Genomic DNA, 130,750 nt, shown 5'->3' with positions numbered 1-130,750 from the left:
GAGGCTCTCACTGCATGACTGTGATCCTATCGAGCGAAGACAGCAGGGTAGTACACTCTAGCAGCAGCGCCTGACAGTGAGACTTCGCGACTGTATTATGTATGAGCATTCCTACAGATGCCTAAGGATAGTGGGTGATGATTCTTCTTTCTGGACGCAAATGAAAAAGCAAACAAGAAGGCCAACATGCAGTGTAAGGTGGCTATCACCATGGTACGGCATACTGGACTGGTTTATTGAGCACCCATGCTGAAAAGAAGAGATACAGAAGTGATGCAATTGGTGGGCTCGTAACCGTTTCGACGGATACAAGGGGTATGAGATGGTGAAACAATAATGTTTGCGAGTGTTGTTTGGTAAGGTTCAAAGTAAGTACTACCTAAGGTATTGAGATAATTTTTAGTTCCCGGGCGGCATAAAAATAACAACCCTCCTCTATCATCTATGGCTTAACGATGAGAGAGGTCAACAATCAACATGTTGGAAATTGGCCTTCAATGTTGGTGCGGGCCCCGGCCTTCTCATGCGCCCCTTGGCCTTCTCATGCCCACTTAGGAAGGTATATTAAAGTTTTTTATTTTTTTTTTTTTTTTTTTTTTTTTTTTTTTTTTTTTTTTTTTTTTTTTTTTTTTTTTTTTTTTTTTTTTTTTTTCTTCCATTAAAATAAATTTTTTTTTTTTTTTTTTTTTTTTTTTCTTTTAATTTTTTTCCCCCTATAAAATTTATTTTATCTTTATGATATAAGGCATATATGTGGGGGGCGCTAAGGCCTAATTAGAAGGTAACCGTAATAATTGCCTACAAAAAATAGAGAAAGGCCATGTTCTTATAGCAAGAAGTATCGAAATATCGGAAAGAAATGGAGACAACGTGCTAATTAGTAGTGTGAATCTCACAATATCTTCTGCCGCAGTGAAATTTGTCGAATAATGAAATAGCTGTAGACATCGGATGATTTCAATTCGTTTAAATATGCATTGGAGAGTATATAACGTGGGATCTTAGAGAGCTGAGCCGTGTTCTTGGTGCTGGGGGCCTTGTTGCCGCTTGGTTTCTTCGCAGTGTTCTCCGCATTTGCCTATTATAGTTCCTTCTCTTACTCCTTCTCTTATAGAGTATCAGACTGAGTGGCTAGCTGAGTAGCTGACTGAGTGGATAACTGATATGATGTGGGATCTTGGAGAGCTGAGCCGTGTTCTTGACGATAATGACCTTATTACCGCTTGGTTTCTCCGCAGTGTTCTCCGCATTTGCCTGTTATAGTTCCTCCTCTTACTCCTTAATGTAGTGAGGATAATAGACTAAGTTATAGTGGTGTTCTTCGCTTACTAAGTGATGATTTGATATGGAACCGTGGAGAGCATATGATATGGGATCTTGGAGAGCTAAGCCGTGTTCTTGGTGCTGGGGGCCTTGTTACCGCTTAGTTTCTCCGCAGTATTCTCCGCATTTGCCTGTTATAGTTCCTCCTCTTACTTCTTAATACAGTGGGGATGATAGGCTAAGTTGCAGTGGTGTTCTCCGCTTACTGAGTAATGATTTGATGTGGAACCGTGGAGAGCATATGATGTGGGATCTTGGAGAGCTGAGCCGTGTTCTTGGTGCTGGGGGCCTTGTTGCCGCTTGATTTCTCCGCAGTGTTCTCCATAGTGTTCTCCGCAGTGTTCTCCACATTTGTCTGTTATAGTTTCTTCTCTTACTCCTTAATGCAGTAGGGATAATAGGCTAAGTTGCAGTAATGTTCTCCGCTTACTAAGTAATGATTTAATATAGAACCGTGGAGAGCATATAATGTGGGATCTTGGAGAGCTAAGCCGTATTCTTGGTGCTAAGAACCTTATTACCGCTTGATTTCTCCGCAGTATTCTTCGAATTTACCTATTATAGTTTCTCCTTTTACTTCTTAATATAGTAGAGATAATAGACTAAGTAATTAGCTGAGTGGCTAACTGAGTAAATAACTAAGTAACTAACTAACGATCTAATTAAGTGAATTACTGAGCTAATAGAGTAGATAATATTAATTAAGCGACTAGTCGAGTATATAGAAGAGAACGATGGCTATAAATCCGTTCGGGCTCTTTTTTAAGAGTTTTTTAACGCGTTTATAAGCAATAGTAGATAGCTATTAGACTCGCTTATAGCCTCGATTACTAGTAATAACGAATTCGCGTTAATAGAGACTCTAAGAGGTAGGTAAAAGGGGTATATATACCTGAAATATTTAGTAACGTTTCCGCGAGGGGTATCGAGAACGATTATATTTATATTAATGAAATTAATAGAATTAATAGAGTAATAAAAGAATAATAGTTATATAAATAAATAGATAAAAGAATTATTATTTAATTTCGAACGCGTTTAATATAACTATAATATTTAAATATTAATTTAATTTATTAATAGTAGATTAAACTTTATTATTTTTATATCGTTAGAAAGCGTATATTAAGTTCTATAATTTATAAAATTATAAAGAAATAGCATTTATAGAAAGCTGGTTATTTTAGAGTATAAAACTTTTATATATAAATTTTTAATAAGGGAGCTTAAGAGAGCTAGCGAGTTAACTTAGTTAGTCTAGCTAAAAGACGTAATAACCTCGAATTAATAATTAGCTATATATATAAATTTAAGATTTTTAAGCTTAGCTCTATCTTATTCTTTTATATATATTAATAGATAGATCGTAATTTTAAACTAAATTATATTTAACGCTAATATAAGTATATAAAGTATAAGACTTAATAATACGAGCTCAATTATCTATTAAAAAGATATTCGTTATTATTAATTATAGTTCTCCACCTCATAGATATATCTTATACTTTTTCGCTTATTGAAAATTAACCTTCGATGTTAATACGAGTCTCGATCTTCTTATATTTACTTAGATAAATATTTAACTATTAAAGATTATATGTTAAATAAATAGATTATAATTTTAAATACGATTATATTTAACGTTAATATAAGTATATAAAGTACGAGACTTAGTAATACGAGCTCAACTATCTATTAAAAAGATATTCGTTATTATTATTAGTTATAATTCTTTATCTCATAGATATATCTTATACTTTTTCGCTTATTAAAAATTAGTCTTCGATATTAATACGAGTCTCGATCTTCTTATACTTACTTAGATAATTATCTAACTATTAAAGATTATATATTAAATAGATAATTATATGAAAATACGCTATACTTAATATAAGCTATCTTAACGCTAAGGCTACTCTAATATTAATTTTCTTAATTTCTTAATTTATTTATCTCTTATCTATCTACTATAATTATAACGATATCTAACTTATATATCGTTATTTAAGAATATATTTAATAGATCTTAGTCTCTATTACTCTCGAAATAAAGTTTAAAGTTACTCGATTAATTACTTAATTTAACGTACTCTATAATTAGCTTCTATATCGTTATAATAAAATCTCTCTTAAAGATAGTTACTCTTACGCGCTTATAGATTTTAAAAAATAGATTCTTTATTAATATATATAACGGCTCGATAGATCGAGAATATCTTATTATCGTTCGATGTTTATAAAAGTTATAATTTTTTTTTAGTCTACTCGTTAAGCGAGAATTAAATATTATTTAACGAGCTATAATAGTTCGAATAATTCGAAAAGTAAAACTAATACGATAGTTTAAAAGAGAGATATTATTATTCTTATTAGACTCGATCTTAGATTATTATACGTAAGAAAATAAAAATTAAAAGAACTTTAAGAGCTTTAAAGTGAGTAAATATTAAAGAGTCTCGAATATATAATATATTTAGAAATAAGAATATTAAGTAATTTAAGACTATTATATAAAGAATTAGAAAGTTAATTAAGATTAAAGTAATTAAAAAGATTAAAATAGATTATAGTAGTTTTAAATAAATATATATGTGAGTAAGTAGATAGAATAATTAAGAAAATTAATATTAAAGTAATCTTAGCGTTAGAGTAATCTATATTAAGTATAATATATTTCTATATAATTAGATCGTAATTTTAAACTAAATTATATTTAGCGCTAATATAAGTATATAAAGTATAAGACTTAATAATACGAGCTTAACTATCTATTAAAAAGATATTCGTTATTATTAATTATAGTTCTCTACCTTATAGATATACCTTATACTTTTTCGCTTCTTTCTTTATATAAATTATAAAGTATTATAAGAACGATAAGACTCATATACTAGGATGTCGGATGTCGGGGTACTTCTATACCTTAGTCAATGCTAAATAAAATACCGTTAACATAGTTTTAGAATGGCTACGCCATATTTATATGGGCGCTATACTAAAATAAGACGCGACGTTGTCGAGCGGGGAATAGAGCGAGAAAGGCTTTTAGGCTTGCCATCGTAGTCCGCCTATATTACTATCTATTAGAGCGGAATTTATATAAAGAATATAGCGGAGTTAATAGTCTACTATAGAGGGTTTAGAAATATCTCGCTATCGTTATAGAGGGGTTTTATTAAGAATTCTATTAAAAAGCTATCTACTTCGTATTCTTTATACGATATTACCCCGAAGATACTTTTAATCTAACTATATTATACTTATTATAGACTTATTATATATCTAGATATTACGATTTTAATAATCTTACGATCTTATTTATATTATAGCCTAATTAGACTTAGCGTATTAAGATCTTTTAATCTTTCTATCTTATTATAAAGCTTATATTTATAATAATTCTATATAGATAATATTCTCTTTATACTATAATATAGAATTATTATATATATTATTAAGTCTCTAATATAATATTATTTATCTTTCTTCTAAAACGATAGCGATTTATTTATTAATTATATTAAATATATAATTAAGAAGAGAATATATTATTAAGAAATTAATAGTTATAGCTAAAGAAGCTTACTATTTAAAAGATTATTTAAAAGAAAATCTTTTATTTATATAAAGACTAATCTAATTAAATTAAATAAGAATTTTAAAAAAAAAATCTTTAATATATTAAAAGGAATAGATTTTAAATTAAATTTTCTTTATACGCTTATTAATTTAATATTAGCTATATATTTCTTAACTTTAAATTTAGATAATACTTAAAGTTAAATCGTTATAAATAAGTTATAAATATATTATTATTTAGAAGAACTTAAAAACTTCGATAAAAAGATTTTAAATATTAATAGAGCTAGATTATTTATATAATATAAGAGAAAGCGTTCTATCTTTAAAAGATATACTATTAAACTTAATTTAAGTTATATTAAAATATTATTTATAAATATTATTAAAAAAGAGTTAATTATAATCTTTATCTTTATCGCTAATTTATAGAATTTTAAAAAAGCGTTATTAATACTTCTAATACTTAATATAATAAATTAAAAACTTTAATAAAAAGCTTTTAAACTATTAATTATAATATTAAAATACTTTAATAATAAAATAAAGAACTCGATTAAAATATCGCTTAAGTTAAAATAAAGATATTAATAATTATTATTTAGCTAAATAATAATAATAATTAATTATTTTATAAATAAGAAATTAATAATAAACTTCGAGATTTATATAATAAATATTATATTAATATTATAAAACTTATTAAAGAAAATAAGAAATTTAAATAAAATTTAAAATATAAAGAATAATAGTTAAAGAAGTAATAATCTTATATATTAGCTAATTTAAAAAACTTCGATAAAAAAGATATAAAGATTATATCTTATTAGTCGAGTATTTTTATTAATAATATTTATTAAAACTTATATTATATTTTTATTACGAATCGCGTAGAGAATATAAAATTAAATAAATAATATCTCGATATCTTAGATTTCTATTAGAATTTCAGATATATTATATATAGAACGAACGAATTAATTCTCTAAAACCTCTTCGAGATTAGATTCTAAATATAGTATAAAATTAAATGGCTAAAAAATATAGTAGCTGAAATACGCGGAAGTTACATTTCGATACTTCTCTATAGCTACGCTCTTAGTTTATCTAATAAGAAATAAAGCTATATATAACTCTTATTAACGATAAAGGTTATTCTAGTCTTCGATAATAATAATAGGCTATTCCAGCCTTAATAATAATAAATCATTTCAGCCTTTTAATAATAGGCCATTTTAGCCTTTTAATAAGAGGCTATTTTAGTCTTTTAATAATAGGTTATTTTAGTCTTTTAATAAGAGATCGTTTTAGTCGTAATAATAGACTATTTTAGTCGTAATAATAGATTATTTTAGTCGTAATAATAGACTATTTTAGTTATAATAATAGATTATTTTAGTCTTAATAAATAGATTATTTTAATTTTATATTATATATTATTCTAGTATAATACGTCTTTCTAACGTAATATTTAATACTTATTCTAGATAATACGTCTTTCTAATATAATATTTAATACTTATTCTAGATAATACGTTTTTCTAATATAATATTTAATATCTATTTTAGATAATACGTCTTCTTAACGTAATACCCCTTTCTAAGATAATATAATATATCTCTAGAGTATAATACTCTTTCTAGATAATAAGAGTAAGACGTAATACTTTACCTCGAAGTAATATAGCTATTTTATATAGAACTTATATATTATACTAATACGTATCTCTATTAAATTATCTATAGTCCTTCGCGACGTTTCTCTTTATTCTTTCTATTTTATAGCTCGCCCGTTAGTATAACTAAGTTCTTATTTCGACGAGAGTTCTTTATAATAACGAGGGTTCTTTACGACGACGAGGGTTTTTTATAACGACGAGGGTTCTTTATAATAACGAGGGTTCTTTATAATAACGAGGGTTCTTTACGACAATAAGAGTTCTTTATAACAATAAGAGTTCTTTACGACGACGAGAGTTCTTTACAACGACGAGAGTTCTTTATAACGATACGACGACGTAGTTATAACTCTATTATCTAAATTAGTCTTTATAGAAAGCTAATATTATAGTAACTTAGTCTATATACTCTATAGTAACTTAAATAATAAATCGAGAATAGCGCGTTAGAATATAGTAGTAGCGAGATATAATAGTAAGATAAGATACGATAGTAGAATAAGATAGTAACGAGATATAATAATAGCGTTAGAATCGAGCTTATAATCTATTAGAATTTCAGATATATAATATATAGAACGAACGAATTAATTCTCTAAAATCTCTTCGAGATTAGATTTTAAATATAGTATAAAATTAAATAACTAAAAAATATAATAACTAAGATATATAAAAGTTATATTTCAATAATTTCTATAATATTAATAATCGAGATAAGTAGAATAGTAAATATTAATATCTTAAAGCGAAATTTAAATAAAGTATTATAATCTTTCTTATTAAATTTAAAAAAATCGATTATATATAAAATTATTATAAGTTTATTATATATAACGTTATTAAAATAAAAATAAATAAAGATATCTTAGATCTATATTAAATTATTTAAGAAATAATTAACGAATTAGATAATATATTCGAAATATATAATAAGATTATTAAATTAAATATTAAGATATTTAATTTTAAATTTAATATAGAAGTAATAGATAAAAAGAAATTATTTAAGAATTTCTATATACGATTCTTTATAATTATCGCTCTCTTAAGATTTATTAATATTTATAAAATATTTAATTTAAAACGATTAATCTCTATACGTCTAAAATATCGAATTTTAAAATAATCTTTTAATACTTTTCGAGAATTAGTTATTTTTCTATAAATATTAAATATAAATCTATAGATTATTAATAATATATTAAATTTAAAGAGTAAGAAAGAAACTAATAAAATTAATAATAATTTTATTATCTTAAATAATTAGCGTAATACTTTCTCTACTAAAAATAATAATAATATTACTATTAAAAATTTCTATATATAAAAATATAAATATCTTAAATTATTAATAAATAGAATTCGAAAAGAAGGTAGATATTTAAATATTTAAAGATTAAATATTATTTTAATAATAATAATATTCTTTATAAGAATATAGACTTATTAATAAAAGAATAAATTAATATAATTCTAAAAGCTATCGATATTAAAGAGAACGTTTTTATCGAATTATTATAAAAATTAAAAAATTAAATATTCCTAGTTAAGTCGCTATTAAAGATCTAAAAATCTTATATATAAAAATTAAAAAGTTAGAAAGAGAAAGAATACTCGCTTTTATCTCTCTTTCCGCGTATATTATTACTATTAAAATCTCTTTATAAATTAAATACTAATTAAACTTTTATAAAGAAATTATTATATTAAGAGAATAGATTAAAATTAATTATTTTTTAAATATCGAAATTTTAATATTAAGCTTTATAAATATATCTTTTATTAAATTAAATAAGTTATCTAAAGTAGTATTAATATAATTCTATAAATTATAATTAATTAATTATAAATTTATTTTTATATTTAATATTATATATATAATCTTAATAAAACTTATTTTAAAAAATTATATAGAAAAACTTTAATACTTAATTAAATAATTTAATATTATTTTAAATATATTATAGCTAGAATAATATATTTTATATATATTTATTAGATTTAAAATTATTATATTTAATTTAGATTATTATATATTTAATTATTTATTATATAATAAATCTATTACTATTTAAAGTAATAATAAGTTTTTAAAAAAGAATTTAAATTATATAATAAAGATTATATTTAAAAAAAAGAATATAGTAGAAATCTTTATCTATATTTTTATTAAAATAATTAAAAAATTAGAGAATTAAGTTATTATTATATAATCTTAAAACTTTAAATAACTTTCTAATTTTATTAATAAAGAAGTAAAGTTTATTATTAATATCGTCGCTATTATAATAAAAGATTATAAAAAATTCTTTTATAAGCTAAAAAAGAAATCTTTAATTATAAAATAGCTATAGAAATAAATTTTTATAATATATTATAAATAGCTAGATATTTAAAATTCTATTAAAATTAATAAACTTTTCTCTTATCGCTTTATTAATTATAAAATATATCTTAAAAAAGAAGTTATTTTATTATTAAAAAGAGCTTATAAACTCTTTAGAGATTAGATATTAGTTATAAAAAAATATATTAATAAAATATTAAAAAAAGATTATATTAAATTAAATACTTCTCTCTATATAATACTTATTCTAATTATAAAGAAATTTAATAGAGAATTTAGATTATATATAAATTATAAAACTCTTAACGTACTTATTATCTTTAATTAAAATATCCTCTTATTAATTAAAGAGATTCTCGCTAAATTATATATAATAAGAATATATAATAAATTCGATATTATAATTACTTTTAACGAAATTAAAGTAAAAAAAAGTTATAAGAAAAAATCGTATTTCTTACTCGATATAATCTATTCGAATATATAATAATATCTTTTAAGTTATATAATATCTTTATTACTTTTTAGATATTTATTAATAATATCTTATATAAATATTTAAATATATTCTATATTATCTATTTAGATAATATTCTTATTTATAATAATATTAAAGATAAATATATTTAATATATAGAAAAGATATTAAAAAAACTTTAATAAATTAATCTCTATCTTAATATTAATAAATATAACTTTTATATTATTAAAGTTAAATATCTAGAATTAATTATTATTATAAAAAAGTAAAAAAAATAAAAATAAAAAATTAAGATTATTACTTAATAAAAGAAACTTAGATATATTAAAAATATATAAATATTTCTAAAATTCGCTAATTTCTATTAAAAGTTTATTATAAAATATTTTAAAATCGTCGTATTTTTAATAAATCTTACTTATACTTAATAGAAGAAAGACTTTATTTATTTATAAACTTAAAAGTATTTGAAATAACTTATTTTTAAAAATACTAAAAAAAGCTTTTATTATTATCTTTATATTTACTTATTTTAATTTAAATAAAAAGATTTAACTAAAAATAAACGCGTTTAATTTTATAATTATTATTATTCTATTATAAGAAGATAAAGATAAAATACTTAGATCTATAATATTTCTCTTTAAAAAGATATCTTTTATAAAGTATAATTATAATATTTATAATAAGGAACTTATAGCTATAATATAAGCCTTCGAGAAATAATATTTTAAACTAATTAATATTTTTATTAGAAATTTTATTAAAATTATTTTAGACTATAAAAATTTATAATATTTTATATTTTTTAAATAACTTAACTTTCGTTAAGTAAGATAAGCGAAGTTTCTTTTTAAATTTAATTTTCGTATTATCTATCGTTTAGAGAAATAAAGTATTAAATTTAATAGTCTTATTTAATAAGTAAGAGATCTATTTAAAAATAAAAATTAAAATTATATTTATTATTAATATCGTATAATTCTTAAAAATAATAATCTTAATAAAGATATTAAAAATATTATATATCTTATTATTATACTTTTAAATAATATAAAAATAACTCTTTAATTATAATATTATATAAATTTAATAAATAAGATAATATTAATAATAAGAAGTTTAATAAAGAATTATTATTAAGAGCTCTAATAAAGAGTTTCTAAGAGAAGTTTTTAAAAGAATTAAGAGAAATCTTTATTATTAATACTTTTAAATTATTATATTAAATAAAAAATACTTATAATTATAATAATACTATTTAAAAAATTATTTAATTAAAAATATTTAAATAGAGAAAGTTATTATTTAAAATAATTAAGAATAATCTTAAATTAAAATTAAATAATTATTATCTTTATAATAAATTATTATATATTAATAATAAATTATATATATTAAATATTCTTAAATTATAAATTAAAATTATTAAAAATATTTATAACTCTCTATTCGAAAATTATATTAATAGATTATTAATTTATAATAAAGTAAGTAGACTTTACTATTAGTTAAGAATAACGAATTCTATTACTTACTATATTAAGAGCTATTATATTTATAAAAAATCTAAAACTTATAAAGAGAGTAAATAAGATTTATTTAAATCTCTTTCTATTCTTAAATAATATTAATAAGATATTTCTATTAACTTTATTATATTATTATTTATTTATCTTAAATATAAACGCTTTTATTAATATATTATAATAATTATAAATAAACTTAATAAAAGAAAGAAACTCGTTTTTTTAAACTCTTAATTAATAAAAATAATAGTTTAAATCTTTATTAAATTTATATAGCGAGAGAAAGAATATCTATTTACTATTATCTCTAATCGAGATACTTAATTTATAATATATTTCTAAAAAAGACTATATAAAAGAATTAAAATTAAACTTTAAACTCTTTATTATATTTTATCTTAAAATTAATAAATAAATAAAAAACGCTAACGCTATCTTAAAGTAATATCTTAAAATTTATATTAATTATAATTAAGATAATTAAATAGATTTATTATTAATAGTAAAGTTGAAAACTAATTTTAATAAGAACGCCTTATTAAACGTATTACTATTTCTTCTTATTAAAAAATATATTTCTTACTTAAGAATAGAATTCTCTATTCTATAGAATTAATTCGCTAATTAAAAAGTAAAAAGAGATATTAAATTAATTAATAGATTTATTAAAAAGATAGATATTATAAAAAATTATTTAAAAAGTTAATTTAAATAATTATAAGCTTTATAAAAGAAGTAAATTAATTATTATTAAATTTTAATACTAGAATTTAAAATTAAAAAATAATTATATTTAATAAAAAAATATTAAAATTATATATTCTAATAAATTACTAAATTATAAAAATTATTTAAAATTACTAAAAAAATATTTTTATATAATATAAGAATATTAATCTATTATATTATACTCTAATATAATATAAGTTATTAAGATTAATATTATTTATATCTAATATAATATAAAATTTTAGCGAGATATTTCACGATATAATATATCTATAATATTATATTATGAAATAATATATATATAAAATATCTCGATTAAGATTTCTATATTTAGAAGTAGATATTCTAATTATTATTCTAGTTAATAACTACGCTAAATTAATAAGATATAGAATTAAATACGATTATATTTTATTACTCTATATATATAAAAGAAAGCGAGCTATATCTACTAATAATAAGAAAAGCTTATCTTTCTCTAATATTAGTCTACGCGAAATCCGCCGACACTTTATAATTAAAGTCGTCGACGATAATTTTATACGTCTATTATGTATTTTCGATATCGCTATCTAGTATAAAATTATATATATTATAGTTATAGCCTTTTTATTAAATTGTTAATTTAGAAAAATTAATATATTTCTTAATATTCTCTCGAAAAGTATCGTAGCTTAATATAATAAGCTATATTTCTTTAAGCTATCTTCTCGCGATATATAAAAAAAAGATTAGATATAAAAAGTATATAAAAGTATATTTAATAATTCTAGAATGAATTAACGATACTTATAATAATAATTAGAATTAAGAATTAGATATACTTAAATAAGAGATAGCTTTATATTACTTGTATATATAGCGATAGTAATAATTAAGATTAAAATATCGATTTAGATAGCGTAGCTTTTATAGTAAACTTTTTATTATTATATATTAGATTAATTATATATAAATAAAGATTTATAATTTTATCTTTTAGATGTAATTACGTTTAATATTTTAAGATTTCTATAATAGCTCGATACTTATTAATTAGCGCGTTAATATTATTATATCTAAGCTATGAATAGCGCTTATTATTAAATTCTATATTACGCTCTTAAGTAGCTTAAAAGATAAGATCTACTTAATTATTAGCGTATATAATAAAATTATTCTTAATACTTATATCTTATTTAATTTCGATATTATTTATTTTCTCTCTAATTCGAGCTTTTATCTTTATTTATATATATAATAATTCACGCGATAAGCGAAACTCTAGACTTCTTCGTAATTACGCTCGCGTACTTTTCTTATATAATACTATTAAAATATAAGTCTACTAGAATAATAACTAGAACTAGAAATTACTTATCGCTTATCTATTATATCTTATCTAATTTACTTAAAAGCTTACTTCTATTATAATAACGATATATTAATATATTTAACTTTATACTTTTTAATAATTATAGCGTAGTTAATAGCTAAGATATTGACTTTCTTTACTTTTTTAATTAGTTTCTTCTTAAATATAAATATATTTATTCGCTATCGCGATCTCTTAATATTTTTATTTTAACTAAGCTTATTCTTCGCTTTTTATTTTAATTAAAAGTCTAATTATTATCTAATTAATCTACGTTAAGACTCTTTAATATCGCTATTATTATTAATATTTAATACTCGTTATAATAAATTATTAGACTTAATCTCTTCTACTTTAATTACTATAAAAAAATAAATTAATAGATATATATAAAAGAATTAAAGGGCTTATACGAATATCTACGAATATTAAGCTATTCTTAATTTTAATTAAAGCTTATTTTATTAAAAAGTACGTTAATTCTAGTAAGTATTAATATTAGAAATAAAGAGAATATATATCGCGCGCTATTTTAAGTATATTATTATAGAGTTTAATTTAAAGAATAATTATTTCTATAAAGATAATAAGACTTAAAGATAAGAAAGTAAGAATAAAATATATGAAAATTTTAATAAGTTATAGTAGTTTAGCGCTAGCTAAATTAGATAAAAATAATCGCTTACTAATTTACTCTTTTAAATCTTTTATCTTTTAATCTATATAAGCTATAATAATAATTATAATTATTATAAAAGTAGCTAAGATTATATTAGATAATAGCGCTTAATAAGCGTAATTCGCTTAAGTTTAAATCTTTAAAATTAAAGAGAAAGTATTTTATTAATATCTAATTTAAGCTAGATAATTTAAAGTAATCTAAAAATTTAATATACGCGATAGATATCTAAGCTTTTCTTCCCTTCTTCTTTCTCTCTAAAACTTTCTTTTTTATATTAATTCTTCTTATTATTAGACTATCTTCTTTATATATTAGACTTCTATTTAAATAATTTAATATTATTATAATAATATTAAAAGTATAACGTAGTTATTAAGTTATATATTTATTCTTTATCTTTTAATAACTTTAAGCTAATACGTAAATAAATCGCGCGAAGAGCTTAACTTATATATACTTAATCTATTATTAATAATTCTTTAAAAAAGCTAATACTATTCTAGAGTACTAGATATAGCGTTAAAGTAAAGAGTTTATTAGATATTATCGCCGCTTTAATCGCTATCGCTATTACTTTAATAGATATTACCTCTACTTTAATAATATTAAAGCGTTAATAAAAAATTAGATAATATATTTTTTTAATTATTATTATATTTATTATATATAACTAACGCGAGCTATAGCTTAAGCTTTACGCGAGATTTATTATTATTAAAAATTAATTAATCTTATAATTTCGAAGCTTCTCTTTTAGCGTCTAATTCGTTAGATTATACTTAATTAAAATCTATTAAAGCGCTATTATATTTAAAGATTCGCTTTTAAAGTATTATATAAGATAATAGAAGTCTTTCTAATTCGTTAGTTTAAGAGTAAATCTTTTATTATTACGCTTTATAATTAGCTCTAATAATCTCTATTTAAATAAATATTTATCTTTATATAATATATAAAAAGCGAGTTATATTATAGAAAAAGAATTTAAATCTCGTAATTATCTTAGCTAAGTCGTTTAAAGTAAAGAAGAGAAATATATTTATCTTTAGTTATTAAATTAATTAATTATTATAAATATAATTATAAGATATAATTATATATTATTAATTATTCTAATAATTATAAAAAGTATAAAGAGAAATAAAATTATATAATTAAGTACTTATAAACTTTTCTCTTCTAAGTATTTATTTTAATTTAGAGTTTAATCGCTATCTAATTAAAAAAGGGTAAGATATAGAAAGTATATAAAAGTATATTTAATAATTCTAGAATAAATTAACGATATCTATAATAATAATTAGAATTAAGAATTAGATATACTTAAATAAGAGATAGCTTTATATTACTTGTATAATAGTAAGAGTAATAATTAAGATTAAAATATTAATCTAGATAGCGTAGCTTTCGTAGTAGATTTTTTATTACTATATATTAAATTAATTATATATTAATAAAGATTTATAATTTTATCTTCTAGATGTAATTGTATTTAATATTTTAAGATTTCTATAATAGCTCGATATTAATTAGTTAGTATATTAATATTATTATATCTAAACTATAATAGAGCTTATTATTAAATTTTATATCGCGCTTTTAAGTAGCTTAAAAGATAAAGTCTATTTAATTATTAGCGCGTATAATAGAATTATTTTTAATACTTATATCTTATTTAGCTTTGAATATTATTTATACTCTTATAATCTAAGCTCTTATCTTTATCTATATATATAATAATTCGCGCGAAAAGTAAAACTCTAGACTTTCTCTAAATTACGCTCGCGTACTTTTTTTATATAATACTATTAAAATATAAATCTACTTATTAGAATAATAACTAGACTTAGAAGTTACTTATCGCTTATCTATTATATTTTATCTAATCTACTTAAAAGCTTACTTCTATTTTCTTATTAAGTCTATTAATTAGATTAAAATTTATATCTTATTTTTATATAAATATCTAATCGCGTATTAAATAATATCTTATTATTTAAGACTTTTAAATATAATCTAGCTAAGAAAAGAATCTATTATATAAAAAATTATAAATCGCGATATATATTTTTATAGCGATAGAGAATTCTAATTATCTTTATAATTATCGTTATTTAAAGATAATTATAATAGCGAAAAATACTTATATTCTTATTTTTAATCTAGAATTAGAATTATGTAACTAGCTTATTAAGATTTTAGATTTAAATAATCTATACTCTTATAGAGGCGTTTAGATCGCTTAAATATATTAGCGATATTCTTATATATTAATTTAATATTAATAAGCTTAAAAGTCTCTTATATCTCTTCGCTCGCCTTATTAAATATAAATTTATATCTTATTATATTATAATTCTTAGATTATTATCTAGTCGATTCTAATAGCGATATTTATTCTTTTTTATTCTTAAGCGCCTATACTATATAGTTTCTAAGAACTATATATTTTATTCTAGTAAAAAATATATATAAAGAGAGAAGATAGTAAACTTTCTTAGACTTTATAACTTAAGATTTCTTATAAATAAGTTTAATATAAATAAGATTAGTATATAAATAACGAGTCTATTTAAATATAGATTAGAATATTAAAATTAAAATTAATATAGAGAAAAACTTATATTAATAAATATTATTTTAGCGATTCTTTTCTAAGAAAATTTTTATAAGTTATATAAGACTCTCACGTAATAAAAATAAATATTCTTTTAAGAGTTTATTATATCTTCGAAAATTTCTAGATATTTAATCTTCTTTCTAATAGATTTAATTATAGTTTATTATACTCGTTATTATAGTAAGAAGATATCGATAAATATTTAATTCTTTTATACTTATATCTTATTTATTAACGTTATTTAAAAATTTATATTCTCTAAAAGAAGTTAAGAATTTTTAAATCGCTTAATCTTTTAATTAATAATATTTAACTATATATCGATAATTATATCTTTATCTTCTTTCTTTATATCGAGCTACTTATCGCGCTTTATATTAATATTCTTAATAAAATCTAGAATTAAAACTATATCTAACGAATCTAATCGTTTATAAAGTTTATTATCTTCGATATAATATATAAAATATTACGCGTAAATATTAGCTATAATATTAGAAAGATATTAGAATAATTATAATAATAATTAGAATTTATAATAAGTATATTGATTATATATAATACGTTTAATAATTCTCTCTTTTATTTTCTTCTTTTTCTTAGAAGTAGTTTTTTAATATTTTAAGAAAGCTAGAAATCTTTTCTTAGCTATTTATTTCGCTATTATATTTATATTATTTTATTTTCTTAAGATTACTCTTAATAATTTATATATATTTAAACTTACTAAATACTAACGCGACTTTACTATATTCTTATTTCTAGAATATTTATCTACTATTTTTTATATCTTACTATTACTTAAGCTTTTAAAATATTTTTATTTCTTTAGAGATAATATAATAGGGCGAATTAAAGTTATTATCTTTATTAATAATATTAGCTTTTATAATATTAAGAGATAATAGAAAGTACGTAAATTTACTTATTTAATTAAATTCTTACTTAAGATAATTATAACGATAATTTTCGTATAAGAAGCTTATTATAAGATATTAAAGAATATATTATAAAGAGTATATTAGTATTATAATAGAAATGAATAAGAAAATTTAAGTAGAATTATATTATTATAAAAGATAATATAATTAGAAAGAGTATTAGAAAAGATTAAAATATAAGAAAATATAAGAACGCGCTAATTAAAAAATAGGCTAGTTTACTAGCGCGTTTTCGCGTTTTTTTAAATTCTTATTTATAAAGAAATTCGATACTAATTTTTAATATTATAAAGTCGAATTTTAATCGAATTTTTTCAAATTTAATAATCTAACTAAAGTCTTTAAAAATTATTATTAATAATAGACTTTTCTTAGCTTTTATATAATAATAGACGTTTATTTTAAGCTTTTAAGAATCTAGATCTAAGAATCTTATAAGATAAGTTTATCTTTTTTTAGATTTTATTTTACGCCTTCGATTTATTATACGCGTTTTCTCTTTTAAAGAATAATTAGAAAGATAATTAGAATATTAATTAAGCCGCTTACTTTTAGAATACTATTTATTTTATACTTATATTTAAAAAGATATAATAATAAATATAAATACTTTTAATTAAGAATCTTTATTAATAAACTCTTAACTAGCTATTTAATTTTTTAATTCTAAAAAAATATTAAATTAGTTAGAAGATTCTAAAAGCGATAAATTAGAAAGTTTTTAAAGTAATTAATTAGAAAGTTCTAGAGATAATTAGATAGAAAGTTCTTAAAGTAATTAATTAGAAAGTTCTAGAGATACTTTTAATTAGAAAGTTCTAAAGATAATTAGTTAGAAAGTTCTAGAGATAATTAATTAGAAAGTTCTAGAAGTAATTAATTATAAGATTTTAAAAGTAATTAGCTAGTAGATTTAAAGAGTAATTCGCTAATAAATTTAATTATATTAGAAAAAGAAGAGATAGACTTTACTACAAAAGAAGCTTAAAATTAAAAACTTCTAATATATAATAAGAATAATAATATTATAACTTAGCGATAAGTTTTATAGCGAATCTATATAAATTTATTAATTTTAATATATAAGTAATTAGTACGGCTAGAAGAAGAAGAGATAACTTTTATAATTCTAATTATTATAATAAGAGAGAGTTTAGATATAATCTTCTCTTTTCTAATTATTATTATAATTATCTAACTTTCTAAATTAGATAAACTTATAAATATATTAATAAGAATAAAGAGTTAATATATATATTCGATAACGATATATCTAGCGATAATAATAATACTTTATTTTAAGATTAGACTATCTTTTAACCTCGAGATATTATCTATAAAAATAGAAATTTTAATAATATATATAGTAAAAATATTAAAATTATAGTAGTTAAAGAACGTCTATCTATACGTAAATTATTAAAAAAGAATAAATATAATAAGAAATTTAGAAAGAGGAAATCTAATATACTTTTAGCGGCGGCCGCGATAGATAAAAGAGTATCTCGAGTATTATTAGTAGTAAAAGTAGCTAGAAAGTCGAGTAATAAGACTTCTAGAAAATCTACTATAAGTGAAAAGAGTATAGATAAGAGAAAAAGCGCTATTAATTATATATTTAAAGTAAGAAAAATATAAAGATATTACTTAGATAGTAAGTTTAGCTTTATATATACTTTTAATTATCTTTCTAATTATAGTCTACTAGCTATTACCCTTCGCGAAATTAAATACTTTTAGAAATTCGACTACGCTATTAATTTCGAAAGCTTTATTTTAAAAACTTATTTAAGAAATTTCGTTAGATATAATAGATAAAATTAAGAATAATATTAAGTATCGTTAATAAAGTTCTACTATCGAGGCGATATAGAAGACGATAGAATCTTTTCTATCTAATAATTTTTCAAGTAAGACTTTTTATTATTCTTATATGAAATTCGCTAATAATAGAATATAGATTCTTAACTATTAGTAATTTATAATAAACGCGTAATATTATAGATTAAGAATATATAGCTTTTATATAAACTTCTAAAATTATTTAATATTAAGCTATATATAAGTATAACGATAAATTAAAAGCTTATAATTTAGTTTAGATAGACTTTTAAACTACTATAAGTAATAGAATAAAAAACTTTATAATTAAATTATCGACTTTCTTAACTTATAATATAATCTTTAATTATAATATTACTTATAAGATTATATTCTACTTCGAATTCTAGTTATCTTTAAAATTAATATTATATAATATATTTAATTTATAATTTAAAAGATTTATATTATACTAAAGAATTAATAATTTTTATTATTATATAATTATTTATATTATAATTATAGTTTTAATATAAATATATATTATATTTTCTTATCTAATTATTAATAATTATATATTTTTATAGATTCTTATTATTATATTAAAAAATAAAAGATTTTATTAAAGTCTATATATATTTAATTATTATATTAATCCTCGACTTAGAATTCTAATTATCTTTATAATTAATATTATATAAGATTATTAAATTATAATTCTAAAAAATTATATTATATTAAAAAATTAAAATAAGTTATTATTATAAAACTATCTATATTATAATAATAGTTTTAATATAGAAGTATATTTATTATACTTACTTATTTAATTAATAAATACTATATTTATATAATAGATTCTTATTATTATCTTAGAAAATAAAAGATTTTAATTAAAATCTATTAGATATTTATTTATTATATTAATCTTAGATTCGTATTCGACTTAGAATTCTAATTATCTTTATAATTAATACTATATAAAGTATTTAATTTATACTTTTAGAAAATTATATTATATTAAAAATTATATTCTATTAAATTATAAAAAAAATCTATTATTATAAAATTATAAGTATTATAAGTATAGTTTAAATATCTTATTTTCTTATTTAATTAATAAGTATTATATTTAATAATAGATTTCTATTATTATCTTAAAAAATAAAAGATTCTATTAAAATCTATAAGATATTATATTTTTTACGAGTAAAGGCCTACGAATTAAATTTATAATTATTTTTTTAATTAGGGCTATCGAGTAAATAGATAAGCGATCTTTAATAAGCGAACTTTAATAAGCGGGCTATTCGGCTATCGAGCGAACTTTAATAAGCGATATTTAAATTCCTTACGCTTTAATAATTATAAGACTAAATTTAGAAATTCTTTTTTTATCTAAAAGTTCATATTTCGTTCTATAATTTTAGAAAGAAATCTTAAAATCTTAATAGAAAATAAAAAAGTTATTCTAAGATTATTTAATATATATCTATTTTTTAATTAGGGCTATTCGACTACATTTTTTTTATAATTATAAATACTAATTTATTTATTCGCGATAATTTAGTCGATCTAATTAAAGAGCGTAGTAACTCTAAATTTATAATTAACTATATATATAAATTTAAGATTTTTAAGCTTAGCTCTATCTTATTCTATTATATATATTAATAGAATTAATTACTAATTGCTAACTAACTTATTAGCGTATAATTAAGCTCGCGAACTTTTCTTTAAATTTAAACTTTAATTCTTCTTTAAGTTTTTTATTATATCTATTTTATTCTTCTTTATCTAAAAATCTTATAATTTTATAATATTAATTATTATCTTAAGTTTTACGCGAGCGCTATAAATTAAGATAAGAACGATAAGCTTTTTATATACTACTTCTTCCTTTTTTTTTTTTTTTTTTTTATTTATTATAATATTATAATAATTAGAAAGATAATTAGAAAGATACTTAGAAGTTATATTTCATTTTCTTCTTATAGAGTATCTTTTAAATACTATCGTTTATAGGTCTAGTAAATATATATACTATAAAACTAACGTAATAGTAATTTTATATAGCGAGAAGATAAATAATAATAGAATTATAAATAATCTATTATTAAAAAAAAGATAAGATTCTTTATTATTATAAAGTAAAATTAAATTTATAATTTTAATTATATATATAGAAATAAACGATATAAACGATCTTTAATAAATACTTCGCGATAATAATCTTTTAATAGAATTCTTCTTATTTTTATCGCTATTAAAATCCCGTAATTATTTAATTAATATTAAAAATCGTAAGCGTAAAGCGATAGAAGAGCTCTTATAAAATTCTTATACTATTAAATCTCGTCGATATATAATAACTCTCGAAGTATATAACTTACTTAGAGCTCGCTTATAAAAGATATATAATATCGATCTTAATACGATATTAATCGCGAGAGATAAAGTTAAAAATATAGATAGATTTAAAAGCGTAAGTTTAGAGAAGTAGAAAAAGATATTATAAGAGATTAAAGATATATACTTCTATAAATAATAAGATCGACTATATTATAGTATTATTAAATATTAATATATATAATTTTTTTATTTAATATTCTAAAGGGAAAGTATATATCTATATTAGCTATATAATTAAGTCTAAATAATTAAAAATAAAAAAGCGCTATTAATAACGATAAGAGTATAATTTCGTAATAAGAAGATTTAATAGAGAAGAAAATATTAAATAATTTTATCTATCTCGTAACTCTAAGATAAATAGAAAAAGAGAAAGAATAAGAGATAAGTATATTATTAGATAATAACTCGAAGTTATTAGTTAGATTATCTAATATAATTAAGTAATCTTATAAATAGAGATTACTTCTTATCTTTATAATAATTTAAAAGTTTTAGTAAAGGACTTATTAGTCTCTATAAGCGAAAATAACGTATATCGACTTTTACGACTACGAATTTTATTATATGATTAAGAAATATAAGTATAGAGGTTTTACGATATAGAACTATTCTTCTAAAATCGATTATAAGATATACTATTATTATTTCTCGCGTATATAAAATTATTAACTTATAATTTTTAGATTAAAAAAATATATAATTATATATAAACGGATTCTATAATAAGTACTCTTTTTATTTATTACTCTCTCTTTAATAAAAGTATACTAAAAATCACCTAGACTAATTAATTAAAATTCGATTTACTATCTTTATATATTTATTTTAATAAAGTCGAGCGCGTAGTATAAAGGAATTTAATAGTATAATAATTTAATATAAATAATAATAATTTTCTAGATTTATTAGGCTCGGCTAAATGGTAGTTAAAGAATTATAATTATACGCTAAATAAATAAAAGTTAGATAAAGATGACGATAAAATAGAAGAGGCTTTTAGAATAATAGCTAATAACTATAATAGTAAGATTTTAAATCGCTTTTTATTTTTATTATTAGAATATAAATACTTAGATATAAGAGCTTAAAAGAAGAGATTATAATAGATTTCGCTATCTATTAATTAAAAAGATACTTAGAATTTTATATTATAAATTCTTTTCTCTTATATCGAACGCTAATTCTTAGAGTCTATAAATCTTTTTTAAGATAATTAAGAGGTAGTAGACTTACTAATATATTACTCTAATAGCTCTTCGCCGTCGATCTCTTAATTCTTTATAAAAGCTACTTCTTATACTTAGTAATAGCGAAGCGATAACTTTATACTCTTAAGTTTCTAGTCGTTTACGCTATCTACCTTATAAGCCCCTTTAATATTTCTATTAAGGATTATAATCGATTTTAAGATATAATTCTTTTTAACTACGATATCTTTTTTACGCGGCGAGTACTTTCTATTTATAGATATACTTAGAAATAAATAATACTTCTCGATTAAGGTTTATATCTCAGATATCTATATTCGTTAAATATACGTTTTTCTTCGAACCTTTCTTCTTATTAGCTTTAATATTTCTATTAGATTTACTCTTATCTTTCTTTCTTAACTTTTTAACTTTTTCTTCTTTAATCTTATAAATAATATCTTAAACTCTCGCTATTATATTAAATTCTTACTTCTAATTTAATTTATACTAAGTTCGTTTATAGCTATTATTTAACTTACGATACTTTAAGATTCGAGAATCCGAGATCTTATTTTATACTCTCGATATATATACGCAATTAATATCGTCGCTTAAGACCCTCTCTTAAAGTAATTGCCGTTACGCCCTAAGCTTCCCTTTACTTATTTATCGTCGATATTTCTTCTTTATCTTATACGCGTAATAAATATAATCGATTCTATAATCTAGATCTCGAATCTTAGACTTCGCGTAGAGCTAAAATAATACTTTATAGTAATTAAGTATAAATTTCTAATTTCCGGCGTTTAGTTAGATTTTAAGCGTACTTTTATAAGTTAGAAAGAAATTTTTATCGATTAAGTCTTTAATTAAATCGATATCTTTATTTTATTAAATATCTTTATAGATAAAGCTATCGACGATATAAGAACGTAGAGATAATAGAGATTTTATACTCTCGTAGATTATCTTAATAAGCTTTCATAGAAAAAATCCATATTTATAAGTTATTCGAATTCTTATTCGATCTATAAGCGCGTTTTATAGTTCGACTATATTCTATTTATATAGATTAACGCTAAGTACTATCTCTTTCTTAGTAATCTTCTTATTAATAATAGAGATTATATTTAGATTCTTACTTCTAATCTAGTTTATACTAAGATCGTTTATAACTATTATTTAACTTACGATACTTTAAGATTCGAGAATTCGAGATCTTATTTTCCGTATTAAAATTATCAGCTATATATCTATTTAAATGAAGAAGTTCTCGCTAATAAAGGGGATATAAAGAGATCGTTATTAGAATAATAAATTTATATATTTTTCGATAATTAGAAAGATAATTAGAATTCTATTCTATATCGAGTATCTTAACCCTCTTCTATCTAAGTAAAGTATTTTTAATTATCTTATTCTTATTTTTTACGTACTCCCTTTTATTATATATTAACGTATTATTTATATAAGCTTTATATCTTTAACTATTAATATAACTCTTTTATTATAAATAGCGTAGAGATTACTAACTATATAATTTATTAATAGAATAATAACTTAATAGAAAGCTAATATACGATAAAATTTCGATATTAGAGCCGCTTCGATAGCTTCTTATAACGTATTTAATATAGAAGTCTAAATTCGTATAATACGATAAGGTAATAATATTATATTAATAATCTCTCATATTATACGGGCGAAAGATCTTTTTAAAAGAAGTAAATTAGTTAATTTCTAATATCTTTTAATCTCCCGTAAAGTAATAGCTAAATTATTATTAATTATATATATATATTACTTAATAAAATATTATATTACTATACTTACTTTCTTACTTTTAACGTCGATTTTTAGTCTTTATAAGTAAAGACTCTAAAATATTCTTTCTAATAATCTTTATATCGAGAGCGCGAATAATTAAAGGCTTACCTCGTTTAATTTTTTTCGCGATCATCTTTTTACGACTAGAAGACTTTAAAATTTTCTTTTAACTTAAAGTTTTAATATAAAGATTAAATAGACGATTATTCGACTAATTATTTATATCGTTAAAAAGATTATTAAGATTTATATTATCTTTCAAATAAGTCGATAAAGTATATAAATCGATATCGCTATCTCTATATAACGATAATATAATAAAATCGCTATTAAGATTAATAATTATTAATAATATATTATTATTAAATTAGATTAAGGCGAATAAGATAAAATAATTATAATATAAAATATCGATAAAAGAAAATATTTAATTTATAATAAAATACTAAGAAAGAAAGAAAGAGAGAATTTCTACTTATAGCTTTAATATCTTAAAATCTATCTAGCGTTATACTAGCGAAGTCTATCGAATTTAATCTATTAAAATACGCTATATAATATAATAATTATACTTCTAATTATTATTATAATTATACTAGTTAACTCTAAAGAAACTAATCTTTTAACTAAAAGATTTATATCTAGATATTTAATAACTATATATTAGAATATACTTACTTTAAATTCTAGATATAAATATCTTTACTCTTAGACGAGATAAAGAAGCTATAGATTTAAAACCGAATATTACTAAGGGTCGCCTACTATTTTCTATCATATTTCAGCTATTTACGATTATAAAGATACTCGTTAATAAGAAAGACGTACTATTACTATACGAATTTAGTCGCGATATTAATAATAACTATAAAAACTAAAGCTATCGAATATAGAAATACCCGCTAATAAGAAAGACGTACTATTACTATACGAATTTAATCGCGATATTAATAATAACTATAGAAACTAAAGCTATTAAATATAAAAATACCCGTTAATAAGAAAGGCGTACTATTACTATATAAATTTAGTCGCGATACTAATAATAATTATAAGAACTAAAGCTATTAAACGTAGAAATACGATCTTTAATTTAATATAGATTTTAGAATAAGAAGCCTCTTTTACTAGAGTAGTGGTATTTTTATAAATATATATCTATATTTAAATCGATTTAAGAAGTTTTATTCTATAAATATAAAATATATAAAGTTATTAGATTAAGTATAATAGCTAAATATTATTAATTAAGCGTAATAAGTAGAAAGATAATTAGAATATCTTATTCTCAACTTAGAATAGTTTTCCTTTTATTTATTATATATTTTCTTTTTATAAAAACTACGTCTAGACTTTAATAATACTATATTATTATTTATAAACTTATATCTTATTATAATTATCTAAAAAGCTATATATCTTTCGATTATAAAGTAATTCTTTTTATATAAAATATATATAATTAAGCCGCTAGATATTAGTTAGTAATTTTCTTTATTTATAATTACTAGAGAGTAAGTTATATTATTAAAATCGCTCGCTAATTTTATCTCTATAGCTTCTTAAAGTACGTTTAATATAAAGAATTAAATTCAAAGCGAATTAATCGATTTTGAAGTTATATAAGTTAAGATCTCCTTTATTACCTAAGCGAATACGATTTAAAAAATAATTAAGTTCGTTAATCTCTACTATTCGCGGATTTCCTTTAATATATAGACTTTAAAGTCTAATTAGTAATAATATAATTAGCGCGTATAATTAATTTATTATCTAATTTAGATATATATAATTAATATAACTACGTACTTTTCTTATTTATAGTTATACTTCTTAAACTTCGCGTATAATCTTCTAATCTTCGCCTTCGCGAAGTCTTATCTTTACTTCACTTCGATAATTTAAATAAGCCTAAATTAGCAGTTAATAAATTATTAATAATTTTCTAAGCTTTCGCGACTATCGAGTTAATAGCTTTAATAGATAATAATACTATATATTAACGAATTATATTTAGTATTATAATTAATTATTATATTAAGAGATATAGCGCTATTAGGCGTATACTTACTTTATAAAAATAATATTATTAATTTAATTTAACTATAGAATATAGAGAAAATAATTTTATTTTCTTTAGATATAGATAATATCGTAATAAACGAGCGTATTATAATATAATTACTATAATAATAAAAAGAATTTTTAAAAAAGAAGAGGGTAAATTAGAAAAGAATAATATTAAGTATTTATTATCGAGCTAACTAATATTATATAACTAAAATCTTATTAAAATAAAATACTATTTAAAGATAGATTAAGTTTAAACATTAATTAGAAAGCTAACTAGAAAAAGAGATTAACTTCTTTTTTATTAATACGTATCGTAGAGCTATATATAAGCGCTTCTTTTTATATTTTAAATATACTTTAAATATTTATAGCTATATATATACGCCCTCTTTCATATTTCATATATATTTCGTATATTTCGATATTCTTTATATACGCGATATATCTACTAAAGATAATCTTATTAATTTAATTAATTTCTATTTAATCTCATATTTATTAGTTATAAGAAAAGCTCTTTATTTTAATATTATAACTTTATTAATTCGTTATTCTTAGATACTAGAGCCGCGTATAGCTTATAATTAATTTACTTACTTCCTTCTCTCCTTCTATTATAAAGATAGAAGAAGATATTATTTCTTTTTCGCCTTCGCCTATAACGAACTAATTATTATTTTTATAAGATTAAAGATATCGACTTAAAGACGATATCGTTTAATTAAAAGCGAAGAATGCGATATTTTAATATTTTAACGCTTAAGTAAAAGATATTATAATATTACTTAAATAGAAGAGAGTCGTATTAATAAGAAAGATCTTAAGATTTAAGAATAATTTTAGCGTAATAAAAGGTTTAATTTTTATATATAAAAGATTTAGATAATAACTAATTTAGCTAATTAAATTATTAAAGCGTCTAAACTAGATTTTAATTCTATATTAATACCTAATAAAATAAATTTAATAGTTCTTAAGATATTAATATATACTTTTATTAATATAGCTAGCGATTAGAATATTAATTAAATAAATATAATCTCTAATTCTAATATTTAAAATAATATAGCGGTAAACGAGTAGTATTAAAGCGAATTAAGTATATATTATATCGAGTAGAAAAGCGTTAATAGCTAGACTAATTAGAGTTTTAAATTAATTAAATTAAATATTAATTCTATATTAGCGTTATTATATACTCTTAAATATATAACTACTAATTATAACGCTAATTAGAAAAAATTAATCTTTAATTTAAAATATCGAAAATAATATAGCGATATATTATTAAAGCGATATAAGTTATTAAAGCGATATAAGTTTCTATTATAGCGAGAAGATAGAGATTTATATATTAAATATTAATCTCATTTTATTTCTAATATTTTATTCGTTTATATATCTCTTTTAATTTCTCTTTAAACGTCTTAATCTTAAAATATTAATTAAACCTTTATCTAGCGTAGACTTAGCTTTCTTAATTAATAATATTTAATATAAGATATTAATAAGTATATTTCGATATAAAGATAGTAATAAATCTTACTTTCTTTTTAATATTAATAATAAAAAATAATAAATATAGTAGTAAATAAAGATAGTATAAATTATATAGAATTAGTCTTAAATCTAATAGCGATTATTAGCTTATTTATTAAAGCTTAGAAATTAGAAAATTCTAGAAGTAAATATAATTTAACGAATATACGCTCGTCGATTTCGAAGAGCTATATATTATTTATCGTCACTACGATAAGATTCTAATTTACTTATTTATAGATTACAAAATAAGCGATATAATAATATATATTAAGTCTAAGAAATATATTAAGAAATCTAATTTAAGTAGTTTATAATAAACGAATCTAATTAATAATTATAAAAATTAGATATATTTCTAAGCTAGACGATATAAACTATTAATAAATAAAACGATAAATAAAATATCTAGCTTACTATTTACTCTAGAAAAAATAATATTAAAATTCTCTTATAATATTAGAAGATCGAAAGCTTATACGCGAAGACTTTCTAAAATAATTTTATCGCTAGATCGTAAATATCGATATTTTATTTATAGTCGCTAATAATTCTAAGATATTACGACTCTTACGCTATCTCGACTCTAATATATAATTAAAGTCGATATTTATTATAAAGAATTAATTAATAAGAAAAGCTATAGAGCTAGAGATAAGACTATTAAAGAATTTATTAGTCGATAATATTAAAATCTCTCTAGCTCTAAATTATTAATTATTTTATAACTACTAATTATTTATAATAATTCTAGCCTTTTTTATTAATATTAATTAATAATAATACGAGATTCTTATAAATTTTAAGTATATCGAAGATAAATATACTAGCTAGAAACTTATAAGTATTATTAATTTAATTCTTATAAAATATAAGATTTAGAATTATATACTTAAACTTATAACTAATAACGCCAATAATAATAATATACTCTTCGAAGATTTAATTACTTATCTTTCTATTTCCGTAATAGAGAACCCGCTTAATATTAAAGAATTTAAGTTCTTAAATTATTTATAATATATTCTCTATATAATATATATTATTTAATTAATCTTAAAAGAACTTCTAAGATAATATTAAAATTATTTTAATAAATAAGAAATTTTAGAGAAGCTAAGATAATAAAGAAGATAAGAATTAAGTTTAAGTAAATACGATTAATTTATCGATAACTCTAATAAAGATATAATATTTCTTATTATTATTCTAATTATTATATTATTAATTATATTAAAATTCGAAAAATCGTTATATATATTAATACTAGCGGCTAGCGTAAAGAGATCTTTTTTATACTATAAGCTAAACGACTTTAAGATAAAAACGTTTTAATATTAGATAAATATTAATCTTCTAAAAAGAAGTAATATTATTAAAAACGCTCTCTTAAGCTCTTTTAGAATATTAAGACTCGCTAAAATTTAACTTATTAGATATTAATCCGCGCTCTACTTCTTTATATCGATATTATATACTTTTTAAAAAATAGATTAACTACCTACTTAAGATTAAATAATAAAAAATAATTATAAATAGAAACTATAATCTAGGCGTCTAAATAATTTTTAATTAATTTCTAATAGATTCAATATTTAATTTAGCTTATTAGACTTTTTTATAAGTTTATAAAATTAATAAGTAGAGAAAAAAGACTATAATTTACTATATCTTTAATATCTATAATTATCTATTTAATCATATAGATAAAAAGCTTAGAAAATTAAGAAGAAAGAGAATTTCTTAAAAAAAAGAACTTTTTAAAGCTCTTAAAACGGCTCGCGAGAAATTAACTATCTATTATAATCGAACTTAATTAGATTTAAGCTATCTATATAAATAAGTTACACTTCTATATTTAAGTTATAATAATATAAAATTAAAGAAATTAAATTAAAAGATTAATACTAAGAAGAAGTTATAGACGAAGATCTACTAAAAAGCGCTTAAAAGAATATTTTAAAATTATTAAAATATTAATATAAGTAGTTAATTATAAAGAGCTAAGCGAATAAATTAATTAAATAAAAATATACTTAATTAAGTAATAAAATCCGAGATTAAGAATTTAGATAATAAGAATAAATATAATTAGCTTTAGTAATATAGATGAAATAATAAATCTTCTAATTATTATTCTAATTATAATCTTATCTCTAATCTTTATAAAGCTTCTTTTAATAATCTAGCGAACCTTTCAATTCTAAAATAATAAAAGAAATTAAAGTCTAAATATATTATAGTCGCTCGAATAATTTATAATATTCTTTATTCTTTCGTAAAGGCTATTATATATAAGCGATACTTCTTAATAGCTAAAAGATATTATAATACTTAGAAGTATTATTTACTAGCGATATTTCGTACTCTAATAATAATTCTTTATACGAAATATCGAGAAAATAAGCTTAAATAGGCTAGACTTAATCTTAAAGAAGATCTTAGTATATCGAATTAGATTAAAAGAGCTAATAGTACTTTATATAAAAATTTAATTAATAATTATAATAATTATATTAGCGAAGATAACGAGCTTACAAAAAGTACTTCGATAAATTTAATATTTATAAATTTATTAAGATATATCGCTAATACTCTATAATATATAAAGAGATAATTAATAGACTTATAATTAGAATAAATAATAATAAATTAAAGATAAAAAAGATCTAAGATAACTTAAGAAGCGAATTTATTTATAAATAATTAATAAGTTTAATTAGATAAAGATAGACTTAAAAAAATATAAATAGCGCTAAGGCCTATAACGTATTAGGCCTAAATAATTATCTTCTTCTTCTAAGACTCTAATCTCTTAAAGACGCCTAAATAAAGATAGAATACTTATTAAAAAACCTTTAAATTCTAATAGAGAAATAAGAGAAAAGAGTTAATTCGTTAAGATTATAATATCGTTTTAATAACGCGATAGAATTAACTCTTACACGCTATAAGCGCGTAATTAATATATTATATAATAATATTAATACTATCTTCGAGAATAATATCGCTTTTATAATATTAATTAATAATAATCTATAGTAAGTCGACGCGCTTAGTATTAACGTTTTTATAGCGCTAGTTAATAGCCTCTATAGCGAATAATATTAGATTTAAAAATTTATAACGAAATCTCGAAAATCTAATAGATAAAGAAGAGAGAAGAGTTCTTTTATAGATAACGTTGTTTTTATAGCGTATTACGTTTATAGCGAAGTAACGTAATAATAATCTTTATTATAGAAATTCGAAGAAAGTAATTAATAGAGCGACGCGTTCGCGATAATATTCTTAATTATTAATTAATAATAGTAGAAATAATAATAATAGCTAGACGACGCGATCTTATAGATAATAGCAAAATATTATCGCGTCGCTACTATCTATATTACTAAGTACTATTCGCTAGTAATAGCGCTATAATAAAGAATATAAAAACCTCTTTTAAATTATTTATTTTTATTCTTTATAACTTCTAACGCCTCTCTTATAAGTACTTACTTTAGCGTTATAACGTTAATATTAATACTAATATAAGTATAATATATCTTATTATATTAATAATCTACTTCTCTTTATTATAAGTATCTTATTATTATTAATCGCGTTAATACGTAGACTAATAATTTTATAATATTCTTTTTTAATAATAATAATAACTTTAATAGTAAGTATATAGTCGTCTTATAGACGCGACTACTAACCCTTAACTATTTCTATTATTATCGCTTTATATATATAACTACTAATAAGTTCTAATATCTAATTTATTATATAGAACTTACTTTTATTAAGATAACGATTTATATATTTAAGATAAGTCTCCCCTCTATAATAACTATAAGATCGAAAGACGCGATATTAATCGCTATATTAAAATTCCTCTATATCTTTAAACGTAGATAAGAAAATTAATATAACGCTATCGCCGCGCTAAATAATCTTAAAAGCTATCTTATTAACGAGCTAAGCTTAATAAGAAGATTATTTAATAATATAAATTATAGAAATATATAATAATAATAACTTTAATCGTCTCTTTATTATAATTATAGATCTTTAAGACTAGCTTATAACGATATATAAGCGTATAGAGAAATTAAAGAAAATAAATGAGTTATTAAAGAAGAAGCTTAAGAGCCTTTATCGATATATAACGAATATCGATAAATATTAACTTAAAGACTATACTTTAATTATCTTCTTATTAAAGAACTAAATTAATAAACTTAATTTAATCTTTAACGCTAAGATAATAAAGAATATTTAAATAACGATCTTTTTTTAGTAATAGCGCTAGCGTAAGATTCTTAAATAATTCTTTAATAATTATCTTAGATAAAAATATATTTATATTAATAGTATATATTCTAATATAATAAATCTTCTCTATAGTAGAGTTTAGTAGATAGTTAAATAATATAATTATTTTATTAATTTATATCTTAATAGTAGTAAGTATAGAGGAGTATACGCGTAGTATAAGTATTATCTAGAAATATATCTAATCTAATCGATAATTATATCTTATTTTATCGCCTTTACTTACTCGCCGTTAATTTATATAATTAATTAAGCTCTTTAATAATAAGAGACTTATTATTTATTACTTAATACTTTCGCTTATTATTTATTTATTTATAGACTTAAATTAGCTCGCTAATATTAATAAGTTTATTATCTAATAGTTATTAATTATACTCTTCACTCTAATTAATTTATTTAACTTTATATTAAATATCTTTCTTATACTTAATCTTATTAATAATTTCTTTAATCTTTTAAAGCTTATTATTATTAATAAGATTAAGAGCTTATATAAAGACTTTCGCTATATTATTATAATCGCGAAGATAATAAGACTTAAATAACGATATATAAAAGATATTATAAATTTTATATATCGAGAATAGAAGTAGATAATATATCTACGCCTCTATCTTATCTATAATTTAAAATAATTTTATAAATTTATAAGATAACTTCTTACTTAGACGTTTTTACTTTAGATTCTTAATCGCTAATATTATTAAATTATCTATCTTATAGCTTTAAGATTAATATATTTTATTATAATACTTAAACTAAGTCGTAATAGCGCTATAAAAACGCTCTACTATCTTATTTCTTAATACTTATAACTTCTTTATTCTATTATTTATAGCGAATATCTCCCTCTTAATAAAGTTATTCTTAATCTTCTAACGAATTTTAGAATAATATTTATATATTAGAAAGAACGATATCGTTTTAATAAAGAAATATTATTTATTTATATAAGCGAACTCTATTATTAATAGTTATTTCGTTTAAATATTTTACTTATTATTAGCGAATATATATAAAAAGTATTTTAGTATCTAATTTTATCGCTTAATCTATTTATCGATTTATAAGTAAAAGACGATACTTAGATATCGCTTAATTTTAAAATAAAAGTAAATAACGAATTAGAAGCTATTAATAAATATAGAATTTCTATTATTAATAATATCGTTTAATATATTATAGCGATATACTATTTTAAAATAAAATACTTTTATTAGCTAAGCGATATCGATTATAATAGATATAGAAATATATCTTATTATTTTTATAAATCGATTTACTATAACTAGAATAGTATTATAGATAATATTCTTATACTTACTCGCTAATAAGTCGATAATAAAGTTTATAGAAATTTTCTTTTATAGCTTAATAGCGATAAAAAGCGAGCTTAATTCGCTATATAGACGATATCGCGAAGCTTTAATTCGCTAATAAATATTATATATCTTAATATAATTAATAACTTACTTTAGACTTTTATTTTAATAATATTTATAAATAAGTAGCTTATATATCTTCGTAGCGTTAAAGTATTCTAATAATAAATTATTATAATATTTACTAATAAGCTCTTTTCTTAAGATCTTATCTCTAGAGATATAAAGGCGATTATTATATCTTAATAGTCTCTTAAAGTCTAAGATTTATATTTAATTATATACGCGACGCTTAATTATTAACTTATTAATATTAATTTAAAAAGAGTTTATTTAATTATTATAGACTTATAAATCTTAAATTAATATTTTTATTAGTCTTTAAAATACGTTATAAGTAATCTCTTATATAGTTTTAAATTTTCTTTTAGAAATAACTATCTAAACGTCGATAATATAAAATATAGATACTATAACCGCTATAATCTTCTTATTTCTTTATAACTACTTACCGCTAATTTAAAGTATAAGCTTATTCTATAATATTAATAAAAGTTTAATATTTAATAACGAAATTCTCTTATAATCGAGGCGTCGCGATAGCGAGTTAATAGAGTTTAATTTATCTATTTAATAAAAAATCTTAAAGTTATAAATAGCTAACTTTAGCGTCTAAACGAGCTTTATCTAAAGTTTAATTTCTTTTATTTTATAAAGTCTTTAAGATTATTATAATTTGTTAGAATCTTAATATAAAACGTATTATCTTTTAGATAGTAATGTTATTATTTTATAGACGCTATAATAACGAGTAGCTCTTAATTATAAATCTTATAGTTTTACTTTATAGAAATTATTTTTCTAGATTAGAATATTACTAATTATTAATAGTTATTCTTATTTAATTATAAAAGTATAGTCTTTATATCGAAGTTAAAAGCGTTAATTTTAAGATATAGCTTTAAATTTAAATCGTAGTAATATAGAAATAGCGCGGTTATAAAAGTATTTTAAAGCTATTAAAACGTCTACTTAGCGTTATCTATTTACTCTAACGATTTAGATTTCTTATTATTTTTATTTTCTTTAAGTAAGTTAGTAAATAACGCTATTATACTAAAATAGTTATAGATAAATTATTAATAGAAATTAATAAAGTCTAAAAAGACTTATATATTTTAATAACTTTTTAATTTTAGCTACTTCTTAATAATAGCGATATATTTTTAGTCTATCGCGATATCTTCGATAAATATAATAAACTCTAGAAACTTAACTTATTTAATATAGAATTAATACTTTTTTAGATTAGCGTATAGTTAAAACTAGCGTAAACGCTTAAGTACTTACTTAATATATCGTTAATACTTCGCTAAATTAGTACTATAAATTAGAATATTATTTAAATATATTATATATATTATATTTATTAGACTTATAAGAGCTCTATTAATATATACTTAAAAAGTTATTAATATATTAGCGAGTTTAAAAGATATAATTAAATATTCGAAGTAGTCGTAGCGACTACGAAACGCTATTTTTTACTTATTATCTTCTTTAATTTAAATTTAATAATAGATATTCTTAAGATTTAGCTTTATAAAGACTTTAACGTTATATAAGCGATTTAGAGTCTTAATAATTAGAGATAGCGAGTATCGATTTTTAATAGTTATCGCGTTTAGACTTCGATAATTAACGTAAAAACGAAGCTCTTTATTCTTTTTAGAAATAAAAAGAATTAATACTTCGACTAAGAAAGTCGAATAATAAATTTAATTTTTCTAAAAAGAATTCTTTAGATAATATTATAGCTTCGCTAACTTCGTTTAAGATAGATTATATAAGAGACTATATAGCGACTTTTTATCGCTTTTAATCTTAATAATATAATCTCTCTACTTAAGCGTAGATAAGATTTCTACTTTTTTATTAAAAAAAATATTATTAAACTCTAATAACTTCTAAGAAAGCTTTAGACTACGCTTATTTTTCGATTCGCTATACGCTATTATCGCGATATATATAATTATAAATATATTTAACTTCTATTTAATAATTTAAATAAATTTAATTAATTAATTTATAATTTATTAGCGTTAACTTTAAATCGCTATTACTTTATCGCTAAATTTAATAATACTTATAATTAATTTAGCTTAAATATATTTAATATAATATTAAAGCCTTTTTAATTAATAATATAGAAGAGTATATTATACTTTTTATTTTAATTTTAATTATTTACTAATTAATAATTTAGCTAATACGCGCTATAGTAATATATACTTTAATTACTTAGCGCTTTTAATTATAATAAAATAACGTTATAAGATTTTAAGTTTTATTAAATTACGAACTTTTATAAAATTAAATTAATATACGCTTTAGTATCGAGTAGAGTAACGAGTTACCTCTATTTACTCTAAAGCTTTATTTACCTCTTTATAAAAATAGAAGAAATTATCTCTATTAATTATTATTCTTATCTCGCTTCTAAGACGATTATAAGATTAAATCTTTTTTTATTAATACTACGTCGATATAGACTATAGATAATTTATCGAGATCTAAATACTTAGATATTTAATAACTCTATTTTTTATAATAAAAATAACTATTCTTCTTATAATTAGAGTTAAAGAATTTAACTTTATACTTTATATTATTATCTTAAATACGCGCTATATAAGCGCCGCCGTTTAAAGTTAATTTAGACTTCGAAATTTAATTCTTTAAAGACTTATTCTTAGCGAACCCCTTCGAAGACTTTAAATAAAAATCGTCGTTAAAGCGTATACGTTTTAAAATTTTTTTCTATATAATAGTTTAGATAAGAATTTTTTTTTATTATTTCGATATACTATTAGTATTTAGAATCTTATTCTTAAGCTCTAATCTAAGCTTAGCTAAGAAGAAATTAACTTAATATTTCTTAGAAAATAAGATTATATAGACCTCTAGCTTCTTTAAATAAATCTTAAAAATAGATATCTTCTAATCGAAGCGTTATTTAATCTTCTTTTACTTTTTATATATAAGAAGATAACGATTTATTAGATTCGCTATTAAATTAAATAAAAACTACTTAAAGAATTTAAAAGTTATATTCTTTAGATTATAGGCTTAATAGTATTTATATTATTAAATATTAAAATTATCTTCTAAAAATTATATATAATAAATAATTCTTAATTAATTAATAATAAAATATTTAGAACTTATAAGAAACTTAATTTCGACTTCGCGGAATTAGCGTAGATACTCTTTCTTATTAATATTCTTATAAGAATATATTCTTTTAAAGCGAAGTATTTTTATCTTAATTAATATATTCGCTAAAAATACGATAATAATTAATATAGATAGACTCTTCGCTAATTATAGATGATAAGCTAGTATTATAAAGCTCGCGATTATAAGCCTTTAATGTAGCTAATTCTTATTCTTATTTTAGATAACGATTTTCGGCTTTAATAATTATAAGACGTTATTCTATAGTAAGATCTTTTATTAATAAGAAATTCTTAAACTTATTATCGACGCTATAGCGGCTCTCGATATTATCTTTATTTTTTATTATATAATTTAGAGATAAACTCGATATTATAATAATAATAGATCTTTTTCTTTAAAAGATAGAGAGATTAAAATTATAAGAGCGTAGTTTATTAATGATTAGCTAGCGAGTATAGACTATAAAAGATATAATATCGTTATAAAATTTAATAGTATATTTAATAGTAGAACTAATCTCTAAGAAATATTAAAACTTCGAGATATATAAAGTAGATCTATATTCGTTAAGCCTCTAGATATATAAGAGATATATTATTAAAACTAAACTCTAAAATTATATAATTTTTAAATATAATTTAATCTTAAATAATATATAGTTATTATTTATAAAACATTATTATTTAAGAAATTTTTTAATATAATTTTTTATAAATTAATTATTTTTAATATCTCTTTTCATTTAACTAATAAATTAATTTTAAAAAATAAAAGATTCTATTTCTAAGTAAAAATATATTCTTTTTTATAATAAAAAATAATAATAATATATCTAATAAGGTGTTCCTTATTAAAATTAATTTTAAACTCTTATTATTAATAATAGATTTATTTAATTATCTTAATTATAATTAATATAAATTTTAAAATATTACTTTAAAAATAGCGTTAGCGTTTTCTTATTTATTTATTAATTTTAAAATAAAATATAATAAAGAGTTTAAATTTAAATTTAATTCTTTTATATAGTCTTTTTTAGAAATATATTATAAATTAAATATCTTAATTTAAGATAATAATAAATAAGTATTCTTTTTCTCGCTATATAAATTCGATAAAAATCTAAATTACTATCTTTACCTTTTAAAAGAAATCTAAAAAAAATAATTTTCTTTTTCTTATTAAGTCTATTTATAACTATTATAATATATTAATAGAAATATCTATATCTAAGATAAATAGATAATAATATAATAAAGTTAATAAAAATATCTTATTAATATTATTTAGAGAATAGAAAGAAGTTTAAAAAGATCTTATTTATTCTTTCTATAAATTTTAGATTTTTTATAAATATAATAACTCTTAATATAGCGAGTAATAAAATTCGTTATTCTTAGTTAATAGTAGTATTTACTTAATTTATTATAAATTAATAATTTATTAGTATAGCCTTTAGATAGAGAGTTATAAATATCTCTAATAATTTTAATTTATAATTCGAGAATATTTAATATATATAATCTATTATTAATATATAATAATTTATTATAAAGATAATAATTACTTAATTTTAGTTTAAAATTATTCTTAATTATTTTAAATAATAATTTTCTCTATTTAAATATCTTTAATTAAATAATTATTATTAAGCGATATTATTATAATTATAAGTATTTTTTATTTAATATAATAATTTAGAAGTATTAATAATAGAGATTTCTCTTAATTCTTCTATAAATTCCTCTTAAAAAGTCTCTATTAAAGTCTTTAATAGTAATTCTTTATTAAACTTCTTACTATTAATATTATCTTATTCGCTAAATTTATATAATATTATAATTAGAGAGATAATATTTTCTTTTATATCGTTTAAAAATATAATAATAAGATATATAATATTCTTAATATCTTTATTAAGATTATTATCTTTAAAAATTATATAATATTAATAATAAGTATAATTATTATTCTTATTTTTAAATAAATCTTTTACTCGTCGAGTAAGACTATTAAATTTAATACTTTATTTCTTTAGATAATAAATAATACGAAAGTTAAATTCAAAGAGAAACTTCGCTTATCTTATTTAATAAAAATTAAATTATTTAAAGAATATAAAGTATTATAAATTTTTATAATTTAAAATAATTTTAATAGAATTCTTGATAGAGAGTATTAGCTAGTTTAGAATATTATTTTTTAAAAATTTATATTATAATTATAAATTTCTTATTATAAATATCGTAGTTATACTTTATAAAAGATATCTTTTTAAAGAAAAATATTATAAATCTAAATACTTTATCTTTATCTTCTTATAATAAAATAATTATAATTATAAAATTAAATACGTTTATTTTTAATTAAATCTTTTTATTTAAGTTAAAAGAAGTAAGTATAAAAGTAATAGTAAAAGCTTTTTTAAGTATTTTAAAAGTAAGTTATTTAAAATATTCTTAAGTCTATAAATAGATAAAGTCTTTCTTCTATTAAGTATAAATAAAATTTATTAAAAATATAGCGATTTTAGAGTATCTCGTAATAAACCTTTAATAGAAATTAGCGAATTTTAAAAATACTTATATATTTTTAATATATCTAAATTTCTTTTATTAAGTAATAGTCTTAATTTTCTTTATATTTATTTTTACTTCTTTTATTATAATAATTAATTTTAGATATTTAACTTTAATAATATAAAAGTCGTATTTATTAATATTAAAATAGAGATTAACTTATTAAAGTTTCTTTAATATCTTTTCTATATATTAAATATATTTATTTTTAATATTATTATAAATAAGAATATTATCTAGATAAGTAATATAAAATATATTTAAATATTTATATAAGATATTATTAATAAATATTTAAAAAGTAATAAAGATATTATATAATTTAAAAGATATTACTATATATTTAAATAAGCTATATCGAATAAGAAATATAATTTTTTTTATAATTTTTTTTTACTCTAATTTCGTTAAAAGCGATTATAATATTAAATTTATTATATATTCTCGTTATATATAATTTAGCGAGAGTCTCTTTAATTAATAAAGAAGTATTTTAATTAGAGATAATAAGTATATTAAAAACTCTATAATTTATATATAATTTAAATTCTCTATTAAATTTCTTTATAATTAGAATAAATATTATATAAAATAAAGTACTTAATTTAATATAGTCTTTCTCTAATATCTTATTAATATATTTTTTTATAATTAATATTTAATCTCTAGAGAATTTATAAGCCCTTTTTAATAATAAATTTTTTTTTTAAAATATATTTTATAATTAATAAAGCGATAAGAGAAAAGTTTATTAATTTTAATAAGATTCTAAATATTTAATTATTTATAATATATTATAAAAATTTATTTTTATAACTATTCTATAGTTAAAGATTTCTTTTTTAATTTATAAAAGAATTTTTTATAATCTTTTATTATAATAGCGACGATATTAATAATAAACTTCGCTTTTTTATTAATAAAGTTAAAAAATTATTTAAAATCTTAAGATTATATAATAATAATTTAATTCTTTAATTTTTTAATTATCTTAATAAAGATATAAATAAAAATCTCTATTATATTTTTTTTCTTAAATATAATCTTTATTATATAATTTAAATTTTTTTTTAAAAATTTATTATTACTTTAAATAATAATAGATTTATTATATAATAAATAGTTAAATATATAATAATCTAAATTAAATATAATAATTTTAGATTTAAAGAATATATAAGAATTATATTATTTTAATTATAATATTTCTAAAATAATATTAAATTATTTTAATAAGATAATTAAATATTAAAGTTCTTTTATATAATCTTTTAAAATAAATTTTATTAAGATTATATATATAATATTAAAAATAAAAATAGATTTATTATTAATTAATTATAATTTATAAAATTATATTAATACTATTTTAGATAGCTTATTTATTTTAATAAAAGATATATTTATAAAGCTTAATATTAAAGCTTTAATATTTAAAAGATAATTAATCTTAATTTATTTTATTAATATAATAATTTTTTTATAAAAATTTAATTAATATTTATTTTATAAAGAGATTTTAATAATAATAATATACGCGAATAGAGAGATAAAAGCGAGTATTCTTTCTATTTCTAACTCTTTAATTTTTATATATAAGACTTCTAAATTTCTAATAATAACTTAATTAAAGATATTTAATTTTTTAATTCTTATAATAATTTAATAAAGATATTCTTCTTTATATTAATAGCTTTTAGAATTATATTAACTTATTCTTTTATTAATAAATTTATATTTTTATATAAGATACTATTATTATTAAAATAATATCTAATCTTTAAATATTTAAAATATCTATCTTCTTTTTAAATTCTATTTATTAATAATTTAAAATATTTATATTTTTATATATAAGAATTTTTAATAATAATATTATTATTTCTTTTAGTAAAGAAAATATTATATTAATTATTTAAGAAGATAAAATTTTTATAATTATTATTAATTTTATTAATTTCTTTCTTACTCTTTAGATCTAATATATTATTAATAATCTTAAAAATTTATATTTAATACTTATAAAAAAATAATTAATTCTTAAAAAATATTAAAAGATTATTTTAAAATTCGATATTTTAGATATATAAAGATTAATTATTTTAGATTAAATATTTTATAAATATTAATAAATCTTAAGAGAGTAATAGCTATAAAGAATTATATATAGAAATTCTTAAATAATTTCTTTTTATCTATTACTTCTATATTAAATTTAAAATTAAATATCTTAATATTTAATTTAATAATCTTATTATATATTTTAAATATATTATCTAATATATTAATTATTTCTTAGATAATTTAATATAAATTTAAAATATCTTCGTTTACTCTTATTTTAATAATATTATATATAATAATTTTATAATAATTTTATATATAATCGATTTTTTTAAATTTAATAGAGAAGATTATAGCGCTTTATTTAAATTTCGCTTTAAAATATTAACGCTATCTATTCTACTTATTTCGATTATTAATATTATAAAAATCTAAAATATTAAAGTATTATTTATTTAATTCTATATTCTCTACGTAATCTATAATAGAGATATAGCGTAAATTTTAATAGATACTATTAATAAAAATACTCGACTAATAAAATATAATCTTTATATTCTTTTTATCGAAGTTTTTTAAATTAGCTAATATATAAGATTATTCTTTTTAACTATTATTCTTTATACTTTAAATATTACTTAAGTTTCTTATTTTCTTTAATAAATTCTATAATATTAATACGATATCTATTATATAAACCTCGAAGTTTATTATTAATTTCTCGTTTATAGAATAATTAATTATTATTATTACTTAGCTAAATAATAATTATTAATATCTTTATCTTAATATAAGCGATATTCTCAACTAAGTTTTTTATTTTATTATTAAAATATTTTAATATTATAATTAGTAATTCGAAAGCTCTTTATTAAAGTCTTTAATTTATTATATTAAGTATTAAAAGTATTAATAGCGCTTTTTATAAAATTTTACAAGTTAGTAATAAATATAAAGATTATAATTAATTCTTCTTTAGTAATATTTATAAATTATACTTCGATATAATCTAAATTAGATTTAATAATATATCTTCTAAAGATAAAACGCTTTCTCTTACGTTATACAAATAATATAATAATATTTAAAACCTTCTTATCGAAGTTCTTAAGTTCTTCTAGATAATAATATATTTATAACTTATCTATAACGATTTAACTTTAAATATTATTTAAATTTAAAGTTAATAAATTTATTAATATTAAGTTAATAAGAGTATAAAGAAGATTTAATCTAAGATCTATTTCTTTTAATATATTAAAAATATTTATTTCTTTTAAATTCTTATTTAATCTAGCCAAATTAGGCCTTTATATAAATAAAAAAATTCTTTTAAATAATCTTTTAAATAATAAGCTTTTTTAGCTATAGCTACTAACTTCTTAATAATATACTTTCTTCTTAATTATATATTTAATATAATTAATAAATAAATTACTATCACTCTAGAAGAAAGATAGATAATATTATATTAGAAATTTAATAATATATATAATAATTCTATATTATAGTATAAAGAGAATACTATTTATATAGAATTATTATAAATATAAACTTTATAATAAGATAGAAAGGCCGAAAGGCCTTAATACGCTAAGCCTAATTAAGTTATAATATAAATAAGATTATAAAATTATTAAAATTATAATAATTAACTAATTTAATATCTCTCTTCGCTCTTTAACTAGCGAATTAATCTTAAAAGATTAAGAGTTCTATTCTCGAGTAAGAAATATATTCTTTAATAAGAAGAAATTATAATATATCTAATAAGATATTCTTTATCGAAATTAGTTTCGAACTCTATTATTAATAATAAATCTATTTAATTATTTTAATTATAATTAATATAAACTTTAAAGTATTACTTTAGAATAGCGTTAGCGTTCTTTATTTATTTATTAATTTTAAAATAAAATATAATAAAGAGTTTAGATTTAATTTTAATTCTTTTATATAGTTTTTTTTAAAAATATATTATAAATTAGATATCTCGATTTAAAATAATAATAAATAAATATTCTTTCTCTCGCTATATAAATTCGATAAAGATTTAAATTATTATCTTTACTTTTAAAAGAGTTTAAAAGAATAAATTTTTTCTTCTTATTAAGTTTATTTATAATTATTATAATATATTAATAAAGATATTTATATTTAAAGTAAATAGATAATAATATAATAAAGTTAATAAAAATATCTTATTAATATTATTTAAAAATAAAAATAAATTTAAAAAGATCTTATTTACTTTTTTTATAAGTTTTAAATCTCTTATAAATATAATAGCTCTTAATATAATAAGTAATAAAATTTATTATTCTTAGCTAATAATAAAGCTTATTTACTCTATTATAGATTAATAATCTATTAATATAATCTTTAAATAAAGAATTATAAATATCTCTAATAATTTTAATTTATAATTCGAAAACGTTTAATACGTATAGTCTATTATTAACGTATAATAATTTATTATAAAAATAATAATTACTTAGTTTTAATTTAAGATTATTCTTAATTATTTTAAATAGTAACTTTCTCTATTTAAATATTTTTAATTAAATAATTCTCTAAACGATATCGTTATAATTATAAATATCTTTTATCTAATATAATAACTTAGAAATATTAATAATAAAGACTTCTCTTAATTCTTTTAAGAACTTCTCTTAAGAAATTTTTATTAGAGTCTCTAATAATTATTCTTTATTAGATTTCTTATTATTAATATTATCTTATTTATTAAATTTATATAATATTATAATTAAAGAGTTATTTTTATATTATTTAAAAGTATAATAATAAGATATATAATATTCTTAATATCTTTATTAAGATTATTATTTTTAAAAATTATATAATATTAATAATAAATATAATTATTATTCTTATTTTTAAATAAATCTTTTACTTATTAAATAAAATTATTAAATTTAATATTTTATTTTTTTAAATAATAAATAATATAAAAATTAAATTTAAAGAAAAACTTCGCTTATCTTACTTAGCGAAAATTAAGTTATTAAAAAAATATAAATTCTTATAAATTCTTATAATCTAAAATAATTTTAATAAAAAATTTAATAAAAGTATTAATTAATTTAAAATATTATTTTTTAAAAATTTATATTATAGCTATAAGTTTCTTATTATAAATATTATAATTATACTCTATAGAAGATATATTTTTATCTAAATACTTTATCTTTATCTTCTTATAATAAAATAATAATAATTATAAAATTAAATATATTTATTTTTAATTAATTTTTTTTATTTAAATTAAAATAAGTAAGTATAGAAGTAGTAGTAAAAGCTTTCTTAAGTATTTTAAAAGTAAATTATTTAAGATACTCTTAAGTTTATAAATAAATAAAGTCTTTTTTTCTATTAAATATAAATAAGATTTATTAGAGATATAGCGATTTTAAAATATTTTATAATAAACTTTTAATAGAAATTAGTAAATTTTAGAAATATTTATATATTTTTAATATATCTAGATTTTTTATATTAAGTAATAGTCTTAATTTTTTTTATATTTATTTCTACTTTTTTTATAATAATAATTAATTCTTAATATTTAATTTTAATAATATAAAAATTATATTTATTAATATTAAGATAGAAGTTAACTTATTAAAATTTTTCTAATATCTTTTTTATATATTAAATATATTTATTTTTAATATTATTATAAATAAGAATATTATCTAAATAGATAATATAAAATATATTTAGATATTTATATAAGATATTATTAATAAATATTTAAAAAGTAATAAGAGTATTATATAACTTAAAAGATATTATTATATATTTAAATAAACTATATTAAATAAGAAATATAGTTTTTTTCTTATAAATTTTTTTATTTTAATCTCGTTAAAAGCGACTATAATATCGAATTTATTATATATTCTTATCGCGTATAGTTTAGCGAGAATCTCTTTAATTAATAAAGAAATATTTTAATTAAAAATAATAAATATATTTAAAATTTTAAAAATTTATATATAATTTAAGTCTCTTATTAGATTTCTTTATAATTAGAATAAGTATTATATAAAAAGAAATACTTAATCTAATATAATCTTTTTTAATATTTTATTAATATAATTCTTTATAATTAATATTTAATCTCTAGAGAATTTATAAATTCTTTTTAATAATAAAATAACTTCTTTTTTAAGATATATTTTATAATTAATAAAGCGATAAGAGGGAAATTTATTAGTTTTAATAGGATTTTAAATATCTAGTTATTTATAATATATTATAAAAATTTATTCTTATAGCTATTTTATAATAGAAGATTTCTTTTTTAGTTTATAAAAGAATTTTTTATAATCTTTTATTATAATAGCAGCGATATTAATAATAAACTTCGCTTTTTTATTAATAAAGTTAAAAAATTATTTAAAATTTTAAAACTATATAATAATAACTTAATTTTTTAATTTTTTAATTATCTTAATAAAAATATAAGCGAAGATCTCTACTATATTCTTTTTTTTAAATATAATCTTTATTATATAATTTAAATTCTTTTTTAAAAATTTATTATTACTTTAAATAATAATAGATTTATTATATAATAAATAGTTAAATATATAATAATCTAAATTAAGTATAATAATTCTAAATTTAAAGAATATATAAGAATTATATTATTTTAATTATAATATTTCTAGAATAATATTAAATTATTTTAATAAGATAATTAAGTATTAAAATTCTTCTATATAATCTTTTAAAATAAATTTTATTAAGACTATATATATAATATTAAAGATAAAAATAAATTTATTATTAATTAATTATAATTTATAAAATTATATTAATATTACTTTAAATAGTTTATTTATTTTAATAAAAGATATATTTATAAAGCTTAATATTAAAGTTTTAATATTTAAAAAATAGTTAATCTTAATTTATTTTATTAATATAATAATTTTTCTATAAAAGTCTAATTAATATTTATTTTATAAAGAGATTTTAATAATAATAATATACGCGGATAGAGAGATAAAAGCGAGTATTCTTTCTATTTCTAACTCTTTAATTCTTATATATAAGACTTTTAGATTTCTAATAATAATTTAATTAAAAATATTTAATTTTTTAATTTTTATAATAATTCGATAAAGACGTTCTTCTTTATATTAACGACTTTTAGAATTATATTAATTTATTATTTTATTAATAAATTTATACTTTTATATAGAATACTATTATCGCTAAAATAATTTTTAATTTTTAGATATTTAAAATATTTATCTTTTTTTAAATTTTATCTACTAATAATTTAAAATATTTATATTTTTATATATAAGAATTTTCGATAATAATATTATTATTTCTTTTAATAAAGAAAAGATTATACTAATTATTCGAGAGAATAAAATTCTTATTAATTTTATTAATCTTTTTTTTACTTTTTAAATCTAATACGTTATTAATAGTTTAAAGATCTATATTTAATATTTATAGAAAAATAATTAATTCTTAAAAAATATTAAAAGATTATTCTAAAATTTAATATTTTAGATATATAGAGATTAATTATTTTAGATTTAATATTTTATAAATATTAATAAATCTTAAGAAAGTAATAGCTATAGAGAATCGTATATAGAAATTCTTAAATAATTTCTTTTTATCTATTACTCTTATATTAAATTTAAAATTAAATATCTTAATATTTAATTTAATAATCTTATTATATATTTCGAATATATTATTTAATTTATTAATTATCTTTTAGATAATTTAATATAGATCTAAGATATCTTTATTTACTCTTATTTTAATAATATTATATATAGTAAATTTATAATAATTTTATATATAATTAATTTTTTTAAATTTAATAAGAAAGATTATAATACTTTATTTAAATTTCGCTTTAAAATATTAATATTAGCTATTTTACTTATCTCGATTATTAATATTATAAAAATTCGAGATATCGAAATATTATTTATTTAATTCTATATTCTTTACGCGATTCGTAATAAGAGTATAGCGTAAATTTTAATAAAGATTATTAATAAGAATACTTAACTAACGAGGTATAACCTCTATATTTTTCTTATCGAAGTTTTTTAAAATAATTAATATATAAAACTATTACTTCTTTAACTATTACTCTTTATATTTTAAATCTTATTTAAATTTTTTATTTTCTTTAATAAATTTTATAGTATTAATACGATATCTATTACGTAAACCTCGAAGTTTATTATTAATTTCTTACTTATAGAATAATTAGTTATTACTATTATTTAGCTAAATAATAATTATTAATACCTTTATCTTAATATAAGCGATATTCTAGTTAAATTCTTTATTTTATTATTAAAGTATCTTAATATTACGATTAATAGTTTAAAAGCTTTCTATTAATATCTTTAATCTATTATATTAAATATTAAAAGTATTAATAATACTTTTTATAAAATTTTATAAATTAATAATAGAGATAAAGATTATAATTAATTCTATTTTAATAATATTTATAAATTATACTTCGATATAATTTAAATTAAGTTTAATAGTATATCTTCTAGAGATAAAACGCTTTCTTTTTTATTATATAAATAATCTAATAATATTTAAGATCTTCTTATTAAAGTTCTTAAGTTCTTTTAAATAATAACGTATTTATAACTTATCTATAATAATTTAACTTTAAATATTATCTAAATTTAAGATTAAGAGTTTTATAGCTAATATTAAATTAGTAAGAATATAAAAGAGATTTAATCTAAAGTCTATTTCTTTTAATATATTAAAGATTTTTTTTTTTTAGATTCTTATTTAATTTAGTTAGATTAGTCTTTATATAAATAAAAGATTTTCTTTTAAATAATCTTTTAAGTAATAAGCTTCTTTAGTTATAGTTACTAACTTCTTAATAATATATTCTCTTCTTAATTATATATTTAATATAATTAGTAAGTAAATTATTATCGCTCTAGAAGAAAGATAAATAATATTATATTAAGAATTTAATAATATATATAATAATTCTATATTATAATATAAAGAGAATACTATCTATATAGAATTATTATAAATATAAACTTTATAATAAGATAGAAAGATTAAAAGATCTTAATACGCTAAGCTTAATTAGATTATAATATAAGTAAAGTTATTAAAATCGTAATATAATAATAATAACTTACTATTACGATACGCTAAGATATTCTTTAAAGCTATTACTTATTTAGATCTAGCGTAACTTAATATCGTATATATCTACTCTACGTATATATAGAATAATTAATATCTTTTCTATTATATATTAAATTATAATATAGTTATATATTATCTTCTAATACTTACTATTAAAATAGATTAAGTCTTTATTATTATCTATCGACGTTAATAAAGAAAATAAAATCTATAATATTAAAGAAATAAATTAATTTAAATTAGATAAATAAAAGAATAATCTCTTAAATAAAAAAAAATAAAAATTTTAAAAAAATAAATATAAAAAATAAATATAAAATAAAAAATTTATATTATTATTAATTATTAAAAATAATTAAATATTTTTAAATAAAATTATATTTTTTTTTTTTTTTTTTTTTTTTTTTTTTTTTTTTTTTTTTTTTTTATTAATTTTTTTAAAAATTTTTTTTTTTATTATTTTTTTTAATTATTAATAATATTTTTAATAAATAAAAAAAATTTTAAATTTAAAAAAAAAAATATAATATAAATAAATATAATATTTTTATTTAATTTATTTTATATTATTTTTAAAAAATATATATTTAATTTATAAAATTTAATATTTAAGTTTTAAAAAAAAAAAAAAAAAAATAATAATATTTTTAAAAATTTTTTAATTTTTTTTTTATATTATAATAATTAAAATTAGCGTATTAAGATATTTTAATCTTTCTATCTTATTATAAAGTTTATACTTATAATAATTCTATATAGATAATATTAGTATATATAAAAGAATAAGATAGAGCTAAAACCTAAAAATCTTAAATTTATATATATAGTTAATTATAAATTTTAAATATTTTCTTAATATACTATTATTCTAATATTATAATAAAACCTTAACGAAGATATCTTCTACTATATTATATCTTCTTTTTATCTATAGAATTCGATAATTATTTTTTATTTATATTAATATCGTATCTATACTAGTTCTAATATTATAATAAAACTTCTTTATATACCCGACGAAGAGAAACATATACGAGTTAATTAATATATACTTACGTCTATTCGAATTAGCGAATGAATAATTAATAAATAAACGCGCTAATAAGAGCTTTATTAAGATATTAACTTAAGATTAAGATATTACGACCGATTAAGATTAAGATAAAAACTTAAGATATCGTATTCTTAGATTAATCTATTAAATAGATAATTCGTTTCGATATAACGAAATGGCCTCTAGATAGTAGAAGAAATAAAGCATCGCTAGACCATTCGTAGAATTAGCGAATCGAAAAGAACTTATTAAAATATTCTATAGTAAGTCTACTATAATGACGATGGAAATAGCCTTCAAAAACGATTATGATTTAGATCTCTTTATTAAGTATATCGATAATATATATAATAAGTCTACTATTAAATAATATTTAATATATTTAATTCTTTCTAGTCTTTTATCTTTCTATTAAACTCTATAAATTAACGAGTATATAAATTTACGAAAGTAATCTATATTAGTTAGATTATTAACTATTAAATACTCGCTATAATAGCTTAAAACGAGTATATAAGAATTAATAGCTTAGAATAGATAGATTTACGAGATACTTAATAGTCGAAGTAAGTACTGAAGATCGATAGTCGAGACGATAGGCTTATAAGACGAATAAATATAATAAATAGTACTACGAAGTAAGATAGCTACGAGTTAAGATAAAGAAGATAAAATAAAATAAAGAATAAATTTTTAATAATAAGAGTATAAGAGATATAGAGTAAATCTATAGTAAAGCTTCTAGACTAGACTACTAACGGGTATTAGAGGTAAATATATATATTAAATTTTCTTTAATTCTATCGAAGGATTATAATAAGAAGACTAGGTAAGAAGAAGAACTCGAAGAATCTTATTAGTACGTAGATAAGATATAACTAATATCTTTAGAATCTCTAAAGAATAATATAAGATAGATATAGTATAGTTAAGACTAGTATACGATTCGATAAAATCTCGAATATAGTATTTTTAAACGAATTAAAATTATTCGATATTTAACTACTATTACTATATCTCGATAAATCTTCTTTAATTAAGACTTATAGAAATTATAAATATTTAGAGATATAAGATAAGTAATAAATCTATATCTTCGATTTATTAGCTATAGAGGCTATGGCTATTTAAGAGAGAGAAGTACTATTATGAGCGTATTCTTAATATATTACTTAGCTCTATAGCTAGCGAATCTTAACGAAGATATTCTCTATTATATTATATCTTCTTTCTATATATATAATTCGATAGTCTTATTATTCTATTCTATCTTACTTATATTAATATCGTATTTATATTTTTTTTTTTTATAATTTTTTTTTTTTTTTTTTTTTTAAAAAAATTTATTTATATTATTAATTTTTTTTTTTTTTTTTTTTATATTTTAATAATTTATTAATATTTAATTATTTTTTTTTTTTTTTTTTTTTTATTATTTTTAAGAATTTTATTTAAAATATTTATATTTTTTTTTTTTTTAAATTTTTTATTTTTTATAAAAATTTTATTTTTTTTTTATTTTATTAAATTTTTTTTAATAAATTAAATTTATTTTTATTTTTTTTTTTTTTTATTTAAAATTATTTTTTTTTTTTATTTATATTTATTTTTTTTTTTTTTTTTTTTTTTTATATAATTAAATTTATTTATTTTTTTTAAAATTTAATTAATTTTTTTTTTTTTTTTTTTTTTTTAATATTTTTTTTATTTTTAATTATTTTTTTTTATTTTTAAAATAATTTTTTTTTTTTTTTTTTTTTTTTTTTTTTTTTCTTTCTTTCTAAATAAAAGTTACGTTTTTTTTTTAATTAAATTAATTTTAATATAATAAAAATTTTTTAATAATAGTGAAAAAAATAAACTCGATAATACGATTATATTCGATCTCTTTACTAAGTATATCGATAATATATATAATAAGCCTACTATTAAATAACATTTAACATATTCGATTCTTTTCTTATCTCTCTATTAAATCTACGAATCGATAATGAGTTGAGATAAAGAATGGAATGGATGGACTTGATGGTAAGAGCATGGGAGATATAGGGCAAATCTACAGTGAAGCTCCCAGGCCAGGCTGCCAAAAGGTGTTGGAGGTGAATGCATGCGTTGGATTTTCTTTAATTCTACCGAAGGACTATGGCAAGAAGGACTATGGTAAGAAGGACTATAGCAAGAAGACTGGGTAAGAAGAAGAACTCGGAGAATCTTGCTGGCACGCAGGCAAGATATGGACTATATCTCCGGGATCTCTGCAGGGTAACATGGCAGGCATGGCACAGTCAAGACCAGCATGCGGCCCGGCAATACCACTACACCTCGGCAAATCTTCTCCAGTCAAGGCCTACAGGGACTATAGATGTTTGGAGACACAAGGCAAGCAGTAGGCGTGCATCTCCGGTCTACCAGCCATGGGGGCCATGGCTATTGAGAGGGGGGGGTAGTGTTACGAGCGTACCCTTGACACACCACTCAGCCCTATGGCTAGCGGGCCTTGGCGGAGGCATCTCCTACTATATCATGCCTCCTTCCCACCTACATAGTTCGGTAGCCTTATTATCCTAGTTCTACCTCACCTATACTAGTATCGCATCTATGCTAGTTCTAATACTACGCTCTTTAATTAAACCGGCTAAGTTAGCCCGATAGCTCTCTCGCGCTTTCCTTATTAAAAATTTATATATAGAAGTTTTATACTTTAAAGTACTTAGCTTGCGATATATATAGTTACTTTATAATTTCTTAAATTATAGAGCTCGCTTTACGCTTTCTAACGCTATAAAAATTATAAAGTTTAATCTACTATTAGTAAATTAAATAAATATTTAAATATTAATATATATAAAAGAATAAGATAGAGCTAAGCTATAAAATCTTAAATTTATATATATAGTTAATTATAAATTTAGAATTATTACGCTCTTTAGTTAGATTAGCTAAGTTAGCTCGCTAGCCCTCTCGAGCTCCCTTATTAAAAATTTATATATAGAAGTTTTATACTCTAAAATAACTAGCTTTCTATAAATGCTATTTCTTTATAATTTCGTAAATTATAGAGCTTAGTTTACGCTTTCTAACGATATAAAAATTTCGAAGTTTAATCTACTATTAATAAATTAAATAAATATTTAAATATAGTAGTTATAATAGTCATATCAGACGCGTTTAAAATCGAATAATAATTCTTTCACCTATTTATTTATTTATATAATCATTATTCTTTTACTACTCTATTAGTTCTATTAATTTCACTAATATAAATATAATCGTTCTCGATACCCCTTACGAAAACGTTACTAAACGCTTTAGGCACATATACCCCTTTTATCCGCCTCTTAAAGCCCCTACTAACGCGAATTTGTTACTGCTAGTAATCGAGGTCGTAAGCGAGCCTAATAGCTATCTACTACTGCTTATAAACGTGTTAGAAAACCCTCAAAAAGAGCCCGAACAGATTTACAGCCATCGTCCTCCCTTATATACTACTCGACCAGCCGCTCAGTTAACATTACCTACTCTATCAGCTCAATAATCCACTCAGTCAGCCATTTAGCTAACCATTTAGTCTGATACTCTACAAGAGGAGGAGTAAGAGGAGGAACTATAACAGGTAAATGCGGAGAATACTGTGGAGAACACTACGGAGAACACTGCGGAGAAACCAAGCGGCAACAAGGCCACCATCGTCAAGAACACGGCTCAGCTCTCCGAGATCCCACGTTATATACTCTCCACGGTTCCACATCAAATCATCACTTAGCAAGCGGAGAACACCACTGCAACTTGGCCTGTTATCCCCACTGCATTAAGGAGTAAGAGAAGGAACTACAACAGGCAAATGCGGAGAACACTGCGGAGAACACTATGGAGAACACTGCGGAGAAACCAAGCGGCAATAAGGCCACCATCGTCAAAAACACGGCTCAGCTCTCCAAGATCCCACGTTATATGCTCTCCACGGTTCCACATCAAATCATCACTTAATAAGCGGAGAACACCACTGCAATTTAGCCTGTTATCCCCACTACATTAAGGAGTAAGAGGAGGAATTACAACAGGCAAATGCGGAGAATACTGCGGAGAACACTATGGAGAACACTGCGGAGAAACCAAGCGGCAACAAGGCCACCATCGTCAAGAACACGGCTCAGCTCTCCAAGATCCCACGTCATATCAGTTATCCACTCAGTCAGCCACTCAGCTAGCCACTCAGTCTGATACTCTACAAGAGGAGGAGCAAGAGGAGGATCTACAACAGGCGAATGCGGAGAACACTGCGGAGAATATTGCGGAGACAGTCATCAGCAGCAGTGATACAACAGGCCTACTCTCCACGATCTCACACCAATCCACTCAGTCAGTGTAAGAGAAGTCACTACAGCACCTCGGCGAAGAGAATTAACGAATTTTTCACTTTCTATTTAAAGTAATCGATCGAGTCTAATAAAGAAAACGCTGGGTATTTCTACTATATAGAAGCCTTATTATATATTTAAATTATCAAATATCTATATTATTCGAAAGAACCTATATTAGATAGTCTACATTATTAACGATAGTTTAATTTATTAAAAAACGAGTCCTCTATATCGAATATAAGAAATCGTTCTCCGCTTACCCTCCCTCGCAATAATTCTATAATTATAAAATAAACCCCCTAGGCGGAGTGGCATCATTCGATAAAATTACATTCGAAGTATTTACGGTCTTTACGGCGATCTAATTAGTTAAGAAATAGGTGTATTAGACCCCCGCGAAGAAACAACACATTTCGACTCTCAATACAGAGATCTGCTACCCTTCTCGACTCGCATACGCCTTTATAGTATCAGAACTTCAGAGACCTCTTCGATTCATCTTTATCTACATTTAACACATTATAAGTTTCTTAAATTCTTACTTAAATTTACCTATATTAATATTAAAATACGTCTCTTTATATCGCCGATTATCTATATATTATAGTTAGTCTTATCTTATATATAACGATCTATATAGAAGATATTCGCCTTTAAATTTACTACGACTTTATATATTACGTATATAGCGCTCTCTATCTACTAAGAATCTTTATTAGCGATTCTATATTAATTAAGAGAAGATATTAAAATAATAATAGAAGACGTAGGGTTAAAACTCGCCTAGGATCTCTATTCCATCCTCATCCCCACCTTTATTCATTCTACGAGATTTCGAAGTATTTAGAGTAAGTCGATATTAACTAAGTTCGCTATAATTAGTTAGATAGCCACTTAGCCTAAGGCTATTAGATTTATCTATCTTTATAAATACGAATTTAATATTATTCGATAATTGAAAAATAAGAATCTAAGATAAGCTTACTTATAATAATAATTATTTTCTTATCGATACTTTTAAAATTATCTACGTTATAGCGAGACTTAAAGGGAAAGCCAGTTAGTACGTATCTATTAGACGACGATATCGCTTATACTCTATAGTCGATAATCTTTTAGATTATTTAAGCAACGTATATAAGATACTCTTATCTATTCTTAAGATAATCTATTAATATACTTACGATAAAATAAATTAAGAAAGTTAACTATTTCTTAAATTCTACGATAATTTTATTAAATATATCGAATATAATTTTAAGAATAAGTATCTAATAGACGATATATGAAAGAAATCGAAACTTCGTTTCTATAACTTAATTAATCTATTAATAAGAAATTGAACTACGCTTTAGTTAAAGAAACGTATTATAAAAATGCAGCTTTAATATTAATAATCTACTAAGGGATTTATCGAAAAGAAGGCTAAAAGATTCGCGGAGTAATACGTAAAAGTAAAGGCCGAGACTAATATAAAGAAGGATAAGAACTAGGCTTATGTACAAAAGTATGGCAAATACTCCGAACCCGATATAAATTTCGACGAAGCATACGAGCTTAGTTGCTAGGGCTTCCTATGATCAGCATGCGGCCCGACAATATCTCAGACATGGTGTTTTTTCGACGAATTAAAATCATCCGATGTCTTTAGAATAACTTTCTTTTTTCATATTCGGAAATCGATTCCCTAGGCTCATCTTGCTTATTAATAGCCTTATGTCAGACCCATTAAGTAGACACCCCTTGTTATTATATGCCTAAAGAGCTTTCGAAGTTATAGTGCGTTATCTATAAACCTCACTGTCGCCGTTAATAGCCTTAATCGATATCGGCTATATAGCGACCTATAAAGAAACTTAAACCGGAATTATTTAATATTAATTTAGAGTTTTAGCGTCTACGGCTCGATTCGGTTCGAGAGACATCGACTAATTAGATTATATTATTTTATCGATTTCTTCTTTATTATATTAGATAGCCATTATATAATAAATTCTTTTTCGATTATTATTTATTTAATTCTTTATAAATTCTCATTAAATTAAAAGCCCCTTAATATTATAATAAAGTACTATCGATAACGCGCTAGTAAAATCTCCGAGACGCGATATTACTATCGTCGTCGTCGTTAGAGAAAAGATATTAATTTAATCTAATATACTAATATTAAAAGTTCTTTATTTTTATAGATTTTCAGCGAGCATAATATATATATATACGATAAAATTATTTAATTCTTTCGAAGATCTATAATAGATAGATAGACTAAATAAAAGAAGAACTTAAAGAATCTTATCGATACGTAGATAAGATATAACTATATCTCCGAGATCTTAATTATCTCTAGTTAAGGTCTATACGAACTATAGATATTTAAAGATATAAGATAAGTAATAGATCTATATCTTCGATCTATTAGCTATAAAGACTATAGCTATTTAAGAGAGAAGAGTAGTATTACGAGCGTATTCTTAATATATTACTTAGCTCTATAACTAGCGAGCCTTTTGCCATCAAAAATCCATCCTTCGTTTCATCTCGTCGATTCGTAGAGTTTAATAAGAAGATAGGTGATAAGAATTTAAATGCCATTTGGTAGCAGGCTCACTGTGTATGTTGTCGACATGCTTAGTGAAGAGGTCGGATCGTAATCGTGTTGCCGGGTCTGTTCCCGCCATTATAGCAGGCTCACTATGTGTGTTGTCGACATGCTTAGTGAAGAGGTCGTACGTTTACTGCTATTATAGCAGGCTCACTGTAAGTGTAGAGATGTTGATTATTTCTTTCGATTCGCTAGCCGTACGAATAGTCCAATACCTTATTTATCTCTCGACTACTATTTGCCGAGTCTAATTCGCTTTGAAATCGAATTACCTGTCTAATAGGCTTACCCAGAAATACGATGACTTAACTTAATTTCTTATCAAAGCCCCTATCAGCGTATTTCTTTGAATTCGTCCGCTAATTCGAATAGAGTATATTCGATTATATTTCTCTTCGTCGGGTATACGAAGAAGCTTTATTATAATATTAGAACTAGTATAAATACGATATTAGTATAAGTGAGATAGAATAAAGATAATAAGACTATCGAATTATATATATAGAAAGAAGATATAATATAATAAGAGATATCTTCTATTAAGACTCGCTAGTTATAAAATTAAGTAATATATTAAGAATACGCTCGTAATATTAAGAGAGTAACTTTAATATTATTAACGTCAGCTTTAAAGATAAAAATTAATATACGTATATCTTCTTTTCATATATATATACTCTCTTTTAATATATATATACCCTCTTAAATTCGATTAGCTTTCGCGCGGCCGCTAGCCGCATAAGGTATAAATTTCGCATATAGCTTTCTAGAAAATATTGCCGAGACTCTTAATAATAGCAAGATAAGCCTTTCTAGATCTCTTCTAATAAAGTTTAAAAGATTAGACGATTTAAAATCGTCGAATAGTAAGATCTTTAGATTATTCTTCTATGGCGATAGCTGATTAGCTAACTACCCTCTCTCGTTACTATTAGAAATACGCCTATCGTACTCGAATATTTACTATCTATTAATTATTTAATCTTTCTATAACTAGAAGATATTAAATATAATCTCGTTATTCTATATATAGACTAACGTATTATATTTATCTCGCTATCGACTATCTCGCTATAACTATCTCGCTATCCGCCTCGTATAGCCTTATCTCTTTTAACTATATATAAGATTTATATCTTATACGACTAGCGGCCGCGCGAAAGCTAATCGAATTAAGAGGGGTATATATATATTAAAAGAGAGTATATATATATAAAAAGAAAGTATACGTATATTATATTTCTTTTTCTTAAAGATATTCTTTTCGCTTATCTAGAAAAGTAAACGTTTTATATTTAAGAGAGAAGAAGAAGATAGAAAGCTTCGAGAGGGGTAATAATAATCTAAACGCGTTAAAATAGATAAACTTACTTTATTCGCTATCGCTAAAACTATTATCTTCTTTCTTAAATAATAAAAATTCGTTTAAGTACTCTACTTTCGAGGTATAATCTCGATTAATATTCTCGAAGTTATTATTATATTAATCGAGCTTCTTTTAAATATTCTTAAAGTCTTTATATTATAAGAATTAACGTATAAGACGAAGATATAATATTAAGACTATTAAGAATAATATACGCGAAGATTTAAAGTTAGTTCGATAATTATATATTTTAAAAATAACTCTTACTTATTTTTACTAAATAACGCTATCTCTTAATAAATGAAAATATAATCTTAAAATAATATTAATTTATATTTAAAATATATAAAATATATATACGATTTCGTTTAGTAACTCTATTTCTAAGGCTAAGTTAAAAACGTCGTAAAAAATTAAGAAAATTATCTTCTCTATTAGTAATTATTAAATTTTTATAATTTTACGTTATTATAATAAAAGATATTTACTATTATTATTATATAGACTTTAACTATTATTAATACTTTTATTACTCTCGTTATTATTATTAATATTTCTATTAATATCTCTATTAATATCTCTATTAGTATTTTTATTAATAAGATTAAAGTTAGAGTAATTCTAATATCTATATATATATTAATTATAAATATTTATTATTTTAGCGTACTTAGTCTTATTTTACTAAAAAATAAAACTTAAAATTTATTTTTAAATATTTTAAAAATATATTCTAAAAATATAATAATCGAATAATATTCTATATATATATAACGCTAAGTTAAAAATAAGTAGAGGTTATTTTTAAAATATGTAATTATCGAATTAGCTCTTAATAATAGCGAGATATATTAGAATTAATATAGATGCGATATTAGTATAAGTAAGGTAGATTAAGAATAATAAGACTATCGAACTATATAGGTGAAAAGAAGATATAATATAGTAGGAGATGTCTCCGCCAAGGCACTAGGCTATAGGGCTGAGTGGTGTGTTAAGGATACGCTCGTAATAAGGTGTAGGAGGGTAGAGGGTGGTGATAGCGAGATATAGGGAAGACGGTAAGATCAGCTAGGACATGTCCCCTATTTACTACTACAATCTCTTACTAATTAAGGGAATATAGCTAGGTCGACCTAATGGCTCTCCGGTACTATATACTAGCGTTGGCTGAGGTTTAGAAGCACTCGGATGTCGCGCCGTCTCAAAGGGCTGCTTGGGCCATGCGCTTCTAACAGTGTCGGGCTTGTGGGGTATGAGTAATCTTAGAGTCTTCATTATTATCTACAGAGCTGCCTTCCGAAAAGCTGGGTAGGACCTTCCGCTAGCCACCTTCACCTTTCTAGCCGGTAGGTACGACAATTGCGGCCCTTCCAAGTCTTGTAGATCGTGAAAATGTCTGATGCTTTTGAAACGATGCGTCATCTGATTGAAACTACCTTACTTCTTTTGAGTTCCTCACCCGCTACAAGTAGAAGACACTTCAAATGAGGCAACCTCCACAATTCGAGACGAGAGCCGTCGATATTTGGATGCTGTTAACGAAGATCGAGTAGGAGAGAATGAAAGTGCGGAGGATCAAGTTGGCAAGGACTAGATTTTGAATCGCCGAGCGCGTACTAAGGGCCCCTTCGGTAACCACATATTTTCAAAATATGTCTACATATTTTCAACTTTGGTTGTCAAACAGGGGTAAGATATTATGTTAAGAGTACTAGTATAATCGCGATATATACTCTAATACGTTTAGATCGCTATCGTTACTATTTAATATTCTCTTTATCTTCTATTATTTTTCTACTCGTAGTATTTAGAAGTAAGCTATTTCGCTTAATAGCGTCGAGAGAGTTAATTAATTAAACTACTTAGTTTATCGCGAAAATCGTAGTTTAATTAATTAACTCTCTCGGCGCTAGTAAGCGAAATAGCTTACTTCTAAATACTACGAGTATTAAATAAAAGATTTCTATTAATTTTAATAAGTAGAAATAATTATAAAAGAGAATCTATTCGTTAATAAGAGATTTAAGAGATTTTAAAAAAGCTCGCTAGTAATAAATATAATCTAATCTAATTAAAGATATTAATAAGACGAAGTAAAGAGAATTAGTTTAAATTATATAGATAATATTATTAATAAAGTTTTCTTTCTTATAAAAATTCTTAGCTTCGATAACGATAAATCTTTATTTTATTTTATATATCTTAAGAGAGCGAAAAGTCTTTATTATATAAATAGTTTTATTAATAATAATAAGATCTAGCGACGATATAATAGTAACAGCGAGATTATTATAAAATCGCGCTTTATTTTAATATAATCTTTATATAAATCTAGCGTAGTCTTATAATCGCGTTACTAATATTTTTTCTAATATAAACTAAGATTTAAAAGTATCTCGGAGCGAGAATAGCTCTTTATAAACCGAGGTAAATTTTTAGCGTCTTATTTATTCTTAGAAGCTTAGTAATAATATATAATAGACGGGCTATTAAAATAAGTAATAGTTTTATTAAGAAGAATAACGAGAATATTAAAGGCTAAGAGCCTCTTCGATAATTATATATTTTCAAATTATATTAATATATTTTTAACTTAGTATATTATATATATACGATTATATTCGATAATTATATTTTTACTTACTAGACTATATTATATATTAAAAATATATAAATTATAAGTTAATTTATAAATTAAGACTTAATATACGCTAAGTATATAGAAATAATAAATATTTATAACTATAATAGCGATATTTTTTATTTTTATAATTAATAGCTATATTTTATAACTATAATAGCTATATTTCAGTTATAGATAACTCTCTATTTAAAGAGATAGCTATAAGTATCGTTCTTACTACTATTTAATATTATTCTTCTTATTATAATAAGTAAATATAAAGAATATCTATTCTATCTAACTATATCTATATTAAAGAAATTTTTAATAGCTATTCTATAGTATAGTAGTAGTAGATATATTAGCTATAAGACTATTAAATAATAGATAGAAAGATAATTATCTAACTAGAAAGAATTTTTTAACTATTCTATATTCGATCCTTACTTAGCGGGATTACAGGGTTATCGAACGAAACCGTATCTATATTTTACATATTTTCAAGTGTCTACTAGTGCTATTTTGAGCCCACATTCATTTGCCAAGAGGTGGGGTAATATATGTTGGCATATTTTGAAAATATGTGGTTACCGAAGGGGCCCTAAGTCAACAATGAAAGGATTTGTAAACTTACTTTTGCTTGTAGGAATATAGGTACTACTAATCGTAGCAACTTTGTAATGAAAATAATCTTCTTAAAACCTCTTCTTGTCGAGTTCTCGTCGATGACTCGAAGAGGCCAAGACTGCCACCTATTCTGATGGTCAGCCGCCTCGGCCTGATGAGTAGAATCGAGAGGTGTATAAATCTCCAAGGCGCACGTCTGATGATGAGGTCTTTGGTTATATAATTTAGGCTGATGGACGCAGGAACATGGCATTACATTCATAGTCTGATCTCATGCTGCGTATCTGATTTTTTTTTGGGGGGGAATTTGGGGTGCCTCGTGTATGACTTTATACTTGCTGCAGTACTTGGTGATGGATTGCGGAAGCGCGCCGGAACTTGTCCACTGTGTAGCTAGCCCTCATGGTGGCAAATTAGCTTGGATATACTTTAAGTAGCCCACAAATCACTCCATAGAATCAATCCTTCATCCATTCCAACAGGAAGGAAGGAATGATACCTAGAAAGGGTTTCAGCGAGCCTGGTAGTAAGAGGTGTGTAGGTAAGCGTGGTAAGTTAATATTGTACACGCGAGGGGGCGTTGACTCGTATCAATGGTGCAGCCTTCAGCATCGACTCTGTCCTTCTGGGAGTCTCAATCACACGTAGCTTCCCTTCAGCTCATAGAAATATTCTCGCACGATTTTTAACATCCACGGGAATTCGGAAAGGTTCCTTTTCAAGGTCCCAGGAAATCTCTTCCAAGATTGTGATCTTAATGGAGGTCTCACCTGGGGGTCTAAGGCGTCCACAAAGACTTGAGGTTATCTATGAGCCCTCGATCCTGGGAGAAGCCTTATAGGAATATTGTCGCAGGGTTTCCAGGAAGACGCTCCCCCTTTTCGAAGGTTCCAGGAAATCTTTCCCAAGATTCTGCTCTTGCTGGGTGGACTGATAGAATTACGGTATGAGGGAGGGAAGAATAAGAGGGTAAAGAGAGAAAGATTTTGGTGTCGTAACGGAGTACAGAGTATAGAAGATGTGAGGCAGGTTAGAAAAAGGTCTACTCCTTCTCTCCTCCTCCTCCCACACCATCCCACCCACCATGCTTGACGGCCTTGTCCCCATCAAGGCCAAAGGGCACAAGGCGGGAGAGTACCAGTAGTGCTGCTCCAGTATCGTGAGGGAAGTGACGGCTAAAGACTGGCTATAGAATATACATGGCAAGGCCTCCAGCCAAAATACCGTTACGCGGGAGAAGCATGTCCAGGAGTGTTGCACGGCCTCCTCGGCAAGAAAGCTGGCAATCTATCGTTACACGTGACAACATTGTACTATGATCGCTGACGAATACTTCATTACATAGCATAATATAATGATAGCAACACAGCTCGGACTACTCAGTCTCAATAGCATACAGCACCACCACAATACTACCCGAGAGACACGTGGCTTGCATCCGAGGCTTCTAGTGTTGCAGCGAGCTCGAGGGACGATACCCACGATGGGGCCCAGTGAACTCTCATCTCATGATGACTCAAGGCTCCTCCCTTTCCTGCATGCTTATCCTGCGAGGTCTTGATAATCTTCCAAGTCTTCTGTGCATAGTGGAACTCCCTAGTAGACAACTAAATGGGCGTCCATTGTACCAAATATCGCCTGGCACGTTTCGCATACATTCTTCGACCTCGGTCGGTACGCTTCTGTAGTATTGTTTCTACCTCCCACAACCCGTCTTGAGATTCGACTCCCAGCGACTCCGAGACAAACGTATCCTCAAGAAAGATTCGTGTAGGTAGTGAAGAGGAAATTCTATCGGTCAGGCGGATAATGGGCTTTCCCTCTTGTGAGGTGGGGAAAGTCGATGGAACGATTAGACTGATAGGAATGTTGCTGTCGCTGCTAGGAAATGTTGGAGAGCCACGAGGTAATGAAATTGATTCTTAAGGATAAGCGAGTCGGTGAATTGCTAAAGACGACGGTCAAGTAAGCTCACTGCGCTGTCCGCAATCTTCGCACTTGAGGGCCGTTTCCTTTGTCACGTTGATACCTGCTTCTCTCGCGAACTCAGACCACCATTTCGGCATTTTACATATGGGGCATAATGACACGCGGAGGGAAAGCTGTTTTCTGCGGGCCATAGCAACATCGATAGGTGGTTCGTCTAATGTCGCAGTAGGCACGTCCGTCGTTGGCGCGGGCGGGTTATAACACCGAAGAATTTCAGGACGTAAACCAAGGACTTATAAGAACCTTCAGCTGGTACAAAACGCTCGCGTTGGTCATTTCAGACTCTAAATCATCAACCGAGAGCGCGAGAAGTCGTTGGACGGCTTGATGCGCGTGCCGCTACCCAATGCTACTCGAGACGGGCATGAGTAAATGGAATTACATAGTTGCCTCTTCCACGAGCTCAAACCATGGCCGGAGCTCGATCGTCGTAATTGAGGCTTGATGGTCACTGATTGGAGTAGATAAGCCCATGGATGGCGGCACAGTGTAGTCACATCAGCTCCTTCATCCCAGATAGCACCCAATCAGAATAATAGTCTGCGCATGGCTACTGCACGGAACTTTGTAGATCACAGCAGGCTGCCGCTCATGTGCAGAGCTAAAGAAGTCTCCTTCTCCCTCTCTAGATCCTATGTAGCTTTTTTGATTTCCTTCTTTTCCCAAATCTTCCGCGAATAGCCAATCGAGCGAGTCCCTATTTTCATTGAGTGTCAGTTTCCTGCACAGTGCCTGAGTCACGGGCGAGCTCACCGTCGTCCGTAGGTACAAAGATGTAATTGCGACGCTCGCTCGCGTCCATATTTTTCCAGCCTCCAAAAGGTGCGAGTGGCAATTTGTTTCCTCGTCATTCAGGGAACAGCCTCGAGCACCGTACTCTCGGCAATCAACCATACTAATGAGCCAATGACACGGTAGGAGGTGGAGAACGAGAAGAGCAATTGTTGTGAGCATGACCTTTATCAAGATTGCAATGCCGGCCGCGTCACAAAAACAGGTCAGCTGGTGGAGGCGCAGTGCAGTAGCTCGACGCCGCCCTCTGTTGTAGCTGCGCTTGACGGGGAGCAAGTGTTGAATCGCCAGCAATCGTGAAGCCTCGACCACCGTGAACGAAGCCGTTTTAGGATAACATCTCCGAGCCGTATGTCAGCTGGCAGGAGGCTGTACGGTATGACCTTCCTCCTGCATTGGTTCTGTGTTGAAGGCGCATTTCCAGCAGCTCGACGCCGCCGTCTGTCCCAGCTGCGCCTAACGGGGAGCAAGTGTTAAATCGCCAGCAATCGTGAAGTCTCGACCACCGTGAACGAAGCCATTTTTGAATAACATCTTCGAGCCGTGTGCCAGCTGGCCAGGGGCTGTGCGGTATTGCGTTTCTCCTGCATTGGTTTTGTATCGATCATGCCGTTGGATAGAAATCGTAGGCACTAACATCCTCGATTCCAGGCCCAAACCTCGATCAAGGGTAAAACCTCGATCAAGGGTAAAACGTACCGCATATGAGGTTCACATATCGTGGGGTCTAAGAAGAAGGATCCCGAGCAGAGTAACACCCAGGTATGAATGTGATGGAAAGACAGCGAGAGGATATCGAGGGGTTTAAATAATCGTCGTGATATTCTGTCAGATCACGCTCTACCCAATTAAGATCTAGCGTAGCCGTCTTGCCGAACACTCTAATTCACGTAGGCCGTGTGATGCCAAGCAAGAGCCCCCGGAACAAATGTTTCCCCGAAGTACCGATATCAGACGCGCCTTGGTGCGCAAGGGCATATGATACGTCAAAGTCAGTCTCAGGGAAAGGTGCTTCAAGCGGCCAAATTTTTGCTTTGTTTGGTCCAAAGCCGCAGTCGGCAAGATGAATCCCGCCGCCATGCAGCAACGATATGCCCAAAATTATCAACAAATGCCCCAGCGGTCACCCCATACATCCTCAACCAGACGAGGTCAGAGTAAGTACATCAACCATGATTCCATTGCCCCAGCTATATCTGAAGCTCACAATCATGCAGTACCCATCAATCCCGCCCACATGCCGCAAGATGCCAAAAAGATGCTCGACGCGCAAAACCAGGAGCAGATGAAACGGACCGCCGAGCAAGCTGCAAGTGCGAAACGGCGAGCTGAGAAACCGACAGACAAGGCTATGCCAGAAGGAATTGAAGATTTGATCGTTGGAGATGGGGTGCAGCAATACAAGAAAATGCGGGAGCTGGAGAGGAAGCTCGATGCTGTGATGATGAGGAAGAGGCTGGATCAGCAGGATTCATTACACAATGCTACGAAGAAGTACAGTACTGTGCGGATCTGGATCTCGAATACGGTGGAAAACCAGCCGTGGCAGGGGAGAGATTTAGACGAAAATGCGTTCGACTTTACAAGTGGTGTCGAGGCTACGTACAGGGTCAAGATTGAGGGGAGAGTGATTGAAGATGAGGATGCCGATGATGCTTCGGAGAAGGGCAGTGATGATGAGGACGAAGACAAGACCGGTGGGGACGCTATGGAATACGACGGCGCCCCTAGTATGGAAGTGCCAAAACAGCTGGCAAGCCGGCAACGAACAAAGCTCTCTCATTTCGTTAAAGCCATCACGGTAGATTTCGATCGGAACAAGAACCTCCAGCCAGATGGGACGACGCAAGTTGAATGGAAGAAACCGCAAGTGGCATTGAATGCAGCAGTGCTGCCTCCTCAAGCGGACTTCGACTGTCTCGAGTTCGAAAGGAAGAGCGACGAGAACATCAATTGCATGATCAATCTCTACCGTGACGAGATCCCTGAGCGCTGCACGCTGAGCAAAGAGCTGGCGAACATCCTCGACACCAATGAGGATGACCGCCCGTCGATTATCATGGGGATATGGGAGTATGTCAAGGCGATGGGGCTACAGCAGGACGAAGAAAAGCGGTTGATACAGTGCGACGACCGTTTGAAAGCCGTAAGCCTTTTCCGTACGCCCTCATTCCTTTCAAGAATGGCCACTGACAGCTCGCCAAATCAGGTCTTCAAACAAGATACCATCCACTTCCCACACATCCCCTCCCTCATCCTTCCCCACCTCACACCCCTCCCTCCAGTCTCCCTGCCCTACACCATCCGCGTCGACCCCGACTTCCACGCTTCCCCGACACCCACAATCTACACCCTCCGCCTCCCCACCCCGCCAAGCCTCCCTTCTCTGCCTCCCTCCCTACCTATCCTAAAACAGCTCTCCGCCTACGAAGAACACCTCGCCTTGCTAATCCAAGCCCTCGGCGCCTCGCAACGGAAATCCCAGTTCCTGGACGGGTACAAAAGGGATCCGGTCACGTTTGTGAAGAGGTGGATGGCGAGCCAGAAGAGGGATTTGGAAGTTGTCCTGGGGGAGAGCGGGAGGTTGGAGGGGGATGTGGCAGGGATGGGACTGGGGAGTGAGTGGAGGAGAGGTGGGCAGGACGGGGTTTGGGGGAGTGACCTTGTGAGGGAAGGGGTGGGGTTGATGGTGCAGAAGGGGGGGAGGGATGGGAGAGCTTTTTAGAGGGAGTGTGATGGCTGGTTCAAAAGTCAAGAAGGTTTCTGCAAAGGGGTTTGTGGAGTTAAGGGTATCATCGTGACCGAAAGGCCTTTGATTCTGGTGTACAATATTCCCAATGTTCGCGGCGTCCTTCAGTCCTTGTACCAGAGAAGCACGATCAGAGACGAGAGCCAGTTCGGCTGACTGTGTGATTGAAGCCCCGTCTGATGGATAGGGGTAAGCCAGTGCAACTCAGATGTACAGTGAGTACCGAGCGCCTTGTGAGTATTACCATAACATTCATACATCCCCGCGCAGCAGATGGCGAGATCCCTGCAAATAAGCTCCCAGTGCATCGAATCAGTCAATTAAGCCTCACCCTTGTGGTGCTTCTTCTTCTTCTTTTTCTTCTCCAACATCTCGACGGCACCAGCCTCGGCGTCCTCATCGTCCCTCTTTCTCTTTTTGCTAGTGTCCAAATCGGCTTTAGATGCCTTTCCGGCTTTCTCCGCCGCCTTCCTTGCCTTTTTTATCTCCTTTTTGCTAATGGCCATAGGCCTACCATCGGCTTCAAACTTGATCTCACCTCTCTCAAGCTTCCTCTTATACCGACTGATCGTAAGACCTGCCTTTTTGGCCAAAGCACCGAATTCTGCGTCGTCCCTTTCCTCCCGTCGCTCTATTTGCTCTGCTCGCTTCTGCCGTCGCTCCTTACGGTCGAGTCTTCGAGCCAATTTCTCTCTCTGGAGCTTTTTCGATTTGCTCCTGTCCTCTGATAACACGAGCTTTCGAGCGTGTCGCTCCTTCTTCCGGGCCTTCTTGGCTTCTTTGGTGTTTCCGGTTATAGGTGATTGCCAGTTGGTCTCCTGTTGGGTAGGGGAAGGTGGCGAGTCAGGAGTGTCCGCTGACACTGTTGATATCGTTTCAGACTTGTCGTTTCCGTTGGCCTCGTGATCTTCAACTCCATTGGTCTTTGCTGTCTTTGTGGTCGTTTCACTCGCTGCTTTAGGCTGGGTTGCCGGTGGAGATATTGGAGCCTCTGGCTCACCTTCCATTTCCTCGTCGGAGCTCTCTTCCTCTTCTTCGTCAGGGGCATTTTGGTCCTCCTGCATGGCATCTTCCACAACCTCTTCGATCGGCTTGATGTGATTCGACTCCTTCTTGTCTTTCTTCGACATTTGAGGTGCTGGCTCTTCGGCTACTTCTTCGATCAACTTCGGCTTGTCCTTCTTGGATTTCTTGGAGACTGGTTCAGCTGCAGCTGGCTCGTCACCAGCAAGCCCATCAGCATCCGGGTTGTATTTCCGTGCTTCTTTTACTTCCCATTTACCAGGCGTAAATGAGACACCGTTTGGAGCTATTGCGACACCCTTTGATCGTAGAGGCTTCCCTTCTAAACTTGCTAGTCGGCGCTCAATCTTCAGCCGATTGTCAACTCCAAGTGCAGATTTCTCTTCTTCTGTGACGAGATCCCCCTTGCCTTCTCCCTCTGCGCTCCAGTCCGCCAGAGCGTCAACGCGGAGTCCCAGCGCCGCCTTAGTGGCTAACATTCGGGCTATTTTGCCCTTGTTCTTCCCTGTAGCCTGGCCTATCAGGGATGCGTGGTAAATCAATCCATATTTGGGAGTGTCGTGCTTTGTTTTCAGAGCGCGAAACAAGGCCTTTTCAGCACCCAGAATCTGGATCGTACTTGCTGGACTCTTGGCTAGGTTCATGAGACTTCCCGCATGGGCAATTAGCCGAGCGCCGACGAGGTCGCCGACCAGAGCAGTCAGATTGGGAGCGATTGCGGCCATTCGAGCGGAGAGATAACCAGAGAGTTGCTGGCGATATTCGGTGAAACTGACAACCTGCTCGGCAAGCGCTTGAATGTTCTCAAGATCTTCAGTGGTAATCTCAGTACCCATGGAAACTTCTGCGGCAGCTTTGACCGCGGCCTCTATCTCTTCGGGCAGTATCTCCGCAAGGTCTGCTTTCGCAGCACTTGTTCGCATACCCATGCTTAGAATGACACGTGCGTAGGCAAGGTTATCGTTCACGATTCTGCCCATCTCGGGAAAATGCCAACCATACCATTCCTTGACACGCATTGCGTAGGTGTTCAACTCCTTGTCGAGATCATCTAAAAGCGAGATGGCCTGAACAATCATAGTATCTACCTTGTCCGGCGAAAATTTGAGCTTGTGCCTCGAGAGCGAATGTGAGAGACCTAGAGACATTGAGGAGATGTCTTGCGGAAGAAGGCCAGGGATCAAAGAAGGAAGGTGGTTGCGAATGGCTCGGTAGAGGTCTTGTGTACTGGAGTCGGATATGAGATTGAGGGACAATTGTGGCAGCTTGTTGATGGCATTGGCTGTATACATCGTCAACTAAAAATTCATGGTCTTGAGAACCAGTACTCATCGTACCGAGCTTAGGGTCAGCGACCGCCAGAGAGACTTTCTTTTCATCCTTGATCGAGTCTAACAAGCCCGACAGTCGAGGCGTAACTTTGCCCTCCACTAGAGCAGCGGTTTGTTCAAGGGCTGTAGCAGCGCTGTCGAATTTATGAAAATCTTTCAATTTAAGACTGCACGACAAGAAGAACGTGATTAGTACTGATCTGATCTAGTATCGTCCAACGCCTATAAGCCCCAAAATTGTTCGAATATACGTACAGGCTGCAAATGCCCTCAGCAGTCTCGTCTTCGGCTGCAAAGCCATCTTGCTTTAATATTTTTGAGCTCTTCGCTTTCAGAAGTGCGTACCCCACAGGAGTCTCTCTAAACGATTATTAGCGTGGAAGAAAGGGCATTGACAGCTTGTGTAGTGTGCATACTGAAGGATGAAGAGCCCCATCGTAGGCAAGAATGTAGGAGGTGGTTGCCGTTTCTGATGTTGCAGGTGCGCTCTTGCGAATGATATCCGAGAAAGTTTTCGTGAGGTTGGAGAAAATTCGCTAATTTCTAATGCGGCTTAGCTTCTGTTTCCGGCCTTGGCATTCTGCGATATCGAGCTCGACTGCATCTGCGACTCGCCCCACCAGGGTTCCTTTTGCTTAAAGCCATCCACTGCCATGGAAGGCCTCTTCTTCAACGTAAATGGCGGGTATGAAGAGCATTCTTAATCGACCATTATGAAAGTCCATTATTGATCATTGCAGGTACATTGAGGGAGTAGTACGAGGATATCGAAACAGTCTTCTCAACGGCCAGAACTACAGTAATCTTACACAATGCGAAACCATTGATGGTACGTGGCTCCCTTGTCCAAGGCAAAGCTTAGGCGCTCATTACCTGCAGATGTCAAGCTGCAATTGTCTCCCGCCTATGGCGATTTTCTCGCATCGCTACCGCCTAATCCATCCACCTCATCCCTCGCCAACAAGACTACAGACAAGCTAGTCGCAGAGTTCAGATACATCCAAGGGCAGGCCGTGGGAACTTTGGCAAAATTCATGGAATACCTTACATACGGCTACATGATCGATAACGTGGCGCTACTTATCACAGGTACCCTCCATGAACGAGACACACGTGAGCTGCTAGAAAGATGTCATCCCCTCGGATGGTTCGAGACGATGCCAGTACTTTGTGTAGCAACGAATATCGAGGAATTGTACAACTCTGTCCTGATCGAAACGCCGCTAGCCGCGTACTTCAAGGGTTCCTTGAGCCATCAGGACCTTGACGAGCTTAACATTGAGATCATCCGCAACACCCTATACAAGAATTACCTAGAAGATTTCTACAAATTTGTCACAGAGCATCCTGAGCTGAAAGACACTCCGACATCGGAAGTCATGGCTGAAGTGCTGGAATTCGAGGCCGATCGCCGAGCCATCAACATTACCTTGAATTCTTTCGGTACCGAGCTGTCAAAGCAGGATCGAAACAAGCTCTACCCGAGCTTTGGGGGGCTATATCCAGAGGGTACCTTGATGCTGTCGCGAGCAGACGACATTGAAGGCGTTTCACTTGCCGTCAGCGGCAACCATGACTACAAGTCGTATTTCGACAGCGTTGGCATGAGTGGAGGTATGGGCGGTTCTGGGCCTGGTAATATGAGCGGTGGTGGCGGCAGTGATGGAAAGAGTTTGGAAGATATGTTTTACCAGAAAGAGATGGAGATATCAAAGTCAGCCTTCACGAGGCAGTTCACTCATGCTGTCATATATGCGTGGGTAAAATTGAGAGAACAGGTACGTCGGCACTCTCCGGCTTGACACAAGATTATCTGACTAATTGGCGGATAGGAAATACGCAACATAACCTGGATTGCGGAGTGTATCGCACAGAATCAGAAGGAGCGGATAGGTAATTACATCAGTGTATTCTAAGCTTGAAGAAATAACTTTTGCGTCGAAGATGGCTGCATGTCATGAGGCGTTGTGGAATGTGCGTATCCCATTGCTTGGTGTTGGGCTTGGGATACCTGGGATAAGACTGTATATCAATGAGAAACTCACCCGAGTATCTCCCTTTTTCATTCGGAAGCTATGATGCTCTACAATCTCCCAGAAAGGAGATCAATACACGTCTGCTATCATGCTTTGATTGCTGTCTGATTTGAATCCCTCTCGATCTTTCATAGCAGTCCTCGGAGTGGAAGAAAGCTTTCAGCCGAGATATAGGATGCATGTTCGCCTCATTCCACGATAGGTTGAGCATCGCACTGCATCACCTTTCTTCTTCGTTCTGCCTAAGTATTAAGATGTCACCGAACATATGATCACTGCCATAGGTTCATTCCGCATGTTTTTGTTGGCTGAGCGAGAGCAATGGCATTTGGTGCTCTTTAGTCACATGTCTTTTATGCCCTTCTTGTGCTCATTTAGACGGGTGGCTTAGGACTCGCGTAGCAGTCCCCGAATCGAAACATCAACGATGACCAATTGCGGTATCACGTGCGATGGACAAGGTCCAGAAAGTATCGATTTCAATCCCGAACGAAATTTCACTACAAAAATAGCGCTTTACGTACTATGTTGTTACGACCAAGATGTGTTTCTATCGCAAACAAACCGTTCATATCATCAACGGCAGTCTTTTGGGCCTAGTTTTAGGATCTTCTGGAGCTGCGGCTGGCGCAGCCGTGAATGGAGTCATATTTGATAACATCGCCAGTGACTCAGGTCTCAAGAGAAAAAAGATCGCTGGACTTCTGCTTGGTAATGGAACGGTATCCGGACAATGGCACTACGAGTCTTTTCGGTGCCTTTCTAGGCAGCTAGTTGAGTGATGTTGAGACCATGACACGAAACAATGTTTCGCTTAGTGAGGCACTGCCTGACTCTAACGGGGACGCCCGCCAGAGCTCAAGGCCAACTATCCCTCCTCATTCAGCAGGATGTCACCTCAAATTCCGGTGGTGGTCGGCAGCCAAGATCATTGTGGTATACCGGATTATGAAGTCAGCAGAGCCCAGATGCAAGACGGACAACTCGCAACGTATTGCACTCCTTACCCACGCTCTCGGCCAGTCTCCCTCGAATCCTGATGTAATAGATGAATCCATGCAGGACCATTTCCATCAACCGTATCGATAAGAACCAGTCCCTGGCCTAGAGACGCGTTGCACGTTACCTGCAAATTCTGTTCCGGGCCTGTAAGGCATGAGTCTACTCGGTACAGGTCCGCGTATACCGGCCCTGGCGACTCATACCTTTGAAGAGATAGCGGAAAAGACCATCTCGGTAGTTAAAGATCGTCGAGACAAGGAAGAAGTTGCGAGGGAAAGAAATTGGAGTCTGAAGTAATGGAAAGGGTGCAACGGTCAATTACGACGGCGGGTCTTGTGGATTTCCTCGAGGCTGGCACGAGTCCCCAAATCCATGAGCCGAGCTATTCGCAGCAGGGTCTAGATCTCTTCAGGTAGCATTTCGTGTGCACTTCAAAACCTCTGTTCCGCAGAGCATGATGAATGCTCTCTCAGTGACCCAAACAGAAATCGTTCCTCGAATGGCTAGGACGGTAGATGTGATGCCCGCACAATTGGACCGAGGGAATGAGTCTCGGTCTTGATATGCAAGCACGAGACTGCAGGACACCGTAATACACTTCAAACTTTTACCGCCATGGTCTTGGGCACGACCTCTCGCCTGCCTTGTCAAACAGACAAGATGGTCGATCTTGAGCCCCGCATTGAAGTCTACGGGGAAGACATCAGCCGTGTGGGTAAAAAAATGTCATTGGCCGATTGTTTAAGCGCTCAACGCTAGCAGGGGTTCCCCACTCGGTCACACCCCGCATCTCCAGACCCCTCAACGCTGGTGACTCGCCCGGAGCTCTTCGATCAAGCTCAAGCAAAACAGCTAATCGGTATGCAGTCCGAGTCCTCTCGTCCCGCCTTAAGCCCCAGCCATTCAGGCTAAGAAAACAGCTATCCCTGCAGGTCGAGCGTTATTGCATCAGACTCGGGAGAGAAGTCTCGTTCCTGTCGATGTCGTAACCCCGCAGACGTTGAAAAGATCAGGCACGAGTGTCATGGGTAGAGCATAGACCATCTACCAAATATAAAACGTAGGTCAGGGTCGCAGCTCCTCTTCATCGCTCTCTTCCAAGCTTCTTCCACATCTCGCTGGTTGTCAAAACCGACATTTTACAAAGCGAACAGCTAACCAATATGATTTTCCCTCTCCTTGCTTTGTCTGCGCTCTCGCTCGGAGCTTTGGCTCAGAACTCAAGCGGTTCAAGTGTCTTCACCAAGTACACAATCTCTGCGCCTGGCATCAACGCAAGCTTCATACCTTACGGCGCCCGACTTACAAACCTCTTAGTCCCAGACAAGAATGGAAAGCCCCAAGATGTTATTCTTGGCTACGACAGTGGCGCTACATACCTGAACGATACCGAAACCGATCACACATACTTTGGAGCAGTAGTGGGTCGCTATGCCAATCGCATCAAGAACGGCACTTTCACTGTGCAGTGCGTACGCTCCGAGTTCACATTTTCTTTGTCGGATCAGTCTAGAGCCTCCGAACCCCGCTACGATCCCACAAGTAAGCAATGCTGACTGCGAAACTGTAATCCAGAGGCGTCACCTCCCACATTCCTGAAAATGAGCATGGCGGAGAAGACACATTACACGGCGGCAATGTGGGATACGACCAGAGAAACTGGACGGTGGTTTCCAGCAATACAAGCTCGATCACCTTCTCGCTTCTCGACCAAGGATATGAAGGCTTTCCTGGGACCGTCATCACGTACGCAACGTACACAGTGTCTTCTGGTCCAACGTGGACTTCCAGACTTGTGTCAATACCTCTCGACGAACCGACTCCCATCATGCTTGCCAACCACGTCTACTGGAACCTTGACGCTTTCTCCAACCCATCAGACCTGACAATTTTGAACGATACACTCCATATGCCCTACTCTGCGCGCTATGTGCAGATCGACAACATTGAAGTACCTAATGGCACGATCGGCATCGTCAACGGCTCATCCCTTGATTTCACCTCTCCAAAACAAATTGGAAGGGACATCCTCAACGCCATCGATGACTGTGGATTCAATTGCACCGGCTACGACAATGCCTTTATCCTTGACCGTCCCCGGTACTCCTCGCCAGAAGCTACAGATATCAGCGTCCTCACAATGTATTCCAGCGTTACTGGTATTCAGCTGGATGTCTACACCAACCAGCAGAGTCTGCAGCTTTATGCGTGTGACAACCTCAACGGCACCATTCCTGTCAAGATGAGCCAGCAACATGGGAATAGCACCTCGTATGTGCCGAAATTCGGATGTCTGGTGATTGAGACTCAGCAATGGATTGACGGCATTAACAATCCGCAATGGGGACAAGACCAATACCAGATCTATACCCCTACGACTCAGCCAGCTGTGAATTTTGCCCAGTACGACTTCAGTATTGTGAAACCGTGAGATAGCCAGGAGGAGAGGGTGCTGAGAAGTACGAGCATGTAAATATAAGTGAGTAGGACAGGAATTAGATAATGATAATGAATTAATTGTCAAGACGCTTCTTCGTGGTTCTGCTCTCGGCGCGCTGCCGTTGGCGGTCGTTGTAGTGCAGTCCTTTAAATCTTGACAAGACCAACAATTTTGATAACATTCTGGAAAACGAAATATATATTCTGTATAGCGACTGCAAATTCAGCCGGCTTGACACCCATAGTGGTGTACAATCTGAAACGGGCCAGCGTCTGCCAAGCTTGCCAGGGTTTATGTCCGAATAATCGGACTTAAGCGCCAGACTAGCGCTGGCTTTGTTTATTATCTTTTGGGACTACGAACTTCTTGAGCCCACATACTCGCGCAACACAACAACGATTTCGTGTATTGGCGTGACTTCAAGATATACTTTAGAAAGTGTCCAGCTCTAATTGAGGGACTGTGACCGCAAACATGGCACCCACCAAAGACATGCTGCTCTCTTCACCCGATCCACTTGGCATGTCGAATGGGAGCATCCCTAGCCATTCACCAACGAAAGAAGGCCGCCGCTCTCTAACCACCCCACGCAAAGCCTTGATCGAAGCATCGGGTAATGCACAAGTTCAGGAATTCTACATCAACACCCCACCAAATCCTAGGCGCAATGTGTCACCCATGAAGTCGCCGAGGCAAACAACACACCCTACAAGTCCATGGCGGATCCGCCTTACAGTCCAAGCTGAGCAAGTCGACGAGATACAGAGATCGGAAATTTCCCCTACGAAACGCCTGACAGAGCGGACCACTACCATTACGGTGCCCTTGAAAGGCGGCGACGATACACCACCAGTCGTGGAGAAGAAGGGAAGAGGCCGACCGAGAAAGTCCCTTGAAAATCCAGTGAAGAGGGCAGGTACCCCAAAACCAAAAGCAGGAGGGAGACGAAAAACCATACTTGAGTCTCCGAAGAAGCAAGAGGTGGATGCACACAGTGAGACAGCCACGCCACCTAAGAAGCCCAGAGGAAGGCCAAGAAAGAGTATAGAGCCCAAGGATACTGAGGCCAGCCTGGGTCTACCCCAAAAGAATGACCTCGATGTGTGGTTGGGATCATCATTAGTTGGTGGAGAAGAAACGGCTGAGACAAGGTCAAAAATTGCACGGACGAAGAGTAGGGGAAGGAGGCAGGAGATCACACCTATGAAAATTGCTGTGGATTCGGATATTGAAAGCCAATCTAGCTCAGCAGGAGTTGCGGGGGATGTCCCCAAAGAGCTGGCGTGGACACTCAAAAGTCAACAGGGTGAGGAAGAACAAACGGACCAGAGATCATATCAATCGCATGAGGCGCTCACACCGCAAATAGAGCAGAGCTTAGTTTCGGGAACGTCTTGCGGGCAGTCAGCCCTTGGACAGCAAAATGAAGATGGGTGGCGATCCATGATCAATCGCGACACTCGCTCACGTAGCCCACATGGAGACGACGCTCAGGATCAAACAGAATTCGATCCGACTGGTCAGTACCAAGAGTATAACTCCATACTCGAGAGTGAGGGTTTTAGTATGGTATCAGTATCATCGCTACCATCCATGGGAGACAATTCTGTCAGTTCCCCGCAGCAGTATGGAAGCCTGCATGAGCATACTCCAACCATTACATCCTCACCCTCAGTCTCACCAGCACCCGAGGCTTTCAAGAATCGGTCATCGCCACGTCAACTTGATATTCCGTCAGATGGGACACCCAAACTTGCGAAAGTTGTTCGCGCAGGTATCGCACTCCAAGGAGTGCTGAGCCCCAAAGACCGAAGCCAGAAGCTGGATTCGTCGTCCCAAGGGTCTCAGAAGCCGTCTCCGGTCTTGGCCGTAGAGGAGCCAGCACCTCAGCGCGAACTCTCGCATCGTGTGCCAAAGGACAAATTGCCAGAAGAGCGTTTAGACGACCTATTTCGAGGCTTTGGTGCAGGTACGAGGAGGGAATTGAAAGCTGGCCTTAGACTCGGGGAAGAACTTTCAAAGAGACAGCGGCAAACTTCACAGGAATCTGTTGCAGGCATGAAGGAAGGAGACGACGTCTTTCACCAGACAAGTAACCCCAGTTACCCTCAACTACCTGCCTCTGATCCCAAAGAAGGTCACCTTATGAAAGCCCCAGGATCTGAAAGGCAAGTCAGGTATCCTCTACTCTCGAATAACCAGTTACCCAGTCCAGAGAGAAGTTTGGTCGATGAGGAAGATGACCGTATGAGCTGGAAAGCAGACACTCCGATCAAGCAAGAAGTACCCGCGTCGATGAGCGCGCAGGTTCTCGTGAGTGACGAGTCGATAGGACCAAACGCCTCGGCCATCGATCACACAATGATTGCAAGAAAAGAAGAGTGGCAGCGAGAAAGGGAGGCTGTGAGCAAGCAGATCGAGATGGCCAACAACAGTCAAGTCATCGTCATCGATAGTGATGATGAGGAAGAAGAAAAGCAAGACCTGGAGGAGGATGTAGCTGACAGCGATATCTGGCAAGCAGAAGCGCAACCTGCAGATCAGTCTAAAGAGACGACACCCGAGGCATCGGATGTTTTTCTACAGCCGGAGTTTCTCAAGCCTCGTAGGAGCAAAATACCAAGCCCTTGGAGGCGCAATAGCCAAGTCATCTACAGCGATGAAGTGGAGCCCACAGAGTCGGACTTGTTTTGGCAGCCGGATCAGTCCCAGGCAAGAGCTTCGAAGAGACGAAATGCTCGGAAGGGCAAAAGTCAAGATCATTCGGACATATCAGCAGACTCCGTTCTCGATATTTCGCTGGAGAACACGAGGAAGGCTGAAGCACAAATCCAACTAGAAGCATCAAAGGCCTGGCCTGTTGAGAGTCCGCTCCTTAGCAACGACGAAGATAGCAACATAGCAACGTCTGCGGAACACACACATGACCACGGCTCCATACAACACACTGACCAGACAACAAAGTCTCCCGTGATCGTAACGCCCAGCGAGAACCATGCTGTGCGAGAGTTGCCTCCCACTCCGACCACTCCGAAGGAAGCCCTTCTGAAACATGTCATAGAGGTCTCGGAGAAGATTACAACTCTGAAAATCACAGAAGGCACGTCAGTTGAGCCCATTTTGCGAACATCAAAGGACAGCGAAGCCGCTATCGACCCACGTCTCCTTCAAAAGAAGACAGGCCCACTAAGCGTCTCTAACCGACCTGACCGACCTATCCGACCTATCCGACCTATCCAGTCCTTGCAACCCATACAGTCCTCAACTTCTTGGCTTTCCCGCCTCACTGCCCCCATCTGGTCTGTCTTCGCGCAAGCCGCTTCCCTCCCTCCCGCAGCAACAAAGGAGGACATCCTGTGCTCTTCTCCGCATGAACCTCTATGCCAGCTTACACCCTGGGAAGAATGCCATTTCCGCGCTCTCGGTCCTCTCTACTACGGCTCCCTCCTCTACGGAGCCCACCTTTTCCCTTTCAACCCACGCTCTCCATCTGCACGCTACCGCGGAGCGTACGTCACCACTAAACTTGGCTGGTCTCGAAAGATAACCCCAGAGGACTGTGGCATTACCGATGCTTTCATGGTCTTATTGGATGAGCGCGGTTTTGCACTGGGTGAGCCGGGAGCGCGGTGGATTGATGAGGGGATGGTCATCGCCATGTGCGTAGCGCTTTGGGTGGGTATGGTCAAGAGAGGGGAGATTGAAGTTGATAGGTCGAAGGGAGAGAGGATTGGACTGAGAGATCAGGGTGATAAAAAGTGGACGAAGGATGATATCGATTGGGCGAGTAACGAGAGTGCGTATTTTGAGCGGAAGAGGAGGGAGTTCGATGGGTTACCTAGTTGGAAGAACAAGGCCTGATGCGTTTTAGCTTGTCTCGTCGGTCAGAGAAGCTGGATATCTTTGCGCCAGTAATAGCGGGTCGAATCCCTTGGTCTGCATAGCAGTTTTCGACCTGATCGTAGCTCTTCCTACATGCGAGAACGTGACATTCCTACATGCAGCTTATTCCATATAGATCTCATCCCTCAGCCTTCTGAGAAACCCGGGCCCTGCTCCACTTCCACTCGTCTCCACTCCTCTGACCGCACTTCCCTCTCTCTTCTCCAGCATAGGCCTACCACTAGCTTTTCCCCTTTCCCTATCTTCAACAACAGCCTCCAATCCATCGACCCACTTTCCCCTCGCTCTCTCCTCACTCGTACCCTTCCATATCTCGCACACATCCCTCAATTCCTGTACTCTCGCTTTGGCCGTTGCCAAATCTCCTCGCTCCAGCATCTCCAATACTTCCTGTTTAAACCGAGCCAGCGCAGCTTGGCCTTTGGACTCCAGATCCGGATCTACGTTCGGCGCAGAGACGGAGATGAGAGAAGATGTATTCGTTGCCAACAGGGAAGGCGGCATCGGGAACGACAAGGCGAGGTTGAAGCGCTGGATTACGGTTTGCAAAGACGAGCGGACTTGCAGGAGGGTCCGGAGGTGGGGCAGAGCTTCGGGTTCTTTCTTCGATGGATCGGACGGGAGGGAGGGTTTGCGAGGGGCGCTCGGTGATGCCGACTGGCTGCCATGCCCGGTCCGCGCAGGCGACGAGGGGACGTCCGTGGGCGAGGACGCAGCGTCCAAGCCTTTTGGCACGAATCCCCGTATCGCCTCGTCCAGAGCCCCGCTCGATGAGAGCGAATCGGCAAGCGACAGTGCTTCCCCGCGCAGCAATTCGACTTCGTAAGCGAGCCGCGAGCTGGTGCGCAGGATGTCGTCCGTGAGGCCCGTGAGGGTTGTGGAAAGGCGGGTCGTCTGGGCGGCGAGGGCGGAGATTTGGGTTTGGGTTTGGGTGGCGATGGATGAGAGGGTCGGGGTGGGCTTTGAGGTGGTGGTGGGGAGGGTGTCGTTGAGGTAGGCGGTTGGGGAGAAGGTGGGTGAGAGGAAGGGGTGGAGGAGGGGTTCGGCGATGTGAGGGTTCGGAGGTCGGGACAGTTCCATTGCGAGGCTCGGATTTGAGCTGTCGTCAATGTGGTAGAGATCCGAGGGTCTCTTCACTTTGAATCCCTCTGAAAGTAAGGTGTTGTTTTAGTGTAGTGGTGCTGCTTGAAGATTCCCGTCTCTTGTCCCATTCCCCACATTTTTGATAGAGCTGGTGACGTTCCTGAGCTATTATAGCTCCCGGAGCTAAGATAACGATAACTTGGCAAGGATCCGGGGTTGAATCCTTGGAGGCTCGCGGTCACAGCCTTGTCCAAAACAATGTGGGATTGTTGCCTGAGAACAGCTCACCCAATACGCTCAGGATATGAGGTAATGGGTCTTCTTTTTTTTGTTTGATACTTGGAGTTCTTAGATTTTTAGGTCCTCGCATTCTGAAGTAGAATCATTCTCACAACCCAAATATTTCTGGAACGGCAAGCACATCTACGGCAAGAAGCCAAGCACAGACTCAATTGGAAGAATCACTTCCCCTTGACACACCACATCCCACAACACTTAGACTTCATTTTAATAGCAACACTCCCACTCTTAATAGAGCTCCCCGGTCGTTATTCTTTCCGAACACTATCTCTCTCTCTTTTTTCCCACATCTTAGCGTCTGTGGAAGGTTACACAACCAATACACTCTCCCACTGCCACCATGCCTCGCAAGGCGTTTGTTGCTGACCTGCAGGAGGCCACCAAGGTCTTTGACCGAATTAATGTGTCACGTCTAAAAACAGGGGAGGAAGATGGCATGATCAACTTCCACTATCACATAAGCGATGGAGATGCTACAGAAATTACAATCATGGTTCCGGGTGAGTGACCCCCCTAGCTGTCTAGGCATGGTGGTATGAGCAACCGACAATCAGAAAAAAGGGTACCACGAGGAACTCATTTGACGGAGATCACTGATTTTGGTTACAGATCTTGGAGAATACCCCGAATCACATATGTACATGTTTTACACCAATTCTGAAAATGTGCCCCAATCCATCCACTCAGCGTTAGACGACATGAGCAACTGCCCTGGCATGAAAGTCTCGGACATGATGGCCAAGATTGTCAAGACACTTGACAGGGCAACCGCGGGCTCCAGACACAATCCCGTGGACATTGACGATGGTGATCCTATGCAGATTGACTCCGATCTCGAGCCCGAAGAATCTGACGACCCAGATGAATATGACAGTGACGCCGGGGTCTGGTCCCCAAAATCGCCAAAGCATCACTCATCGAACAGTGCTCCGCAGCTGGGTCTGGGTGATCGCACGACTATCCGGGCCTCGAATGCAAGAATCCGCAAGGATCTTCGTTTGGCCAAAGACGCTGGCTTTCGAATTTCCTACCTGGGCAACTTGCTCAACAATGGCCAAGACGGATTTGTGACTATTGCATGCCGTGTTGCTAAGCTTGGTATCTCGGACGAAGCTTTACAAGCATGGCATCTGGAACAAAACCAGTACTTCATGCTGCTCATACGATACACCGCCGGCTACAAGGATTTAGACCGCCTTATCGGCCAGGGCATGTCTTATGGGAGTAGTGGAGTGCAAATGCGTGTGGGCTTGAGCTCCAAGTATAAGATTGCAATAGATGAGGCCATCGCTGCCTTCGCAGTCTTGGAAGACAAGAGCAAGTCTCGGAAGCTCATTACTACTCAAGCACCTAGTACGTCTAGGAAAGGAGTCTTAGGTCGTATCTTCATCGGCAAACCACTTGACGATGTCTTGAACGACCGACTCATACCCCTGCTCAGGTACCGCAAAGCAATGGGCTTTGACTGGAGTGGCGCAGAAGAGTTCTTCAATGATAATCAAGGCCGGAATCTCGATGAAGAAAATGCTATAGACCCCAAATACTGGGCCGAGAATCCTTCCAACCATCTGGAGACATTACCAAAGCTCGTGACCCAGGATCATATGACCGGTGACAAGAAGGAGCGCTCATTTCCTCTGGCGGCCATGCAATTCGCACTGCGTCACCTTGTCCGATGCACAGAATTCTGCTTGGTTTGCAACTGCAAAGTGGAGGCCGATTTCGAAGCTCTGAAACCCTATGTCTGCTCGAGACCATTATGCTTATACCAGTATATGAGCTTGGGTTTCGGACCGAGCATCGAACACGAAATCATAACGCAGCCTCATGTCGTCGATCTTCTAGTCAGCTTCTGTTACACGAGTGCCACTTGTCGCAAGCTTCGATACCTTCCTACTGGTATGGCTCTTATGGTTCCAGCACCAAAACTCATGACGGACCGCCAAGCCTCTAATATCAGCTATGAAATGTCATACCCTCCCTTACCCTACCCTATGACTGATGGAGTCAACTCTTATCAGACTCCTAAGAGACAAGGATTCGTGCAAGAAATCTCAACCTACAAAGCAAAATTTGATCGCCAGAAAATGGAGCTTCTGTTCCCCCCGGGCGCCGCGCAAGTGCTGTATCCTGGCAATTGGGTATCTTTTGTTCTTCCCACGCTACAAGAGGAACGTTATCATTGCAGGGTGATCGAGGTGTTGTATCCAGCGGTCAGACTAGCTGCACCAGTGGTTCGGGCCGCGAGGAAGACTGGAAAAGCTGACCAGCCGGCTGCTATGGGTGTTTCCCAGCGACACCTTTCGAGTACGAACAGAGCCAACATACCAAGCACTTTGACCCCAGCTACAACCCCCCCACCAACGATCTTCGCGGAAACCTCAACGAATCAGCACCCGGAGGTCCAATTCATTGTCTATGATCAGAATTTCGACGATCTCGACAACCATGAAAAGCAGCACTCAATCTGTATGCTGCTAGAGACCCTACCCAGTGTGCAACAGATGGGCGATTATCTTCGGAGCAAGGGCGGCCAGGACACTTCCTTACGCCAATGGGCTGAGCGAATCTCACCAGCAGCGCTTGGTGTCCTTCGTTGGATTATTGCTTCAAATCGCTCCTGCATCATCCAAGTCGACAGCCTCGAGGGAAGCGACCGCAAGTCTGAAGAGAGAGTTTCCGGGATGCCTGGCTGGATGCAATTTCGCTTTGCTCAAGGTGCCCCAGACAAAGAACAGAGATTCGTGACATCGATACGTGATACAACACCGAATGCGAAACATCCTACCATCTTTGCGTGGCATGGTAGTCCCTTGCACAACTGGCACGGCATCGTCAGAGAGGGTCTGCATTTCGAGAAGACTGATCATGGCAGAGCTTTCGGCAATGGTGTCTATCATTCCTTGCAAGCCCACACTAGCGTCGGGTACAGCAATATGGGAATGGGAGTCCCGTATCGCGGCTACAGCGGTGAAGATATTGGATTAGCTCCCGGGATGTGGCCTCACAGTCAGCTGAGGATATCGCAGGCAATCGCCCTGAATGAGATTGTGAATGCCCCTTCGCAGTTTGTTAGCAAGAATCCGCACCTTGTCGTGGCCCAGCTCGACTGGATTCAGTCGCGTTATTTGTTCGTCAGGTGCAACATCCAGGGAATGCAGCTTCAGGATAGTCCACCGACCCAAGTGTACGAACAAGATCCGTCGTATACGCCTGTCGGGGAGAAGAGCTCACAGATTGTTATGCCCGTCACCGCGGTCAGCAAATCCCGGAGACCTGTGTCAAAGGCTGTCACCGTTAAGACTGGAAATAAGAAAGTTAAAGTTGCAAATGTACAAGAGCTGGAAGAAATTGCCATGATAAGTGATAACACGGACTATGAAGATCTTGAGGTATTGTTTTCGGACACAGAAGAGAAGACAGAAGCTCCTCCGTCACAGTCGAACAAAGGAAAGGGCAAAGCTCTTCCGAAGCTCCCATACTCAGCTAGACCTGATGCATCGAAGACAGACTTTGTGCCCGGCAGTCTCAATCACAAAACGCTCCATCTACTCGAACCACCTTCCTACGCGACCTCAATGGCCACCAAAGCGCTACAACGGGAATTGACCGCCACGCTGAAAGTCCAGGACACACACCCAGCTCATGAACTGGGATGGTACATCGACCGGGAACTCATCAACAATGTCTATCAATGGATCGTGGAATTACACTCTTTCGAATCGCACCTTCCCCTAGCCGAAGACATGAAGTCTAAAGGCATCAAGAGTGTGGTCATGGAGATTCGATTCGGCAAGAATTATCCTATGAGCCCACCCTTCGTCCGTGTCCTTCGTCCTCGTTTCTTGAGCTTCATGTCAGGTGGAGGCGGTCACGTTACCGCTGGTGGGGCACTGTGCATGGAGCTCCTTACCAACTCTGGCTGGAGCGCTGTCTCGAATATCGAATCAGTTCTCTTGCAGGTCCGACTCGCAATGTCGTCCACGGATCCAAAGCCAGCACGTCTAGAGCCAGGAGTTGTTAGGGACTATCAGGTAGGAGAAGCTGTGGAGGCGTTCGTTAGGGCCTGTCATACACACGGCGTAAGTACATATCTCAAATACAAAGTGGCATTCAATCTAACTCGGAGACAGTGGGAAGTACCCGAGGACTTCAAATCGTCACATGGGGGAGTAATGGGTGGAATCTCCGGCTTCAGGCAGAGATAATGATCATACTTGAGGACAATCGTGCGACACTGCTCGGTGTTCAAAGCGTTGGCTGTGTTTAACTCACGGAATAATGACTGGCAGTGCATTAAGAAGCTATGAGGTAATGCATTACGGGATACGAGGCCATGCGATCAAAGGAAAGCGGAAAAGGGAAGGCATGCATTGTCTGGGAGGGGATCACGATGTTATCGGGAATAGAGTCATCTCGGTTTTTCTTCAGCATAGGCAGTGGTTCGTCTTCTCAATGCAAACATCTTTCAGAAGCGTCTTGTGCCCAGTGGAATGGGTAGCCTTGAAGGCCACGAAAAGAAAGAAAAGGCCCGCGCCAAAACATTCTGCTAAATTACCTATTCGTTTCCAAACCTGCGTCCTGAATGCAAAAACCAAGCTTATTCCCTTGGTTGATGATGCTTCAGGTCAAGCTGTTCACGTATAAAGTCTATTGGGGTGGGGTGGTGTCGCAAGTACTCCGTGAGATACCTCTGACCCACCAGCACCATTAGAAGACGACGCTAGATCAACATATTCTTTGATAATCCGCAACGCCCACAGGCAATAGATCCAACCATGATTGCTGAATCAAGGTATATGCGGGCCACTGGGATGGTCGAATGTCTGCCTGGAGATATGAAACCGCATGATGACTCGTATTGGCGAGGGGCTGTGAAGATGCCGCCTGCGCCTCAGCCCGTCCTCAACGGAGGTAGATTCCTCTCCTACAGCTTCACAGTTATTCGTCTCTTACACCTACTTCTCAACTCTTAATCCTTCTCTTCTACTTCCTGCCGTGAAAGTCTCAAGCTGCCCGCCAGTCTTCGCTATCTCTGCTCCACCATGCACACCAGGCCGAGCACTATGCCCCTACGGCCCTCGACCTCAACCTCTGCCGTCACTTCTAACTCAAGCCGTGACGGAGTCTACAAAGAGTTCTACCAAAACAGCACCGCTCCTCGCATCAAAAGCGACGTAGTCCTCGTCGAAGCACTTCGCAAGCAATACCCCTCACTTCACGTCACCGTCGTTCCTAGCTACCAATGCAATTTCCTCGTGTACGCCGCAACCGGGCATGCCAGCGCAACCCCCATCGATGCAGAGAATGCCTCAACGGAGAACTTGAAACACAGACAATATACGGCACCGGCCAAGAGAATGGATGGCGGTTCGGGATTCCTCTATGACTCGGTGCAATTCGGGAAATGGATGTATAAGTGGGAGTCGAAAGAGTACATTCTCTACTATATCGTCGGATCCGACGGTCCCTACGATAGCCCTATGAACTACCTCCTTGGCTCCACGCCCATGGTGAATGACGAGCTCATGCTCGCGGCATGCAGATGGCAAAACTCCATCCGCAAGTCCGTCCTCGTCTTCGACGGTGGCTACTGGCAATACAGCTCTGAGCTCTGGCAAAGCATCCAGAAAGCGAATTGGGAAGACGTCATCCTAGACGCGGAGATGAAAAAGAACATCATTGGCGAAGTTACCAAATTCTTTAACTCGAAAGACCGGTACAAGAAGCTCCGTGTGCCGTGGAAGAGGGGGGTCATTTTCCATGGCCCGCCAGGGAACGGTAAGACGATTTCCATCAAGGCCATGATGCATTCGCTCTACGATAGGGATGACCCAATTCCCACGCTGTACGTGAGGAGTCTGGCGAGCTATGGGGGCCCGGAGCATGCGATCAGTTTGATTTTCAGGAAGGCGAGGCAAATGGCGTCGTGCTTCCTGGTCTTCGAGGATCTGGACAGTATTGTCTCTGATGCCGTCCGCTCCTATTTCTTGAATGAAGTGGATGGGCTGCAGAATAACGACGGCATCATGATGGTCGGGAGTACCAATCACCTCGAGAGGCTGGATCCGGGTATTAGCAAGAGGCCGAGCAGATTCGATAGGAAGTATCTGTTTCCGGACCCCAATATGGAAGAGAGGGTGAAGTACTGTGAATTTTGGAGAAAGAAACTGGACAGCAATGAGGACGTGGAGTTTCCGAAGGCTCTCTGCGAGGCGATCGCGGGCATTACGCAGGGCTTCAGTTTTGCTTATATTCAGGAGGCCTTTGTGGCGGCGTTGTTGGTTATTGCTAATGGAGATGCCGGCGAAGAGATAAAGGGAGACGGGCCGTTTGGGAAGGAATACGAGTACAAGCGGTGTGTTTGCAAGAAGTCGGATTTCGAAATGATGGTGAGGAGCAAGGTGGAGGATGAGAAGCACTTGGAGAAGTATTTGCTTTGGAGGGAGATAAAGAAGGTGATCAAGACGCTGAGGGAGGAGCTGGAAATGGAGAAGGGTGTCGGGGGTCTTGCATGTGGCTCCGATTGTGAGAAGATTGGTACTTAGTGCATACACATATAGCATTAGGAGTAAGGCTTCATGATTTCTAACACTTTCGACCTGATTTCTTACCGTCCTACTTCCTTCGAATGTATGTGATTTCCTGATACAGATGGCACGGATTGAGGGAGGCAGGTATACTCGTGAACTTTCTATGCTGTGATGGCTAGATGTCTAGATGAATCTATCGCCATTACTGATGCACGCATAGCAGAGCGACCTCTTAGCTTCTCGAACGCTCCTTTGCCGTGAAGACGATCCCCAATGCCTCTAGAAAGCCAGAAGATGCCAGCCAGCGGGACGGCGAGTGCAAGAACCTCGCAGTTCGAAGGGGCACCACGGCCATAGGCGCTCCACTTGATGAAAGATGATGCCTAGCCATACCGAGATCGTGCTCGGCTGTCTCCCAGCCTCCGTCAAGCCGCTCCGTCCTTCTCCCCAGCCCCTTCCCCTCCCAGCCCCTTCCCCTCCCGAGCGCCATCACCACCATCGCCATCACCGTTCGCTCCCGCCCGTCTACTCGCCTCATACTCGTACAGGAAATCCTTCCCCCGCCCCTCGTCCCTCTCGTCCTCCGGCGCCAGATGGAGCGGCCGCTCGGCGGCCCGGGTCCAGAACATCATCGACTTGGCCCCGATGCCGGCCCTGCCCCCGTCGTAGACGGCGCCCAGCGCGCGGAACAGGGCCGCCGCGTGCCCTTCGAGCCCGAGCACGCGCAGGCTGCGCACGATGCGCGTGATGCGCAGGTGGTTGTGGTCGAAGCGCCGGACCCAGTTCCGGGACGCGCGGGCGAAGTTGGCGCCGCGCACGATCTCGGGGCGAGGATCGTCGTCGTCGTCGTCGTCGTCGTCCGGGGCCGGTGGTCGTCGCGGCCGGGCGGGCAGGTCGAGGCCGTAGAAGTGCAGCATGCGGGTCAGGGAGTGCAGGAGTTGGGAGCGGAGGTCCGGGCGGGAGCGGAAGGCGGCGAAGGTGGCGCGGTCGATGACGGGGGCGGTGGGGTGGTAGGGGGAGGGTTCGGGGAGCGGGAAGAGGAGTTGGATGTAGTCGTGGTGGTGTTCGAGGTCGGTGTCTGGGAGGGCGAGGATCGAGGACACGGTGCGGCCGGAGGGGTCGGGGGCTTGGATGGTGGGGTCGTAGAAGCGGACGAGGGTGGGGGTGGTGCTGGGGTTGGTGGGCATGGTGGTGGGGTGGGATGTTGTCTGGTGACGGGTTTGAAGGTGGTGGGCGCTTGCAAGGCGTTGGTGGTGATGAGGCCGTTTGGTTTTTGAGAGTGGGTACTTTGGACGGGTGCTGAGTGCTGCGTGAGGAGGAAACTTGAAAAGATGGCTTGTGTCAGTGTGGAGAGTTGAGGTGAGCGAGGCTCTTAGTTGACGGAATGAGGGAGGGTTATGCATGGGAGTAAAAGGCAACACTCAAGCCGAGTAACCCATGTTTTGAGTCAGTATCTTTTCTTTAATAGAGTTTCACATACTCATTCACAGGAAAGGGCTACTTGAATTGCTACGTTGTGCGAATACTGACAGTGTGTTTCAGAATACCTTCGTCAAAAGTGCTTGCCAAGATATACAGGTAATCACGTGATCTAGCCCGACCTCAACACGCCAAGACATACTCGTAGCCAGCATCAGTGCCGCTTTATTGAAGCCCGAGACATCAAGCACCTACGCAAGCTGCCGGATGATTCAGCTGGTCCAATGCCAGCAAAAACTTCCTCTGTCTTGGCAATATTATTTGGTGTCTTAGTCTCTCAGGTCATGGCGGCATGGCCTTTGCTAGTCTCAGTACTCAGTAGCCCCAGAAGGGGGGGATGCCGTAATGAGCTTGCGATATGATTGGCCCCCGAAGCGAGGAACGAGTGTGAGGCTCTTTGCATTGCTTAATGCTTTTTGCCATGACATTTGTGATGCGATAATACCATCTTTGTCACACTCGAGTGCTATCTATATCTTCGTGGGCTCATCGTAGACCTTTCTTACACAAAACCATATCCCGTCTGATCTGAATAAGCAATCAATCAATGCCCTCGGTGTTTGACATTTTCGGAGTTCAATCCACACCCCCTCTTTTGCAGCACCACCGTACTTGCCTCCAAAAAAATTCACAACCATCACTCAGACGACTTGGCCTGAACACTCTACACAAGATCGCGAATCAAGCTCATCACCTGTTTTGTTGAGGAATGTATACCAAAACTCGTCTCGTCGTTCTGAAAAGCGTAATCCGCGTGTAGAGCGCGTAATATACGCCGACATCCGAAGTTTTCGCTTTCACGAAACGATCATAAGTATATTGACTAGAAGTTTTTGAGTCCGGTGATATTGTTTAGTGATAAAAATATGAACGTGCGAAGTTCGGGGTTTGCTCTGAAACCTGAGTTAGACCTGACCCCCACCACCCCCAAATTTGTGGCGCACAAAGAGGTCGAGAGTAGTAGAGGCCTGTCTCCAAAGTGCGCCCGAGTGGCAAAGCCTCTCTAAACGCAAGGCTCAATCTTTTTTGTTGCGACCTGCGAATCGTGGCACACACTTAGTGATCCCGAGAATGGGTGCTGAGAAGCCTTTACATCTGAAAGGCCGGAAAAGTTTGTCCGACTTTCGAAGGAGTACAAGGGCCATCCACAGACGTGGCTGTGGCAAGGAGAACGCTTCCGAGTTGCAGCTTCGATTTCATTTGACCGGCGAACATTTTTGCTCATGTTGACATCCACATCCCAGCCGAACTTCTGCATTGCTGTAATTACTCATACAGAAGCTTACTGCGTACGTGAGCAAATGGAGGAGAATCTCGTGAAACGTAGCCTCCTAGCCTCTGTGGACTCTCAATGTGAACTATGATGGCATTCGAGACGCAAAGATATATAGTGATGCAAGCAACCTTCGCCCCTCGACAGGCCACTCCCCTTTTGCCTATTTCCTGCGAAATTAGTCAGGGTCGAAAACCCTCAGTCTAACAATCAACGGAAGAAATCAGTATATCCTCGGCTCCTGGGACCTGGCAGCCTTGGCCTTGATACCTCGTACTCGGTGTCGATAGGAACATTATCACTCCATAAGGAAATGTCGACCCTTACTCCTACAATAGCGTCAGGCGATCAGCTCCTCGATGTCTACGACTCTCGAGTCCAAGCAATTGTTGTCTCGCTGGCCGTGTGCCTGCCTGCAGCCTACATAGCAGTCGTCCTACGATTCGTCTCGAGACGGATTGGTAAGGTGCCATTGAAGGCTGACGACTGGTGGCTTGTTGTTGGCCTGGTTCGTTGTCGCCTGCTTTCAAAGCTCCCCTGCCTTGGATATTGACTTACCTGATACCGTCGGACAAACAGCTGTTCACGAGCGGATTCGTCGCCTGCGGGACTGTTGTTACTCACTTGGGCCTTGGTCGCCATGTCGTTCAATGACCGAACTCCCGGACACAAATTCCATCGTCGTACTCAAAGCTTGAAAACGTATTTCTTTGTGCGCGATAATGCGCTCGCTAATCAGCAGCGATGAACATCAGGGAACATGATTGTATGCTAGGTGTTAGGTGCAATAACGTTCGAAAATCTTACGGGAGTATCGTCTGCTTTGTTTATGCTATGAGCCTTATACATGACGGACGAGAATCTGGATCGATTTATGTTGTGTAGGAATGGGATGCATCTAAGAATGCTTCGAGCAACAATACTGCGTTTAGCAATCCTTTCTTCATTAGTGATACAAATGGTTCAGTGGGTGTAACTTCGGGTGTTGACAATCTCGCGCCATTACAATCAGGCACGGAGGGTCTGGAAAAGGGATCTAAAAACTTTGCAGGAAAGTCACACGTAGGATTATCTTTGGCACACGCGAGTCTAGCGTGAGCGCTGTCGACTCTCTGGATGCTATGAGCCTTATGGTCAAGGGACGAAACACGAGATGATTCAACGAAGTTGCAGCGCAATTCTGATCACCGACTGCGTGAGCTTCTTAGCGGGGTCTTATTGAATAACGAAATTTGTTCCTATACTGTTGTATATTCAGATCATGTGACACAGGGATATCCAAGCCATCAGTAGCGCATGAAGTGCTCGTTGAATATGATGCTCGGTCGCTTCTGTCTTCAAGTCTGCGGTCTTAATGTTCACAAAGGCAATGATCCTGCCGTGCATGAGATCTTACCGCTGGGAGAAGTCCTGTCTTATGTGTATGATAATGCTAAGGCTAAAGCCTTGCATGTATTGGTGCATAGCGGGGTTCTAGACGTCGACCTGCTTTGTAAATACATGTCGCTCGACCTTTGTTTCGTTCATCCTTCTTATGTTGCTCACATCTGGATTCTGACTCGGACTTAATCACTTGAATGGTTATGTCAAGGTCTAGAATCTCTTTGCTTGACGACATGCTAATCTACTTTTATCTGTGAGGCTATGACCCCAAAGAATTAGAAATCAGAAAGAAGACGTCTTGATCCATCCCGCTATGCATCACGGGCTGGAAGGTCACTCATTTCGGACCAATTGAAAGTTGCAAGACTCACCGGCTTATGTGCATAACGGGCTGGACGCATCGGGTTCAGTGGCAGGCGCCACAGGTCTAACCGCTGCCGTACTCTTACTGCTGATGTTCATCACGACAAGCACCTACGCTTCGACTTCCCGACAACTCTTTGCTTTCGCTAGAGATGATGGGATGCCGATTTCGAACTGGCTGGCTCGTGTACTTACCCTGCACTTGATCTCCGTACACACAGAGAAGTATCTAACTAATCACAACAGGTGCGCCCGAAATGGCAAGTACCCGGCAATTCCATCCTCGTGACCTGCAACTTCACCATCGCCATGTCCTTCATCAATATTGGCTCAACCGTCGCCTTCGGCAGTGCTCTCCCTTGGGGTGGGCGCACCTAGGGTATCTCGATCGGCTGCGTCCTTATGAAATGCCTCCGTGGCGAACCTTTCCATCCGGCTCGTCGGACCTTGGGCAAAGCGGGTATCTACGTTAATACAGTAGCGATGATCTACATCGTTTTGGCTTACTTTTGGAGCTTCTGGCCGGTTGGCAATGAGCCGAGCGCGCAGACGTTCAACCGGGCTGTGGTTCTGTTTTGGGGGGTTATGGGCATAGCGTGTTTGGAGCATATCGTGCATGCTTGGAGGTACCATGAGGGGCCAGTGGTGAAAGTTGAGGGAAGGTCATGAAGGGAGTGTGGTGCAGAGTATTGCCAAGGCGCCCAATGATCCAAACCGTCCGTCTAAAGGCTTTGGACGGTCCAACCTGGACCGTTCGGGGACGTCTGTCCAGAACTTGGGGGCGGGCCATCGGGCGCCTTGCTGAGAATTGCCATTGGGGGGATGAAGATTATGTAGATATCGATTCAATGGGCTAGAGGCCTGCTCTAAGTCCAATCAACTGGGCTACGCTTTGTAGAAAACTTGGCCACGGACGCCCCCTTGTAATTGAAAGTCTGGGTCACGTGACATGCCTCACAACAGTGTAGCGCGTCCGATTGAAAAGTAGCGTTTTCCTCTGTATTGCTCTTGGACTAATGCAAACAATTGTCCAGCCTTACATTTTGACATCCTTTCAACCCAACCGCATGTTTGGCCTCTTATCATCCTGCCGAGGGTTCTCGACTCGTAACTCTCATGGCTAAATGAAGTCCATCAATATCTGCTCTCATTACCAGTATTGAAATCACCAAGCCCGACCAATTGTCTGGGCATCTTCTTCCACACAAGCCATTACGCCTGTAGCTACAGTATCTGATCAGATCTATTGCATGAGGCAAATCGGGGCTAGCGTTGATGGGCTACAATCGGCTTTGATTTACCTTCCGTCCTGAGCAACCCCAGCTTCATTCACTCCCCGCTCCCACCGCTCACAGCTGCGCCCATACTTTTACACTCAATCTGAGTTTAAAACACTTGTACACAGGGTTCTATCACCGCAAGAGTCACATGCTTCTGCGTTTACATCTGTCAGACAGGTAATATCATACTCATCCCAGATGAGAGTTCCGCAATTCGAATTGAACTAACACTGGGAAGCTCTATGTGAGACTATTCGAAATTGTCACATCCATTTCACCATCACCTCAATCAAACCGCAAAACGACCGTCAAACGAAGCAAGCTCAAGTTTCATTCTCTTCGCAAAATGACGCACTTCTCTCAACTACCCAACGAGATGATCTCGGAATTCTGGGGATACTTCCAAGAGCCTAGAGACGTCGAGAATTTTGCCATAGTGTCGAAAGATATCTACGCTATAGGCAGACCGTTCGTGGAGGAGCACAACAAGCTGAAGAGAGAATATTCAATCTTCGAAACAGGACCGGGCACCCGTGCAAGTGCCCCAGCGTTCCTGCTCAAGGATGTCCTTCTCCGGCCACGCGTTGCTCTTTACGTTACCCACCTCTCTATCGGCCGCTTTCAGGACGAATAGCAGGACTCAGATGGAGATGGTGATGATCACATTTCATACTCAGAAGAGTGGCCAAAAACTCGTCATACCCCTTATCCGAATGATGATATGGCGCTGTTCATCGAAGCGATTAAGATAGCCAGCTTCGTACCGCAGAACGATGTTAGGCGCTGGATCAAAAAGGTCAGGGCAGGGGATGAGGATCCAATCTTGGCACTTCTGTCCTTGCTTCTTCCTGAGCTCACCACAATAACACTGACGAGCATCGCGGACATCTCGAATAAGTTCCCGGAGACTATACAGCGCATTGCCCGGGCAGAGAATCGAACTTTTCTTACGCACCTTACGAGGGTGAATCTCTTTATTGAGTTCCCAATCGACGATTATTCCCTGGACTGGTTGTGGCTGAAGATATTCTCTAGTCTACCACTGGTGCAATCTATACACGTCAAAGACTTGATTGTCACACAGGATCATGATGATCTAGTCAACGAGGGGCAACGTCTCATGTCAGGCAGTTCTTGCATCACGAAAATGACGTTCGTCAAAAGTGGAGTGGGCGCGAAAACGCTGTTTCAGCTTCTGAAAGTATCAAAGGGTTGAAGGAATTCACTTACGTGGAGCCGATTCAGGAATTCAATGAATTCGAGCCATTCTGGATGCGAGCCGCTCTGCTAGCCCACGCAAAGCAGTCCCTTGAGTCCCTAAGAATAATTTCCAGTCAGACCGAAGAATTCGGACTCCTAGGATCTTTTCGTGGCTTTCCAATTCTGCGAAAGCGAGAGACTAATGTCCACTTCCTCAGCCCTCGGGCTCAATTTGATGAGTTTGCAGACCTGCTCCCAGCTTCAATCGAAGAGATTTACCTGCATACTGGGGATCATCGGTGTTGTGACAGCGTATCACCACTGGTCGAGACCTTTAAAAAAGCAAAGTCGCAGCTTCTTCCCAATTTGAGAGTGCTCAAGCTGACTTCGGAGCCCGAGATGGGAACTGAGCAGGGGGGCAAGGACTTGATTAAGACCTTGGAAAAGACGTGTCGGAATGTTGGGGTCGAGCTAACGGTTATTTCAGGCTAGCAAAGGGAAAAGTCCTGGTCTGCGCGGTCAATCTTGGAACTTCATAGAGCAGTGGGACCGTCACGAAGGACGAAGGAAGCAAGTGAACAGTGACCCATTGCAGTAGCAACCGCGCGCAGTAGAAGGAGAAGTGTTAAACATCTAAGTCCCATATTCGGGATGCTCCACTTTCAATCTTCCCGACATGTGATCCCAATATCCACCTTCCCCCCCCCCCCCCCCCTCTACCTCACAACTAATGCAGACTAAAATCATCCGTCCAGCTCTGCGGATTGATCCAAATTTATCTGCAGGCATAAGGCGCGGGTGCAGAAGCTGTCCCTTGATGACATTCGTAGTGTCCACAAATCCAGCCACTGATGGAATGACCATGTTTGGGTCTGCCAGGAGAACAGCTTGCCCATCGACGTCATGCAACGCGGCTAGATATAGGTGGTGGTGAGTGAAAATGGTTGGAGGATGATTTCGTTATAACACAGGGTCTAGGATCAGTCTTCCCCCACATAATTCCATTGTCCACAAGCGCCATTGAACAATTTTGTGTACACTCCAGGTGCGACACCACTGTCGCTTTGATAGGTCCCGATTTTAAATGCGTGCAAGCATGTAGAACCCGAACTGGCCAGGAAGAGGGTACAGCTTGAAAACCAGGAGCACCACCAAATGCATCCTCCCCGCAGCCCTTGCTGTTAAGACGCGCGGTACAACAGTGTAATGCATTTGCTATCGATAATTCCACGTAATTGCTGCGGGCGCCAACGGCGCTGATGCCATTTATCCCTTTTCTATCCGTCCCCTGATCGATAATATCATCAGGGGCGCATAGTCTGAGTTGGTGCTGATTGGGGGAAACTAGCGAATATGACGATAATCCAAGGTCGACTTACAGTGTACGCGGATTGGAACGACTGTCGAAGTTGCTAGCGATCAGAGAGTCCCCTAGAGTATCTATTGTAAGCTCCAGACCTGGGAAGATGCTACCCTCGGGTCCATCGGATCCGGGCGACTTTTTCATCTCGATGGCTTGCCGGCGAGTGCGGTTGCTTAGGTTATTCTCTCTAAACACCATTTGCATCATCGCCTTCGCCATCAGTGCAGTTATTACAGAAATACTGAAGAAGCGCTGAAAGGTAAAGGACCAGAGGAATATCCAATCGGAGTCCATGACGCCGGAGCCGAAGAATTGGAACGCGGGGTGGAGATCACTGATCCAGTAGAATTGGCACGCGAAGTCGAAAGTCATGACCTAGTACTATCTATATAAGAAGTTGAGAGGACCGGGAAAACCGAGGACGAAGCGAGTATTGAAATGCTGGACAGAGATTGGGTCCACTTCGGGCATTCAGCGGCTGTTGGTGCAGGAAAAAATTTGTCAGCACCTCTTTGCCAAATTATAGCAGGAAGAGCAACTAGATTTTGGGAGACTTACGATCAATGGCCCTCAGTGATACCGCGGTCAATTGACTGGGCACAATCCCATGAAATACTCCATAGAGCCTCTCAGAATCAGTCCCAAATCTGGTAGTTCCGCGCTCATATGCATCATTGTTCCAAACTAATGTTCCATCCGCAGCGATTGCGAAAATACTGTCTATTGCTGCAATATGTGCCGAGCTGCTTAACCGCTGCTCTGATACATACCTGGACACCAATATCTGATTTCCATCGAAGAAAAAGAATCCAATGACAAGACGAAAAACTGAGTTTCCTTGGCAGGCTTCCTGAATTTGGCCTGCGAAATCGAGGTAACCATGGTCAGAAGAGCTGCGGGGTGCAAGCAGTCCTGACTCCGGAACCACTTGAATTAGGGTGTCTCGACCTGGTGCTGGAACGCTTGACTACGTGTTAGTGGAGGTCGATGAATCGAAACCTAGAAAACACCTGGTTGGGGCGCCACCATAGGTTGCCAGACAGATGGTCTCCTCCCGAGCTATCACCAAACCTAAGAGAGTCAAGCCGTTTGTCAGCGTGGTCCAGATCATTTCTTTAATCCCAATTTCAAGCGTTAATCCAGGGTGTTCTTTTGGGTTGGATCGTTATAAGACCTGCGAGGGATGGAGTCGCGTGTGAACGAGGAATGCATCTTTTGCGGCTCTAAAGGAAAGGGACTCTCGGCCCTCGTGGGATGAGAAGGAAAATACTCGAGGCAATTTCTTGAAGGGACTTTCAAATTCTCCTGACTTTATTCTACGGAATCTTGACAAGAGCTTGATGTGTCGAGCCATCCCATGGAGTAAATCGAGCAACTTAAGAGTGCGAAGCCGCTTCATAGCTGGATATTCTCTTTTATCAGGAAACCAAGCGCAGGAACGTCCTTCATTCTCTCAGACTGGAGCTGCCATACACCCTGATGTCTTTCTACGGACATTGCTAGAAAGTTTGCCCCTGTTCGCGACGCAGAGACGAACAGCCCAATCGGTTTTGACCAATTGAAGCCTGAAGTGGAGCAGGTGCAAAGAAAGCCTTTTCACGCGAAAATCCTGGCTTCAGAGTACATGAATCTCGTGCACTTGAATCAAAAATGTCTGTTGTGTCATGAGAATTTGTCAGCTGAAGGCCTGTCGAGATTGAACGCTCACAGGATGAGGTTGAAGGAGACCAGAATATCATTCGACTTCACACCCATCAGAGCACTCTGCGAAGGTGGAGTCGAGGAACATGCCGGACAAGGAAGATAAGCTGTCCAAAGTTTGATCAGGTCTGCTTGTCTTGATATTCTGCTTGGCTCCGAAAATGCCAACGCAACTCATGGCTGATCATGTATTCTAGTACTGTAGTGGCTCTGACTTCCTGAGGTAGGGAAGGAACGCCACTGGCGGGCCGTTACGATGGTGACCCTAACCCCCTGCGGTCGTGGACATACCCCACATTCGAGCTGCATTTGTAATCTGCGGGGACCATGATCTTTGCTTTGGGATGCTTCGGTCTCTTTAATAGACCGCTTTCTTCTTTCCACCAAAGTTGATGCCTCAATCACACTTCTGAAAGAGATAGATATCTATATCTTTCTCGGGTTTCAATCAAGTCAGGGTGGGATTCTTCTCGTCAGACATCTTCCTCAACATGCCTGAAAAAGTCTGAAGCATCCAAACCCCATGTGATACCACAGCTAACCTCCTTTCCAGGCCCCAATCCACAAGCACGCTGATGCTGACGGTCAATTCCGCCGCAAGCGCAGCCAATTCCGCGACTCCATCTCCTCATCGCCCGACTCCGAATTCCCTCCAGAAAAAGACCGCTATGCCCTCTACATCAATCAGGGTTGCCCTTGGGCACACCGCGCGAACCTCGTCCGCTCTCTCAAAGGCCTAGAATCCATCATCCAACTCATCGTCTGCGACTTCGAGCTCACGAAAGAGGGATGGCTCTTCACCGGCCGCAATGGCTCGGACGAGAAAGATCCACTGTACGGCTTTACCCGAATGCAAGACCTGTACAAGAAGGCCGATCCGGAGTACGAGGGGAGGTTTACGGTGCCCGCTTTGTGGGATAAGAAGGCGGAGACGATTGTGAATAACGAGAGCAGTGAGATTATAAGGATGTTCTACTCGGCATTCGACGAGCTGCTACCCGAGCATCTGCGCGAAGACGGGAAGCCGGGGGGTGGGTTCTATCCTGAGAAATTGCAAAAGGAGATCGATGCGATGAACGACTGGGTCTACAATACTGTCAACAATGGCGTCTATAAGACCGGCTTTGCATCGACACAGGACGCTTACGAAGCGAATCTATATCCGCTGTTCGAATCACTGGATCGATTGGAAAAGCACCTCGGAGAACCGGGGCATCATCCATACCTGTTCGGCGAGTACATCACCGAAGCGGATATCAGGCTGTATACGACAATGATCAGGTTCGATGTTGCCTACTACAACATCTTCATGTGCAATTTGAAAATGATCAGACACGACTACCCCAGATTGAGTCGGTGGTTGAGGAATCTTTATTGGGATGGAGGAAAGACGCTCAACGGGCACGCTTTCAAGGATACGGTGAACTTTTGGACCGTGAGTGTTTCTGGGGGGAGAGATGGATTGAGGTTCAGTGCTAATTGGTGCTTGCAGTACAAGTATGGATACTTGAGAGCCAAGGGCAGAGCTGAGCCGGACGCGAAATTTGTGGTACCGAAAGGGCCGGTGCCGGACATTCAGCCGCTGGATGATGATGAAGTGACAAACGGGCATTAGCCAAAAGTCATGGGATGACAATGTCAAGCAAACAGCCAATCAGGCAAAAAGCGCATGCACATTGTCCATGTGGGCCAATCTGAGCGTGTATGGAAGCTAGGGAAAGACAGCAACGTATTGGAGAGCCTGCTAAGCCCAGCTCGACCACTGCCATTCCCCAAATCTCAGAACTTTCTGAACCCTTTCCCTCCAGACACCATCTCCTCCCCCATTTTCCTATGGTCCTCTCCGGGCTTCACCCACGCCTGCGTCGCATCTAGCATCTCTTTCTCCCCGAACTTCTTCCTGCAGTATTCCACAACGGCTTTGATCTCCCTCGAACTCTCCCTCTCCAATTCCTCCTCATTGCCCTCTCTTTTCTTCACCAATCCCTCCACCTTCCCAATAAACCGTGTCGCCTCTTCCTGCCCACCCTCCCACACCTCCTTAAACACCTCACTCTCTGCAACGTTCCTGTACCAAGCTCTGGCATTATCGTAGTCCCCTTCGATCCTATGCAATATGCCATGCAAAAACATCCCCTCGTAGGCGGGCGGTGCTTGCATGTGGCGGACTAGGAAATGCGCCGAGGGCAGGTCATTGTTGAGGATGTGAAGGGCGACTTCAAGGGTGGGGTGTAGAGATAGATTGGAAATCTGGGCAGTGAGCTTGGTCGAGGTGGTTTTGGCTGGAGGGGTGAGGGGCGGAGGGAGGGCGAGGATGTGCGCGTAGAGAGCGGAGAAGGTGGGGTAGGCGGCTTCGGGATTAGGAGCAGCCATAGACAGAATGTGACGTTATACTGGGAACCCTCCGATGAATGGTGGAGAGGAATGGATATGTTCAGACCAAGGTGTGGGAGAGATTCGAGGGAGTATGATCTTTCGTAGACGTCATTATTCTAGCCACTGGAAGCCCCTTTCATAACATTAAGCCTCAATTGCCGAACCCATATTTCGTGATTTTCGTGAGCGGTCTGGAGTTTGCGGTAAGTTCGTGTTGAGGACGTATTGTCGCTACATTTGCGAATCTGAAAGGAGCCTGGGTCCACCAGCCCCGCTACTCCTATGAGCTTTCCCCGCCATGCAAACTCACGACCTCCGCACTCGTCACAAGAACAAAATCTGCATTTGTGAGTGGCGTGTGCAGATTTCATAAGTCAATATCAGCGTCAGCAAGCAGCACCTTCTCCCACTCATCAACATCAACCTCTTCCATCTTCAATTCCCTCAGTGTCTTTTTAAAACCCCCTTCTTCAACCTCAATCTCGGCGTCTGTCTTCCTCTCAAGCGCTTTCAGCAACCCAACAATCACTTTCATCTTGTTGTCCATCTTACCATTTCTCATCAGTAGTTCAGATTCGACGGTCCGCCAGTCTGGCTGAATGGTAAATCTGAGGCGCTTCGTCATGGATGGCTTCGTGGCTTGCTCTTCGGCCAGAAGCTTAAGGATCCGCAACACTGTTTTTCCGGTATGCGAAAAGTAACTGCGGCACTCGCCATCGCCCCATATCGCATGGCGCGAGGTAACAAGCTGTATCTTGTGCAGGCGTTGGAAGCAGTGTGGGTAGATAAAGCCGTGCGCTGTAGACTCAAGCCGCCCTTCGATTTCCAATTCTTTGACTATCGACGGTGTAGTACGCCAGTCCAACCTGTTCGCTGGCTCAACAGCCCCCTTAGCATCTTTGCGGAAGAGATCAGGCGGGTCAACGATGTGGTCAGGATAGTTGCCGCCGGTGCATTGCATTATTACTGGCGTCGCGAGATGGATTCGAACATGAGTGGTGTCGTAGAGGATTGAGACGGCTTCGGAGTAGATTTGCTTGTTCACCCGGAGGATGGTGGGGTCGATGTCGAAGGAGGCTTCTCTGCCATGTCTGTCATGGTAAAAAGTGTGGAGGCGGTCGGGATCAGGTCTGAGGAGTTGCTCATAGACCTTCGTACGTAGCTCGAAAGGGAGAGCGAGCAGTGGTGACGCTTGAGTAGCGGCGGCCATGTGTGATCTCGCTCAAGGAAATGCAGCGAAGAAGTATCTAAAGACAACGACCTCTCGAGGCCAAGGCCCTTATCTTATCAGATCATAGGGCTGACCGAATCCTTGGCAGTATCTTGAATCCAGGCCACAGGGTCATAGGGTGGATTCAGAATACTGAGAGTTTTGAGGACAGCCAGGAACCGGCGTCGACGACATGATCGACGCCGTGACATCCATTGTGCAATGCTGTCCATAGTTGCCTTGAACGAGTCCCAGTCAACCGCGCTGGTCCGGTATATCCGTAACGAAAACGTTTAGCTGCTCATCGAGCTTCAAAAACTTTTTTGCAAGATAGCTGCAAGCTAGTGGGTTAGGATGGTAAGGAAAGTAAATCGCTATGGTGTTGTGAGTCTCTTGGTCATTCTCTTGACCATATTGATCGGACCAATTAAACCACGCTTTTGCAGATGTATCCACAGAGTATTTCCAAATGGTTACATCTAGTCGTCTTGCCAGAGCGAGGTGCACCTATCGAATCGCAGTAGTTAATTACCGGACAATTACCAAATACTTCTTCCGAGCTCAGTGCTAAGAATCATATCCGATAGTGATATGTTCCTGGTGGCCGCCCGTACGCATGCCTGTTCTTCAATGTTGTTCAAGCTTCCACTCCTCTGGCCCGCGGGACGGGGTTTCTGATCTTCAGGCGTCTGCTGGATGTTGGTGCTGATTGTATTGCCAGCGAACTCGAGGGCTCCCTTTCCGGTTTCGAAAAAACCAAGCCGACACGCAAATCCTCAACACTTGATGCCGAATAGCGTTGCCCATTCTTAAATCCTTGGGGGAAACTGGTAGATTTATGACAGATATCTGAGGCACATCCGCGAGACTTATACCCGATCGGCATGACCATCCCATGGTATGGATCTCAAATGATGCTGTAGACCATACTGAGTGTCTTTTCATAGTTCGTGTGTATGGACGGTGAGTGTTCAGATCTTGATCGAATGAAAATCCAAAGGTGCGTATCGGCTCGCTCTTTGTGCTATACTGCGAGTCCGAAATAAGTCCTTTGATAGTCACGACACTCATGTCGTCCTCTGTTGTGCTCATTCCGACCAGTGATGGATTCGGGACCGCGTCTCGGCCAGTGATTGATGAAATGGTGCTTGGTGGGCGTCCAAATGTACGGTGCTCTATCCATGTCATCTGTCGGGATATCTCTTGATTGCTCGCAAGAACTTGAGTGACAAGGGTGGCAGGCTCGCTCACTGACGCTGAGACTTCACCTATGGAAGCGCTAATACCAGCAGACATCAGGTACTGTCCTTATACATTGAGACTCCAGCCCAACTTACCAGTTCAATGTTGTCATCATGAGATTGAGTGATACTTTGGAACTGTGCAAGAGCTTGAACAAAGGCTTCGTGGTATGCTCCTTGAGAGCCCACTGTCACAGTCTGCCAAGTTGCATTGCATCCGACGGTTTCAGTGATTCAATCATCTCCTCCAGCTCCGAAGAATGAAAACACAATTAGACAAGGCAACCACGGTTTGTTCTACCATCAGGAGGTTCCCGTTGGATCTAAATGCTGCTTTGGGGCCTATCAAGGAACATTGCAGCTGACTCAAGCAAGCGCTGATATCGGAGACTTCTTGCAGAACATTCGAGGCTAGCTCGGGAGCATCTTTCACACTTCAGATGAACCTGAAGTGGGATTCGGTGACCTTAGCCGCAGCCCCGACCAGGCCAACTGTGGAGGCGGCGGCAAAGATTGGATCCATAGTCTTGCGCATACAACACAAATGAGCGCGTAAGCCGTCACTAGAGTGGTTTCCTTGAATCCTAGACAACATTTATGAGAGATCAGCACCAAAGCTCAACAGAACTTGGAATAAATGGCCATTGTTCTATTCAGATCGACAAGTGCAGAGCCTTGCACTCGGCTGACCGTTTACATGGTAACAAATAGCGTCGTCGATCACTCACCTTCTGAAAACACTTTTCATAATAGGCTTGAACGTCCACCTCTAGGTACTCATCCAGGTGCGTTTGCTTGCAAACTTGGTCTGACTTTGACTCCTAACCCTGCATATGGGCGCCCTCGAGAAAGAGTCTTGTTGATTTGACTGAAGTACTTGTGGTTTTCTTTCGCCAGTCCCCCTAAATGATGCCTAAAGTCGTAAATCCTTAAAAGCAGCCTTATGGAGACCTGAGAACTACCTTGGGGATCTTTCTCGAAGTACTGGCTGTTGCGGGATTATTCTGAGCCGCGCACTTGTCTATTATTAGAGGAGTGTCTCCGTGCTTTTAGGCAGAAGAGCGTAATGCCTCAGGGGACCATGGCTGAATTCTTGTCTGGAAAGCTCGCGGATACCACTTGTGTTACCCTCTCACTCAAAACAGTCGAACGAAACTACTGTTCAAGAAATGAAGCGTTGCGTCGTGAGTAATTATTGAATTGCACTGACAAGCGCTAGGGCGGAGTACTATTATCCGGCCCTTCATTAAGACGAACGCAAGACTACACCGGGATCCAAACTCGTCTTAGGACGAAGATCGCGGATGTGGTTGCTTCAGAGTGAGACTCCGATTTTGGGGCTGTGCTGTAGCAATGTAGCCGTACGTGCACGATTGCAGAGCGGCGGCTATGTAAGTTTCGGAGGGTCCAGGGAGAGAAATCGAATGCACAGCTACAAGCAATGCGCCAGTAAATTCAGGCGGATATATGTCGCTAAGTCAAAGGTGCAAATGTCTTTTCACCCTTTATCAGATTTCGTGTTCGAGGTATTTAATAAGAAGTGAGATACCTGCTTCAGTCAATTTATACTAAGTACTGTGAGCATACTCTTGGCTTTCGCGACCGCTAAAGCTTATTGATGTTTCATTGCTCCCATCTTTTGTCAAAATGCACGTCTCCTACCTCGCTCTTCTCATCGCCCGAATGCTCGTCACCTGTAGCAGCGTGTGTTTCGCAAATCCCCTCTTCGCTGCCGAAGCCGTAGCCCGATCTGTACTGCCGACCGATGTTTCTCTAAACGACCTTCGCGAACCTGCCGAACCCACCTGCACCGAGCTCAGTGCCCTCTCGACTTCCTTCAACGACCTCGGTACCTTCTCCAGTGATTGCATAGCCGCCGCAAATGACTTCTTCAACATGGGGGTGATATCCCGAATGGCATGGCACTGGAAAAGAGTCTCGGCAGAGCAGCCTCCTCAACCAGGCTACAACTTTCTACCTTACAGTGTGGCGCCGAGAGGTTGTATGATACAATTGGATGTGCTGGACGATCCTGATGCCGAGGACCAATTTGCGCTGGTGCAAATTGCGGACGACTTCAGGCGACTGTTTACAAAATGCGTAAGACCGAACCCGAGAGCATTGGCGGCGGGGTTTGTACCTGTGGGACCGAGAAGGGTGTTGAAGCTGTCGATTGAGCCTACGCCCATGAGTGGGTACTCGGAGGGGGCAGGCTTTGCCTTGAATGGCACGAGGTTGCTGAATGTCACATCGCAGGGGTGATTGAACTGTGGTTTTGACGCATTTTAACGATGAAGGCATTCGGTTTATTGTATTAAAGGAAAACCTTTGCGGCCGGGTCCTTTTTCCTCTCGTTGGTCAAAAGTGCGTTCAGAAAAAACAGCCCCTTTCAATTTCCCTTGATATTGCGAAGAAACAGCATCAGCAGCAGCTATATTTGTCTTGAACTTTAGCCTCTATGTTACAAATTGGAGGATTGGCACCATAGAGCCTCCGAGATCCTGTGCTTTGCAGTCGTAACCACAATTTTATAAAGGGTGATCAACTGGGCACACAGCATACTCTCTGCAGTGGGTAGCACTAGTCTGGTCTTCGGCGGCGGCTACGATAACGATAAACACAGGTCTGATCAGGTAGAAAATATTTTTTATGTTCCAACTTGCCAGCTATTTAATAGTGCTTGGGTGTCAGGGTATCTTTCCTCGCCACTGATGCTGCTTGTGGAATGTTGGCGGCTCCGTTCCCTTAGCCTTCTGTTGTTCTAGTGCTCTACTTATCGAAGTCAGTGTCACAGAGGTCCAAGCAAAGCTTGGCTAAGTCAGAAAAGGTGACTACCCAAGGGACAAACCCGTCAGCAACGATGAGTCCCAAGATCTGAAGAGCAGTAGAGGGTGACTGGCGGCGAAAGGCGCAAAAGAGGAGAGCACACAAATACAGAGGCTTTCAACCCGTAGAGAAGCCCTAACTTCGAGTCGATACTCAGCAGGTCCTCACTGCAATTGGACAACAAATCCAACGCCAAACACTTATGATCAATAACCGTTTCGTCATTTGCAGTAAATGCTTCGCGACAAGATCTTGGCCTCCAAACACCGTGATGAAGGGCATCCAAGAACTAATGCGGAAGTGTACTGCCCCAAGCGCTTGGAAGACGGCGTCACGCCGAGCTTCGCTTCCCATACAGCCTCGTTCACTTTGGATTAGGGAAGGCTGCCTCCTTTTCCAATCCTCTTGCTTGCTATGTCGTAGCTCGTGTGCTTGTGGCAAATATGGTTAGCAAGTGACTGTATTTAGCAGAGGAAAGATACCATTGAGAAAGGCTTTGCGATGAGTTTCGGCTTCAGCGTGTCAGACATCTATGGATGCGCGCGTTTGGCGTATATGCTTTACGATGAGTTCAAGCAAGCGCTGGGGGCTTGTCAGGAAACTGCACGGGAACTACTGCTTTTCCATCGAGTGTTTTTGAAGACTAAAACGACCATCGAATGCGAAAGCAGCCATCTCAGTCAATCCGACGACGCTGCCCTTGGGGCTTGCTTTGAGTGTTGCAAAGAGCTTCTTTTTGTGCAGACATTCGATGCTCTCGTGATGCCAGAAAGCTTCGAGAAGATAGAATTCGTTGCGTTTCATGGCTGTCTTATTGAGCATGGTTCACGAACGGAGTACGACCCTAGGTATGACCTAATTACACTCGTCAGAGGTTTGCGTCAGCATTTCGGTGAAAGAGGATTTGCCTTACGGATTCCGAAGCTCCAACGTGGACATCGGCACATATTGAGAAATTGACGGCGTTCAATGTCCTCATCATTCAGTACATGTTCATTGAATCGAGTGTTCCCGTACTTGGCGGCTGATCGCTCCGCATCTCAGGTCTTACCAAAGTGGAATTCAAGCCTCTCAGGAGCGCATAGAAAGATGCGTCGAAGAGTCTCACGACCTCCTGGTAAAGTCTTCGGCCGATCACGTGCTCCTTCTTGACTCCCTCTCAGACCGTCTGGAAATATCACATACTCGTATTGAAGCACAACTTCAAACCATACTCGCAAACTAGCAGAGGTCGAAAAGCCCGAACATGTCTCACAGTCTAGACGCCTCTTCCCCAGAAGGTCGTCAGACATGGATGGAGCTAGGTGGGCTTTTGAGGGATGAGGGTATCATGCCAGCTATGATTCAGAGGAACCGTGGGCTTCTGGTCAATGTTGTGAAGACCACTCTCTAAAATCAGACGTTTTTGGCAGAATCGACACCACAGTCGTGCGCGGCCGCGCCTGGATACCATGTCGATGAAATACCACCTCGAGCGTCACTCACCCGAGAAACGCATCTTGCCTGAGCGTTCCTTCTGTCTTATCTCCAACGAGCCTTCTAGGATCTGCATCGCCTCGCAGTGCGGGCTTTACAGACGCATTCCTCGAAAGACGATCCGGCGTGGCAAGCTTCCTAGATCAAGTGCAGAACGTTGATAATGGAATGCAGTCCCTGCTTCAAGGCATGAGTTACGAGAAGTTCAGCGAGGAGTACGACCAGGATGACTTCGACGACCTTGAAGTTGAACATCGTGAGCTCGGAGGAGTTCCCATCACTCGTCACTCGTGCTCTTGTGTCCAATGCACAAATCACGATGACGATTGTGACGGCCGCTGTCTGCTGTGATGGAATCATTCGATGAGGTTTTCAGCTTCGATGTAATGCTCAGTGCCAGATCCTGTTTGGAGAGTGTTTTCTATGCAGAATGGATTCCGCAAGGCCTCAATGAGCTCTGCTTTTCCAAGAGCGGCTGAAGCACGCATGCAGATCGAGCACTACAGACTTTCCCTATTCCATAGCAATTGTTGGGAGATCAGAGTCATGTCGAGCGTGGTAAGGACAACAGCGTGGTCTGAGGGACATGCTGATTGAAAGCTTTTGACGAGGATCTAGGCAAAGAAAAGTCGAATGATTATTTACTGGAACTACAAGTTGGCACTTCCTTTTTTGATATATAGCTATACTTCCTAGTCTTTCTGTAAGAGATAAAGCTCTAATGAAGCTATTAAGACTGATTTTATTTTAGATCGGCCACTGTTAGCAATTAATGGTAGGCAACGCAGCATAAGGTGTTTACCGCTATCAAGCACAGACTCCCTCGGAGTTTTGGCCTAATGGTTGTGCTTTTAGATTCCTAAAGTCACAAAAATCAGCCAGGCGTCGACTTAGCTACCTAAGCTAGCACATCCATGTGACCAGTCACACGCTGGCATCCTCCACCGATGTCTTATGAGAATGGTAAGAGTTTTGCGTTGATCGATAAGTGGAATTTATTACGTACCTCCATTCTCGAGTGGGCCGACTTCAGGCATGATTTGGATTCCACCGCTCATGCCTCGAATATGATATTAAGCTATTGGTACCTAAGATCTTATGCTGTAGGCTTTCGGCCGTAGGCGACATGGCTAATGTTACAACTTATTAGCATCTGGCATTCTCCGCCCCAGCATAACATAAAAGGATGAACGAACTCACAAGTCGAGCTGAGCATGAATCTTGGGGTCTCTGAAATCCTTGCGAACCTTCGCAATGAGAACCTGCACCTCTTCTAGCCTCCAACCGAGTACTTGCGTCAAAAGGCGAAGGGTCATCCCCTCTAATCCGTCTTCCAGTGTCACCAAGTTCCATGCACCGACAGTTTTCTGGACAAGCATTAGCGCGCTGACTGGGTTCTCGCAGTGGAATTCAGGATCTTACCAAATGTTTGTCTTTCGGCCACGGTCCAATGGGTAGACGGAATCGTTCATGGTACACATCTACAAAGCCCGCATCCTTCATCCATCCTTGAATCTTTGGGCCTGGCTCTGGGTCCTTGCCGAAGGACGTACAGGCACCACATCCGAGATCGTTCCATTTTCGAACTGCGTGCTCAGATGTAACTGACCCATCTTCGGAGTAGATACGGAGGTTGTAATCCTGGAATTCGGTGTATCCGCCAGGCTTTGTGGCTTCGAAACATTGGCGTACCAATTTTTCCCAGTCGGAAATTGCTGCCGCTAGGTAGCGACAATGGACAAAGTCAAATTGGTGTTGGAACGTCCAATCGTCTTCCAGATCGTCGACCTCGAACTTGACGTTGACTGGCACCCTATCGGCTTTGAGTAATAGGCTCTATTGGGTAATGGGTATTTGAATTCCTTACCACGTTGGCTGCGTTGGGCTTAGGTCAGTACCAAGGATCTCCGAGTCTGGGAACTCATCGCTCATTTCGATGGCCCAGATGCCCGTCCCGGTTCCAATGTCCAAGATTCTAGCTGGTTTATCTATAGGTGCCAGATAAAGCTTATTACCCATAGTGAGCTTGAACATCTGATGGCTTAGGTCGAGACGATCTTGTTCCCTCTCGTCGTTCGGCATGATGTAGCTTCCATCCTTGAAAGCGTGGTATCGACGGCCATTCTCGATTGGGTACCTCTCGATGCTGCTGGTTATTGATGCGGTATAAGTTGACCTACCGACAAGTGATTAGCTCCCCGGGCGCTAAACATACACTTGCACCGCAAAGGCACATACACATCATCTCCAATACTGGAGTCGGACGCGTCGTAGAGCTAGGACAAGCGTCAGTGACGTCAGTAGGAAGCCTTCACCTGGTGTTCGTGCTTACATCTGGGTCTGCTTCGATGTTTTGCGCTGTTGCTGGAACGTCGGCCATGACTTTGTCAAAGACTGGGAAGTTACTCTTGTATACGCTCTGGAGTGGTAGAATGTCCACGAGCGGGGTAAGAGAGGTGGGCGAAGGACGACGTACTTAAGAGTCGAATTACTCCTCGTTGAGCCCGGAAAGGCCGTAGGATTACGGCCAGACCATACCCGATTGCAGTTAGCGATGATTCGAGAGGATTTGATCCTCGAGTTGTGGTTCTTAGCCCCCGTGCTACGCTCCTTTAGCGGAACCCCCACCAACAGGCTTCGTTGAAGTTCGGGGTTTGCATAGAGCTTACGCAAGACACAATCCCAATCGACCCTTGCTGAAAGTACCTTGCCAGCGCACACACCAGTCGCTCACTTGGCGGATTGTTCGCGTGGTATCGATGCCATTCTCTGCCTCTTTCAACGCAGCATTGCTGCCTGTGTGAAAATTTCTGCTCCTGAATGGCCGACTGCTGACGTTGATAAAAGTGCAGGCCTCTTCGCAGAGTCGTATGCTTTGTCGCAGTCATGGAATGAAGAAGAGGCCCCATGTGACTTTCTTCGTCAACCCTTCTTGCTCCCTGGTCCCTACTTGTGTGTTACAGAAATGAGCTCCCTCGCTTATTAGCGACCGAGAAACCCATTAATCAGACAGCACAAGAGTGTAACTTGGGTATATCGTGATTATATATATCATTATTCATCATACATGCCTCGAACACTGAGCCTTCTGGGTATCATTGATAACAAAAGGATTTTTTCCTCAATTACTATCCCCATTCCGTACTATTTCCCAACCATGCTGTTCCTATGTACCCGCAGCTCCTCCTCCCAGTTCATCTTCGAATGTGTCCTAGAGAGCGTAGATAACCGTTTCGCACGCGCCTTTTCCGCATCAATATCAGCTTGCTTTTCCAAGTCAATCTCCATACTACCGAGAGTCGAGGCCCGCGAAGGCTGGTCTGGAGGACGCCGAGGATTGATGCCCAGTCGTCCCAGAAGATTGAAGTAGGGTTTCGCGAAAATCTTCCAGATTCTGTAAGAGAGGCGTCGCGCGTGTCTATTGAAGGCTACCATGAGTGCGACTACTATAACTGCGAGAGATATAGCGCCCATGTAGGTGAATATTTCGTGTAGTGTCGGTAGCGCTGAATTCTCATTGCCTGGATTACCGCTCCATTCGCGTGCGTTGATACCTACGCCCCAGTCAGTCCTGCTGCTAAACGATGTCAACCGTGGTTGGAAGATGCGAAGTTACCGAATACAGACGCGAAGAAAGACAAAGGTAAAAAAATGATCGTGAATATCGTAAAAATCATAACAGATCGCGATTGATCGGCAGCAACCTCGGTTTGCTCGCGGGCTAGGTGTGCTTCTACAATATTGGCCTGCTTCTGCTTCATGTCGAGAAGCTCCTTGAAAGCCTTTTGAGCGGCTTGAGCGCCCTTGAGCATGCCGTCTAACTGCTCTTTGTGTTCGGTTAGGAACTGGTCGACGTCGTATAAGAAGTTGATACCGTTGAAGCCCTTTCCATGGCGGGTATTCAGATCACGATATTGTTTAATCATTTCCGAAACACAACTTTGCTGCTCTTTGATTAACTTTTCAATTGTACTCAATTCGTCTTCGATATCACGCAACTCGAGGAGAGCGTCAAGGTCTTTACGGTTGTCTATATGCTGTTGTGCATTGATATCCTTAGCCTTCTTATATTGGTGATTGTTGCGGAACTCTTTGAAGCTGAGCGTTTGCTGTTCAGTCAAAATTGATATGTACTCTTCGAATACTCGAAAGACCTGGAGATTCCGGTCAGTGGTCCGGTCAAGCAGGGCCTTCACTGCGTGGAAAACGGCAAGTGCAGCAAAGTCGAAAGGATCCGTGCATTGGTTCGCATAATCGCCGTTGATGTCCTGATAGATCTCACTCCGCACATCTCCTTCTTTCCAAAGGCCGCCATCGTTGTCTTCCTTTTCTTTGGGAGCGAAGAATGTGATCACAGTCTTGTTGTCCACGATCCAGAGCCAAAGTTGGTCCACCATTAGGACCTTTGCAGCACCATCGTCGGCATTTGGCATTGAGGCCGCTGCTGCGCGACTGGACTGAAGCTTGTGCTTCATCGACAGCTCTTTGGGTGGTTGCATATCTGCATCAGGTTTCGTGCGCTTGTATAATATCTGGTCAGCATCTCGAACAGAGGTATTCCGCAGGCTCGGATATCCATATTGGTCGAGGGTCCGCCGGCAATGGACTGGTCTATCTGACGTAAGGTGTTGCCAGATGAGCTTGTGTTCCATTGATTTTCCGCTAGCGACGTGTTTTGCAATCGGGCGAGCGTGGGGTTGCTCCCTCCGCAATTTGATGATCTCCGCTCGTTTTTGCAGATTCCTGAATGAGTCCCAGTGGAGGTAGGGCAAGTATGCCACGAACTGGACGTCTTCAACGGCACTCAACGGTGTTGCCATGTCTACGTGCTTCTCTGAGCTCTTTGGCAGCAAACACTTAACGCTAGGTCTCACGAAACGGGCGTGGGGTGAGGCGTGTCGTGACTGGTTATGCTGCGAGAACCACATCTTGTCCATCAGGAGCTTGGTGTGGAGATTCAGATTATCCTTGTCTTGAGAGATTGTTGTGAGGACGAGAGGCACCCACCCAGCATGGGTGAAAGGAACGTGAATCCATTTAAACCGCTCCGAAGATGAACTGGGCAGCTGAAAAAGGTGCGCACGTTGAGGCCGTCTCCCTTGATCTGTGTCCTTGTTCGCCGCATTGGTCGTGAATGCAACTTTCTTACTTGCTTTGGGTGCTAGATGGCCTGGAGATCCCGGATCCAATACCTCTATAGTCAAGGAGGGCCGCCTAGTATGTATGTTCTTGGGGAGCGGAACAGTTGGAGCAGAAAGCTTTGGATATGAATCTGCTCTGGAAGCATCACTAGAGGTCTCATCGCTTTCCGCCGAGGTGACCATCAAGGTTGGAGCTGCTGGCTCCGAAGCGGGCCTGAATTCTATGGCTGGCCTGACCGATCCATTCCTGCTACCCTCGTCCGCTTGATCAGTTCCACGGACCCTCGCTTCCATACATTTTGATGGTCCACTTTCGAGAAAGGTCTGGAGCGAAGGGTGAGCAGTCATGATCTTTATCGATCCAGGCTCTCCTTGCGTGCCCACAACATAGAACTGATGGACATCTACTTCAGTGTTCGACATTATATCATGATTCAGAGCGTGATGAAGGCTGCGCTCATCGGCACTAAATTCTTTCACAAAGGCGGTAATTTCGTCGACATAAAAGCTGTACAGAGCATCCTCATCCGTGAATTGCGGACCGCCAACGTGGGTGGTATTGAGCTGTATAACCTCTTCGTCTTCGAAAGGTGCCTCAGGGCTGCTCAGCTTTCCAGAACGGCTGTCCACAATGCATAGCCGGATGGTGGTCAAAGTTTCCCCACCCAGGTCGTTCGTAGATAGTACAACCAAGTTCGTGTCTTCACTCTCAACGTAGCTGTATATTTTCACCCCGAAAACACTGACAGCAAATACATGATTGAGAGTCTGGATAAAAGATTTTGGAGTCAGCATTACCTGTTCAATAAGAGTCTTCGAGCCATGAGGCATATGTGAAAAGCAAACACTCCTTGGACAAGTCTCAAGGCTTAAGATCAGGTTTGAATGAGAACATCTGGTCTCCGAAAATACTTACTTCCAGGTCCGTATTACGTAACAAGAAGTCGTGCCGAAGGTTTTCAGACATTTCCCATTTCAACCCCAAATGATCTTGCACAGTTTGGACATACTCAGGCTCGGAGAGCACGCTTGAGCCGTGGTGCGGTGTGGAGAAGAATGTAACCCCAAGACACCATGCTGCGATGCTGTTCTGGCCTTCGGCGTCCCTCTTGCTGAGTGCTTGCTTGACAACGATACCTCCCGTACTGTGACATATGAAGAGTATAGGCCGCCGGTCTGTCCTTTGCGCTCTGCGATGCTCGCTAACAATTTCCAAAAAACGATCTGCCCACTCCGCGACTCCGTAATCCGCGACCAACGCCTCCCCAGCAGCGAATTCTTCGGCTGATTTCTTGTGCGCATGATCGTTCGGCCCTTGGGGCGGTTTCACCTCCAATTCCCTTTCCGGACGCGTAAGGTGATCATAGAGATGGACTTGGGCGGCGGGGTAAAGTCTGTCATGCAATACATAGTCGAGCCGGCGGCGTTCGAAGCCAGCGCTGTCGGTCTGGCGTTCCCATGTCTTTCTTGGATCAGCGCCAATGGCCGGTACGCATACAATACTGCGACAGGTCAGCGTTTGCTCTCATAGAAGGCCAAATTTCCCAACGTACTCGACCTTGACTCCACCGTCTTTGGGCTTTGACAGCGACGAGAAGACGAAGGCCATGACCAGAAAACAGATAAAGGATGTCTAAGTACTCAGCATTATTGCGTCGACGAAGCAGACGATCGGGTTAAATGCATTAAGATACCGTCGCAACATACAGAAGGAGAACAGCGACTCGGGACTGATGAAGAAAGCAGGAAACAGCCAGCAGAAAACCTGGGGAGGGATAAGATCTGCCATCTGCAGCCTTGCCAGGTCTTTACCGGGGCTATCTTCAGCCGCCAGGGTGCCCTCGCCGCCCCCAAACCCGAAGCAGCAAGCTTTGCAATCCTGCTAGACAATCGCCCCAGACGCTGTCTATGCCGGGCTGGACCGCCAGGCCAAGGCCATGATCAGCGCCGGGGTCGCCCTGAGACCATTCCATTGGCTATGGGCAGCTCCTTTTCAACGTAGCTAGGAGTCCTCGTGAAGATTTTCGACTTATCAGGAACACCAGGAAACATGACAGTTGCTAACATAATTGAAGGAAGGTAGGCTTGTAGGGAGGAATGAAAGTTGTAAGCGAATGGCTATAGAAAGAAGCCCAGGGGTGGACCCCGGAGAAATACGCCTAGAGGCGCATGTTCCCGCTATGACACCCCACCCAGATTGTTTGATTCCGTTCAACCTGCCTTCACTTCTCTTCTGCAACCGGCCATCTGCCAGCGGTCAGCGGTCAGCTGTCCCAATATATATGTCTATATATTACGATCACATTTTCGACTATTAAAAACCCAGTCATGGCTGCAATGGCCAACTCCTCTCAGATTGACCCATCGAAACCTGCCAAATACCCTATCACTATCAGCGAACAGTTGTTGCGAGAAGATGGACCACGCAAACGGCGGAAGGTCAATATTCAGCGTGCGTCGTGCCCTCCAATTTGTGTCTGACGGGACTGATTGATATGTTCATAGTCAACCACAGGCCAAAGCTCTCCACTTCGTCCACCAAATCCATCATCACTCCATCCTCGCAAGGCCGCGACAATGGCTACAATCTCTCTCTCACGGACGAAGTAAATGGAGACGTCTATCTCTATAACGGCGCCCAGCAACCCTCAGAAGCAGTCGCCTTGATCTACGACCCGAATACTCAAACCTTTACCCTCGACAAAATAGACACTTCGTTCCGCTTCAATCTTCGCAGCACCCCTTCAAACAAAGACATCGCCAGCTTAGCCAGCCAATACCCACAGCTTGAAACCGGTCTCCCCGCCCCGGAAAATGTCGAAGATGACCTCTTTGACGAAGGCTCAGCGAATGACCATGAAGATCTGACTCGCGAGGCTGATCCGCATAATCCCTACGACTACCGTCATTTCCTCAAACCTGCTCAACAGCGTCTCTCGCCAACGCCTGAACCGTCTCCCATGCCTAATCACAACTCCAACTCCTCCCCAATCCTCACCGGCCATCCCCCGCGCCCTTCGAAGCCTAAGCACCGGTCTAAACCTCCGAGATCTCGACATCTCTCGCCTAACCCTCGGGAAGAAGCGGATGCCGACAATGAAGACAGCGAAAACGATGATCCATTGGAAATCATCGATGATTCGAAACCGAAGAACGAAAGGCCATCGCGGCGTTTCCTTGCCGGCCTGAACGAAGGATTCCGCGGCGGCAGCGAACCGAGGAGTCTGAGATCTGTGGCTAGCTCTATGAGTCCATCCATTCAAGGCGACACCTCTGACGAGGAGAATGGAGATAGAAAGAGCAACGCAGATGTCGAAGAGATAGATCTTGGGGAAGGAACTTTAGAATTCGAGAGCCATGGTGCTGCAGAGCAAGAGGTAGAGACGCCAGGAAACGGGTGGGACGATGAGGATGAAGTAGACCTGTTGGAGCAAGAGCTGGAGCAGGAGCTAGAACGGCAGGCTGATCAGGACGCCGGTAACCGGAGGGTGAATGGTGCGAATGGCGTGAATGGCGTGAACGGCACATATACCAATAGAGTGGTGGAAGAGAGCTCTGAGGAGAGCGAGGAGGAGTGAGCCAGCAAAGCGTTGCTATTAGAGCCAGGCTTTCGTCTGATGGTCGAATCTAAGCATTCAACTTCGGCGACTTCATCCCATCTCCCAACCCAAAAGCCTTCCCACCGCGGACACTCCCCCCACCACTGGCTAGATTTTCCAGTTTCCCAGCCAGAACCCGATGCTTCGTCATCACCTCCACCCACTCTCCATCTTCCTCGTCCTCATTTGCATCCTCATCATCCTGTCCAAGATCGGCTAACAGCAAGCTAAAATCCCCACCCAACCTCCCCAGACTTCCAGCACAGTACAGCACCTGTGTCAACAAGCTCTCGCGGGATGATTTATCCCTCACGTTGGGCAAATAATGTTTTAGTGTTTCCGTGAGCAAGCCAACCAGATGCAATGGGTATGTTGAAAGAGCAGATGGTAGGGGCGACAGAGGATCTTGCTGCTGCTGACTTGGAGGGGTAGGCTGAGGTGCAGACACACTTCTCAAGCCAAAGGTTTTGAACTTTAGGCCCAGGTCTTCCGAGACAGAGGTAGAGTCTGGACCGGAGGGGAAGATGCTTTTGTACATTGAAATGATGGCGAAAGATTGTTCGCGGAAGATCTCAATGTAGCGCTTTAGGTAGCGCTCCGTTTGTTGGCCGCCGGACCAGGCGTCGCTGGTAGTCTTCTTGGTAGTGGAGTTGCTCTCTCGAAGGCGTATCGCAGTCTCTTGTTCTGCAAGGTCTCGGAGGGGGTCAAGTGCCGAGAGCATAGAGACGAGAGTTGCGAGACGGCAGACTAGGAATAGAGCACCCAACGTACCATCCCGGTTACCGCCACTACCGTCCAAATCTGGTGCTACTCTTCGAAGCCATCCGACTGTTCGCATACCCGCTGCTAACTTGATGTTCTGGGAGCGTAGACTTGCGATCAAATTCGAAGTCATCTCTTGCATAGCCTCTTCTGTCTGCTGGTAGATTGAGCTCACGAGCTCCGAGTCCTGGTAAAGCAGGTGCAGTCGCTTGATGTGCGAATGTAGGTCCAATGCTGAGGCATAGTTGGCCGCATTTGAAGCACCCTGAGCCGTAGAGGTTGATATAGCAGAGGCAAGTAGCGTAGGCAGATCCAGTATATCTGACAGCCGGTCCACATTCCTGGCCATCAACAAGGCTTTCTTCCGTCGGTCCAGCACCTCATTCTCAGCACTCCGGCTGTATTTTTCCGAGAAAGCCACCGCTTGCTCGTCAAGTCTTGGTATCTCATTTCGCAGACTCTCTGCTTCTGCCGCTAGCTGTGGTAAGCTTGTACGTAGACTCGAAAGATGGTCTGATGATGCTACTATAGCGGGATTCGATCTGGCTGAGAGCGACTGCAGTGATAAGAGAGTCGTATGTGATGATTGTGCCAGCGATTGAGGTTCCGTGGATGTCAGAGAGGCTAAGGGTAGCGTGGAAAGACGGTTCAGGTACTTTGCAGTGACCTGGTCTGATACGCTGGGGACCGGGCGTGGAGAGGCAGATGTGTCGAAGTAGGGCACCAGTAGCTCGTACAGTGGATCTGCCATTCTTATGAATAGTCGCTTCAACTCAAAGACTGGAGTTATAAAAGCAAATACTAGTTGTGAATCTGGGTTATGTGTTGACAGTGGGACGGGATATCCTCGGTTTCATAAGACCGAAGTCCTCCGCAGAAGTATTTTCTCAATTCGCAACCCTAGTTCCTATCGAGGATTCTGACTACTGTGTCTGTCAATACTAATTACCACCTCACGAAAATGTCAGAACCCATCCCAGAATCCATCCCCACCTCCTCCGATCCCCGCTCCAAACGCCCCCTCAAACGCCGTGCCCTCACCCCCGTCACACAGCAAGCCTCGCAAGTCGACGCCCTCTTCGCCAAACCCGACCGCGACATCCCCATCCCCTCCTCCACCGCCCTCGCAAAGAAATCTACCCTCTCCGCCCCTCCCGAAATTGTCGCCAACGTCCAAGGCTCCAGCGCCGGAGCGGGCAGCGGGGAGTTCCATGTGTACAAAGCGAGTCGGAGGAGGGAATATGAGAGGGTGAAGATGATGGATGAGGAGGTGGCGAGGGAGAAGGCGGATGAGGAGTTTGAGAGGAAGAAGGAGGAGACGAGGAAGAAGGATGAGGAGAAAACGGGGAAGAATAGGAAGAGGAGGGAGAAGAAGAAGAACAAGGGCAAGGATGGGAACGGAGAGGCCGACCATGACAACCAAGGAGGAAACATGAATGGGATGTCAAAGCTTGATCGTGTTACTCTTCCCGGACTGAAGCAGGATGTAGAGTCAGGGGATGAACTACCTGCTACGACTGCTGAAGATGTTGGGGTCATCATTCACGATGACGATTGAGGCACCGCGCAGTGACATTGTCCATGTTTCCAAACAGTGTAACATTCTCCGCGGCTTACACAAGCACTCTGACTCACATTTTTTGTCTAGAGTGGTGGGTGCGGACCAGATTCAAAGACGGCGGAATTGAGAGCGATGATAGCCGGCCTAATGCGGAACACAATCAATGCCTGCTATTCAGCTGCTTCTCAGAGCAAGATGCTCTGGGCTCGCCTGCATTTCCTGTGAGATAAGTACGGTTGTCTTTGCTCCGCTATGTGTGGGCTCGAGCGCTGATGTTGACTTTTAGCTAGGAGATTCATGGCATCACTTTTTCATTGACGGTGACGAGCTTCCTGCTTGACAGACTTCAATTCTAGAGGTTGATGTAGTGTTGTGATTGCTCTAAATATGATACTGTTACTGCGTACTATCTTCCTTCCCCATATCGTGCCTTCGCAACATGCCATCAGCCACGTCTCGAAATCCGCATCACCCTCACATTCCTGTGACCCGCCACCCTCCATCCTCACCCAATTGCAGGTTGGCTTCGACTCCGATCTCGTCTTCCACTAGGTAGCCTCAATCCCGAGGTAGCCTCAGTCACACGAGTAAATCGTTCCTGAACGCCTTGTTATCAGCTCACCTCGCCGGAAGAGAAGAAAGCGGAAAGCGGAAAATTTTACCCATGCTGTTTTCCAGGTAGCCATGGAAGGATCGTGAAGTCCTACCAAAACTCTCTCAAATGCCCTCTTCCAAGCTCTCAGGACCCGACAATGGTGAACGGTAAGCTGACAGAGGACAGGCGCCCGAGAACAATGGTGTGGGCTGCACGATAGGAATGGATGTCGTACAGTGAAGGGATTGGCACGAGCCTGGTGTTGGTTGTGTATAATTTCGAAGCCTTTGTCTTAAGTCAGTAAAGTACATCATACTCAGAGAAGGATGGATACCTTTGTAGGAGCCTCGCAGCTCTTCTGTTGGCCTCCTCCATTGACAAAGTAGTCGACCGAACACCCCGCAGTGCCGCAACGAAGCAGTTGATTGATTGGGCAGTCCGGAGCGTCGACATCATTTGAGTGAGCGAATACTGTGAGCTGCTGAAGTCGTCTGGGCGGATACCACAAGTTGTGGCATCGGTCGGGCAAGTACCGGGAATTGTGGAGGTCCCTTGGCTTGAGATGGAGGGGTACTGTTCTGGGTTGTGGAAGTCTGTTGGTTCGAGAGGAAACGGTAGTGTCTGGGTGTCGGACTCAAACTGGCGCACCGCCAAGCGAAGTCGAATCTATGAGGGAGAAAACTTTCTTTATCAGCCAAAGGCCGGCCAGCATTTCTCCTGACCCCTCAGGTTACATGAATGTATCATCATCAAAAATTCAGATTAAGCATGTGTCCGTCACGGGGGCATTCAAGGAGAAAGTACTGGCCTTTCAGGAATATGTTGAAGGCCGGCCAGCAGCTCTCCCGGTCACCCCGAAAGCAATCGGGGTCTCATCATCCATAGTCAGAGTTCCTTCGAGTCGATTCCTGCAGCTGCAGATGGGGGAAAGGGCCGACTGGCTTTTTAGTGGACAATGATGACAGGCCATGACGGCACACCTGTCCTAGGTGCTTGCACCTTTGACCGTCCATCCTTACGGGGATCGTGCCCGTCGGCATGCTCTGAGTCCCTGGCAGCAACCCTTCCGCGAGTCCGGAATTCTGGTTGTCCGACTCAAGTTGGCGCACCTCCAAGCGGATTCGAATCTGAAGGAGAGAGTCTTTTGTCAGCCAAAGGCCGGCCAGCACTCCATCCCATCCACCTACCTGCATTACGTTCTCATCACAAGGAAATCAAAAAACTATAAAAGAGTGTGAGTCTTTCTATAGGAGCACACGAACGGGGTACACGAGGAAAATCCACTGGCCTTTGATTGTCTGTCACGAGTACGACGGAATCACAACCGATGGCAGCAGAGCGAAGATCGTCGTCGTGTTCTGCTTCTGTGACAAGCTATTAGCCACTATTCGAGGGATGATACCCGCAATGGAGGAGTATCTGGACAATGACGACAAGCCAGGACGGCATACCTACTCCAGGTCCTTGCTCCTTTCTCTGTCCGTGCTCGGCGGTGATTGTGTCTTGGAAGCCGTCGATACGCTCTGAGTCCCGGGTAGAAGGTGATGATAGCGGAGAGGATGTATGATGGAGAGGAAACCGTTAGCCTCTGTTGCATGAAGGTACAAGTACTATGGTGTAAGACTTACCACCGTTGCAGCAGCTTCTGCTCTGGTGTCGAGAGAGATGGGCTCAGGAAACCGGCCAATGGACGACAGCGAGAAGCTTTGAAGCATGCACTGCACTGGTAGGATGCCATGAAGATGCTGCACAATAGAGGAGTGTTTAGAGGAGTCTGATGGATGACTGGAAGAACGGAAGGGTGGTCAACAGGGAGAGGTTTGGTGAGCGAGTGGTGTGGAAGAAAGAGAAAGTGAAAAAGTGGGAGATGCCTTCTTGTACTCACACAGGCAAGTCTACAGACCCTCCTTCCCATTGTCTTGATGCTTTCGAAACTCAAAGTCCCGGAAGGCAGCTGCCTGCGTTTGGGTGGTCTTCAGGAGGAGCACGTCAAAGCTCCTTCCAGAATGGAACACCCAACGCATCATAGGCGATCCTACTGACAGTGCGGCACGCTACGCTCTAAGTCTATCAAAGGAGTAACCTAAGCTGAATGAAAAGCGGCAGCAAGGATCGCCCCTACTACTGACTACATGGCTCTTCGAGGTTCCATGGCTACGATTCCGACTATACTAACACTGTCACTGCGAGAAGAGAGGCATGATTTGGGCAATAGCTACAGATGTTTCCACCGTGGTGCGTTTGCGAGTCTTTCATTTGCTAATCTCGACGGAGTGAGTGCTCATTCTTGGCGATGCTACTTGAACAGGCGTGCCATCATACTAAGACTCCAGGTTGACTCGATTAACTAACTACCGTACGGACACAATGCCCAACTCGGAAACTGTGCTCGATTACAAAAAGACCACGTAGAGTACACAAGATACCCTCCCTTCCCCATTCCTCCCCCGCTTAACCAAAAGATTTGCAGCCGCTTGCTACGGCAAGAACGAATACACGGTGCAAAAGCGAAGCTTCCTTCTCAAACCCTTCCTCCTCTCTGCACCGTTTACACAGGGAGCTAAGCTGCCGCTGCGAGGTAGGAGGAATGACCCATCACATGATGGTAATGGATATGACAACCCGTACAATCTCCGCTCCCTCGGACGCATGGCATACCGATACACCCCCCGCCGGAAACCACAGCGTCAACGGCGCCCTCCTCCCGGCTTCCAAGTCGCGCGAACCCCCGTCTACGTTCCGTAGCTCATCGATTCGCATCGCTCTTTTGACGAAAGTCTCAGCGGAGAAGGCACAATCGGTCCGTGAGCTGCTGCACCCGGACCCGATCGATTCTTCCGGCGAGGAAGCTCTCAAATTTTCAATATCCAACGTGAGACCCCGAACGACCACTCGCTGGCATATCGCCTCGCGTTGCGGCCCTTGCGGCTGGAGCACTCATTCTGGATCTGAGACCGAGGAGTATAGTAACGGTGCGTCGCATTGGATCGTGGATGGGGTTTTTACGCGTGAGTTACCGGGGATTGTTTCTATGACTCGGAGTTTGTTCAATTGAATGCTTTCGTTTGGGAAGGGTGGCCGGATATGGGATGGGTGCGATGGAAGAATTATTTTCATGTCTTGGACTACGTTCATTTAGATCATCTGTGTGGGAATGGTAGGTAGCCGGATATCGCGATGGTTCCAACCCTACTCGTCCACTACCATGCTGTCGCTAGTTTCCAAGTCGCCTCTTTACCGCCGGTCGAAGGAGGCTCGAGGCTCCTCTTTCGTCACACTTCGGGTCCGGCTCCGTGATCGTGGGTTACCATGATTGCTTTGCACACTCCTTGACCCCAGTTGTAAATCATTTGTACGGCCGGCTCAGCATGTGATTCTTTTCTCGTGCACTAAGAACGATCGTCGTAACGTCTCGATTCATCACTGCACTGTAACACGACGTATGTATCAAGATTATCTATATATCGCTAAGTTCCCTATGACTAGCTCTGCCCAAGAACTATCTCGCAGTCTCCAGACACACCGTTCCCCGCTCCGGACCGTTCAAAGAACATGGGTTCCTCTCCCACTACCCCCACTCCACTCACCAAACCCTCAAGACGACCATCCCACCCTCGCCATCCTCCGCCGCACCCATCGCGTATCCCGGCACATGATCCCCCCATCCGCAGTCCGCAGCAAGCCATCGTATTCGTGGCAGCGACTGTGGACCACAGAGCGGGGATCCCCGTGCCTGGTCCCGCCTTCCCGTCTCCCCTGCTAGAGCTGCTCGAAGGTAACTCCGGCCGGGTGGTTGTGCGTTTTCACGTCAGGAGGGGTTGCGGTTGTCGCTGGGGCGTGCACGCCGGACCTGGCGAGGGGGAAGTACGGTGTGGGACGAGGGGTTGTGGTGCACGGGGACTCTGGCCGGAAGGTGAGAAGTTTGTTCGGAGGTTGGGAGATCCCCACGGTGGCGAATGTGTTGGTCGCTCTGGTGTTCTTGCCGGGGCGGCCGATCGCCCGAGGCTTTCGCTGGACGGTCCGGTCGTTCTGGCCACTTTGGTACTTGCATATGAACTTTTGCCCGCGCGATGGACTTGAATGGTTGGCAAAGGCGGTGAAATTGAGTTGCAGTGGCGGGATGTAGTGAATTGGCATCATGGCTGAGAAGCGCAGAGTGCTTCCAACACTGTCGCGGCTGGACAAGTGAACGGCGAATGGTCGTGCTATCGATCGCACTGAGGTATACCTCTGACGGTACGGCCCTGCTCGAAGTTACCAAGATGATTTAACCCGTTGGAACGCCGGCTTAGTGACTCGGGGCATGAGCTGAGTATCACGAACTAAAAGAAGTTGGCACAACGCCAGACGAAAGGTGTGGAAGAATTTGGTTTCCAGTCGAATGCTTATTACATTTATGCAGAAGGCGAGAGGGTTTGGACCGCAAAGAGAGGCGTCGACAGAGTTCGGAAAGGGCCGATGCGAATCCACGAGCCTGCTCGCCACCACCGCGCTGAGATTTCTGAGCAACGATATTTGTGCTCCCAAAAGTGAGGGATTTTCTTATCTTCTGGGCTGTATAGCCTGCAGACCTGCAGCGAGCGGCTATCGCTTTCCCCAATCAAAAAGACTGGAAGACAGAGAGGTAACACAGGATAGAATCTCGCCTATGCAACAAACCAAAAAGGTTGATGCCAGAATTCTTGTTTAAGAAAAAATCTCCAAAAATCTCCAAAAGTCTGTGCGCCTTGACGATACGAGCGTCGTACAGCTTTCCCCTCCCATCTTCAGAATGAGCAAATTGTAGGCGGAATGCGAAATGCGATCATGTCAGATTGATGATCTGTGTTCCATTCTCCTACCCTCGATAGGTCTTACTTTCCCATTCGCTATTATTATTAAGGATTTGAGAGAAGTTCGACCTCGTCTTTGTGCAACCCTCACGTGTCTAGCGGTCGTATTTCATGTCACTTGCTCACCTAATCATACCTAGGATGAAATCATACATAGGATGATGGTCTGGTACATGCGGAGTGCGGACACAAGGCTTCTTTAACATTTCCACGGGTTGTTCTTTCTGGCTTGAACTGTGTCGATCTCGTTTCACAAATTTGGCATTAGTCGCCAACACGAGGAACACGAGGAACACGAGGGGGTTGGGAGGTTGTAGAATGCGTAAAGAAGAAAGCCAGAAAGGGAAGGACCAAGCTAGAAAGGAAAAGACCGAAGCCATCCGATAAGGCAGCCACCGGACAAGGGTGAGAAAAAGTGACTAGTCGTCGCCGACGGCTGTGCCGAAAAGAGGCCATGTTGGTTTGCGACATATTCTACCAGATATGGAAAGGTTCCCGTGTGGCTTGTCATTAGCGCAAGCCAATAAAAGCGGTGGCGGCGGAGAAAGGACGCAAGGACACAAGGACGCCACGACATGCCAAGGCTAACGGCGATCTTTACCCCTTTTTTCCACTTTCTGCGTCTCCTCTTCCCTCGAAGCGAAAAGACATCCTGGGTCCAAGGGTAGGTCGATACGGCTTGATGTGCTACATGAGGAAGAAGATAGCTGGATCGACAGAACTCCGGTCGCCATAGCCATGTGAGCGAGTAAACCAACAGGGGAACATGGGTACCGCTGGGGATGCTCCTAGTAAGAGGAAAAGGAATCAAGTTGTCCGTGGGTTTCATGCCAGAAATTGGCTGTTATCATGCTGTAGAAGGAGGAGAAGGATGAAATCTGCAGGTCCGGTGTGTCATTGGTTGGCGCTCCAGCTAAACAAGATCCGTTGCGCTTCCTCATCTGCAGCGATGCAGTCGTAGAGACTAAGAGTAGGATTCGCAGAATGCAATGCACTCAGCTGCAGGCGGTTGGCTTTTTCGGACCCAAGGAGACATTTTCTGTCATCAGGCGCGGTCAGAAATGGTGGACCAGGTTATGAATGTGCGGGCTGGCTTGAGCCATCGGGACGCGACAGCCACCGATCTGCTCGTCCACTGTGTGCCCATTCCTGAAACCCAGTAACCCATCTCACCCAGAATCGATATGCGTCCACCCAGCGTGCAGGACTCTTGTTCGGGTGACCAAGAGTGTGGTAGTAGTGTCGCTTGGATTATACTTGAGGTGAGATGAATTCTTGTACCAGAGAAGGGCGGACCAATTCCGGCAGAAATGGGGGCCGAAGTAGCCTGTTGGGTGCAACTGCAGGGTGAGATGGGATGCATAAGGTAAGGTAGGCGAGATGTATTACTGTAGTTAGATAGTAGTGGTAGTTGGATCGGTAGGACCTACTCTTTCACTTGATGTATCACTGAGGTGTCACTTTTGATTTTTTTCACTATTCTCAGCATTTTTCACTACCTTACTATTATTACAGCCGAATGCGCAGCTCAAGTTGGCTTTTAGGCATGCAGATCCAAAGCTTGACCGGCTGTTCGGAAAGCTGCCGAGAAGTTTAGAATTCTTGGAAGAATCCCAAAGGCAACATTTGTCGACCAATGGACAGCTGAAAGATCCATAGGTAACTTAATTAATCAAAAATCAACCCAAATTCCAATGATGGAGCATGAGCATGAGCATGAGCATGAGCCCTGGAAACCACTTTGATGTAGAGTAGCCAAGCATACTTTATCTACCTATCGAAATTGTAAATCCGTCTTGCCTGCCTGTGACCGCCTGGCGCATCGCGAAACATGAAAAAACAACATTGCGCCCAATCCGGGCCTGTCTCCACCACCTTCCCGGGTAGGGTAGGGAAAAAGAAGGATACGGTAAGCAGAATAAGCACTGGCAGGCCTGAAAGGAAGTAGATATGTAGTGATTGGGCCAAAAGCTGCAAAGCCAAAACCCCATGGTCGTACATAGTTCCTGCCTAGGACAAGCGTCACAACTCACAAGCCCACCCTCTCCTCCCTACCTTACTCCCCCCCCCCTCCCCGAATTGGCCGATCCCACGTACCGTCAATACTTACGCATTCGACGATCTTTTTCTTGCCTCTCGTTCGCACTTACCTCTTTACCCTTTTATCCTTTTAATTCCAACCTTTTCAATCTAAAGTAGACTCCCCTACCGTACTTTACTCTACCTACTCTACCTTGAAAGCCACGCGCGTAAAGATCGGCTGGTGCTGGCATAGCCTCTTTCCACTTTCATTCGACAAAATCCCTCCCACCAAAAACAACACTACTTTCGGATCATCGACCGGCGTCTTGATTGCCTGACTTGGTAGATATACCCGTTCCTCACCCCATTCTCACACGCCTCTTGCTCACCTCTCATTGGACTGCCAGAATTTGCTACAATTGTACTATTAACCTTTCACTCCTCCTTACCTTTCGTTGAAAAGTGAATAATAAAAAAACAAAAACAAAAACAAAAAAGGTCACCGCACCTTCTTCTTCCGGATTGTTATATTCTCCGCCCACTCCTCTCAAAAAAGGTTGTACCTACTTACTTTAAATCATCCCACACTCTCGCTCAATCCACTCTTACTTTATCTCACCGACATCTTGAGCCTCCACCTCCGCACCAATGTTGCTTACACTCAAACCTTTACAACAGCACGGGTTTGCAAATCCCTATGCAGCTTCATCTGCTCAACAACGCTCTCCCTCCTCATACTATTCCTCACCCCCAAAGTCCGCTTCTCTTCCTCCTCTACCGGATAACAAACCCCGGAGAATGAGCACACCACATCGAGGCCTGCCGCCTCCCTCAGCCATGGAACGAAGTCTGCCATTGCCCGAACGAGCGCCACAAACAACCGGCCTGTCATTGGCTTCGCTGCCTGCCGCCCCTTCACAATGGCAAGGCGGTCAAGACGAGTCAATGCGAACCTGGTTACACGCCAAATCCGAGGAGGATCGACGCAAACAGGAAGAAGAAAAGACTCGACAAGAGGGCTTGAGGTTGGAGCAGCGAAAGCTCGAACAAAATATGCTACAAGAATCTCTACGAGGCGGGATCCCTCCACCAATGGTTCCGATGATCTTTGCCAGCCTTGGGGGAGGCCAGGTTGCGCAATTGAGCCTGGAATGGGCCCAACATTACATGCAACAGCTCACTATCCAGCAGCAGACCCAAATCCAGCAGCAGCAGCAGCAACAACAGCAGCAGCAACAACAGCAACAACAACAGCAACAACAGCAGCAGCAGCAACAGCAACAGCAAGCCCAAACTCAGGCCCAAGCCCAGATCCAGCAGCCGCCAGCACATTCCCAACTCCAAACTTCGCCGGAACAACGCCGAGACACCCGTCTCCTGACCGGTCCAAATCCGAATCCTTACGGGGCGCAGCAAATGCAGCCGCCGGCACAGACGACACCGATACAACCAGTGCAGCAGCCTCAAGCCAATGCAAGCTTCACATCCTCATACACAAACTCTGCTCTCCCCAGCGAGCGCGTCAGGTCACAGCAACCTCTACAAGCAGCGCCACCGACATCGAACCCACGGCCTACAACTTCACAGTCCTCTTTGTCTCGTCTCAACACCGGTGGTGATCTACATGTGCCCACTCCGGGAACTTCCGCCGCTCTACAATTAACAGGCCAGCATCCTCTACAGCAAACGCAGACAAGCCAACAGCAAGAGCAACCCTCTTCACCTCTGTACTTTCATCATTGGCAACCACCCGGGGAGCAAGGCAAGTCTAAAGACAAGGAGCAAGGAACACCATCAGGCAGGAGTGCGCACACATCTCCAAACACGCAACCCCCAGGATCTCACCTGCGCTCGGAGTACACCACTTCGCCCAAAAAGCGCAAAGCGACAGGGTCCCACCAGCCCGCGCCAACACCCTCCTCTCACACATCACCATCCTTCAACCACCAAGGCTCATCGGGTTCCACTTCTGGCCGACGCCGCCGACAAAATTCCAGGGCCAGCGATGGCTCTTCCCGTGCAGCGCATGAGAGTGGACGACAGAGTCTAGAGGGCGAGGCCGAAAGTAGCAGAAGTTCGGCGCATGCTGAAACACGCCACCCTCCAGCTCATCATGCGGCCGGGTCGGATAACAGAGAAATGAGGGAGATGAGGCATGCATCACGGGATTTAAGCGAGCGAAGCAGTCCCAAACGGGAGTCATGACCAGGCTCTAGTCTCTACCATTGGACAAGTCGAAACGTCGAGGATGATTTCATTTCCTTTCATTTCATGCAGGGTGCCATGGCGACCTGTCATTTGCGTGGTGTTATATGTTTGGATCTGGCATTCTGACCGGCTACTTATACCCTTCTCGCGCATCTTACATTGCATTTGGCGGTATGCATGTGTTGCTTGCATTTTGGTTGTCTACTACAAGTGCCCGGTATTTATACGCCCTGGGGGCACGGGCACAATTGACAGACTCCAGTCTATTCCCCGATATTTTGCATTCTTGTACCATACTTTTGACCTAGGGACATTTTGATCTCCGGATCGTAGGAAATTCAAGGCAGACGCAACGGCCATTGGGACCGCTGCTGCATGCATGCATTATCGTTCTCGCCACCATTTTGTTGGGTGGAAATTACTTGTCATTTCGCTTGGCCTTGGCCTGCATACCGCCCTCTCCCCGTCCAGCAAAACCGAGTTTAGAAAAGTCGGGCATAGATGCGCTTTGACGCATGCAACGTTGAGAAAATTGGAAAAATGAGACAGACCCATTTGACACCATTGACAAATGATACTCACTTCCGATCATCACTGCCGCGACCCGTCTTGGTCCAAGTAGTCCTTGCCCTTCATCCTCGCTCTGACAGTCTTAATCTTTAGCTGTGCAGCTGTGCAAGCAAAACCGAGATAGCCGTTATGTTGCGCATGAGTCTAATCCACCCTTGGCTCTAAGTCTTTTGCGTTGTTTTAGCTCCCGTTGCGCTTGCCGCCGATCATTTTTCCTACCAGTCACTTTGAGCTTCCAATGCACGCTGAAGAAAATACTTGCATCCTCGATGCTCGTCACCACTCTGCCTGTGCATCGGTCATGCTTGATCCACCTCGCCTCGTCCACCGACGAAACTTGCCGCCGAGGAAGATCCTTGGCAGGGCGTCCTTCATCGCTCGCTCGGCTTTTGTTCACGGTGCAACAGTGCCATCCTCGGTGCTCGTGTGCAAAGGCAGGCTTCCATTGGTCAGGCGCCATCGACATCGTCGAGTCATCACGGCCGTCATAGACCTGGCGATCGTGGCCGCTCCTGCAGGATCTGTCCATCACCGAGGGAACGGGTGCGGTAACCAAAGCTGAGCCGGATTCTGGGACGGAAATGTTTCCGTTCGAGTGGGAGTCTGACGGTCTGTGCCCTGGAGGATCCAACTCGGTACCTTACGGGTGAGGCGGTGGGCGCGGGACGGCTTTTTGACACTTGGGTGTGGGTGGCTGTTGCTGTTCATGGTATCGGATCGGATGGTTAGACATGTCGGCGTGTCTGTTGCTAGAAAGGAGCAGGGAGGGTCCGGTTGAGAGGAGATTGTTGGCATCGATTGTGATTTGCAGCTCTTTAAGTATGGTTACTTCTTTCCGCTTTCTCTCTCTCTCTATCTCTCTCTCTCTCTTTTTTTTTCAAGCATACGCAGCCTTGTGTGTGTTTCTCAGCTGTCTACCAAATCATCCTCGTCTCCACGGTCTGAGCCGAGATCGACCCTTCCCAATGTCTGAAGTCTTCGCAACTTCCGGCGTTTGCCGTCGCGACAGTCATTTCCGCTCTTGCACACGGCTTCCGGTGCCCCAGACTCTCCCTCGAAGTCGTACTCGCGTGGAGCCAGCCTTCGCTTAAAGGATGTACCTTCGAGACCAATTCTTCCGCAAGCTACAAGGTCTTGAAACATATACTTTCACTTTTCCGCATGTTCAACATGGATCTGTATAGTGTACGAGGGTACGAATCCATAATTATCCAATCGATCGGGATTCCTGTCAATCTAGGGTCACCCACCAATACCATATCGACCAGGAACTTTCTGCGGAAGAGCCACCAGGGGTAAGCCAAGTGTTCTAAACCACCCAAGTCTGACGGTTCGTCTTCAGGCCAAGTATCAAACAGCGCGTTCCCTGGCTATCCACCACAACACCTACGCTTCGTACGTTGCGGTTCGGGACCGAAAGCAAGATGGCGTCCCGACTCGATCATCAAAGGGGTAGCCACGAGGCACGAGCCGAACCTGTCCCTCTCCAGATACGCGCCTGTCAACCGCATCGAAGCCCCCTGGATGGCGGCTCGCACGGGAAGCGCATAGAGTCCACATCACCGCCACGTGCAACGATCGCCTCTCGCACATGGCCTCGCGTCTCTATCGTTACAGGCGAGTCGCTCACCCTCCATTCCACACCATCGGAGCAGCTTACTTCTCAACCGAGATTCCCCAGTCAGTACGCCGCCTCAAACGGAACCCCTACCCCTCTTCCCACCGCTTCCGCTTCCCTCGACGTGCAACACTCCTCCCTCCCTCCCTCCCTCCCTCCCCAACAATCCTAATCCCCTCAAACAGATCCTCACATGTGCCCGTTCCGTCCATTGTCAAAAGGCGGCACGCTGGGTGCCCCCTCGTCGGCTGCGTGGGTATCAAGCTACCTATCTATCTCCGATGAGTGAACCGTAAAAGCTTACCCCGACTGATCCGCCATCGCTCCCGATACGATGATTCCTCCCCAACCCCACAACGTGGCTCGCGTTACCCCGCTCCGACCGACAACGCCACGGACGCGGGCGTCTGCTCTGAGAACTTGGCCCGAGCATCCGTTTCGCCCTTTCCCTGCAACGATCCCTTCAACGATCCCTTCAAAGAATCCCGATCAAGCGCATCCTTTGGACTTCAGCTGGATCGGGCTCCAACGCTTATCCCCCCTAGGTACCTCATCTATGCCTGAGACCCAACCGTAGCTAATTTCACGCCCCCCCGGCCCCCCTTTCCCCCCCAAAAAACAACACGGCGCCATCATCACCAAGTCCCACCCTTCCCTTTCCTCGCCTTTCCTTTCTTCGCCCCACCCTCTCCTCTCCTCTCCTCTCCTCCCCTTTCACAAAACACCCGCCAGTATCTCACGTTCGCAATGCTCCATGGAGAAAACATGAGAGGCCGGATATGCCTCTTGCGCTTGGGCTGGCCTGAGGGGGCTTTTCAGGGCACGAGTCGGAGTCCAGGATAGGGACGGAGGGAACGGCTGAAGGCGCGGTTTGGGGCTTTGTCGTCACCGCTGAATGGTGGGGAGGGAGGGGTGTGGAGGGGAGGGAGGGGCTGGAGTTGGGGAAGGGATATGGAGTTGGGGAAGGGGTACGGAGCGAACATCCGTCCACAACACGGATTTGAGGGGGGGGGGGGACTTTGATGGACTCCGTCCATTTCCAACGTTATTGATTCCGTCCGCACGGCTGTCGATTTCATGAATAAATGCGACATCTTTCATTCACCCTCCCTTACTCGTAACCCCCCCCCCCTCACATTCCTCCCGCATTAACTCCTACCCACGTCACAAGGCGCGCAACTGTACCCCGGGTTACTCATATCGACGCGAGCAGCGGCATAGGGATACGAAACGGGCATTGTGCAATTTACCGGGGAACTGGACCGAATCCGCGTTCCACCATCTTCCTCACGTCTTCGGTGCCGGGAGTGTGGGTGGGGCGGAGATGGATGGATGGATGGAGGGAGGGAGGGAGTGTGGGGCGTAGATGGATGGATGGGGGAGGGATGGATGGATGGAGGGATGGATGGATGGAGGGGCGTAGATGGATGGAGGGATGGATGGATGGATGGAGGGAGGGATGGATGGAGGGATGGAGGGATGGATGGAGTGAGGGGTCAGCTTTGGGAGGAGGAGGAGGAGGAGTCGTGGACGACGGACCAGCGGAGTCGTACCACCATGAGCCGATGGGTAGGGGAGGGGGCTGATGCGTAGAGCGCATTTGGTGGATGGGAGTGGGTTCGGGTCAAGGGTTCATCTTTGGCGGTTAGTGTGTACAGTGTGGAATCATTGGGTGCACCAGCAGCTCATTCATGTGGTGAGAAGCCGAAAACATCTTGTCAAGACGCGGGTGGGGTATCAAACTACAAGTACAATTGTAGAGAACGGTATACAGATTAAGAACAGAAGCGCCATTCGCCCGTGCTAATGCTGGGATCCTATCCGTCTGACCGGCAAACACCTTCGCTAATGCTGATATTTAATGATGGGTAACAGGTATACGGTGAACGCTCATTGCCGAGAGGGTTTTTCAGCTGCTCCATCTG

General features: G+C 36.4%; 21 protein-coding genes across 21 annotated transcripts in view; 12 read left to right on the top strand and 9 right to left on the bottom strand.

The window, feature by feature from the left end:
* Window positions 1-65,409: 65,409 nt before the first annotated feature.
* Window positions 65,410-67,071, top strand: HO173_002566 (uncharacterized protein; the record flags this gene model as incomplete). Its single annotated transcript, XM_037304498.1, has 3 exons — window positions 65,410-65,503; window positions 65,564-66,492; window positions 66,556-67,071. The coding sequence occupies 3 exons, from the start codon at window positions 65,410-65,412 to the stop codon at window positions 67,069-67,071; spliced, it is 1,539 nt and encodes a 512-aa protein (XP_037168591.1).
* Window positions 67,072-67,415: 344 nt separating this feature from the next.
* On the bottom strand, window positions 67,416-69,885 carry HO173_002565 (uncharacterized protein; the record flags this gene model as incomplete). Its single annotated transcript, XM_037304497.1, has 4 exons — window positions 67,416-69,400; window positions 69,456-69,616; window positions 69,705-69,809; window positions 69,866-69,885. 4 exons carry the CDS (start codon window positions 69,883-69,885, stop codon window positions 67,416-67,418), a joined length of 2,271 nt encoding a protein of 756 aa, XP_037168590.1.
* Window positions 69,886-70,102: 217 nt separating this feature from the next.
* HO173_002564 (uncharacterized protein) lies at window positions 70,103-71,365 on the top strand (the record flags this gene model as incomplete). Its single annotated transcript, XM_037304496.1, has 4 exons — window positions 70,103-70,134; window positions 70,190-70,278; window positions 70,329-71,227; window positions 71,282-71,365. 4 exons carry the CDS (start codon window positions 70,103-70,105, stop codon window positions 71,363-71,365), a joined length of 1,104 nt encoding a protein of 367 aa, XP_037168589.1.
* Window positions 71,366-73,650: 2,285 nt separating this feature from the next.
* Window positions 73,651-74,918, top strand: HO173_002563 (uncharacterized protein; the record flags this gene model as incomplete). The annotated part of the gene is made up of 2 exons (XM_037304495.1): window positions 73,651-73,955; window positions 74,063-74,918. The coding sequence occupies 2 exons, from the start codon at window positions 73,651-73,653 to the stop codon at window positions 74,916-74,918; spliced, it is 1,161 nt and encodes a 386-aa protein (XP_037168588.1).
* Window positions 74,919-75,401: 483 nt separating this feature from the next.
* Window positions 75,402-78,788, top strand: HO173_002562 (uncharacterized protein; the record flags this gene model as incomplete). Its single annotated transcript, XM_037304494.1, has 1 exon — window positions 75,402-78,788. One exon carries the CDS (start codon window positions 75,402-75,404, stop codon window positions 78,786-78,788), a length of 3,387 nt encoding a protein of 1,128 aa, XP_037168587.1.
* Window positions 78,789-78,932: 144 nt separating this feature from the next.
* Window positions 78,933-79,910, bottom strand: HO173_002561 (uncharacterized protein; the record flags this gene model as incomplete). The annotated part of the gene is made up of 1 exon (XM_037304493.1): window positions 78,933-79,910. One exon carries the CDS (start codon window positions 79,908-79,910, stop codon window positions 78,933-78,935), a length of 978 nt encoding a protein of 325 aa, XP_037168586.1.
* Window positions 79,911-80,553: 643 nt separating this feature from the next.
* HO173_002560 (uncharacterized protein) lies at window positions 80,554-84,421 on the top strand (the record flags this gene model as incomplete). The annotated part of the gene is made up of 3 exons (XM_037304492.1): window positions 80,554-80,713; window positions 80,823-84,295; window positions 84,347-84,421. 3 exons carry the CDS (start codon window positions 80,554-80,556, stop codon window positions 84,419-84,421), a joined length of 3,708 nt encoding a protein of 1,235 aa, XP_037168585.1.
* Window positions 84,422-85,258: 837 nt separating this feature from the next.
* HO173_002559 (uncharacterized protein) lies at window positions 85,259-86,761 on the top strand (the record flags this gene model as incomplete). Its single annotated transcript, XM_037304491.1, has 1 exon — window positions 85,259-86,761. The coding sequence occupies one exon, from the start codon at window positions 85,259-85,261 to the stop codon at window positions 86,759-86,761; it is 1,503 nt and encodes a 500-aa protein (XP_037168584.1).
* Window positions 86,762-87,171: 410 nt separating this feature from the next.
* On the bottom strand, window positions 87,172-87,933 carry HO173_002558 (uncharacterized protein; the record flags this gene model as incomplete). Its single annotated transcript, XM_037304490.1, has 1 exon — window positions 87,172-87,933. One exon carries the CDS (start codon window positions 87,931-87,933, stop codon window positions 87,172-87,174), a length of 762 nt encoding a protein of 253 aa, XP_037168583.1.
* A 5,312-nt stretch (window positions 87,934-93,245) lies between these two features.
* HO173_002556 (uncharacterized protein) lies at window positions 93,246-93,740 on the top strand (the record flags this gene model as incomplete). Its single annotated transcript, XM_037304489.1, has 1 exon — window positions 93,246-93,740. One exon carries the CDS (start codon window positions 93,246-93,248, stop codon window positions 93,738-93,740), a length of 495 nt encoding a protein of 164 aa, XP_037168582.1.
* Window positions 93,741-97,279: 3,539 nt separating this feature from the next.
* HO173_002555 (uncharacterized protein) lies at window positions 97,280-98,403 on the top strand (the record flags this gene model as incomplete). Its single annotated transcript, XM_037304488.1, has 3 exons — window positions 97,280-97,291; window positions 97,342-98,223; window positions 98,281-98,403. 3 exons carry the CDS (start codon window positions 97,280-97,282, stop codon window positions 98,401-98,403), a joined length of 1,017 nt encoding a protein of 338 aa, XP_037168581.1.
* A 164-nt stretch (window positions 98,404-98,567) lies between these two features.
* Window positions 98,568-99,161, bottom strand: HO173_002554 (uncharacterized protein; the record flags this gene model as incomplete). Its single annotated transcript, XM_037304487.1, has 1 exon — window positions 98,568-99,161. One exon carries the CDS (start codon window positions 99,159-99,161, stop codon window positions 98,568-98,570), a length of 594 nt encoding a protein of 197 aa, XP_037168580.1.
* Window positions 99,162-99,531: 370 nt separating this feature from the next.
* HO173_002553 (uncharacterized protein) lies at window positions 99,532-100,374 on the bottom strand (the record flags this gene model as incomplete). Its single annotated transcript, XM_037304486.1, has 1 exon — window positions 99,532-100,374. One exon carries the CDS (start codon window positions 100,372-100,374, stop codon window positions 99,532-99,534), a length of 843 nt encoding a protein of 280 aa, XP_037168579.1.
* A 2,888-nt stretch (window positions 100,375-103,262) lies between these two features.
* HO173_002552 (uncharacterized protein) lies at window positions 103,263-103,877 on the top strand (the record flags this gene model as incomplete). The annotated part of the gene is made up of 1 exon (XM_037304485.1): window positions 103,263-103,877. One exon carries the CDS (start codon window positions 103,263-103,265, stop codon window positions 103,875-103,877), a length of 615 nt encoding a protein of 204 aa, XP_037168578.1.
* Window positions 103,878-107,013: 3,136 nt separating this feature from the next.
* On the bottom strand, window positions 107,014-108,297 carry HO173_002551 (uncharacterized protein; the record flags this gene model as incomplete). Its single annotated transcript, XM_037304484.1, has 6 exons — window positions 107,014-107,047; window positions 107,118-107,284; window positions 107,340-107,730; window positions 107,785-108,093; window positions 108,156-108,193; window positions 108,250-108,297. 6 exons carry the CDS (start codon window positions 108,295-108,297, stop codon window positions 107,014-107,016), a joined length of 987 nt encoding a protein of 328 aa, XP_037168577.1.
* A 764-nt stretch (window positions 108,298-109,061) lies between these two features.
* HO173_002550 (uncharacterized protein) lies at window positions 109,062-112,667 on the bottom strand (the record flags this gene model as incomplete). The annotated part of the gene is made up of 4 exons (XM_037304483.1): window positions 109,062-109,471; window positions 109,534-111,826; window positions 111,975-112,560; window positions 112,612-112,667. The coding sequence occupies 4 exons, from the start codon at window positions 112,665-112,667 to the stop codon at window positions 109,062-109,064; spliced, it is 3,345 nt and encodes a 1,114-aa protein (XP_037168576.1).
* Window positions 112,668-113,386: 719 nt separating this feature from the next.
* Window positions 113,387-114,636, top strand: HO173_002549 (uncharacterized protein; the record flags this gene model as incomplete). Its single annotated transcript, XM_037304482.1, has 2 exons — window positions 113,387-113,510; window positions 113,564-114,636. 2 exons carry the CDS (start codon window positions 113,387-113,389, stop codon window positions 114,634-114,636), a joined length of 1,197 nt encoding a protein of 398 aa, XP_037168575.1.
* Window positions 114,637-114,685: 49 nt separating this feature from the next.
* HO173_002548 (uncharacterized protein) lies at window positions 114,686-116,170 on the bottom strand (the record flags this gene model as incomplete). Its single annotated transcript, XM_037304481.1, has 1 exon — window positions 114,686-116,170. One exon carries the CDS (start codon window positions 116,168-116,170, stop codon window positions 114,686-114,688), a length of 1,485 nt encoding a protein of 494 aa, XP_037168574.1.
* Window positions 116,171-116,380: 210 nt separating this feature from the next.
* On the top strand, window positions 116,381-116,977 carry HO173_002547 (uncharacterized protein; the record flags this gene model as incomplete). Its single annotated transcript, XM_037304480.1, has 1 exon — window positions 116,381-116,977. The coding sequence occupies one exon, from the start codon at window positions 116,381-116,383 to the stop codon at window positions 116,975-116,977; it is 597 nt and encodes a 198-aa protein (XP_037168573.1).
* Window positions 116,978-124,238: 7,261 nt separating this feature from the next.
* Window positions 124,239-126,634, top strand: HO173_002546 (uncharacterized protein; the record flags this gene model as incomplete). The annotated part of the gene is made up of 2 exons (XM_037304479.1): window positions 124,239-124,316; window positions 125,108-126,634. 2 exons carry the CDS (start codon window positions 124,239-124,241, stop codon window positions 126,632-126,634), a joined length of 1,605 nt encoding a protein of 534 aa, XP_037168572.1.
* A 4,081-nt stretch (window positions 126,635-130,715) lies between these two features.
* The window catches only part of HO173_002545 (uncharacterized protein), a gene marked incomplete at both ends in the record, with an annotated part of 7,423 nt that continues 7,388 nt past the window's right edge, over window positions 130,716-130,750 (bottom strand). Inside the window, one exon of the mRNA XM_037304478.1 lies at window positions 130,716-130,750. This exon is cut by the window's right edge and continues 3,090 nt beyond it. Within this exon, the coding sequence (XP_037168571.1) occupies window positions 130,716-130,750 (35 nt within the window).

This window comes from Letharia columbiana, assembly GCF_014066305.1.
Source record: "Letharia columbiana isolate WasteWater2 chromosome Unknown Sc0000005_s0, whole genome shotgun sequence".
Taxonomy (NCBI): Eukaryota; Fungi; Ascomycota; class Lecanoromycetes; order Lecanorales; family Parmeliaceae; genus Letharia; species Letharia columbiana.
The sequence above is the reverse complement of the archived record's forward strand: the minus strand, read 5'-3'. Positions and strand labels throughout refer to the sequence as shown.